General features: G+C 34.4%; 9 protein-coding genes across 13 annotated transcripts; 3 read left to right on the plus strand and 6 right to left on the minus strand.

Annotated features, from left to right (window-relative positions):
• The first annotated feature begins 6,893 nt into the window (after positions 1 to 6,893).
• LOC132299682 (probable methyltransferase At1g29790) lies at positions 6,894 to 9,450 on the plus strand. The gene is made up of 2 exons (XM_059796444.1): positions 6,894 to 7,432; positions 7,857 to 9,450. The coding sequence occupies exon 2, from the start codon at positions 7,943 to 7,945 to the stop codon at positions 9,347 to 9,349; it is 1,407 nt and encodes a 468-aa protein (XP_059652427.1). The 5' UTR covers positions 6,894 to 7,432; positions 7,857 to 7,942; the 3' UTR covers positions 9,350 to 9,450.
• A 5,597-nt stretch (positions 9,451 to 15,047) lies between these two features.
• On the plus strand, positions 15,048 to 15,512 carry LOC132298670 (nuclear transcription factor Y subunit B-4). Its single transcript, XM_059795061.1, has one exon. It carries the CDS (start codon positions 15,048 to 15,050, stop codon positions 15,510 to 15,512), a length of 465 nt encoding a protein of 154 aa, XP_059651044.1.
• An 8,491-nt stretch (positions 15,513 to 24,003) lies between these two features.
• Positions 24,004 to 59,468, minus strand: LOC132299683 (protein ALWAYS EARLY 3). Of its 3 annotated transcripts, none has more exons than XM_059796445.1 (19): positions 59,257 to 59,468; positions 57,775 to 57,941; positions 56,111 to 56,231; positions 55,594 to 55,692; positions 55,218 to 55,280; positions 52,633 to 52,710; positions 50,642 to 50,816; positions 37,791 to 38,032; positions 37,339 to 37,705; positions 36,343 to 36,420; positions 33,413 to 33,696; positions 32,504 to 32,827; positions 32,250 to 32,428; positions 31,892 to 32,174; positions 30,792 to 30,992; positions 27,103 to 27,222; positions 26,316 to 26,510; positions 24,981 to 25,271; positions 24,004 to 24,322 (listed from the first exon to the last, which is right to left on the minus strand). In XM_059796445.1, exons 3-19 carry the CDS (start codon positions 56,213 to 56,215, stop codon positions 24,158 to 24,160), a joined length of 3,249 nt encoding a protein of 1,082 aa, XP_059652428.1. In that variant the 5' UTR covers positions 56,216 to 56,231; positions 57,775 to 57,941; positions 59,257 to 59,468; the 3' UTR covers positions 24,004 to 24,157. The 3 variants fall into 3 exon arrangements, with proteins under 3 accessions (XP_059652428.1, XP_059652429.1, XP_059652430.1); XM_059796446.1 differs by having other exon boundaries at positions 57,775 to 58,033; XM_059796447.1 differs by lacking the exons at positions 52,633 to 52,710; positions 55,218 to 55,280; positions 55,594 to 55,692; ... (1 more) ...; positions 57,775 to 57,941; positions 59,257 to 59,468 and adding an exon at positions 51,626 to 51,712.
• Positions 59,469 to 61,289: 1,821 nt separating this feature from the next.
• Positions 61,290 to 70,688, minus strand: LOC132299684 (uncharacterized). Its single transcript, XM_059796448.1, has 5 exons — positions 69,894 to 70,688; positions 68,384 to 68,501; positions 64,574 to 64,926; positions 63,834 to 63,932; positions 61,290 to 63,310 (listed from the first exon to the last, which is right to left on the minus strand). The coding sequence occupies exons 1-5, from the start codon at positions 70,565 to 70,567 to the stop codon at positions 61,960 to 61,962; spliced, it is 2,595 nt and encodes an 864-aa protein (XP_059652431.1). The 5' UTR covers positions 70,568 to 70,688; the 3' UTR covers positions 61,290 to 61,959.
• Positions 70,689 to 83,899: 13,211 nt separating this feature from the next.
• On the plus strand, positions 83,900 to 86,495 carry LOC132299686 (transcription initiation factor TFIID subunit 10-like). Of its 2 annotated transcripts, none has more exons than XM_059796451.1 (2): positions 83,900 to 84,187; positions 85,910 to 86,495. In XM_059796451.1, the coding sequence occupies exon 2, from the start codon at positions 85,917 to 85,919 to the stop codon at positions 86,325 to 86,327; it is 411 nt and encodes a 136-aa protein (XP_059652434.1). In that variant the 5' UTR covers positions 83,900 to 84,187; positions 85,910 to 85,916; the 3' UTR covers positions 86,328 to 86,495. The 2 variants fall into 2 exon arrangements, with proteins under 2 accessions (XP_059652434.1, XP_059652433.1); XM_059796450.1 differs by having other exon boundaries at positions 83,901 to 84,187; positions 85,906 to 86,495.
• Positions 86,496 to 87,797: 1,302 nt separating this feature from the next.
• LOC132299685 (probable linoleate 9S-lipoxygenase 5) lies at positions 87,798 to 93,562 on the minus strand. The gene is made up of 9 exons (XM_059796449.1): positions 93,071 to 93,562; positions 91,197 to 91,483; positions 90,700 to 90,940; positions 90,221 to 90,562; positions 90,023 to 90,108; positions 89,784 to 89,891; positions 89,348 to 89,655; positions 88,997 to 89,260; positions 87,798 to 88,760 (listed from the first exon to the last, which is right to left on the minus strand). Exons 1-9 carry the CDS (start codon positions 93,288 to 93,290, stop codon positions 88,007 to 88,009), a joined length of 2,610 nt encoding a protein of 869 aa, XP_059652432.1. The 5' UTR covers positions 93,291 to 93,562; the 3' UTR covers positions 87,798 to 88,006.
• A 4,184-nt stretch (positions 93,563 to 97,746) lies between these two features.
• On the minus strand, positions 97,747 to 104,241 carry LOC132301173 (probable linoleate 9S-lipoxygenase 5). The gene is made up of 9 exons (XM_059798448.1): positions 104,034 to 104,241; positions 101,669 to 101,943; positions 100,980 to 101,220; positions 100,438 to 100,791; positions 100,187 to 100,272; positions 99,887 to 99,994; positions 99,427 to 99,731; positions 99,082 to 99,345; positions 97,747 to 98,937 (listed from the first exon to the last, which is right to left on the minus strand). Exons 1-9 carry the CDS (start codon positions 104,239 to 104,241, stop codon positions 98,184 to 98,186), a joined length of 2,595 nt encoding a protein of 864 aa, XP_059654431.1. The 3' UTR covers positions 97,747 to 98,183.
• Positions 104,242 to 105,245: 1,004 nt separating this feature from the next.
• LOC132299688 (probable linoleate 9S-lipoxygenase 5) lies at positions 105,246 to 113,300 on the minus strand. Of its 2 annotated transcripts, none has more exons than XM_059796453.1 (9): positions 113,021 to 113,300; positions 108,891 to 109,180; positions 108,193 to 108,433; positions 107,732 to 108,073; positions 107,471 to 107,556; positions 107,144 to 107,251; positions 106,709 to 107,013; positions 106,363 to 106,626; positions 105,246 to 106,194 (listed from the first exon to the last, which is right to left on the minus strand). In XM_059796453.1, exons 1-9 carry the CDS (start codon positions 113,211 to 113,213, stop codon positions 105,441 to 105,443), a joined length of 2,583 nt encoding a protein of 860 aa, XP_059652436.1. In that variant the 5' UTR covers positions 113,214 to 113,300; the 3' UTR covers positions 105,246 to 105,440. The 2 variants fall into 2 exon arrangements, with proteins under 2 accessions (XP_059652436.1, XP_059652435.1); XM_059796452.1 differs by lacking the exon at positions 113,021 to 113,300 and adding an exon at positions 110,233 to 110,631.
• A 12,128-nt stretch (positions 113,301 to 125,428) lies between these two features.
• On the minus strand, positions 125,429 to 130,048 carry LOC132299689 (F-box protein At1g55000). Its single transcript, XM_059796454.1, has 2 exons — positions 129,539 to 130,048; positions 125,429 to 126,092 (listed from the first exon to the last, which is right to left on the minus strand). Exons 1-2 carry the CDS (start codon positions 130,031 to 130,033, stop codon positions 125,718 to 125,720), a joined length of 870 nt encoding a protein of 289 aa, XP_059652437.1. The 5' UTR covers positions 130,034 to 130,048; the 3' UTR covers positions 125,429 to 125,717.
• Positions 130,049 to 131,850: the final 1,802 nt, after the last annotated feature.

A 131,850-nucleotide genomic window follows, 5' to 3' on the forward strand; every position in this document is an offset into this window, starting at 1 on the left:
TTGGAGTTCTTAAAAAATCTTTAGAAGTGTGAAATTCACCAAATCTCACTTGGCATTTCTGGTTATGTGTGTGAGTGTATATTTATATTTGTGTGTATATACACGCACACTGGCACACATATGTATATATATGGATACATGGATTACAAAGACTCAAAATGTTTACTATTTTTGTTGATTCTCTGTTTTGTTCTCAACTATTTGGAAAGTTGAAGTTTGCTTTGTAGATTTGGTAAAAAATGCCTGAAAATGAGATGTTTTGGAAGTTTGCTTTCTGTTTTGGATTACAGAGACTCAAAATGTTTTGGAATTTTGATTTTCGAAAATGCCTGTGCTCCCAAATGCAGCATTATAAAAATTTAAAATATTGAAGAGGGTGGTAGGATTTGTCTCTCAAATCCCAGTTTGATTAACTTTATATTTTACGAGTTGTGTCTCAAGTCCATTTTTTATGGGTCAATGGGAGTGTGTGTGTGTGTGTGTGTATATATATTGGTACTGTACTATTTTTGAGATCTCTATTTATTATAATGAAATCTCTCTTTTTTTGTGTATGAAAGTTGGTTTTTACCGAACCGTGTTAAATATTGTGTTTGTTCGAGTACTTTATTGGCTTTCATTGAATTTCCATGTTTGTGTGCTTCCCTTGACCTAACAGTGTACTTAATTGTTGTAGCTATCAATTTTATTTCTGTCTAGTTTATCTTATTCTCACTAAAGGACTCAAAAAATGAGATAGACTAATTAAGTGGGAAGTTGGGCCATTACAGGGAGGACATGAAGCATTAAATTCCATCACCTATTGTTATTCAATTAAATATAATGATAATTAACTACTAATTTTGCTCATGTTAAAGATTTCTGATAGAGAGATCATTGTTTAGTGCGATGGTAACAACTCCAACCTAAGCTCTTCCTTATCTATAATGATCTAACCCAAACAGAGCCAAAAATCCAAACACTAACTCTGCTTATTCCAAATCCTTTATTGCAAACACAACCTAAAAAGTTTTAACCATCGCTGACACCCAGACATGAACTGCATTTCTTGAATTTCCTCTACCCATTTTGATATAAAATATAAGGGGAGAAAATTATGGCATATAAGTATTTAAAAACTTTCTAGTGTTGTTATGCTGCACTCATGGTTCTTGTAAACATATAAAACTAATTACTTGAACAGTTATATCTATTTAGAAATCGACAAAAAAAATATGCGAGTATCATATTATTATGACAGCTTAGTAAATGTATTTGTACTTTCTTAATAGGAGATTACAGTTGTTAATGACCCTTTTAACACATTCTTATTAAAACTATGTAATTAGATGGATATCAATGCTGACAATGTGGTGGGAGAAGAAATAGAGGACCTTACAAACAATACCGATGATGGAAAACTAGTATGGGATGATTCTCATCTTGAAGCTTTCATCATCTGTATAGAGGAAGAAGTGAAGGCTAGTAATCGGAATAACACAACTTTTAGTCCAAATGGTTGGAAGAATATACGAAAAGGCATGACGGTCCGTACAGGCAAGAATTATGTACCGAAACAACTTAAGAGCAAATTCAACCACATGAGGGTTGACTACAAAGCCTTCGTGAGTTTGTTAGGAGAAACAGGCGTGAGATACAATGCTGAGACGGGCATGATTATAGTTGAAAATGAAAGATGGACTAGATTGATCAAGGTTAGTTATTCAAATAAATGTATGTTGATTTAACAAAAAAATATACTTAATATTAATAGTAATTTAATAATTTGTAGGTGAAGGCCCAATATGATAAGTATCGAAAGAGGCCATGTAATCATTTTGACAAGCTCACCACCATATTTGGAGGCACACACGCTACAGTGCATATGTCTATACTTCCTACAGTCCACTCATTCTCAACCAAGCCCCCGCACACCATGAAGGCACACATACCTCATTTGACCTTAATGATAATTTCGCTGAGTTAGGCCGTCATGAGTTCACTCATTCTCCTGAACCTCGTGGTCAGAAACCAAAGAGAGAGAGTTTTGCCTCCACAATGAATCGTGTCATGGAGAAAATGAGTGACACTTATAGAAAGAAAACAGATCGAATTGAAAGGGTCATAGTCGTTTCTTCATCATCTAATATGAAAACAGTTCATGAAGCTGGGCAAGTTGAAGTCAATTTTCCAGACAACATAAAAGGTGATTTTAAATTATGTTGTTATATTTTGAATAAGTTGAAGGGCGTTGATATGAAACAATAAGCTAAGGTCACACAGATGTTACGTACTGATGAAGTTTAGAGGGATTTCTTTCTTAATGACCTTCCTGATGATAAGAAGATTGGTTGAATCAAAGGAATTTGATTTGGTATGTTGGTTTTATATGACTTTGGATGACTGTACTAGTACGTATTATGACTTTTGGTGTGTCGCTTTTATTTCTTATTTGGTTTTGCTATGACTTTGGTTGATTGTAATATTAAGTACACTCGTATTTATGTTATTTGGTTTGATTGTAATGAAAATATAACTATTTCGCTTGCTTTGATTTTATTTGTTGTCTTGCTTTTATTTATTATTTGGTATTTCGCTTGAGATGATTGTAATTTATCTCGTTTATTAAATTTTGTATTATACAGATGGATATTAGGACAATAATTGACTTGTATGATGATGGTGATGAGGAGAATGATTGTGTCATCATAATGGCATGTATGTTTGAGTATTATAAGAAACATTACGCGAAACAACCTTGTAGGGATTCTCTTTTAACCGGGGAAACATATATAATGGAAATCTTGCATGGGCATGGAAGTAGATGTTTTGAAAATTTTAGGATGTCTACCCCTGTTTTTTTGAAGTTGTGTGGGGAGCTTAAGTTATTAGGGTTGAAAGACTCTACAGGGGTAAATGTTTATGAATAAGTTGGCATATTTTTGCTTATTTTAGCTCATAATGAAAGGAATCGTGTGGTCACAGAAAGATTTCAACACTTTACCTATACAATTTCAAAATACTTTTATGCGGTTTTACAAAAAGTCTGTGATTTAGGGAAATATATTATTGTCGCTCCAGATTTTAGCCAAGTTCCTAACCATATAAAGAAGTAAAAAAAGTACCACCATTTTTTTAAGAATTGTGTAGAGGCAATTGATGGAACTCATGTCCATGCGAACGTGTCTGTGGACCAGCAAATACCATTTCATGGTAGGAAGGGGGATACCACACAAAATGTAATGGCTGTTTATGATTTTGATATAATGTTCACGTACGTCGCAGCAGGATGGAAGGGGTCTGCTAATGATTCTAGGATATTGAACGAGACCATTAATAATGAGGATTTGCATTTCCCAATGCCTCCAGAAGGTAAATGTCATACTTGCTATAATTTTGCAATACTTATTTAAAATATCATGGTAAAAAAACGTGCCTTATAGTTTATAAAATGGCAGGGAAATATTATTTGGTGGACTCCGGGTATGCCAATCAACCGGGTTTCTTGGCTCCTTACAGGGGCCAACGGTAACACTTCCAAGAGTACCGTAGAGTTTCTCGGCAATCCTAATGTAGAGAAGAAATATATAATCACAGGCACTCATCATTGTGCAATATAATTGAGCGTTGTTTTGGGATGCTTAAGATGAGATTCCCTATCTTAAAGCAAATTCCCCCATATAGGTCTGAAGCTCAAGTTGCTATTGTTTTAGCCTGCTGCACACTTCATAACTTTATAAGAAAGGAGGCGCATGTAGATCCAATATTTAATGATGCAACTGTGGAGGCGATGATAGATGAAATTTTTGGAGATGATGATGTTGATGTTCAGCCTAATGCGTCGCACTCTCGCTCGTGACCAATGGATATCGTACGCGATCATATTGCTGATACTATATGGAATGCAAGTCGGCACCCTTAAAATAGGATTTACATGTTTATCATGTTTGAATAACTGTAATAAGATTTTTATACTTGTTCCATTTGTTAGTATTTGGAGAATTGTAACAACTACTTTATTTTAATTATTTGTTAGGATTTGGATAACTGTAATAACTACTTTATTTTAACATTACTTTACGATTTCGATAAATGATTCTATTTTATTTTTTTTATTAACTTTTTTGGATCAGTTTAATAACTTGTATATGCAGTCATGTATAAGATACAGGGTGACGGGCCACCTTGTGCATGTGGAAGGGGTCGAATGAATCTTTATACGGCTGGAATTTCAAAGAATTATGGACGTTTATTTTATAGATGTCCAGTTTGGGAGGTATACAATTTTCTTTGCATTAATTTTTTTTTTTTAAGTACATCTTACTGTCACAGGTGCATTATAATAATATACAACTCTTTGTTCTGATTTAGTCACATGATCGTGCATTTATATGGTTGGATGACATGCACCAACATCTGCAAGTGGGTGGTCATGTGCAGGAAGAGTTGGAGGATGTAATTGCTGTTATGCAAGCTCAACAAAATCGGCAAAACTACATTATCTATGGTTGTTGTCTTCGTCTTACTATAACTATATTCTTTATGTTATTGCTTATGTTGTTGTTGTTGATTATTGTGGCAGTTGATAAATGCCGTAATATTTTTGAAACTCATGTATGTAATATATTAAATTTCATGAAATGTATAATATGTTAAAACTTTATTTCAGTTCCATATTGAAACAATGTAGTCCATAACTGGGAAAATAATATGTAGCATTAATAGGTTTTACAATTTAGAATTTATTTTATTGGTTTTTATAATAAACTAAGATAAATTTTTAACAATATATATATATATATATATATATATATATATATATATATATATATATATATATATTAAAAGTTATATCAATTGTATATTACAATTATACAATAATAAATTTTTACTTTATATTTAATAAAGTTATAAAAAATGTATTAATGAACACATTATTTAAAAATATTCTTTAGTATTAATATTTAATTAATTTTTTTTTTTTTACTAATTTTGGTTACACTTTCACTTTGCCAAACATGTTTTGTTCTCATATTTCTTAGAACGAAACACATTGCCAAATATGTTCTACCATGTTTTTGTTCCAAAATTCTCAGAGCAATTTTTCGCTGTCAAACATGTTTTGTTCTCATTTCAGAATACCACACTACAAAACACTTGTTTTGTTCTAAACTAGAGCATTTCACTATAACACATAACGCTTTCCAAACGGGCCCTTAACGGTGTAAGTTCCACTAATGATGTCACCACTCTGGTGACCCTAGTAGTCTCATTCACTAACTTACATCAATGATGTCACCACTCACATGGCCCTCGCATTCTTATTCACTGTAATTATTTCGAATATGTCTTAGTGTTTGTATTCATATAAAAATTTCATCTTTCATGGTATTAAGGTTATTTACCGTTAAAAAAATAAATCAACACAAAATAACATAAAAAAAAATTGTATGAGGTGTCAAAGTTGGCAACGTAATTTAGTAAAATAATGTCAAAAGAGTATGCAAAAGTTCAACTATTTTTGTGTAATTTAATGTAAATAAATTTTGATACAAAATATTGAATGTATAATTATCTCTTAAACTATAAGTTTTTGTAATACATAATCACAACTAAAAGATTGACTGTTTATGATGATGGTCATGAAGTAGGCTTCATTATAATAGCATGACTCAAGATTTATTAGTTGTCAAAAAAAAAAAATGTTATTAGGACAGTGTGGGGTAGATTATGAATGGTGAGTATTTATGGTTTCAAATGGTTTATGGTTGGATTGTTTTAGGCGATATTGGCTCCAAATATTCAAGGACATATGGGTCCACTTTGGCGATCTTCACCGGGTTCCCCATTTTAAATGTGTTCGGACTAGATTGCCCTTCTTATGTGCTGTCGTAGATGGACTCGCGTTAAAAATATATAATCATAGGACACGTGGCAGTATACAACATTTTCAAAATCCCTTCAATTTGAACTATGATTTGGATATTAATTTAGGGTCGTCAAGTTGATAAGATGGTTTAAGGTTATTCAATACATTTTTCCTTCCTTTATTTTTTATTTATTTATATATATTTTTTTCTTGGTAAGTATTCAATAAAATTTTCCTACAACATTTTCAAAATCCCTTTAATTTGACCTATGATTTGGATATTAATTTAGGGTCGTCAAGTTGATAAGATGGTTTAAGGTTATTCAATACATTTTTCCATTTTCATTTTTTTTTTTTTCTGGTAAGTATTCAATAAATTTTTTCCTACCAAAATTTACATTAACTTATTGATATTTACCTCAAAAGCCTAGAAATTTATCACTACATACCATTATGGTTTTTAAGAAATGAAACTCGAACTCTCTGTCACAATTTAAAAAGTTTGAATTCAACTTATCTCAATTCTTTTAATATAATGAATCAAATTTAATCATGTGTTCTTATTCAAATTGGGATTAAGCTTGCGTTCACAAAGTTACAAGTAAACATTTTCAACTAATTTACTTACAAAATTTATTTATCTAACTAATCAATATTAATACTCTTCTAATGAGCACGCTTATATAATATAATAACAAGAAAATGAATCTATATAAGTCTGTCTTCACAAATATAAATGAGTTTACATGAATTCATATTCATTAATTTATACGCGTTATTCAAAATTTGTCCGATTATCAAAGGAGCTTATAATTAAATTAAAATTCAATTCATTTGCTTAATGAACGAATTAGATGAAACTTTAAACTAGTTGAGGTTTTAGCTGCATGTGAATCTAAAATTTTAATCAAGTCCTTATTTAATATACACATTACATTTATAAATATATATTTATATGAATTTATTTATTATTATTTTTTTCCGAAGGTGATTATTTATTTTTATTTTATTTATTTTTGTTTCCTCACAGGCAAGTAAGGTAGGGAAAATTTATGACCCGTCGTCACTCGTCAGTCTCATTAAATTCAAGAATGCAACTTTAACGGTCGAAGGTTTTTCAAAAACTGTCCGCAATTCGAGCTGATATTCGGTCATGGAAAAACCTAACCCACCATCACCAACCTCGCAGTCAACGCTTCATATTCACATAGTGATTTTCACATACATACAATACATATAATATTCGAGTGCTAAATCGAGCGTTTTTTAGGGTTTTATCACGAGATTCGCTTCTTTTTAAAGATTTTCAATTGCTTAGTTAAACATGTGATCATCGAAACTCGTGTCACAGAGCTTGAAGGTCACGATTTTCCAGCTCTAAAGCTAAGATTGTGAACAATTTAAGCAAGGTTTTGAAGTAATTCTAGGGTTTCTAAAAATACCATTATGGCTTCTGTAATTCAGAATTGAATCAGCAGGGTAGACTTTGATCTGAAACAGAGGCTTATACTGGATTCACAAAGCTCGTCGCATATGAACTCGTTTTTCGATCATCATCGCTTGCTTTTCACAGATCAAAGATTGGTAATTTTTAGCAACTTCATTCTTTGTTTGTATATGTTGAATTAGCTTAGCTTCCGTATGAATTTATATAGGATTTATACATCCAACAATCATATTGGTTGTGTTTTTGTTAATTTGATAAATTAAATCTTAAATTCATTTTTTGTTTTTTCTTAGGAACCCAAATTAATTTAATTTAGCTTCATTATGAATTTTGATATTCAACATTTCAACAATCGTATTGGTTGTGTTTTCTTGTTAATTAGATATATTGAATCTTAAATTCATTTTGTTTTTCCTTAGGAACCCAAAATAATTTAAATTAGTTTGTATTTGTTGAATTAGCTTAGCTTCATAATGAATTTTGATATTCAACAATCATATTAGTTGTGTTTTTGTTAATTTGATACTATTGAATCTTAAATTCATTTCGTTTTTTTCTTAGGAACCCAAAATAAATTATCGGCGATTGAGGTGAATATTTGAGGGCAAGCAAGAAAAGTGTGTAGATTTAAGTATTACGTAGTAAATATGAGGGGGTTATGTTTTCCAAAGTGTAGATTGGCAAGAATAATGGGTTGGCTTCAGATTGTGTTGGGAGGGCTTGTTATAATCGTAAGCATATCGAGTCTCTTTCGATTCTATTCGGCTGGTTTCTTCTTGAAAAATGAGGATATTTGCAATCATTTTTATGGAGTGAAGGACGTTTATGAGGGTTTCGACATAAATGCATTGTCAGCTCGGGTTGAGGAAGTACTTCTTAAGATGGAGAGCTTGCAGGACAAGCTCGAATCGAAAGTGCAACAGATGGAAAAGAACAAGGGTGTGATGGATAGAACAAACATTTCTAAATCAGAGTATAAAAAGTTTATAGAGGAAGAGGTGATTCAGCCTCTTTATAGTGCTCACATCGCTCTTAGGCAAATCCGGTTGCCTAAAGTTGAAGGGATTAGAAACATGACAGTGAAGGAAGAACCTCTGATTAACAATTTTGTGATTGAGGAGATCCGGAAGTATATAACCCCGAAAGAGAATAGGGTTGGGAAGATCAATATATATGGAACAGATAGGATATACAACACAATAGGGCATGCTTGTGTGCTGATGAAGAAGGAATTGGAAGAGTATATGGACTATGACATCGGGTCTTACTGTAAAGATGATTGGATTCTTGCACAGAAGCTTATGGTTAACGGTTGTGATCCATTGCCCCGGAGGAGGTGCTTGACAAGGGCTTCTAAGCTCTACCAGAAGCCTTACTCGATCAACGAGTCCTTGTGGAAGCTCCCGGATGGTAGAAATGTTAGGTGGAGCAATTATCATTGCAGGAACTTTGAGTGCTTATCGAGCAAGAACCCTAAGAGGGGTTATTCCAAATGTACGGGATGTTTTGAAATGGAAAAAGAAAAGCTTAGATGGGTGACCAACACTACATTGCCAGTAGATTTCCTGATGAAAGATGTTTTGGCTATTAAGCCGGGGGAGATTAGGGTAGGACTTGATTTTGGCATTGGTACCGGGACATTTGCTGCAAGGATGAGAGAACAGAATGTTACAATTATCTCAACAGCTCTAAACCTAGGGGCTCCTTTCAACGAGATGATTGCACTTCGAGGTCTAATTCCTCTGTATGCAACATTGAATCAACGCCTTCCATTCTTCGATAACACGATGGATTTGATCCATACAACTGGCTTTATGGATGGCTGGCTTGACCTGCAATTGATGGATTTTATACTTTTTGATTGGGACCGGATTTTGAGGCCGGGAGGGTTGTTGTGGATCGATCGATTCTTTTGTAACAGAAGGGATCTAGATGACTACATGTACATGTTTCTGCAGTTTAGGTACAAGAAACACAAGTGGGTTATTTCTCCCAAATCAAAGGATGAAGTTTTTCTGTCTGCATTGTTAGAGAAACCTCCTAGATCTCTGTGATTTCACTACATTTCTTGTTTTATTTGTATGTTGTATTGATTTTATGACAATCATGTTTCAGTTCCTAGAAATACAAGAAAGCCCAAGGCTTTTTCTTTGTATATATGTGATGCTTCCTGTATTTATTCACCACATATGATTTTCTTTTGATTATTATTTCAATAGTGAATATGACCACTTTTGTGCTGTTCTTTGCTAGTTGATAATTCTGTAGCAGAGAGGTCACTTCTGCAATATTTCCTCTCAAAAACCAAATAAATAGTAACCAAACAACTTAGGAATGTTAATCCCAAGGGGTTGGCCTACATTGGAAAAGTCTTGGGCCCTGGTGCCTTATGAAGCAAGTATTGGGATCGATTCTTCCTAATGCAAACAATTTCTTAGGAGCCACACCTGCGGACATTGTCCGAACTTTACCCGATTTGTGTTGGTGGGGACGCCTTGCACCGGTATCGTGGATTAGTCGGGGCAAAGCACCGGACACCCTGTTATCCAAAAACACTTAGGGATGTTCATAGCAAGAAGTGTTTTTCTTTGTCTTTTCGTCTTCCTTTTTCTGCTTTCTAAAATAGAATACCTCATTTTCCTGGCTGCCAAACTCTTGGGCAGCCAATGGCCTCCTAGCCCCACCACCATTGACATGTTCAACAAAAGCTCTCTCTACAAATATGCTATATATATATATATATATATATACATATATATATTTCCAATAGGACTTCATATGGCAAAAAGTTGGACATTGGACCATATTTTCCAGCTGTGACAGGCCTGGTTATCTTTCAGGACTGAATTGTTGGCTGTAGGTCAAACAAAGATTCTTGGTTAATCGGACAACAAAATTTAAGAGTCTAAGCCATTATACCCTACTATTCATATTCCATAGCTATGTTTGGTAGGGTGGAAATGAAAATAAAAGGAATAAAATTATTTTAATGAATTTGCCATCATAATCCATAAATTTTGTGTCATAAAAAAATAAGAGCAATTGTGGTATTAAAAAAGTTTCATTAGAAATGCTAAGCCTTGTGCATCCCTTCAAATCCTTCCATTCTCTTTCTTTTACTTTCAAAATTTTACACCACACACAAAAAATCATCTCTCTCCATTTCTTTACTTTTCTTTTCCTTCCATTTCTTTCCAACCAAACATGGCCCAAGTGTGTGATAATCTGATTGGGCTTCTTAGTCTGGGCGTTCCTCTAGCAGGATGATTAAAACCCTCCACAGGTTCAAAATGAGTGAGCCCACTTATTGAATATGATTGATTGTAGTAATAAAATACTCTTTTAAAGAAGCACTTTATCAAGGGCTTGAATGTGAAATCATAAAAAAATTAATCTAAAGTTTTAATTAAAACTTTTTTTTTCTAATTTTAAATTTAAAATATCAATTCGATGCTTCCAAAATATTCTTCCCTTTTTCCTGTTATGCTGTCATTTTAATGTTGCCATATAACTTTTTAAGAAAATGGAATCTTTATTCTTTGTTTGATGATTCATATGGAATAAACACAAAGTTGATGTTGATTTTTCTTTTCTTTTTTTACTTCTTTATTTTCTTCTTCCATAAAGTCTAATTTAATCACACAATAAAATTAAATGATACTAATAGTTTAGTTCAATTTAACACTAGGAAAAGAGTGTGTATGATCTTCGACTTAAATAATTTGAATATGATATGATATTATAAAAAAAATCGTAAGAAAGTGAGAATGGAAGTGCTATCCAAGACAATGAGGATTATTATTTATGAGCCAATTAACTCAGAGTCAAATCTTCAATTTACCAAACATCTATGAATTTTAAGATTTAAGTGTTGTGATAATGGTGGATGAGGTGGTAAGTTTTTGAATTGCTTACCTATTGTTTTACCTATTCTTCCTTCAACAAAGTGGTGAAATGTTATCAGAGTGTTGGTTTAGATGGTATGACCTCTTATACTCAAAAGAAAAGTGAACGGTTTGAGCCCCAATGGGGCAAATTTACCCTAACAAAAAAAGAAAGAAAGAAAAAAAAGTGGTACGAGTATTTTATTTTACAAAACCATAACAAATGCTTTACAATTTTTTTTTTCAAGGCAAGAAGTGTTAATGTTAGATTAGTAGATATAAAGAGTCGAAGCCTGATAGTACAAGATTCACGGGAGACACTAATCCACTGAACTAGCGAGGCAACTGCAAATGTTCTACAATATTATATCAGTAACAATGAGAACAAAAATTGATATGTAGTTTACTTTTAGTTAGATGATATGCCGTACTTTAAGAAGAAAAAAAAATTCTCCCCCTTTCAACTTTCACTCAGATGGGGTATAGGAATTGCTTGGGTAGGCCTTAGAACAAATCTTACATAGAGAAGAAAAATAAAAGCAAGAAAAATGTTCTCCAAAGCAAGTTCAGAGCATCCATATAGGCTAAGTAAAACCTAGAGGAGATAAAAATAAATAAATAAATAAATAAAAAGAGTGGAAAAAAAGTGAAATTAGGCAAAGTCACTATTATTCTTCAAGTGACATTATAAAATAAAAACTAATCACATCAGATGCCTATGAATATTAGGGTAGGTAGATATGGAACCTTAGAGCAAAGTAATTACTCTAAAGTGTAAAGAGGGAAACTCACAGTGTAATAGTTTTCTAAGTAGGTCCTCAAAAGACTATCAAAGGTTCTAGGGTTTCTCAAGGTCCCTTTATGGATTTGCATCCCCTATTCATTTGTTTATTACTTATTTTAATACCTAAATAGTAATGGGGAACCCTAATAAAGTTCCAAACCCTAGATGTGTCAATAAGAGAAGCTTTGTATATCTTTTTATATTATACTTTGAATGTACTTTTTTAAAGAAGGTACATTTATAATGGTGACCTTAATAATTACAATATATTGATTCTCACAAAGGCAAATCTCTACGACACAAGGAATTGGAACAACAGTGTGGATGTTTTTTTATTAACTTCTTTTTAATTTTATTGGTAAAAAACACACACATCACTCAGACTTACACATCCACTTTGTCTTTTAGAAGATTTAAAAATTCACCATCCACTTTGAGAGAGATAAGAGAGATACACAAGGCCACAAAATCCTTAGTAATATGTGTTTTATTTTATTTAGATGGCTGACTAATTTAATTTTATTTTTCGTAATTATGATGATTGATTGATGCATAAAAATGCATGTGAAGTTTTTTTGCTAAAATTTTAAAATTAAGTTTTTATTTAGAAAACAAGGGACAAAGGAGGATAACTTCTTTATTTCAGATTTTTCACATCTCATGATAAGTGAAATATATGTATATGTCTCAAATTGTAGATTATTAGGCTAGTTTACAGCTAACTATTGAACAAACAAAAAGAGACACATTTATGATTGAAAAGTACACAACATATACATATATTGATATAAGTGATTAGGATGACAATATACTAATATATATACACACACATATAAAAAAAAAACAAAAGAAAAGCTTAAGTAATTGCCATAGCCTTCTATGTGATACAATTAAATTATGGCCTTCAAGTTACAACCATATCTAAAGGAAGTTATACATACCATTTGGGGAGCATTACTGTTAATGGAAGTTTTGTATAGCATAGAACCATAGACTTTTAGCATAAAAATCTGTAACTAAGTTACCCAAAAGGGATGGTTATAAAATCTTTGGTATGTATTGCTGAAACCCATACTAAAAAAATAAAAAAAATAAAAAAAATTGCATTATTACCCCTACCTCATTTTGACATTTTGATTGATTCAAAATGCAGGAGGAACCAAAATCAGAGCAAGTAATCCATATTAGTATAAATTATTTGTCAGATTTTTTAATAAATTGAGTTTTCTAATTAAGCATGAACTTTGTTTAGTGGCATATAAGAATCTGATCAAGCATGGTTAGCTATCATGGTTATTTAGATTTATATTACGTGAGTTCTTTAAAAGTTGGTGAAGTAACTATGTCAAACAGACAATACTCAAACAGGGTATGGAATATGTATTTAACTTTTTTGATTCGATACACACTTAAAAAATACATCCAATGATTCAACTTTATTTATTATTGCTTCCACACGAATGAAATGCTTATATTAGACACTATGTTACCTAAAGTTATGATTTTACATTAAAATATTAAATAATATAAATATTTAGCTGTGTTTATGTGTCCTGTTTTGAAATTCGACACATTTGACATGTGGATATTGCATGGATATATGACATGCTACATAACCATTTGAAGCTGGACTGATGGAACTAACTATAGTCAGGGACATGGTAAGGCCATTTGGTACTAGTATTTGTTTTCATTAATTTAAAGATTGAAAAGCATATTTAGACATTGATAACATTTTTTTTATCTGAAATTCCATAGTTGTATGACATGATTGAGACCATAAAATTCTATATTTCGAAAGGAAATTCCTTGCCTCCAAAAAGTGAGAAACCCTACTTAGATCAAACACAAGGTTTCTGTAACTTTTGGTTGGACCCACTCCAAACCAAGCAAACGTGCACAAATGTAGTCCATTCTTTAAACTTGATGACCAATTTTTAAAATAATTAAGTTTATAACTTTCCATTTCTTCTGATAAGATAAAAGATTGTTTTGATTGGAAGCATTTTAAAACTAAATTTAGACAAATTGGGAGCATTAAAAGTTAAAAGTGTTTTTTTTTGAAGAGGGGAGTTAGTGGGGACCATTGTACTACAATGGATTAATCCAATATATGCTTCAAAATTTTCAAAAGCAATTCCATTTGTTACTTTTGAAATAATTTCAACTTGTTCACACGCCAATCCGTGGATTCTGCCAGATTCCAAGAAAAATATGTAGAAATAATTTCTTGGCAACTTTGACTTGGATATTCATTTCACTGAAAAAAAAAAAAAAACTTTGCCATATGATTTATACAACTTTAAAAGAAAAAACTTCATTTTATCCAGAATTACTATTTTGAAATAAAAAGAAAAAAAAAAATTTACATGAGAATTTGTATTCCCCCAAGGAATTAACATCTTTCCCCTGGATTTACTAGTTGCAGATTTTTTTAATGCTTAATAGTCAAGATTTGGAATGAGTACTTATATTTTTTTATTTTCATAATTATGACAAAACCCCTATCCCACTTTGCATCCATGGATGTGGCCTAAATTAATGTAGCATAGGGATTCAGGCAAATGTTTTAGGATCCAACATTTAGACCCACTAATTGATGTGACCCATGTTAGAGTCACGACGCATTGTTCATAGGCATGTATGTGCATGAATATACACATATGTAGATATGTATAGAAGCGAATCAGGCGATATCTTAACGAACAACGATTTAGATCAATGTTTCGGGATCCACCATGTACGGAGACCCACCAATTGGTGTGACCTATGTTAGAGTACGTCATGACACATTGTTCATAGACATATATGTGCATGAACATGCACATATGTAGATCTGTATAGAAGCGAATAAGACGATATCTTAACGAGTAACGATTTAAATTAACGTTTTGCGATCCACCATGTAGACCCACCAATTGGTGTGACCCATGTTAGAGTCATGACACATTGGTCATATGCATATGCTTATGAACATTCACATGTGTATATAGATCTATATAGAAGCGAACCAGGCGATATCTTAAAGGGCAACAGATGTCAGTTTTTGAGAAGATCAAGCCGATCAGCTGATTCTAACTAGAAATGGTTGATGAGCATGATCAATTCCTGCCTATTGCCAATGTGGGCAGGATCATGAAGCAGACCCTGCCACCAAGTGCCAAAATTTCAAAAGAAGCCAAGGAAACAATTCAAGAATGTGCAACAGAGTTCATAAGTTTTGTGACTGGGGAAGCTTCTGACAAGTGTCACAAGGAGAACCGAAAGACGGTGAACGGCGATGACATCTGTTGGGCTCTGAGTTCACTAGGGTTTGATGCTTATGCTGAGGCTACATCCAAGTATTTGTATAAATATAGGGAGTTTGAAAGAGAGAGGGCTAACCAAAACAAAGCAGCTAGTACTAGCACTGAAGACAAAGATGAAGCAACAACACATAAAGATAGCCAACCAATTGGTAAGCAAACTGAAACTCCAACTCCAATTCCAACTCCAATAGATTTTATAGTCATTGAGAAGGGTGAGAGCTCTCTCACAAAGCCATCTTGAACAGCTGCATCTTGTCTTTTTAGTGATGATGCACAAGATGGTGCAAAAGGCACTATTTTCAGTCATTTGTGTGCTAGTTTTCAATGGTAAAGATTCAATCACAAGGATTGGTTTTATGAACAAATTGGGACTAGTCTATAAGGTAACTTTCCATCTATATATATAACTTCTCAGCTTAGTCTTTCTTCCCCCGTTGATTTCTTTCTGTTTTCTTCTGTAGAGGGGAAGGAATATTTCATGTAAAATGTGATGAGAAAGATCAGTGGTGTTATGGCTTGTAATTTGGATTTATGTATGAATTTGGAGGGTTTGAAATGATCTTTTTTATTATTTTTTAAGATAAGGTTGTAATGATCTTATCTTGATTTCAAAAGGTATTACATTGATATATATTTTACATAATTAAGATGCTGTATTGTTAGACTGCTTGATTTGTACAAAAATCTTTGAACTTTAAAGAAAACTTGTCTTAGTTCATTTAGGTTTGATCTGACATTTTCAAATTCCAACTGAAATCACTCTCTCTCTCTCTCTCTCTCTCTCTTAATTAAGATTTTTTTAAAAAAAATTATTCGATGAACACCTCCATTTGTTTCCAAGATTTTTCCAAACAAACACCAAAAATTTCCTACCCTTTTTTGTTATTGCAACTATCATATATATGAATCTCTAGAGCTTTCCTATTTTGCTTTAGTGTCTTGAGCTTTCCTCTAGGAAGATAAACATATCATTTGACTGTTTGTGTATGTATATAGCTTGTCCAAGCCAATGACTGAATTAAGTAGCTAGGTACTTAAGATTTTCTTTCCATGAAAATTGATCACCAATGACTAGTTTAAGCATTCTTGATGTATGGTCTTTCAATTTCAAGTATGATTTGTGAGTCTATACATATATGATTACAACATACAGACATATTAATATTAATTTCAGACTTCCTTGCTGATATATCATTTATCTGACACCTGAAGGATTTTCAATTCACACACACACATCATTAAACTGTGGCCGGGTTCATATTTCCATTATTGTACTTTAATTTTATTGAATTACTACTCGTTTTTTTTTTTTATTGGTCGACAATGGTGGGGTCGGCCTAAGTGATGAATATCTTCTAGAGCATTTCCTATCGAACAAAGAAGCTGAAGTAGTTCATACTACAGATGTAATTATATCTTTAATCTTGAGAATTCTTCTCTTTTATACACAACACTTAAATAGATACTTGCAGAAAAAAGAAAAAAAAAAAACTTGAATTGATAATTAATCAATAAACAACCACTGAAATTCCCATATATATAGCTACAAGCAGTACGTGGTATCTCCTCAACTTTTGAAGTTTTTTAGGGGCAAAAAAAAAAAAAATCAAAAAAAAAGAAAAGAAAAACATATATATATATGTTTGACACAACATATATATACATTCTTTACCATTTAAGGTTGGATTGCCTTGAGTTGGAATGTCCCTTTTTTCTTTTCTTTTCAAAAAAAAAAAAAAAAAAAAGCCTAGGACTTGTATGCTGTGGAATGTCACTTGCTGTATGTGTACGTTGTAGTTTGTTGCTAGTAGTTTGAGCTAGTTGTTTGCTATCTTTGGGCCCAAGCCTTTGTATCAGGCTAGGGTTTGGCTGCTGCCTTGTGCAGTTTGTTGTTCCTATATTTTAGGACAGCCTTGTACATTCTTTACCATTTTAATACAAGCTTACCCTTTAACTAAAAAAATAAATAAAACATATATATATATGTTTCATATTTACTAGGGTTAGGGTTACTTTAAGTACACCAGAACCCCAGTGATGGCTTTACATGAAATCCTATATATTAAATCTTTGCCAGCTTATATTATACTATATACAAATGGATTGTGCAATCTTCTTCCCATAAAAAAAGGACTGACTGAAATCCTGAACTTACTAGAAATTCTTTCAGAGTAAGGGTTTTAAGAATGAAACCTAGGGTTCTGAAATCTCAGTAGGGGACCACTTCTCCAATAACTTCTCATGACCTTTTCTGGTATGGAGCTTCCACTGGCAACTATGTGTGCATATATGTGTGTGTTTGTGTGTGTATATATATTACTCTCTCTCTCAATGGAGCAGATGAGGAAGAGAATATTTGCCCTAATAGCAAGATAATAGAAAGTTTCAGAAAAGAAAAGAGGTGATAAATTCAGATGAATTTTTGCCCTACTAGCAAGATAACAGAAAGTTTCAGAAAAGAAAAGAGGTGATATATCCAGATGCTTACCAGGGTCTTCATTTCAAAATTTAATTGAAAAAAAATAACACGTCTGATTTTTGGGCTAATATATATATACTTGTGCTGATATTTGAATGAGGTGAGCTGGATGATTCATGGTATAATTGACCTACTGATTTACTAAATTTTAAAGATAGATATGAAACATGAGACAGAATGAGAGACAAAAGCTGAAAAATCTCAGATATTCCTGAACCAATTACAGTATTAATATCAGTACAATGCCCATAGTTTCTTGAAGAAATGCTCACTCAAGAGGCCTCTTCCATGGGATTAGACCATGAAATCGCGGCATCGGTTTTCATCCCCTATTTTTACTGCCTGATTTGCCTGCAACTAGCACTTTGGCCATAGTAAATTGCTATTAATTTACAGTGAACCGGGGCTGCACGGCATTTTGGTGCGCCTATTTCCTATGACATACAGCAGTAGGCTCATGAGTACTTCTCCATGTGAGCTGCAGCAACTTCAACTTGGCATAGTGGATCAGGTGCAGCATTTTGCTGCATTACACATGACAATGTGTGGTTGAACTGATCTCCTTATATACAAAAGCAATTAATTTTTTTTCCTAAAAACCCTAGTGGTTCCTAGAGCTATGTTCATATACATGTCAAAGTATACCATGCCATGCAATCATAGACTCATAAGTCATGATCATGTGCATGTCAATAATAGTTGTACCATATAGACAACAATGTCATATATCTGATGACATTGTAGAACTTAATTACAAAACAAGAACAGTTTTATCTTTTGAGGTGAAAGCATTACAACCAAATGAACATTCAGTAACCCCAATCTACAATTTAAACTATAAAATAATCTTTTATTCTCAAAAGAACACTGATAAATTGTCACAAATCAAAGAACTATTTGGGTACTTTATTTCTCCAAACTGGTTTGTTAATTTGGTTGTCAGGACAGACATAAGATGGCACAGGAATTCAAATTCTTTATTATTATTATTTTTTTTCTTTGTGTTTTTTTGACAACCAAAATTGGAGTGCCGGGGGTTGGATGAGTTGGTAAGGTGTTAGCTTGGGCACCCATCAGCCCAGGTTCGAGCCTTGCTACCTCATTTATCACCTTCGACTAACCTAGTGTTGTAGCTATGGGGCCGGCTGCAATATTTCCAGTTTGGTGCCTTTAGGGTGGGCCCGAAGGGCCCTACCTAGGGGAGTTCGGTCATCAAAAAAAAAAAAAAAATTGGAGTGTTATCTCCATCCCCATACGTCCACTGGAGCAGTACTAAAGTCTGGTTCAATAGTATATATAAACATCCCAACCACAACTTTGTGCTATGGATGGCCCTTAAGAACAAGCTTTCTACTCTAGACAGTCCTTAATTCCATGTCATTTCTCCACTTCCCTAGCTTAATGTTGTGTTTTTTTTTATTATTTTTTGACAGTAAAAAAAAAAAAAAAAATACTTACTGTTTTTTCTTTGCAAGTCCTTAGCTAAATCCAGTTCTCACGTTTTATTTTTTTACCCTTTTCCCTATCATCTTTGGAATTCCATTTTTACTGTCTGTGCTCTTGCTTCACCAGCTTTGTACAGCTTAGTTTTGAGTAATCTGCTGTTGTTCTCTTGTTGGCTTCTGCCAATTCTTTTGTACATCTTTTGCACACATAATATACTTTACCTTTACCCTTACCAAAATAAAAAATATAAAAATATATATAAAAAATACCTTTACCAGGAAAAAAATTAACTTTACCTTTACACTTAATATTTTTTATTAAGCAAATTTAACATTACATGATAAGCCTAACATTTTCATCAATGATTTTTATCAGAGCCGGAGAGCTTATCCTCTTGTTTTTTTAACTTTATGTTGTTTCTCCTTTTATATTGTATGCCCTTTCAACCACCGGCCCTTTGCACTTCTAACTTTAAGGTAAACTTTAAATATGTGCAATCACCCCCTACTAACACACATTATTTGAACTCGCAAACCACACACATAAATATCATTTAAAGTTTAAACCCGAATGTTTTTGTTCCTTGTGAGAGTCAAAGTCACGACGTCCGAGTTTACACATGGCCGCTTTAAGACCCCATAATAACTGGGCTTACTGTGGGCAAGGGGGAGAAATATTATAGAACCTGCATTTCTGTTGAAAGTAAGAGCAGATGACAGCAGAGAATGGACATGATCGAGAAGAACAAATGTGAAGAAGATTCCCTGGTGGAAAGATAAAGTGAGGAAATTAATAATTGGTATTCCCAGTAAAGACATTAACTTTTTATCCAAGGTAGAACTAGAAAGTTTGTCTAGGATTGGTGCATAGCATAGGATAAAGCTATATTTGGGAACTCGATATATAGCATAGCAGTTGAGGCCAAGTGGGAGAAGGAAGTGGAATCTAAAAGAGAATTGAGAGTGGAAGGAAGCAAGACAGAAGGAATCAAGTTTTGCCCATTCTAGCTCTGATTTGGAGGGAGACTGCTAGTGTTACCATTCAGCCAGAGTAAATATAGGCCATATAGGACAGGCAAAATACATTATATATATTGTGCTTGCATCTAGTGTACAGATACGGGTGTATATACGATACGATACAATACGAAACGAACACAGAGATATTATAAATCTTTTAATAAAATAGAATACGGATTTACAAAAAAAATCAAAAATCTATACATTTTTTATACTAAAGATACATTTTTTAAATTAATTTCTTGTAATATTATGAATTTAAATACAATTAATTATTAATATATTTCGTTTCACAACAAGTATCCCTAGTCATTATTTAATAAATTTTGAACTTTTCATTACAATTATACTTGTTTACCAATTTAGTCCAATAACTTTTTGAGGGATTTGTTGCATGAGGAGCAACTTCTTGAGAGCAGACTAATTTGTTAGAATCGGTGTTTTCGAAATATTAAAAAGTAATATTTTTAAACAAAGAAATATTAAAAATTATAATATATTTATATAATATAAATTTACTCTGAGTTGTTTGTTACATAATGACCTACGAATCTGCGATTAGATGACTTTAGGTATTTACCATAATTTTATTTCTATTGTTTTCTTTTATCACGTGACAAGATTTTATGTGCACTTTCCAGATTTTATTTTTATTAATCATTTTACTTCAGTGTTTCTTTAAGCTTACAAAAATAATAAAAAAATTTATCATATAAATTTTGCAGAATTTTGACATAATTTTTTCATCAATTCGAAAATTTTGATGGCTATGAACTTCATGACTTTACATCAATTTATTTATTTATTTTTTCCGGTAAGGTATTGTATTTATTTATGATTTTAACATATATTATTATATCATTCATACTTTTTACTACTGTCTTGAGTTAGATTGAAGTATGTCATTTTTTTTCCTAAAAAAAAAAAAGAAAAAAAATTGTCAGTTTAACAATCTAATGAATATATCTCCAATGTTTTTATTTTTTATTTACGGACATATATGTGAGATGGGGACTCAAATTTGGGCCTTTGGCCACGAGCAATAATACTCTACCACCGAGCTATTTCACTACACTCAATGTTAATTGGGCCCGTTTGACATGTGTAATGATATTATTTTTTTGATATTGGTATTCAAATTTGAGTCTATATCATATTTGGGACAACTAATATTGATTTGAAGTAGTTCATAACATATTAGATTTTTTGACCCACTCATATCAGCAAATCGGTGATATTGCGTGTTTTGTTATTATAGTGGAGAAACTAAAACAAATATCTGAATTTAACAAATTTTCATTACCAAATATGATTTTGATTTCTGTCCAAAACACTCCTTCAATAAAACACAAAACTATTGTTTTGGTATTGATAAAAAAACCAAAACGCTTTGCCTGGCAAACGGGCCATAAGCATAATGTTATAAACAATGGTCTCACTGAGTTGAGTGTGTAAGTAACTCATTTTTTGGGTTACTCAACCAATTAGCTTCCAAACTCAAATATTTATAGATATAGCAGAATTTTAATTGAGATGATGTTGAGTAATACAATATGACAATTATATCTGAGCTTATTTACATATTTAAATTGACAAATTTTTGCATGAAATTTGTATAATTTCCTACTAATAAAAAAAGCAAATTGAATTTGTAATTGGGTGAATATTTCAAAATTCCTATATCCAAAAAAGTTAAAAGAACGTAGTTTAAATTTATATTCAAGTGAATGGATTTAGGTTCAATAATTAAAAGAATATAGTTTAAGTGAATGGATATCTAGGTTCAATAATTAAAATAATATAGTTTAAATTTATATTTATTAATTTAGATTTAGGTTGATTGATTATATGCATCATTTTCAAAGAAAAAGGTTAAAGGAGTATTAGAATTTTTAATAGGATGATAATCATGTTAGTTCCAAAAGCATTAATTCCTCAAAATATAAATTCTTCCTCTAATATAATCTGTGGACAAATGACAATTAATCTTCAATTATGAAATATTATAAATTATGAACTTTCAGAACAAGGTCGTCAATTTAACAATAAATTACAAAATTATGTAATATTAGTCCAAGAATTATAAAACTACGAACTTTCATGCCCATAAACCCTAATTATGAAATGACACATCTGTTCGTAATTCTGGGTATATAATTACACACTGATTTAGAAGGGCTTTTTTTTTTTTTTTTTTTTTTTTCGAATTATAAAACATACTGACTTCTCTGATGTAGAAATTTACATAACAATTTTTATATACCAGTATAGAAGTTGATCCTCAAATTTTCATAGTTTACCAATTTTTATTTATTTATTTTTATAAATTTCATGGCTTTTTTAATTAAAATTTGATAGCTATTTTCTTAAATTATTATTAACTGCCATATTTTTGTATTTTTTTGACATTGAACCTTTTTAAAAATTTAATTCAAAATCGTTGATCTACTAACTTTTATTAGATTGAAGCTAAGTCACACAATCCTTCTTAATGGGAGTCGTTCTCACGCTCCGTATGCAATCTAACTCAAATTCTCAATATTTATGACTTAATTATGCCGCTTTCATGCTCCCACTTTCGAATTTGCTCTCTTGCTCCCGCTCCCATTCCCGCTCCCACTTTATGTGTCTTAGAATTTAAGTACAATTTTATTAGTTAAAAGACAAAATAAACCCTTGATTTGAAAAATATTAAAAAGAAAAACACCAATAGAAACTCTTCTCACTTTCTACTGTCTACTGCCTTGATTTTTACTTTGACTTATGGAAATTTGATTTTCTTTTTTTTTTAATTTAAATTTTGATTTGTGAGAAGTGTTTATATTTTACCAATTAAAAATTAAAAATGGGTTTAGTTAGTTGCGTCGTGATTTAAATGCTAATACAAAACTATATGAAACACACAACTCTAATTTTGGTACAATTATATGAAACACTGAGGTGCTGTTTGATAAAATTGAAAATTAAGTACGAAATTTTAAGTTACCCTGAAGTTTTTAAGTAGTCATTAAAAAATAAATATGTTTTGAAATCTTTTTGAATTTTCAATATTCATCATCCAGTTAGTCACTTAAAATTTTATCCCATTTTAAGCAGTACTTACTATTTTTAGCTATATTCAAAGTGCATTATCAAATGCACTTAATTTAAATACATTCAGAATTAAATACTGAATTGAGTAATCAAACACCACCAAACTCTAATTTTTGTGGTTGATGGTGGCGATGGTTTTGAAAGTGGTAGTTAATGGCTGCCAAATCATAGTTGCTCCACCGTAGGTTGGGTGGTGCTTGGCGTTCATTATATGATCAACTGCAACAAACACAACCAGGAAGGGTGGCCTTGGTGGTTGTGTCAATAAGGTGTGCTTCTCATAGTTGGTTGCGATTGGGATCTTTAGAAGGTAAGCTCAGAGTATTTGGAAATGGAGGTAGCTGCAAAACTTCAGCTCTCTTTAGGGCACAGCCTTCAACTTGGATAGTGGAAAACCAACAACTAAGCCGCCCATAAAAATCGCGACCTTTTCAACCACCTATACAGTAAACCCTACAACTACATAACGTATTCTATCCCAACCTCATTTCTCATCCTCACAACTAGGTGTGTGTGTGTGTGTGTGTATATATATGAGGTTTAGAAGAAAAAATTCCTTTCATTTTTCTCTTTTTTTTGTTTTTAATCAATTATGTCGTGTAAATACACCTTTTTCCTTCTAGGATTTGTGATGATCTCATGTTAATATACGTTTATTAAAACAAGGATTAAGAAAAGAGATGCAAAGGATACTCTTGATGAAAGAAGATTCATTTTTGATACCGTAACTCTTGGAAGAGTCCATCACCACAGGATATGGTAGAAATAAAAAGAAAAAGGTACAGAAAACTATCTGGAAACTGAAAATAGATACAGGGATTTTCCGATTTGAACAAGCAGAGAGAGCATTTAAGTTGGCATTAGTGCTAATATCTGCGTTTTAATTCTTCCCATGCACATCTGTAGTTCTCTGTAAATCGGAAGGTTCTGAGGGCAGCATGGATGCAAGCTTGTAACAGCAAAGTCCAGCATCTGCGCCACATCAGCTGGCGGATACTGTCGTTCAGTGCACATCTGCAAATTTCAAGAAAGTGATGTAAATCAAATTTCGCCATGTCTTATGCCGAAAAAGATGAGACAATTAACAGTGGCATAAGGTAGTGCGTAAAACAATGTAAGTGCAAAAGTTTGCACATAGGCAATGGACTTGATGATCACAAGTAGTTGCAAATTTAAGTAACCGCAAAAGAAAAGAAATGGCGGGGCATGTGCCATGTAAAGCAATGAATGAAGATATAAGCATACGTGAAGATAAAATGACGAGACAGAGGACATCATAGGCTATTGTGATCTAACATCAGATACAGCACAGGTTAAAGCTGATCGGCCAATGAGCAGAATAAGATGAACGAGTGGTGTCCGGCCAAAGAAACAGGAAAGGAAAACCCATAATGTGTGTTTGTTAGGTAGTGGTGGTAACTCTATTTGGTGGCAATGAGAGAACAATTTAGATGGTATTCTTTGGGCATCGAAGTCAAACAAATGCTTCAGCAAGAAAGAATGCAGTTTAGATTGAAGTTTCAAGCATAACAGATGTTGGACTTAATGAAGGGGGAAAATATGTATTTATGTATGTATGTGTGTATGAATATAAAACAAAATACTTAATATCAAGCGTGGATGTTCATAAGTTTAACATCGAAGAATAGTTTGCTTTAGGACTCAAATTTACCTGTACCATCAGCAAAGTAGCGACACATGAAGTGATAAGCTCTGATGGAATTTGAGCTTCAACCCTGTCTGAATCACTAGGCCCCTTGGGACCAGATAAATGACCCATCAATGGTAGCTCCGACTTGGAAGAAGTCAATTGAGGTTGATTAACCACGCCACTATTAAATTGTTCAGGGGATTTCACCACCGATGACCAACGATTCAGTGAGAGGTTTCGTTTATTTAAAGAATCCAAAACCTCTCCAATCCTTGTGAAAGCATCTTCCCCTTCTTTCATTGACGACATTGCCTGAAATATTTATTGACATTAAGTGCAAGCTAAACATGTTTCACATTTGAAGTACATATACAAACAAATATATCGTGATGGATAATCAACAACATCAATCTACACTCTACTATAACAATAGCTAGATGACTTCTGGTTCATAATTCACAAAATCAATCAGTGTAACATGAATAATTTATATGGACAACAAATACATGTCTCACGGTTAAACAAGTGATCATATAGTTGCGTCATCGGTATAACTTTTTGGTTTATTGTCTGTCCAGCCATCAATTAGACGACTGACGACCACAATGTTTGAGAAAATGATTATTTGCAATTACAATGGGGAAATTGCCAAAATTCATGGATGATCAACCAGCTTTGTATTCGTAAGCTACACATAGGACTAAATCCATTGAGAGCGATCTGGATGATTGGCTAGCCTACACATCCCAAACCGAGCAATAAAATAGTGACTTCCATGAAAAAAGAAAGAAGCATGTCGCCCTCAGCCAAAGTAGCCCTTCATGCCAAATTCCCCGGCATAGCCTTATAATGAAGCTACGGGACTTTCAAGTCAAACCAACCCTGTTTAATATAAATAACTAAAATATGTGCCCTATAACTGCAATATTACCAACTCCCAAAACCCAGAAAGTTCAAAAAAACAGCATAATGGAGGGATCCTACTATCCCAGTACCATGCTTCCTTTTGGATAACAACAACAAAAACAATCACAACTTAACAATTATTATAATGAGACAAAACTCATCAACTGGTCAGATGATGTGATAATCAACAAATTTTACACTAATAGCCCACCCAAATGCTTTTAAAAGTAAAAACCCTTGGATCCCAAGATAAGGATACATAGCACAAAATGCTAACTTATATTTTTCAAAATACATAATGGTAGGTAGAAAAACTAGATATCCAGAAAGAGGTGCAGCAATAGTGCAGAAGTTACCAGAAGTAGATACTTAAGCTGAGTAAATTTAGAGAGAGAGAGAGAGAGAGAGAGAGAGAGAGAGAGAGAGAGAGCAGAAGTCTGAGTCATGTACCTTAAGAGCAGTATCTACCATTGTATGAGCTTTACATCTTGAATCTTTTACAATTTCAACCACATTAGATCCTGACTCCTGATAATTACTTGAACAGTGGTCAGGGCCACTTGAAACGGCTGGAGGCTTCAGCCAAGGAGTTCGGGAAGCGGAATAAGTGTTATGTTTCCTTAGTTTAAGCGTAGCAGAAGAAACCTGCAAGGTGAACATAAGAATGGTATTTTAATAAACTCTGAAGAACATGGTTCACGGAACCACAAGTCTGGTCACTTGCATATTTAATAAATAATTAATTTTTGTTTAAAAAATCTCGTAAAGATAATTCTTGTCTTCTTGAAAGGTGTAAATGTAGCTAAAATATTCAGCACATCCTATCCAACCAATCATTATGCAATGCCTATGGCATCCTTAATCCTCTTGAACTTGGTACATTATTGAAGCTCAAGCAGAAAAGAGATGATAGACATGAAGTAAAAAATAAATAAACAAAGGAAATCAGAATCAAACGCATACAGGATACACATTTATTCATTAAAGAACAAAAAACCTAAATTTATGGACACAATAAAATAATTGTAAGAAAATATAATAGAAAGAAAGAGCTAAAAAACATTAAGAAAATATAAGGGTTGTGATGGACCATTACCATCACAACCATCCAAGCCTCATTCAAACTATTCCTTAACATCAAGCTGGCGTTTACACACACACACACAGACCAATTGCATAAACACCAAACTGTGGCCTTTTCACCTAAAGCACAAATCAGATCAGAAAGAGAACATACATCAACTTCCCTTGCATGGATATGTGCCACCATAGAAGGCTGACTGTATGCTGCTTGCTGTGCACTAACAATGTCAACCGCTGCTGCTATAGCTCGTGACGTGGCATGGTTTGTGTCGACCTACACAAAAACTTAAATGTTCAGAATAAATTCAAAACAACAAAATATTAAGTTTAATATATTATATTTTAATCTATGTTCTCTGGAGAAAACATTATATGTTTGGATTTAAGTTAGAACAACAAATGTAAGTTTCAAGTGTTTTATTTTAATTTCTGATCAATGTCAGTAAAAAACTTACCACAAGTACTCTCATGATTATTCCTAAATTTAGAGAAAATTGCTTATAGTTTTGTGTTATTTAGTTTCTTGTGTGGCAGCTGTGCAAAAAAGATTTCTTAGTACCGTGTTTTTAGACTTGGACATAAAAGTGTCCAATTCTATACTGATTCAACCATCTACAGATCCAATATGGACAAAAGGAAAAAATAATATCTCCTCAAAGTAGATGTGCTTTCACAGCAAATATGCCACCTCACCCCCAATGGTACGGCAAGTTTAACCTGAGAGAAGCATGTACAAATCAAAGGGCACCTCATACAGTCAAAGTTCTTGCCTGGACAAAACACTGACAGAGGCAAACAGAAATGACTTGTTCCAGAGAAGTGAGAACAAATCCAATTAGTATGATGCATACAGCAACCACCAATTATATAGGTTTACTCTGGTCATTTTCCTTTTTCTTGTGTTTTCACCTTTTTGCACACGCCAGTATTATTGGTAACTGGAGAGTGCCGAAGGAGTTATCTCCCTTTGGCATAAAATCCCCAAACTTTAGGATCTTAGGAGAGTGGTAACCTGAAAGAGAAGGAATTAAGACTTTGGAGAGAGGTATGGAAGCATGGAGGAGATTCAAGAAAAGCACAGAACTTAAAATTTTTTTTTTTTTTTTTTGATAAGTTAAATAATTTAATTAAATAGTTATTTACTGATGGAGTGGGGATTTGAAACTGGACCGTTGGCCACAAGCAACACGTGCACTACCACTGGGCCATCACACCACATCCACATAGAACTTAAATTTTAATTAAAACAATTTAAGAACAACTTCAAACTTATATTCATTTGAAGACTGTTTGACTGCAAGATAGCTTAAGATTACCATCTAAGGAATACTACTCATCTCTCTTCATTTTTCAAAGAAAATGAAAGCTTTTGTTTAAAGTACAAGGTAGTTTTCTGGGTAATCTGGACAAATGATTATAAGAGTGTGCATTGATCATAATGGAACCAGAATAGAAAGAAGAGGAGACTACCAAAACAGAATATCTATTTTTTACAGGTTTTCATAAGCCTAAAGTTATGAGTGGGAGTTAATTGAAGCATGAACACCGGTTAAGACACGACATAAGCGGACAATCAGCAGTAACGCACCACAAATCTTTAAAAACTAGAGCATGGAAACAACAAAGATACGACAACGAAAAAGTATATGTTTATATATAATTATAGTATATATGACAAACATTACTTTAGAATAAGTGAATTTTACTCGGTAAGCGTAATATGAAAATTTGTAACCCATGAATCAAAATAATCAATAATCACCCATAAGTTATGGGTGATTATTGATTATTTTGATTGATTGGGTTACAAATTTTCATATTACCATAACAAAGACATTCTAAGAACACAATATATATATATTGAAGATATGGTGTTACTAGAGGAATTAGTGGAGAAAAATCCTCCTTGTTTCCTATTTTCTAATTCTTTCCATTCTCATAACTTTTTCTCCTATATAAAGGAGCCTCCACCATTGTATTGTGTATGAATTGAGAGAGTATTATAAAAGTGATGTAGCCCTTTGGGCTCTTTGTGCCGTGGATGTAGGCCCTAATGGCTGAACCACGTAATATATGTGTGTTCTACTTGTTTTATTTATCTCTTCGCTTCCGTTTTATGCTTTACAACATGGTGTCAGAGCCTAATTTCTCTTCCTATGTTCGGACCCCTATTTTGGGGTATTCCCTTAGCATCTGAAACGTTGCTAAGGATTTCTCGGTGCTATTTGTGACTTGTTTGGGCTGCTGGTTTGTTCGGCATTAATGTTCTTCGCCTTTGCCGTGTCTCCGGCAGTTTTTATTGACTCGTTTGGGCTACCGATGTGTTCAGTAGCATTCTTTTCGTCTTTGCCGTGCCTCCGGCAGTTTCTATCAACTTGTTTGGGCTGCCGGTGTGTTCGGTAGTATTGTCCTCGCCTTTGCCGTTTCTCCGGCAGTTTTTTGTTGACTTGTTTGGGCTGTCGGTGTGTTCGGTAGCATTATTCTTCGTCTTCTCTCTTCTCTCTTCATCATTCACACTTGTTGTTACTCGTCATCTCAATGACAAGTTGGGAATTCATGCTCCAACTTGAGGGGGAGTATTGAAGATTTGATGGAGGAATCAGTGGAAGAAAATCTTCAATAATATATGACATTGATGGCTCTATGAAATTAAAAAAATTATCCTTATATTATAGACATGTTTAAGATGTGTCCAAGAAGTATCATATTCAGCACGTGTCCTACATGGACATGACTCCTTAAAAGTGCCTGCTTCTTTAAGGAATATCCATCAAGTTGGTGTGGAACTATGTGTCCTAGTTTCCATTTGACAGACTTATAATTTCCCCATCATTATCAAATCACCTAACTCCCCAGCTTGTAATCTATGTTCCTTCTTTACTAATAACATTGTCACCCACCAAAGAGAATCAATATTCATTAAAAATGACTGAAGAGAAACTAAAATTTTGATGAAGAGACATAAAATATTCCACTCTACCTAAACAAATGAGAAGTGTGTGTATATATATATATATATGTTACATTGTGTTATGGCCAGGGATTGTTGGGATTTGATGCTTGGCTTGTTTGGGATCCCTTGGGTCATGCCTTGTTCTTCCAGAGGGCTGATTGAGGCTTGAAGAGGTTTTTCAGTGGGGGCCCTCATTCAGGATGCTTGGAGGGCTACGCCTCTTTGTATTTGGTGGTGCATTTGGCTCGAGCAGAATCAAAGATATTTTGATGGAAAGGAGAAGCCGATTGCTATGCTTAAGTTTTCTATTATTTCCACTCTTTTTTGTTGGGTTTTTTGGGAGAGATTATAGATCTATTGAGGAGATCATTGTTTTTTTGGCCTCTTTGAAGGCTTGAGGCGCTATTTAGCCTTGTGTTGTCCTTTGGGTTCCGCTACCCCTTGGAGCGTCTTTCAATAAATTTTACTTATAAAAAAAAAAAAAAACAATCCATTAAAACTACAGTTGTCCATACACTACTAGTTAACAAACTCAACTAAATGCCTAATTCTTCATTTTCACAGTCCAAACACCTACAGTCAATATCCACAAAACTGTTGCATCCATTATAACGCAAAGCTTGTATGCATGCTTTCTGGTCATCAAATTTAACAGGTTCAACTGGTGAAGGTTCTAATCATTGCCAAGGGGGAAAAAAAAGTTCTAACAATTATAAATACAACCTAAAAAAGTAAAAACAGACACAAGGTAAAAATAAGATATTCTTGTCATAATGAGACAAACACCAACAATAAAAGAAGTCCGTACTGGAAAGTGGATTGCAATAAATTGAATTATGAGTTTTGGAATTAGAAAATTTCAATGGTTATAGCCTTATACGAATACCAACCTTCTCCTTTTTCACAGTATGCATAGGACTGCATGCATTATCCAGATGCCCAATAGGAGCAAAAACCATAGGGCCACCAATATTTGATTGTCCAGCTTTTGATCCTCTTGATTCGATGACAAATTTGTCAAATGCAATGTGCTGTTTCCTTAGAGCTTCTGGCATATTTTCCAATGGATTCAAAGGCATGCAATCAATATCCTGCAATTAAAGATCAATAATCCACTGTCACTCCAATGGGAAGCGGTAGATAGTTCTTATATGGAATAATAATTTGATACCAATGCCTGACCAACATCAAATAAAAGTTAAAATTGCAGACAGTGCATCATTTTGGTGGAAGAAAGAGAAGAGGGAGGGCGAGGGGGCAATTACAGAAGCATAAATTTGGCTGAACATCACGAGGCATTTTGAATAAAAGAACACTGCTTATTTATTTAATTTTTTTATTTTATATTTTCTATATCTTTTAACAAAATGGGAAGAAAAAAGTAGTAGTTTAGAAAAGGAAAGAAATGATTAGGTAAACTACTAATGACACCGTGTTAATAACCATGGCAACTGGAGAGAGAGAGAGTGGTAAGTCCACAGGTTCTCAAACTGAAACCTTTTTTAACAAAATATAATTAATTAATATGGTAAGTAGCAAGCAAAGCAGCAGTACTTTACTGTAATTGTTAATATGGGAGTACCATCATAAAAAATTGTAACTTTATAGCAAGACAACTTGCCAAATCTGATCAAAATTATACATATCAGGTTGAATTACTATAAGGTCAGCAATCAGCAATCAGTGCAGCAGAAGCAATGGGGAAGTTCAACAAATGAGCAACTCATAAGCGTCTCAACAATTATATGGTTTTAGAATAAATAAGTAATGGTGATAAGTTTGAGAAAAGTAAGAAAGTCTGCGAAATATAGGTAATGTTTAACATTACTAAAGGAGACATGAAATGTCCATTAGAAATATTGCATTTAATCTGTTTTACTTGTCCTGGTGCTAGAATGGTGCAAATTGAGAACATCTTCTGGACAGGGCAATATGGGAAAATAAAAAAGACAAAAGAATGACCAGAATAATTTTGTAAAGAATGCATCACCATCACAAATTCAACCCCTAACTCTGGAAGGTCAAACTGAACCCTGCACTTGTTACGATCAACGGTGAGCACACTTCCATTGTGAACTTCTCTTGATTTGGGATGAAGTGCAATTACTCGTTGTCCAACAGATAATGGTCGTGCTAAATCTGTTGGTAGTCCGTCCCCAATACCAGTTCGAAGTTCAGTATAATGTTTTCTAACAGATGTCCGGTACTGCAAAAGCTTCTCCTTTTCCTCACGCAAAAACTGTTCAGAAAATCTCCGAGGTTTGCCAAGGGAGCTAAATGGATAAGGAAATAAATATTAATAAGATCTGTTATGAACAATGATAATTACAGAGTCAACAAACTGGTACCTTCTAATGACACCCCACTCGACACGAGTTAGTCTAGGAATATGTCCAAGTCCAACATGATCCAAGTATTCCACAAACTCCCTTTTAGCAAACCAAGGGTAATCGATTGCATTATAGAACCACTCAAACGTGCACCACCTCCGAACCATGTACGATGAGAGACAACAAGAAAGCATATCCTGCAAATTCAATATGAGGTTTAATATAGATTCACATTCTAGGAAAACTGATTAATATACAGAGGATGATATAACCTTCCGATAGAATACTCCCTCCTTGAGTGAAGTAGAGTATTTATTAGGCAAATCTTTTGAAATAATTTCACGGGACATCATGCCGTCTTGGATTGACATTCTCTTTGGATCCATCTTACGCCTACTTCTTTGTTTGGTTAGAGAGTTGACCTGGCTTCTAGCAGGAGCCTCCGCAGTTGATACTGCCAAATCGATCCCTGATTGCTGATCACTATTTGAAGAACATTCTGCAGTTTTGAATGATTTCAATTGTTTTGAAGGAGCAAAATTTTGACCAGTACGTTTAGCTTTGAAGACAGAATTTTCATCCTCTTTAGAAAAGGCCTGAGAAACATTTGCATAGGAAACAAAGAAATGTGAATCAACATGGAAACTACAGAACCTATTTAACCCTCAAAGAGAGTGATGATTCTAAAATCTAATTGCCAAAAGGGAAAAGGGTAAAAATTAAAGATGTCATTCACCTCCTACCTTAAATACTCCAATAGCAGCACAATGTCTCATATGTAAATATCGAAATCCATGAATCCATAGTACGAAGAAGAAGAAGAAGACTTATGCAAGACACTTGGAGATTAAAATACTTGTTTTCAGGAACAAAAAACTATTTGCTTCTACAGAAACATTTAACAATGCAATCTCCAAAGGTTCATTTAAATAAGAATTGTACGAGCTTCAAATTTTAGATCTACAGATCGTATGAGAAGTTGGTGTGACCATTAGATCAATCCATGAAGAAAAAAAATTATGCCCATAAAAAGAGCAATGGGGAGAAAAGATAAATATATATATATATATATATATATATATATATATATAAATTAAAAAAAAAAAAAAAAAGAACAAACAAATAATAAAACCAAACACCTAAAGAAGATTCCATTTAATAGAGTTCTAATCTCTACAAACCTTCAAAGAGGAGAATTTGTGTTTTCGTTTCCACACTTTACTGCTGGACTGAGGTTGCTGTTCTCCTTCAGAAAGAGAATTAGCAATGACTGCAGAGTCCCTTCCAAGTTTAGATTTTCCAGACATAGAAGCCTCAGCTCCAGAAAATGCATAGAAGGCTTTTTCTCTAACACCCAACAGTTTGGTTTCGTCTTTTCCATGGCTCCCAGGCATAGCTTCGGGCACACTAGACCTATCAGCTACATCAAGAGTTGGATTTTCCTCGTTCAACTGCTCAGAGGATTCTTAACCCAAAAAATAAAATGAATTAAAAACAATAGTATAAATTGCATACCCAAACATCATGCGCGAAAACAACTCCAGAATGCAATTTAAAACCCACATATTAGGTTGACATACAACATGATTTTAAGTTTCATCACTCAAATAAATTCAAAGCCTCCTCCATTAAAGAGAAGAGTGGAACAATCAGCAACAATACACGACTAGACATAAAGATACTGCCAAAGAAGAATAATGAATCTCCATGAGACACTGGACCACCTAAGGTGGGTCTTATTAGAGGACAAACTCACAAATCTCCATGAGAGGACAAACCACCCTAGGTGGCCCTATGAACAAAAAGAATATCACGCATTGCCCATAATTCGTAATATCAAAGTTGAAAGGAGTATTTACAATAGATTTAATCACCAACCGAATCCCACAAGCTGTTAGCTAGAGTAAGAAAGCTGTTGTTGGAGTAAATTACCAACTAAGTAGCACAAGCAAAAACATGGGACATGGACCTGATACATGGATACGCAACACATAAAATCCTAAAGGAGTAGGACATGGACACGGTGTGGATACGGCTATATATTTCTTTTATGTGTTTATTGAATAATACAAATATAGAAATTTAATTAATTTTAAAATTTACTTATATGTTAAGAGTTACATAATTTAGCAGATGAAGCTATTGGAATGCGAAAAGAGTATTATATTATATATATCACTACTTTCCTACTTTATCATCACAATTTATTATCCTATATATATGAAAATTTATTGCATGCTTGAAACCATGTGTACAACTTTAATTTTTCTTTAAGGAGAGTTCATATTGTGATTATTCAAGCTGACTACTCTTGGATGTATTTGTGTTATATAAAACTTGTGCTTGGAGCCTTGGAGTGTTTAGAATGTGTGAACCAAGTGTTCAGGATGTGTCTTGCTAGGGATGTGTTGGCTAAGTGCTTGAAATAATGACATTTATTGCTACATTGTGTGTGTGCGTGTTGAAAGTTTATTTGATATCTGCATAAACTCCATGTTCATATTATGAAATTCCTAGTATAGAAATTAGAAAATTACAAAAAGAATTTTAGTTGTTGTATATGATAGAATATTTCCTTCGTCATAAAGTTTTTTAGTTGTCATGTGTAATAGAACATTTCCTGTCATAAAGTTTTTTAGTTGTCATATATAATAGAACATTTCATGTCATAAAGTTTTTTAGTTGTCATGTATAATAGAACATTTCCTTCATATCTACTTTTTAATAATTTGAAGTGTCAGATATCCATGTCATATCACGTCCATGTCCTGACTTTGTGATACTTAGAGCATGGCTTTTTCCTGCATCAACATAAGATAGGAAGATTTCCTTCGTTTTTATAATTATATGTTTGATATTTCAAATGGACAACAGTGCATTTCTACTGTATGCTTGCTTCAATTGTTTCTTGTCAAAAAAAAAAATTGTCCCAAAGCCATCACAGGAAGGTTGATCATAGTTTCTTTGGAAAACATTGTGTGATGTTGTGACCCGAATTTTGTTTCAGCTCGACCCAGTTGACCAGAAAAGGGTTTCGGGGGCATCAGCCCCGAGGAAAATTCTTTAACTCGTTTTCTGCTTGCGGATCATGGACTCTATTTAGTACTCTCTTGTAGCCCAAAATATAAGAGCATTAAGGGTTTGGAGTGGGATAGAGAGAAACACTAAAGGTCAAAGAAAAGAGAGTGAGAGCGAAAGTTAGGGTTTCGGGTTGAAACTTCTAATGTCCTGATTTTTGCATCGTAAAATCTTTCACTGAATTTTCACCGTGAACGTGGGCACAACTTGTGTCAAACCACGTAAATCTTTGTGTTCTTCGTGTGTGGCGTGTTTACCTTTCAGTCGCGATTCTTGTTTTGTTCTTGGTTCACTTCATTTGTCGTAACCATTCCTTCGTTTATGATTAATCATTATTCCTCAGCTTTTCAAGGGCTAAGATAATTCCCTGCCTTCAAAACATCAACTGTATATCCAGGGGCGGAGCCAGGAATGTTTAATTGGGGGGGCCAAAAAAAAATTTCCACCCTCTTTGTAATGTATACTTTTAAAAACATGTTTATGTACAATATGAGAAGAAAAAATGAAAAGAATTACAATTATTTATTTAATTTTTCTACCTAAAACCACAATTAATACCATAAATATATATATACTATTAAAACAAATTTCAAAAAAATTTAGGGGGGGCCAGCTTTAATTTTCCTACTATAATTACAATTAATAACCTAAATTATGTATTATTAACAGAGGTTTCAAAAAAAATTGGGAAGTCCCCCCCTCCCTCCGCCCCAGTATATCAGAAAAAAGAAAAATTATTGAAATCTGAAACCATGAAACAATGCAATGTAAACAAGCATATAGAGTTCTTTGTCATGCCCTGAATTTTAACATTAGATCACAAGAAACAAACAAATTTCAAGTCACACTGAATAACATTGACAAAACCATAACTCGTAGTTGAAATTACAATATATACAAAAACAGAAAGACATGTATTATACTTATATGCATATTGGTACACGCGCATACATTTTTTTTATGAACACAAGCGCGCGCACACACATAGAGAGAAAGAGATAAGAGAGATAAAACTAGTAGAGCATCAATTTACCAGATTCTATTGTCGATGCTGGCATCATCAGAGATAGATCCGCCAATGTTTGCAAGGCATCCAAGGCAGCGCTTTCATCTACATGAAAAAGAGTCACAGGAAAGAATGAGTCTCGATCATACAAAAATTACAACAAAATTTCTTTCTTAAACAGAAAATCTGCATCATGAGCAAACAGCTTTCGGAAAATAGTGAATATCCATTTAGAAAGTTCTGGTAAACCATTTTAAATTTAAAACTTTTCAATGAACGGATATGCTCAACAAACACAAGTTTATCTATTAAAAATAAAATTCTTCTGAAACATCCAGGAAACTTGTTTCCCAATATTTTCCTATAATTATGTGAAATTATTCCACATTAAGGTTCTCCAACTGCAATTATTTTGTTACTTAATATGTTTCCTACTCATTGCTTCTAGAATCCATGTAAGACCTCATTCCCATATCCCACACGGGTAATCAGCCATTCAAGAGCTTCAGTCACATATGAAAAGAAAATTAGACAATTCCAGTCTTCTACAAAATGCAAAATGTAAACACAAAATTTTCATTCTACCATATAAACAAAGGTTTTTTTTTGTTTTAACTCGCAACTTCACATAATGAACCGTCAATAGAGAAATCTGATATTGGGATGGACAATACTTGCCTCCTTACCAGTAAGAAGGAGCCACCTCCAAACTGTGGGACAATAATAATGAGAAATTTGAGGCTTTTTTTCTTTTTTTGTTTTTACATATTTAAATTCAAGGAGAAGGCTTGTCATCCTATTATTATACCACACCAGTGGCCTAGAGGAGGTTCCTCCTTACTGGTGTGAAGGCAAATATTATCCTCTTGAGACTTTGTGGAAATGAAAGGATGTTAATAGTGAAAAACTTGCAAAAATTAAAACTGAAAATACACAAAGACCCCCACCCTTCCCTGACACAATAAAGAGATCAAAGAATATTTAAACTTAAAAGACAATGAAATAATGCGCCATTAAACATACCTCCAAAAAAAAGTTTCTTGTCCCTCCTCCTTTTAGACTGAGAAAAGGACCGCTCAATTTTCACATTTGTAACCTTGATGTTTCTCTTCGCATCCCTCACATTAAGACCTTCAGTGCCACTACATTCCTCCCGACCATCATCAAATTGGATGGTTCTGATGTCTTTAACATTTTCTCTCTTCCTATAAACTTTTTTCCCCTTCTGATAGACTTCTGTTGTATCAACAACTTCAACATCCATCAAAGCACTTGTATCTCCAGGATAATCTCCATTTTCAGCTCCCCTGCTGTTTAAACTGCTCTCCAAACAGTCTTCATCCATTCCAGTATCATGCAGCTTGGCTTTAGCCATCTGTGATTTCAAATGCTGTCACACGTGAACAAGTAATCACAATTAATAACAACATCATAGAAGCAACAAAAGCAACAATTAAAAATATTGCAACTACTACCATCCTTTCCTGACTCTGAAGAAGCAAGGGTTTCATGCGCTCTGTTTTAAATGGAGAGTGAGAAACTTGGAGGGGACCACCTCTCTGTGAGGCCTCTGTTAGTGCTAATGCTGCCACATGTGCAACTTTGTCCACCTCTGACTTCCATCCTTTTTTACTAGGTGAATCATAGCTTTCCCCATCATATTTTCTAAATGAATAAGAAACAGGATAGCGAGGTGTCCTTTTCCCAACAGCACAGCCTACAATAATATTATAATTGTCAAAATTCAGGCCTCAAAGAAGATTATAGCTCATTCAAACATAACATAAGAAAGAACTTTGAGTGGTCAATCCAGTTTGCACAATTATAGAAGATTTATTACACTCAAATTTACATAATCTGCAATTGGGAAAAAGAGAAATAAACCAATATACTGAAAAAGTAAAACAGTGCAATGATACTTTAAGTTCTCTTGCAACCTGAATTACTGAGGCCCCGTTTGGAATGCGTTGTGTTTTGTAGTGTTTTGTTTTAGTCTAAAACAGAACAAGTGTTTTGTCATGTTTTGTTCTAAGATGAGAACAAAACATGTTTGGCGAGGATCAAAACATCCAAACATCCATGAACCCAATCTCTCTCTCCTCAAAACATCCACGAACCCAATCTCTCTCTCTCTCTCCTCCTCCTTCACTCTTTCCTCGCACCCATCTCACTCTCCTCTCATCACCTCCTCTATCTCTCCGAGCAACACCCAGATCATCTCCGATTACGGCATCCGCCACCACTGCCGCCATAGAAGTAGAGCCGCAAACCACCGCCGCCACTCCTTCCAAGTCCCTGCGTTTCCAGGTCGGCCACGGCTTCGACCTCCACAGATTGGAACCTGGAAACCCCTCATCATCGGCAGCATCGATATCCCTCATGATAGAGGCTGCGAGGCTCACTCCGATGGTAAATCAAACGACATAAATGGGTTTTAATATTTTGAACAATCTGAAATGATATGCCAATATGGGTTTTGATATAGGTAATAGGTTTTGAACTTTTGATTCTTCCAGACAGATAGATAAACTGAAATATATGGGTTTTGAACTTCTGATTCTTGTAGATTTTGTAGTTTGCAAAGGCAGAGAGAAAGAGAGGGCAAGTTCAGAGTTGAGAACGAGAATAGAGATGGAGGCGGGTTTTGAACTTCTGATTCTTGTAGATTTTGTAGTTTGCAATTGCAGAGAGAGAGAGGGGGCAAGTTCCAGAGTTGAGAACGAGAATAGAGATGGAGGCGATTGGGAGGCTGAAATGATTTGCCCTAAAAAAAAATTTTATTACCCCCGCTACAGTAAAAAATGGGCCTGGAACAACATAAAACACCAAATTTTTGTTCCAGCTATTGGGCCCAAAATCCTGGAGTGTTCTGGTACTGTTGAAAACAAAACAAGGCGGGCCAAACATGTTTTGGACTAAAAATGGGCTACTGTAGCAGGCCGGGAACATTACAAAACAAAACACAACACTTCCCAAACAGGGCCTAAGGGTCACACTTGTATTAAGAACTATCCCTGTACACAGGAACTAGTAAAGTTTGTTTTATCGTCTAGTCTGATACAGATTTAAGATTATGGATGGTAAAACCAATGACTTCCATGCAGATTTCGCTCCTGAGATATCATCCTTGAACCTAAGCAGCTAGCCGATTTCAAACAGAATTCCATTTGCACAGAGAGAGAGAGAGAGAGAGGGAGAGATTTTGATTGTTAAAGCTCAATGAACAAGAAAAGGCACTGAAGCATCAGTTGTTAACAAGGGTCACGAAAATAAGAACCATCACTTACCAATGAGTCAAAGCCCATGCGGATATAATATGAGCATGTAGAAAACCATTGACAACTGCAATATAGACACAATGGTGGTTTATGATATATCATCCACAACCAGTTTGCTGAAACTTAAAAGGGTGAGTGCTCATATTTAACTAGGGATGGATTTCCAACTTCCTTTTGAGTTTAGCAAAAATAGTAACAAACCTGGAGAGAACCCCAAGGCTCTCTATTTTCTGCCATCATACTTTCTTTCCCCGGTCTTTCTCTTTCTTCTCTTCTTTCTTCTCTTTCATTTTTTCATGAGTAAATTAATTAATTCCTAGGGTCACATCTCACCACCCAATAATAACTATAATACATTCACATGTTCAGCCCACTGATGGAAGAAAATCTTGCCACATGTAAGACTTGTTACACCCCCTCTCTATCAGCTTGAGCATTGACAGGAGGAAGTCGTTAACACTTAACACCAATCCATTCCCCAAAACTCAAAATGGATCATAAACTGATAGATAATCAACTAATCATTACCCAGTGTGGTCCCCGTTAATCGAAGATGCTGGGAAGAGTGGACTAAATAGAGACCTAACCTTTTGACACATTTGCACAAAGTGACTGCTCTCAAGATTTGAACCCGCATTCTCACACAACACAACTAGAGAAAAAGATAAAAAAAGAAAAAATTAAATAAATAAATCAAAGAAATACTTAAGTGCCTACTAAGAACAAAAAAATCATGAGTTAATTTTGTTGACCCCAAGGTTTCAACCCAAGAGTAAAAGGTAATTTTGATTATAAGAAGTGTTGTACTAATGTCCACTTGAGTGTGTTCAATAGGTTTATCTTAAATTCGAGTGAACTAATGGATCAATGGCAAAGCCAAGAAGGATCCGAGTCTTGAAGATGAAATCTAAAAGATCAAAAGACATTGAAGTCAAAGATGAAGACATTGGGTAGATAGTCCATGGTGAGAGCTAGAACTCAATGTATAGTTATTTCTGAGTAACTAAGTTTGAAGCTCAAAATATAGGAGTTAGTTTCTAGGACCTAACGCATATCACTCATTTGATCCCTAGACACTTAGCAATAGGCCTTGGACATTGAACCAATGCATAAGGTCCTAATTGCAGCAGACTGCTCTTGTAGAGCCAGTCGACTAATGTTGACCAGAGCCTCCACTAGTTGAAGCTTCAATGAATCCGTCGACTTAAAATGACAAATCAGTCAACTCATTCTTTTCAGAATGTGGCCATCACCGAGTCGACTAATCCCAAAGGACTAGTCGACTGGTTTTGTCTAGAGAGTTTTAAGCACTCAGAAGACTAACAAATCAATTGACTCATTCACAAGGATCAGCAGATTGTTCTAGCCAGACCAGTCAACTGCTTTATGCATTAATCGCTGCTTTAATCAAAATTTGAAATCTAACGGTTAGTTCAACTGTCCCTTCACGCATTAAATGCCCCGAACAGTTATATTTTGTATGGGACTATAAATATGGCCTTGTACCAACATTTCTACGCATAAGACACCATTGAAACATTTATTGAGCATCATTTATTGAGATTATACACATTTGACTTAGAATTAAACTTCAACTTGATTATTCAATCTTAACTCTAGGATTGTGAGCTTACACTGTACAAATCTACCTTTCAAGAGAGTTATTGTTGTACACACATTGATTATGTGACGTCCCACATTGCCTAGAGGGAGAGGTTTCATGGACATCCCCTAACTATGTAGAAACGTTTTGAAAACCGGAGCACAGAGAGTGTTGAAATACCTTTATTATTTTTATTTTTATTAGCTGTTTTTAGCCTTTTATTATGTGTTTTATGTAAGATCCCTATAATCATAGGATCACATAGATAAGATCCCTGTAATTATGGGATCCCGTAGATAAGATCCCATAATCATGGGTTCACATAAATTTTGGCATATTTTCTGTCTTTCTTTGATTTGGTTTCCTTTCTTTGTACCATATTCTTGTATATAAATATAGATCTTGGCTCTCGGTTTGAGTAAGCCAAAACCCAAAACTTCTTTTTTTTGGTATCAAAGCTCAACAAAAACCTTCGCCTCCCCAACACCGCCACCTTCTCTTTTCCTCTCTCCATTTTCCCTCACCTCCGGCGCACCTCCATCTCCTCCCAGCCCTTACGCCGGACCCCTCGAGTAACCCTCTGTTTTTGACTCCTTTTTTAGGAGAATTCCCTTAGGTTTTTTTATGATCTAAGGGTCCTTTTGGTGTTTTTTTTTTTTCCTTTGTGGGCTGCCGGTGTTTGTTCGGCAACATATTTGGAGGAAAGCGCCGATTTTTCCGGCATTGTTTTTCTCTTCCTCCCTCTTCGACATGTGGACCAGCCTTAGTTTGGTACTACGAGTGATTCTAGTAGCCAAAATGACACTTTATCTTCGGGCCGTGGCCGCACTGCCGCAGTAGCCGATACTATTGGTGGGTATACTACTCTACAGATTGTTGTCCCTCCTACTTCAACTCCTCCCATACCATCTTTTCAGGACTTCAAATAGTTACAGTCCTAGATTGGTCAACTTCAGGAGCAGTTCGGAGCCTTATCTACCAGGGCCGGCTCTTTTACTCTCACGACTACTATAGCTACAGGTACTCCTTCTGCTTATCACGTTAAAGCGGGAAAACCTACTTGGGTTCTGGATTCCAGAGCCAATGATCACATGACTGGTGAGTTGTCATTATTTTCTACTCCCGTTAACCCTGTTAGTCAGGCTGTTAGTCTAGCCGATGGGTCAACCACCATTATTCGTCGCAAAAGAAATGTTCATCTATATCCTGATATTATTTTGCCATATGTTCTTTATGTTCCTAATTTTGCATTTAATCTTCTATCGGTTAGCAAACTTGCCAAATCACTAAACTGTGCAGTGATTTTCTTTCCTCATTAAAGGACCTGCATTCGAAGAGGATTTTTGGCAAGGGATATGAGCACGATGGCCTCTACAACTTTAGGGATCCTCTACCGACACCTTCTCCAAGAAAGATCGAAGTTAGGGAATCTCACAAGTGCCCTAAGCCATGACACAATACTCAGCCTCTGCTGAAGATCTCGAAATTACAGGTTGTTTCTTACTTTTCCAGGATATAAGATGGTCTACATAGAAAGTACACAAGCTAGATGTGGAACGTCTGTCAGTCTTGGACCCAGCATAGTTTGCATTACTGAAACAAGATAGCCCAACCTGCTTGCTAGAAGAATAGAATAATCCAAGTCCAGGACAGGACTTAAGATATCGAAGAATATGATATACTGCATCCATATGAGTTGTACGAGTAGCATGCATAAACTGGCTCACAACACTCCAAGAAGAGCCTTCTCTTGTTGTTTCCTCACCTCTTTTGCAGGTCTATTCACGCCGCCCTCGTGCTCCGCCTCCACTGCCTTCATCCTCCTCGGACTCAGGTTCAGGTACATCCCTCTCTCCTTTACATTGCCCTGACCTTGTTCCTATTCCTGAGTCTCGGTATCCAACTCGGGACTGCAAACCCCCTGCTAGATTTGGATTCGCTTGTAGTACTGATCATCCTATTTCGCAGTATATCTCTTAGGATGGTTTTTCAGGGTCTTACCGAGCCTTTCTAGGCAAACTTGATTCCATTTCTATTCCCAGAAAGTTGTCTGAGGCTCTTCGGAATCCTAATTGGATGTCCGCTATGAAGGTAAAAATGGATGCTTTGTAGCATAATGAAACATGAGAGCTTGTATCTCTCCCACCTGGTGAAAAGACTGTTGGTTGCAAATGAGTATTCAGTGTTAAATATCTGGCTGATGGCTCTATTGATCGGTATAAAGCTCGTTTGGTAGCCAAAGGGTTTACTCAGATTCATGGTAAAGACTTTAATGATACCTTCGCTCCAGTGGCTAAATTGTCCTTAGTTCGTTTACTTGTCTCCCTTGTTGTCTCTCATAATTGGCCTCTTCATCAGCTTGATGTGAAGAATGTTTTCCTTAACGCTAATCTTCTTGAGACTATTTACATGGATCATCCACCCGGTTTTCGGACTAAGGGGGAGTATGCTACAAAGGTTAATCGATTGCGGAAGTCTTTGTATGGATTAAAACAATCTCTCAGAGCTTGGTTCAACCGCTTCAGTGATGTAATTCTATCCATGGAGTTTGTTAGATGCCAATCTGACCATATATATTTTATCCACCGTTCAGGTCGATGTATCATCCTGCTTGTCTATGTTGATGATATCACCATTACTGGCAATGACATCCCAGGGATAGCTCAAGTAAAGCTTCAATTGGCTAAAGCTTTTGATGTGAAAGACCTTGGGCAACTCAGATATTTCTTAGGAATTGAGGTTGCTAGATCTAAGCAGGGTATCTCCCTATCGCAAATGAAGTATGTTTTGGATCTTCTTCAAGACATGGGTATGCTTGGGTGTAAACCTGCTTCCACTCCTATAGATCCTAATTTGAAGATCTCGACAGAGTCCAAAGATTTCCTTTCTGATCCCTCGCAATATTAGCGCTTGGTAGGAAGATTGATTTATCTTACCAACACCCGTCCTAATTTGGCTTTTGCTCTTGAGTCCTGTCCTGGACTTGGATTATTCTATTCTTCTAGCAAGCAGGTTGGGTTATCCTATTTCAGTGATGCAGACTAGGTTGGGTCCAAAACTGATAGACATTCCACATCTGGCTTGTGTACTTTCTATGGAGACCATTTTATATCCTGGAAAAGTAAAAAACAACATGTAGTTTCGAGATCTTCAGCAGAGGCTGAATATCGTGCCATGGCTCAGGGTACTTGTGAAATTCTTTGGCTTCGATCTTTCTTGGAGGAGCTAGGGCTAGGTGAAAAACAGTCCTCAGACTTGTTTTGTGATAATAAGTCAACCAGCATGCTTGCTCCAGGTTCTATTCTTCATAAGAGGACTAAACATGTAGAGGTAGACATTCATTTTATTAGAGAGAAAGTTCGTTCGGGAATTATCAAGCCGCGCTTTGTTCGTTCCTCTAATTAGTCGGCCGATGTGTTCACCAAATTTGTTGGTCCATCTTTGCTTCATTCCTCGATTACCAAGCCGGGCTTTATTGATATCTTCACTCCAGCTTGAGGAGGAGTGTTGAAATATCTTTATTATTTTATTTTATTTTTTTTATTAGTTGTTTTTAGTCTTTCTTTTTTTTTTCTTTTTTCTTTTTTTTCTTGAATGGTGTTTTTTTTGTTTTATATATAAAAAAGATGACGTACAATTACAAATAGGAGATTAAAACCTCCAATAGAAAAAAACAATAATGGACTAAATCCATTAACCAATCACAGCAAACAAAAATTAAACAGACCAAAAAAAAAAAAAAAACTTCCAGCCCATTAAGAAGACCAATTCCTGAACTTGAAATTTCTTATGACAAAGCATACTAGGAGCATAGATCTTGTCAATCCAATCCAAATAAACCGGCCAACCTGAACACATAACCAATTGCACAGCTCTGCAACATGAGTGCCACTATAATGAAAACACAGTTATCAGATCCTGTAGTGTAACACTGAGATATGCAAGCACATCCCAAACTATGGCTTGAACCACATATTCAGCATCATCCTTGAATCCATTATACAAAGCTGAATTTCTTATAATCCAAATCTTCCATATTGTAGCAGCAAAAAGTGCACACATAAACTTAGATTTGGTATTGTGTGCACTGGTTTGTATCACAAACCAATCTATAATGTCATTTAAAGTATTAACTCTTGGCCAATGTAATTGAAGCAGATTTGGTATTGTGTGCACTGTTTTTAGTCTTTTATTAGGTGTTTTATGTAAGATCCCTATAATCATGGGATCACATAGATAAGATCCCCGTGGATCCCGTAGATAAGATCCCATAATCAAAGGATCATGTAGATTTTGGCATATTTTCTGTCTTTCTTTGATTTGGTTTCCTTTCTTTGTATCCTATTCTTCTATATAAATATAAATCTTGGCTCTCGGTTTGGGTAAGCCAAAACTTCTTCTTTTGAGAGTGTGCAAAACGGACAATATCTACATGGCTCGTGACAAATTATCATTCTTTGATACTAAAAAGGGTTGGTACACCCTTGTAAAGACTAAGTGAAGGAAATTGCACTTGGTAAGGGAGTTTGGGATAGCTTGTAAAGGCTGGCTCTTCACCCGGAAGAAAAGTGTGTAAAGTTTTGCTCTTAACCTGCAAGAAGAGTCCCATAGTGAATTTGGGGAATCCTCAAGAATGCATCTTTATTATTAATTTTCTTTGTTACTTACACTCTTCTTTATTATTGTTTGTGCATATTTGCACTTTTTCATGGTTATTCTCTTAAAATATAAGGGGGACTACAACAAAGGCTCCTTTGATTTAATACATTATTTCTGGCATTTTACCTTGTGTTCATAGTTCATATGTTATTCTATTGTTGCTAGAAACTTACCGAAAAGCTTCTATCTGGCAAGACTCTAAATGTGAGTGTCAGGAACCCATTGATTACCTTATAAGCACCACATAAGCAATTTTGTCATGGCTTACTTTTAGAAGTTAGTGCAAACGAAGCTTAGAAAATTGGAGAAGATGCCAAAGATCTTGATACTTAGCTGGCAGACCTATGGCTATTGGCTTCATAGGGGCCAACTACAGACTTCACCGCCGTGCAATTCATCTCACATAACAGACAGTCTGAGTTGTGAAAACAAATCTTAGGCTTTTCACACGTGTACATCATCTCCAATGAGCTTCGCTAATTATATATTTACTCACATAGACCTCTTCCCCACATATAAGCCTTACTATCGGTATTAATAATATGAAGAACTCTTGCCTCATCTCCAATGAATATCTCCTGAAAGTTTGAAGATTGAAAAGGCATCTTGAAGAGTTGAGAACAAGACTCAAGGGGATATAAAGTCAATACGCTATTGGCACATCATATTCTACCTCGAGGTATGCAGATATGGCACAAATCAAGAAGAATACATGGCTGACTTGTCATAGCGCACTTTGAGGCACATTGTCATAACCCAGTCGCCTAGTTCACTAGAATCTTTGGGGTACTTGGTGGCTAAATAGTGGCAGCTCGTAAAGCTGGCCTTATCTCAAATCCCAAGACACGTCAACTTGACTTAAAGAGAGAGAGACACACACATCATGTGATTCCAGATACAGGAGCAAAGCTACACATTCCCAGGGCTGGGGGGGGGGGGGGGGGGGGGGGGGGGATGGGATTTAATGGCCCCCAAAAACTTTTAATTTCTAAAATTATCTTTTAAATTTTTATTTCTTCTCTTTTACCCTTCAAATTCCTTTGATCTCCTTAAAAAAAATAAAAAATAAAAAAAAGTTTAATTTCCCTTCTTCAATCAAACCTAAGTCACATAGAGCGGAAGCGGGAGTGCAAGAGCGGCAAATCCCAAAAAAATCTTGGAGCGGGAGCGCCGCATTATAAATATATAAAATATTAATTTATAATAATAAATATATGTTTTAAATAAATTTCTTGCAAATAAAAAGACAGAATAGTGAATCAAATATGTACAACCAATATAACCTACTTTATAAAAATGCATAAATTAACAAACATGATTATCAAACAAGCTGCTTTACAAAAATAAAAACATAACAGTGAATAGGGCATAACAGAAAAAGAAATGTTCAAAAGTATTGTCTTTTATACATTTAACCTGCTTTAAGCTCTCAAGATGACAATCATTGTCTTTGAAATAGCAATGTTCAAAAGCAAAAGAATCTACTGCTAAACTTTAAAATAGACATGAAATATCCAAACTTCCAAACCCAAAAGTTAATGAAAGTAAGTTACGTAAATATTATCTAATGAAGGTAAGTTACGTAAGTATTATTAAATATTAAGTATATTGTTATATAACTTATATTATTTGATTTTTATCTATAAAGGATAGAGTTTACTTAATTAAATTAAATTGATTACTTTTTGACATAATTAACCTTATTTGGTCTATTTAAGTTGGGGGTAAAATCGAAATTTCTCAAGATTCACACTAAATTCGTAAATTTATTGTCAAAAGTAGTTGAATTCTTGAACAAAATACGCAATTTTACCTTACACAATTCATCGAATTGAACTTTAAAAACCGGCGAATTCTTAAATTGAATTCGTGAATTCAAAAACATGAGAGCGTGAATTTTTGGCGAATTCGCTCTCAAAACGCCAATTCGCGCGCGGAGCGATGGAGCACCAGTGGTTTGAGCGAATTATGTGACTTAGAATCAAACTCTAATTTCTTTCCTTTCAAAGTTCTCATTTTTCTTTACTTTTTTTTTTTTCCCTACAATCATTTTCTCTTCTTATTTGAATTTATACTGTAATTTATGAAGTCAATTGGTGTAATTTTCATGCATTGATTTCAAAATACAAAGGCGTACTTTTAGTTCTTATATTGGTCATTGATTTAGCATATTATTTTGCAATTATTTTTGTCCTGTTTGCTTCTTGATTTGAACAATCAATATTTGTCATGTTAGTTGATTTTTTTTTTACACTGCTCGGCTGCTCCCCCCTGAATTGAAATCCTGGCTCCACCCTTGGTTGGGCGGGAGTAGTATGTAATTAAAATTTAAATATATCTATATATATATATATAGCATTATTATAATATATTTTTCTTCAAAATATAAGTTTTATCATATATTCACAAGAGCATATATGTTATGAGGACACTCTAACTGGGTTACACCCTTTAACTGTTAATTGAGAGAGGCTAAGACTGTCTTTTACAGCCTTGCAGTCTCATGGTTATTAGGGCACAAGTTTAGTGAGAACACCTTTATCATAATTTTTTTCTATTCTTAGTATAACCTAAATAATGAGGAACATACAATCTAAAAATTGAGGAAAAAACAACTTAAATAAATAAAGCAAAGAAACTAATACGTGATTAACCTCAAGATCCCCTCACCTTGCCTTTGGGAGTTTCCTCTACGAGACTAGGGAACTGGGACCCAGTGATTAATAGATATGAGAAGAGATTAGCAGGATAGAAAAAACATATCTTTCTAAGGGGGGGAAAGTCACTCTCATTAAGAGTACTCTCTCGTCCCTTCCTACCTACTTTATGCTTTGTTTCAAATCCCATGTTCTGTTGTTGAAAGGATTGAAAAAATTTAGAGGGATTTTCTATGGGGTGGAAAGGGAGAGGAGTTTAAGTATCATCTTGTTAATTGGGAACAAGTATGCCAACTGTTGAAATTAGGCAGTTTAGGCATTCGAAAGCTGGTCCTTTTTAATCGAGCTCTTTTGGGAAAGTGGTTATGGAGATTTTCTCCTCACATATTAGATTCAAAGTTTGCGACGGTAGACATGTTCGATTTTGGGAGGACTTATGGTGCGGAGATCAGCTGTTGTCTCACTCCTTTCCTAGACTTTACAGTATTGCTGACAATAAGCACGCTTACGTAATTGATTGTTATCAACTTGATAGTAGTGGAGTTACGTGGGATGTGCGTTTTAGGCGCCCCTTTCAGGATTGGGAAATGGAGAAAGCTTGTGTTTTTTTGGATACGTTGTATAAACAGAAGGATGATGGCAGAGGATTAACTGATATTTTGTGGGTCCCTTTAGCTCATGGTAGATATGGTGTCCGATCCATGTTCTTGTGTTTGTCCAACTTCGTTGGTCATGATTTCCCATGGAAGTCTATTTGGCGTTCTAAAACTCCTCTTAGAATCGCTTTCTTCGTTTGGACTGCCACCTTGGGAAATATTTTGACATTGCATAAATTGAGAAAGAGAGGCAATGTCATTGTTAGCTGGTGTTATCTATGCAAAGCAGAAGGAGAATCCGTGGATCACATTCTTATGCACTATCCCATAGCGTACGATTGTTGGAATTTCATATTTAGCATGTTTGGCGTTTATTAGGTAATGCCTAAACACTCCTCACAATTGATTAACACATGGAAACGATGCCCAGTTAAAGAACATGCTTGTGATTATTAGAGGATTGTTCCACATTGTGTTTGGTGGTGCCTATGGCGAGAGAGGAATAACAGAAATTTTGAAGGAAAAGAATCGTCTTTAGCAAATCTAAAAGTTCATATTCTTCGGTCTCTATTCTGTTATGCAAGAGGAAGCGCCTGCTCCTTGATTGATGACTTCTTTGATTTTTTGGATGCTATTGGTCCTTAGGTCCTTTTTTCGTTTTGTATTAGGGACACGTTCCCCTTTTGAACGCTTTTCTAATATACTTTTTACTTATAAAAAAAAAAAAAAAGAGAAGAGATCCTCTAAACCATACCGCAACCTCTAGATCTCTGTATTAGATTGGTCTTGCTTTTATCACAAGAAAGACTTTGTGCGGAGTCTACAATAACCTCTCTACCTCTCTCTCTCTGAATTGGGATCTCTTTACGTCATCAGACCTCTCTCCTAATTATCTATTAGAACCCACAAATAATATGTAGATTCATTAGGAGATAGATTTGCCAATGTTCAATCAACCAAGGGCCACGAACCTACATGTAGCAATTACCATGTCTAATTTGCCACAAATGATTAAATGCAATGCTCGAGTATGTGGTCATAGCATTAATTCAAGCAAGAGTGCAAAATTGAAATATCAGGGTATTTCAATAATGAATCCCACAAAATGCACCGACCCATTTTAATTGGCACTAGTTACAAGTACACATATCACTGAAAAAGCACATAAATCAGGTAAAGTCAAGGCCATAAATCAGGTAAAGTCAAGACCAGATGAACCTAAGGCATCGGTTCCTAAATTGTCTAGTTTCATCATACATCAGGTGAGCAACATTCCCCAATAAGGTTCGTCTCTTCTTGATTTCTAATTATTTTTTTTTTGATAAGTAAAATGTATTAAAGAGCGTTCAAAAGGGGAACGCGTCCCAAACTATACATTGATTTCTAATTATTTACCCATTAAATACAATAAAATCCCCAGTTTTGATGTTATAAATGAGAAAATAAAGAATATATCACCATACACAAAGAAAACAAAGTAATACAATCAACAACTAGCTTCGAGGGGGAAAAAAGGAAGGGTAGCTGCTATACCGTCAGAGCGCCTCCTCTTCAGTAATGATAAACATCCATCGGTTGAGGCAACCGATTGAGATTGCAAAACATCTTCTTTAGAGGAAATAACCTGAACCTTTCTCCGACCACGTTTCTGAGGCTTCCGAGATAATCTTGAAGTATCATTGCTCTCTCGATCACTATCATTGCCTTCCTGTAAGTTAACAATACATGCAGTTAACATGTATATTAAGCTACTTTAAGTTAAAACTAAAGATACTTAGCAAAACACAACAATCCAATTTAGCATTAAAAACAATGTAACTCATGGACGATTTAAGTATTGTAATGACAAACCAAACACAAGAGACATTCACTAAAACTTTAGATTGATACAATCACTATATCAGTGTTCAAACTGCCAGAAAATAAATTTAACATTCATGTGAAACAGTAAGATATAGCATGTATACTAGATATAAGAATTTCAGACAGAAAATCTTACTTGTGAGAAAAAAAAAAAAAGGAGGAAGAAGAAAAAGAATGCAGACAGAAAAAGAACATTCATTTCAACAATAAAACAAGAAAAGGTTCAAAAACAATATATGAATCACATTTAAAGCTGGTGTTTTTTTGATCCTGTACGCCATGTTGAGCCGATTAACCCAGACCCAAAGGCCTCAAGGAACTAGAATATCTTATCACAGCCCGCATGGGCAGCTTGACAGTCAAGGCCTTTGGGGGTACTCCCTTAGGTTGTTGGTTCAAGTTTCACCAATGGTGAGGCTTGGGTTTAAATGATGCACATAATTTGCGGGCGATTGCGTACATCCATAGTTCACAAACCATCCAAGAGTCCAAAGTGGCTAGCAGGTGGGTTGATTCTTAGTTACCAAATATATATACACATATATCTTATCCACCCGGTATATGGAAAATCAGGAAAATTCAACTGGATTTGCAATCAAACTGGTTGACAAAGTTAACCCGTTGGATGTTGAAACCCTACAGCATATACATTACCGGCTTGAAGTTATGAGAAACTTCTTTTTCTTTTTCAGAGAAACGTCTTTTGATACTTCCAAAATAGCACATCCTTGTACACTTTCCTTTGGTTTCTGCATGCAATTAGCACATCCATGTGGGACAAAGGTATACAAGCAAATGACTAGGAAAATAAGTGTATGCATGAAATGATGGACAGCGGTGCGACAACCACAACTTTACAATAGAGGGAAGAAAACATAACTTTACCATATGCAAGAAAGACACTACTCTCCCTGCCAAAGATCTTCAAGAAGTAAAAATTAATTTAGAGAGCCAGAGTACATATCCCTTTAGGGTGGGGAAAAAAAAAAACTATTTCCCAACAAGTAGAAGACTTCTAAAAATATTAGATTTATTTTTACATCAACACCATATATAGCTTACCTGGCAAAAAAATGTAATTATCATTTATTAATGATTTATAATTTTAATGTATTAAAATTACTTGTGCAGGACATCACAATGGTTGGCCTAATGTCCCAAATGGTGTTTAAACTAGTCAAAATATCCTTGAATCGCACTAAAACGAACACAAGGAACCAACAACCACTCTTTTAAACCAAAATTCATACAACTCAAACCAGAAACAGCAGAACCGTGCCCTAGTGCATCCTTTTATATGTGCAGTAGTCAGCAATACAACCTAATTCTGATTCACTGACGGCAGAGAAATTAGATTTTCTTACTTCTGAAACTATAATTTTCTAAATATTATAAAGCAAATGGAATAATTCTATCTTGCTTCCAGAAAACAATTTTCCTTGCTTCCACATCTCATATATCTCGAATTCATTGTCCTGTTTGACTAATAATAACAATAATTTTTATACGATGTGTCTTTCCAAACATTTGCTCAAATAGAAGATAGAAAAAGTGCATTTCCAGACAAGCACCAAGAGAGAAACAACTTTTAGAAAACCATTCAAATCTACAATCTACCAATATCAATGTAAAAACACTGAAAAACTAAGATCCAATCTAACCAGGATATTATAGTGATCAGTCATCATTGCTATCAGGCCAGCCACAGAAGCTGTCCCCTCTGGCAGGGATAGATACGCCTGAAAATCAGAAGCATTAAAGATTATTAACGTTCAGAAACAGCTTCATTCATTATGTAGAAATCCACAATAAGCTAGCATATAAAGTTTGCAAAAGCACAGTTTTTATCTCCATCTACACTATTTACTACTAATTTATCTACATTCTTCCCTTTCTCTCTCGAAAGACCAATTTTGTTGTCTTTTTTTTCTTGATATCATTCTGGTTTTGCAGGGAGAAGGCAAAAAAGATGATTTATCTGAGAGAGAGAGAGAGAGAGAGAGAGAGGAGGAGGAGGTTGGAGGGTGGAGAGGAGCGAACTAAGCAGTATGAGATGGAGAAAAAAGAAAAGAAAAAAAATTTGTGGAGGAGGAGGAGAGGTAGCAGTAACGGTTATGCATAAGAGGAGAGAGAAAATGAAGTTGATCAGTGTTGGCGGTGGTGGCGGTGGTGGCCGGCAACAGTGTCAGGGTAAAATTGTTCTGATCTTATAATGATTTATGACTGTTTTGCTTTATTCAGCGCAACTGCTCTGTTGTATTTGCTGCAGCGTAGTTGAAATGCCAAGATATTTTCAGAATTTCCACCAGGACAAAACTTACTGCACATATATGGATATATGCACACCAAGGAAGTACGAACACCCCATCGGAAGTGCCATGGTGGTGTCAGACACATCTCTGACACAGACACGCTGAGAACACTGCCGGACACGTGTCCGTCACGGCTAGAAGTGTCCGAATTTTCAAATGATTATTTTTTTGAGATGAAGACAGCCCGGATACACAAAGGACACGACTGCATATGTAACTGCTCTGTTGTATTTGCTGAAGCCTAGTTGAAATGCCAAGATATTTTCAGAATTTCCAAACTTGCTACACATATATGGATATATGCACACCTAGGAAGTACGAACACTCCGTCGGAAGTGCCATGTCGGTTTCAGACACCGCTGGACTCGTGTCCGTCAAGGCTAGAAGTGTCCACATTTTTTAATGAATATTTTTTTGAGACAAAGACAGGCCGGATACGCCAAGGACAAGGCTGGATACGTAAAGGCACGGCCAGGACACTTTTCAGGACATGACAAGGTCAATTTGTGAATATTTTTTTAAAGCATTAGGCTCAACTTGAATTTTATAACCAAAGGACCAGTGGCCTAGCGGTATCAGGCCCTTACTTCACAAAGGGAGGTCAGGGGTTCAAGCATCGGGGGAGGCATGTGTGTGTGAGTACCATTTAGGAAAAAAAAAAAAAAAAATCCTTGAATTTTATAATCTAATGGGATAAAAATCTAAATATAAAAATTAGGCTTAAAAACCCAACAAGAAAATAAGTGTATTCACATCATATGTTCATTCTTTTGTCTGAAACTTTGTTCTCAATTCTCATATCAAAATGTAAGCCAAATCAGTGAGAGAAAGCGAGAAGAAGAAGAAGACTGGAAGAAAAAGTGGATACATTCCTTAGAATGTATATGGTATTATTATTGAGAAACTGAAAAAAGTTAATTTTTTTATATATATATATATATATATATATATATATATATATATATTACGTATTGTGCCGTGTCCTATTTTTTTGAGATTTGTTGCATCACCGTGTCCGTATCTTGTTGTACCTGTGTTTGTGCTTCTTAGATGCGCACACACACAAAAACAAGGCAGGAATGTATCACACACAAAAACAAGGCAGGAATGTATGAACCAGATTAGAATCTTGCCTTGCCAACCAAAGATGGGACTCTAATGATTAGTCGAAGACCAGTAACAACAATTCAATAGCTCGCGCATTGCTTGGCATGACAGAGAATGATAGAGAAAGACAGAGATTGTGAACGATCGAGGACGGAAGAGAAAGAGGAAAGCTAGATTCTGGGATGGGCAGATCGTGTGAAATAAGATAGGTGGTAAAATTGTAATCTTATACATCCATCATCACATCAGTATAATTTACCCTTTTAAATGTAATTATTACATTTTAAAATCAGTTATTGTTAGTTAAAATTGAACAAGACCCCCCTCTAGGACTCACGGCCTTAAGCTACTCTTTATCAATCTAGGGTTACGGTCCATTAGATTTCTCAGTTCTCTTTCAAGTTGTAAAAATGATAACATGAACAGAGATACAACAAAAAATAAAAGAAATGAGTGGAATAGTACCAACTGAGAAGAAAAAGAAGTGGCAATACGAAGAGAAGGAACAACAAATCAGGAAAAGCATATAGTTAAAAACCAACATCCAAGAGACAAATATTAATTGAACCTGAACCATAATCTTTGATGTTACATTTAACTTCAACACATCAATACCACAAGTAGGAACTGAAAAACCAAAGCCCAGAAAGGGAAGGGGGATTTACAAGCTGTCCCCCCAGTGCAAATTCAGTTGAGAACAATGATGCAGGACAAGAATATTTGCTTGCTTGAAAATAGAAAATAAAGAAACAAAAAAATCATTGCAAAACACTGATTCATGTTGGTGAATGTACTTATCAATCTAGCTAGTATTAGGACCATCCTACCCTATTCATATTGTAAAGCGATTCCACCATTCCAACAGATCTATTACGTATGACACCAGCAACCTGGAAATCCACATAAACCATTCATCAGAAGAGGTTGACAAAAGCACAATGAAGCATTTTAGTACAAGAGCAGTTTTATCAGTTAAGCATTATTATTATCAATCAGTTTTCATCAATTAGGAAATAAATTTTTATCAAGCATCATAAATAATAAAAAATTGGACATCAAAAGCATGCATCCTAGCACCATCAGTGAAAAACATAGCTGGGGAACATAATATAAAAGCTGAAATTAAAATAATAAAGTACTCACTCATAATCAGCTGGTTAATTTCTAAAAGAGCAAACTGAAATCAGGTCAAGAACAGCATACCTTCTTCCAGTCTTTCCCATACTTCCTGTAGGCTTCATAGAAACACCCAAGCTCTTCCTTGCTCCATTGAGATCCTAACTTGTCAGACAACTTCCGCTTCTGTGCGTAAGAGTGTGATAGTCAACAATAAGTTCACATGGTCAAATTCTGAAAGCAAGAAGTGTGACACCTTTTTGGACAAAGAGTGTTACTATCATCTCAAATTCTGAAAACTCCTTTTTTTGGACAGAAGAAAAAGTTCAGATACAGAAAGCAAGTGATGTAGAGTGACACCATCAGATAAATGATAGACACAACATTTCAACAATGGAAATGCAAACCTTCCAGATAGCTTAGTAAGAAGTGTGTATTATCTGTATTTTCCAATTGAAACAATACAGCATGTGTATAAGAAACAAGATAGAAGCAAAGGCAAGGATCAATATTTCACTCCAAAAACACTCCCAGCAAGGCCAAGGACTTTTCCATGACAATAAAGTACGAAAAATTCAACCCTAGTAAATGAAGTCACACTCACCTGTTGCCGAGCTTTCTTTAAATTTCCAATTTCTTTATCTGGAGAAGCCTCAGTATAATTTGAAAACTGCTTATTCACACTTCTAGATTTTCTTGTTGGGGCCATGATAACTTTTTGCTATCTGAAAATTATAAATAATATTAATAGCTAATGAAATTCATGAAGCAGATATAAATCAAAGTTATGCAATATATTTTAAAATACAAGCATAGTAATTATGAAAACAACAAATAATGGCACAATGTCAATTGTAGAAAAATTTACACCAACAATAGATCTTTCCTTGATTTAGTGATATTTGAGAAGCACACAACCTTATAAACCAGGTAAGAGCATCATTATGTCATATTCTCAAATCTCAACACCATTGACAATGAGATGCTGAAAAATACAATCTCATAACCCTTTAACTCAATTCATGACTTTATTCCTGAAATGATTATGCAACTTCAAATATTATTATATATAACTAAAGAAAAGACCCCAATGAGGGGCAATGTATGTATATAAATAAATAAAAAGTTCAACATATAATACGAGATCATTATATATGAATAAAAACCACTTTTGCAGGCTTGAGTATACTAAAACTGATAATCAACCAGACACAGCATTTTTTTCCCCCTAATGTAAAAGAAATGTAACTAAACTACTAAAGAAAAGACCCCAATGAGGGGCAATGTAAGTATAAAAAGTAAAAAGAAAAGGTTCGACATATAATACAAGTGACCTCTCCTACTTCCCTTAAAAGAGTTCCACACCGCTCCCCCCCAGGCTCCAACTACACCATAAGGTAGCATGAATATTTTCATCCGCGCACCTTCTTCCTATCCCCAACACCGACTCCCACCACAAAACAAGTCCAAAACCAAGTTAGGCACACCATATACCAAAATGAGAAAACAGAAACACCTTAAGTTCCAAGCCACCAATAAATGCAAGAAAAGAGAGGCGCGGGGGGTATTATCAAGCAAGTATACTGCACCTTTATAAATTACAAGTCTATCGCCATTAAAAATTTAACCATTGCATTAGTCCAAGTGCGGAAAAAGACCTTAGAAGAATAGAAAGGAACTCACGCCCATTATTAGGAAAGCTTTGGATCCCCTATGAGTCTATGACAAACTCCCATAAGAGGATCAAACTGTATAAAGACATCTCCACACTCTTTCCAAACAAATCCTCTTCTTCCTTAATGATCTTCACTGAGCAGAGTTCTTGAAAGAGGACCATGAAATTAAGATGCTAGATAATAAAGTTAAGTCTAAACTCACCTCCATTACCTACCAAATAATTCAATATTCCATGCATCTTAATAGGCAATATATAAAAGATGAAGATATTCCTTCACCAAACAAAGCTCGGTCATACCACACATCCTTCCTCAATCCAAGCTCACCAGTCCCCATTTGAACCTCAATCCACCAATAAACAGTCCTTCCTGTTAAGAATAGCCTACTACATACTCATCCTAAGAAGAAATGATATTTTCCCAAATCAGTTTAACCATCTCAAATCAGTCTTGGCGGCTGTTCGAACTTCTCCGAAGGATTAAGAACATAAAATAAATTATTACCAGTTAGGTGTTTTCAAAGAGAACAAGCACAACAAGCATATAAAAAATATATTTTGCACAGATTTTGAAAGAATAATTGCTTGCAAACCTTTTTTATTTTGTTGTCTTCACACATGCGCACTAGTGATTTGGATGATGTATGTGGACTCTGACCATTTCTGAAATAGAGCTAATTACAGGTTGATCATAGAACAGTCTGCAGTAGCAATTCATCATTCTTCGTATCCGTTCGTATACAAATTTGACTTGCAATAACTGTGGAGGAAAGCGGATCACAAGGAGTGATTACAATTCAGCCATTCTTGACTTGTTTGTAAACTATTTTAGGTTGCACTTTTGCAAACAACCTAGGAGAGAGTAAAGTGGTCGTTCACTAAATGGATCGTAATATATGTAGTAAACAATACATTTCTTTTATAATTTGAATAAAATATAGTAAGGGATTATGTCCTAATCCGAAAGGAAACACTTAAAGCAAAATAAAATCATTACAAGCATTTGTATCACATTAGAAACTTTGTCATATAAGTCATTTCATTAAAGGAAACTCTCACTACAGACATCGATGAGCACAGTATTTGGTAAAAAATGAAAAATGAAGGAAAACACAAAAGCTTCAAAAGGAGTTACAATTAACAAGCTAACAAATCTCTCTCGTATATTTCCTGTTCCTACTTTCCCAATAAAAATCCCAGATGACATAGTAACAATTTGAAACCTCATTAATCATATTTCTAGTCTTTGCATTGTAGAGAAGTTTTTCATTTAAATGCATTTAAGTAATTCCAACCCTTTTCATTAGTTACTTGTATTCCAACTCTTTTCGTTAGTTACTTGTATCAGTAACTATCAAGTATCTACAAGAAGTATGCTAATTTAATGTAGTCGACAAGTAAGATCTGGACTTAACGCCACCATTTAACTATGAAAGACCAATACCAACGATTTACACCATATATTTTAACATAACATGATCAAAATAGATCAACTGAAGCAGGATTGGCAGCATGAAGTGGAGAAAAGCGAAGATGATGATGATGAACCACAAGATAAATATAGTGATGAAAGATTGAAACCATGAATGCTAAAACTTATGTAGCTCATATGGGTTCACCGAAATGAAAATTCAGTGATAATATAAAAAAATCCCATCGCATATTTGAAATATATACTAGCAATAAGACCCAAAATACCCAAATTGCAAAATTTATTATCTGAATTTTAAAGATTATATTTCACTAAAGAATTTAATTATTCTAAGTCCAATGACATTTTGCAGATTCACTTAAAGGTCTACAATGGTTAATATGAACCGATTCATATAACGCCACTTTCTATTCATTTCAAACGTAGTAGAAAACTAGAGGAATCAAATCAGGCAAGCACGTCAATTCAAATTCGTTTGCTTATATCAAAAAAGAGATCTAAAATTCAAAAGATGGGAATGCAAATTTAAACAGTAAATCATAAAAAGAAATATCTAAGAAAATCAAACACATAAATTGAAAACCATTCATCGACCTTAAACCCTAAATTATATGTATCACGGTAACTACCGAAAATAGCGTACCGTAAAGCACCCAGAGAGACTGAAGAGCAAAACAGTTTAGACGAGAGAGTAAGCATAGGAATAGAGGATAGAGATTACAATAAGATGTGTGCGTATTATGTGTGTGTGTATATATATGTACGTAAATATGCGTGTATATATAATTATATATATGTGAAAGAGGTGTTGCCGGGAAACTTGAAAATAAAGGGCCAATGAGGTTTTGTTTCTCAGAGGTGTGAGAAGGGGAAAAACAAAAATCTTCAAATTAAAGACCGCCGGTTCGGTTTCGAGAACCGGACGCAATCACCGTTCACGTGGCAGTATGAAGATCAATATCGTTCTGAATTGGGTACTATAAGGAGATGGGCCCATTTAATAGACCGCGTAATTGGGTCAATGGTTTTGAATTAGGAGGAGGAAATCTTCCTTGGTCTATTAAATGGGCCCATCAAAAATAATCAAAAATAAAATGGGCCCATCAAACTTCTACACTCATAACATTTTAAAAAATTACACTTATCTTCCCCCTATTTTAGATAATTACAATTATCTCCTGTGCAACAAAACAATGAGTTTCACTAACCATTAGAGATGGTCAACAATTAACGTGGCAAGTTTTTTAGCTTCGTATAACAAACAAGCCTTTTAAACTTCATATAACAAACAAGCCTTTTAAATTATTGTAAAAGTATTTTGTCCAATACTTGTTATGTGAAAGGACAATTATATTCATACGTATTTCTGTCAATATAATTTTATTTAGTTATGGGAATAATTATCTTTCGCTCAACAAGCATTGGACAAAAGCTTTCTTAGTAATTTGAAAGGTGAATTACACTGATCTTTCATGAGATTTGAACAAATTACACATAGAGAGTGTTTGGTCTTTATTACTTTGACCTCCCCTAAAAGTGTGAAATATCTTTCATATCTTATCTAATTTAATAATAGTTTAATAAAAAAATCTCTCAAACCAAAAGACTCTATTACCATTTTATTTATTTATTTTTCTCTATCTTATAAACACTATATTACCTTACATAATTTTTTTTTTTGAAAAAAAAAAATGTAAAATTTAATAATATAAAATTGGTGAGAAAATTGATACTTTGCATTTCAATGGCATTTCATAATATTTTTTTCATTTTATGTCAAAATATAAGGTTATTGAGATCTTTTAAAATGAGAAAAGGAAAATTTGGTCATTTTTTAAATTTTTATTAATGGCAGGGGTGTCGTTAAGTACACGAGCCAAATTTTAGGGGAGGTCAAAATAATAAAGGTCAAACACTTGATCCGTATGTAATTTGCTTAAACCTCATAGGAGGGCAGTGTAATTAACCCTAATTTAAAAGGCAAGTTTGTCATATAAAGCTAAAAAAAATTGTCACATCCACCTTAACCATTTTGATCATTAGTTATGACATTTATCAGTCTATTATACACGTGTAACTATAAGAGAATAAGTGTAATTATCGCAATCGATTCAAATTGACACGTTGATTAAACATGTTATGTTTGTATTTTATCCACCAATCCGTTAATAATCCAATTAGACCTCTTTAACTAAACATATTAGATAAATCTATCACACCCATATTAAAATTAACTCATTAAAGTAAATATGTCTCATTTGTGTTACATTGATCTTAATGGCACAAAATTTTATCAAATAAAATTTGACTTATTTATTAAACGGATTACAAGTAATATGATATTATTTATTTAATATTCGTGCCGCGTGTTTGTTTCGAAGTTGACAGGAACAATAATTCGCCATATATAGGCAACATACAAATCCAACCACCGATGTGTATTTTTGTCACCTTTCAAAAAAACAAACTTCAAAAAAACACAGTTCAGTCATGTCGGGACTCCGACACCTCCCCACATCTTCAAGGACAGAGAAAGTTATACCGTAATTGCCCATGGGTTGTGTAGTATGAATGTTGAAATGCTTCATGTGCGTTGAACAAATGTGGATGCAACAGTGCAAAAGAAAAACACAAAAAGGCAATAAAGAAACAGAAGTCAACAATGCTAAGGTAACATATTAGAAAAACAGGTATAATATGATTTTCATCAATTTATTTTTACCAACTGCATGCATACACAGGAAGAAGACACATTTATGATAAAAATAAAATAAATAAAAAACAATAAAGAAAAAATACATCCTGCAATTTAATCCCAATAGGGAACAGCAACTCAAAAAGCCCTTGAATGATAATAGGAATGAAAATGCAAATAAAGCTCAACAGTTCACTATTGGCAACAAAACTTATGAGGCCCAGTGTTGTCTTGCTGTGGCAACAAAACTTAATGGTCCAGTGCTGGTCCTGCTTTTGCAGGTGTTGGGAGAAGAAGAATGGAGAGCGCCGGGATAGACCGGCACGAAGTGATTGCATCGTCTTCACACCTACAAGGCCAAGCAATGGTAACCAAACTGAATGCGAAGCTCAACTCTCACAGAAAAAGAAGGATCAGATCTTATATTTAGCACAATTGAACTTCAGGTCGGTCGTCTGCAACTGCTAGGGAAGTTCTGCTGATTTACTTGATACAAGGCTTGCAGGTGGAAGAGTCATACTTTTTCAATTTTCCTTCTTGCAGCATTTTTAATGAAAAATGAGCTCTTGATATTTGAAGTCTACTCATTTTGGAAACCCGTGGGGCAGAAACGAACCAATTACCAAAAACCAGTTGAATCATGGTTCAGATTCATCGCACATTAATGCGTGGCCTTTTGTACCGTTCATCATCGTATGGGTTGTAAGAATTATTAGACCCTTCACGCTGACGATTACCAAATCCTCCCCGTCTTGTGCCTCCGAAATTCTGAAAACCAGCCTCTCTGTCACTCACTTCACGTTGACGATTACCAAATCCTCCCCGTCTCGTGCCTCTGGAATTCTGAAAACCAGCCTCTCTGTCATTCACTCTATGCCTACCATAGTCATCCCTTTGAGGCCCTCGTGATGATCTATTATTACCATGAGACCCTCGCGATGATCTATTGAAATTGTCATTGAAAGGTTTCCTTCTATCACCCATCATGTCATTGGATCTAGATCGTGAGGGTCCAGAAAAATCAGAACGACCACGACCCCTGGAAGTGTTTCCTGCGCCTGCTTTATTACCTCTCCGGCTCCCTCTAAAGGAACGTCGATCATCATCACCGGATTCTAAACCAGACTCATCATCATCATCATATGTATCAGACCTTCCTCCCCTCCTGAAATCACCTCTACTAGAACCTCGTCTATTCCCCTTATTCTGCCTCGGTCCAAAATCTTTGTTGGCGAAGTCCTCAGAGCCAGAACTGAGCTCAAGTTCTTCATCTGAACCAAAACTCCTTCCCCCTTTACGTCTATTTCCCTGTCTCGAATCAGCAACATGACTAGATTTCCAGTTGGGATGAACTGGAAGGTCTTCGTCTGAATCAAAATCTAGTTCATCATCCTCTGAGCCAGAAATAGGTGTTTTTTTATGAATTGGCTTCAAAGGCTTATTGTGTGACAATGACCTGGTTCTCTGAGGAGCAAGCCTATTCCCACCATAGACTTCAATATCTTCAGAATCAGAATAACCTTCAACCTCAGAGAAATCAATTGAAGAATTCTTCTTAACTTGGTTACTGTTTTGAGTGTCTAGCTCATAACTGTCGACATCATCTTCTTCATCATCAAAATCATCAAATCCCATCCCTGGTTTCTTTTGACCAGGATCTGAGTATTCTCTCTCACACACCCTTGGATTTTTGCTAGCATTGTGGAAATCTTCAGCTCCCCTAATATTTTCTCCATGAACTCGACTATCTAGGGGAAAATCATCATTCATGTTTCGAGAATCCGCGTACTCAAAAGTAGCAACATCTGCTCCATCAGATTCGTTGTCATCAAAATCAAAATTCCATGCATTAGAAACTTCAGCCCTGCTGGGGACCTTCTCCATACTTGTTCTGGGACCACGTTGCCTTTCTTGCATTTGGTTCTCTGTGAATTCATCGGGTGGACGCTTGTGTTCACAATGAAAACATGCCATATTCCTCCTATAATTCAAAAAATTGCACCTGCCAAAAGATAGGGACCGAGGACAAACATGTCAAACTGTTCACAATGCAACTAACAGCATTGATACAAAATCTGTATCTATAACTTCCAAGTGGAAAGTCATAAATGGCTCCAAGAACCACATTTCTTGGGCTGTGGTGAGGCACCACAATTTTTTTTTTATAGCATTAGCAGCAAGTCAAGACTATTGAAATCATTGCAGTTATAATGTCCACTTTGAAAGAAGGGGGGAAAAGGGCAAACATAAGACTGCAACTGCCCCCTTATTTCAAAAGACCCTTGGAATCACCCTGGTGAACTTTTTAACCTATTATTACATGATGAGCAATATTATTAATATTAGAGATATATATGCATTAATTTCAAAATCACAGAGTCATGTATATGCATTAATTTCAAAATCACAGAGTCACGTATATGCATTAATTTCAAATTCATCAAAAGATTCAAAGTTATCTTAAAGACAAAATCATAAAAAATATAAAATAAAATAAAATGTTGCAGCAGCAAGCAGAATCATACTTGGGGCATTCCCATTCTCCCGGGAGGAGCTGTCTCTTAGGACGTTGGCCATCACATTGCAGGCACACTGTGTTCTTTGCAAAATTCATGAAGTCACACCTGAGACAATTATTCATCATTCTCAGCAACAGGAAATATTAATTATGTTATACATTAGTTGCTGAAATGTAACTAACTGGGGTTCAAAATAAGCTTTGAAACAATTCATAATGATGCGCTTAAAACCAAAATATGCGTTGATGGGCCACCTAGTGCAGCCCAAACAGCAAATTACCACCAATACTAAACCATCCTAGACAATTTAATCATCTATTATCAAGCAGTCTTGTGCCAGCCAGAGAAATTGGGTGTGTACAAAGCAGTGTTTTATTGTTTATAATCACCCAACTCAAGGCGACATCTGACGTCACGTAATAATTATCATCGTTGCCTTTATTCCAAATGAATGGGATTAGCTAAGCATAAATATAGCAAATTCTGGTTGGTAATTAAATCACTGCACTTATCATCTCGGGATAAGCACCTTCATTTAGGATTTTTACATTCCAAGAATGCAATAGATAACATGCAAAGATTTCCATTCACAGGATCATCCACCCTAAGAAGGCAGCAACAAATGGGTTCCATTGGCAGATGATATTCTAAAGATATCTTCACGACATATTGCCAGAGCCTCTCTATTAATTTTGAAGGAAAAGAACTTTGCATGTAATTACGAAACTTCAAGAAATGGAACCTACTTGGGACATAGCCAATCTCCTTTTTTCATCTCAATGTCATCACGTCCAACTCGTTTCTTTGGAGGGGGAGGTGGTTGTTTCACCTTTGGTGGGGGCTTATTGATTACAGGAGGAGGAAGATTTGGATCTATTGGAACAGCACTCAACTTGACAATCTCATGAAGCAATTTACGAATTACAGTCTTCACAGACTTTATTTTCAGAAGAGATTCATTGACAACTGACCCATTTACAGGATCAAACCCATATGTCAAGATGACACGCATAACATCAATAGTCCGTGCCTCATCCTCTTTATTTGTTATAAGATATGCTCTTTCACAGGAGTTCCTCAAGCTGCAGGAACTACAGACCTGAAATATGAACAAATAACCATAATTAATATAGCATTTTTACAATTTCCAATTTAATTTGTTTAGCAGAAGGATGAAATATTCCAGGGAAAGATTATGATCTTTGTAACCACAACATTCCACTTCTAGCATTTACAGCCGGATTAGAAACCATTTTAGGCATCAAGAAGTTGCGTCTTAATTTATTTTGAAGCCACCATGTCAGACATTTCATGTCCAAGTCAAATTCTGTAATCTCTATCTTAACTCCTTAATGAATTAAAATGTTTTATAGCACGTGGTAAAGACCATTATAACTCATGTGCCCACCAATCAGATTGTAATAACTAAAGAAAAATAAAATAAAAGATGCTTTTAACTGTGGATTGTTTCTGAGAATCAAATACAGACCTAAGGGTGGGTCTTTAGCTGCAAAAGAAAATCATATTAATCTAATATTCTCCATCAAATTAAACCATATTTATTATGCATGTTGCCGATGACAAACTTGCTAGAATCATCATCTTGCATGTTCTCTATAACTGACATTAATTAAGACTGTATTTACCAAATGTGGAGGCACATACTGGACTGAGAATTGAAGTTTCTCTGCAACCATTAATGTCAACAAATTTGAGAATTCATCTGGGCATGGTCATAATGTGAACACCAATCTTTCTGGTATTCCAAGAAATGCACAGCACTGGTGTTGACAGTGCAAGGAAAGTGGGGAAAACTAATAGATAGAAGAAGAAAGCAACAACTTTGGTTATGTTGTAGTACATGGTTTAGAATAAGTACCTTAGTGAAATTAGGGGATTTTTCGGCTGGAATAGAAACCAGAGGAATCCAATGCGAGCATGAAAGAATGCCAAACTAGAGGAATCCAAAGCGAGCATCATCGATCCTTGTGTGGAGGATTTGAGAAATGTTGGGCCAATCTCCCCCCTTTGGTAATGTGCTTTTAGCAATGGACATTTGTACATATGCAGGTAAGATAGGGAGTTGGGCAGCCACTCTTCTGGCAAGGACTAGAGCTTAGGGCAATTCCAGACGAATAGATTTGTAAGAGAGGTGAGGAGTTGAAGGCCCTTGTGGTTCAGTGATTTCAGATTTGGAACGTCATCTATCCAAAGTTTGGTAAGAGTGGTGGGTAATAACCACTCCTCCGGAAATGACCCCAACACTTCTTCATATTCACCCTTGATGTTAGAATGTCGAAGAGATGGGAGTGCTTGCAAACCCCACCCAATCCGGCCCTTCATCAATTTCTCGCAATTATAGATAGAAAGTGAACGTAGGTTCATTGGATGGCAAACCTCCGTCAAGTAATGATTCAACTTCTGGACAGTTCCATATATATAATGTTTCAAGAGACGGGAGTTCCAAAACACAATTATGACACACAACTATTGAATCGCATAAATTTTACAGTGAAAATTCACCATTTTTTTCACATAGTGGTGTCAATTCCAACTATATCAACCATTTTAAAATTGAATAACGATTTATAGGCCCAACTCTTCAACCGAAGCCCAACTATTTGGTTGAACAGTTGGGCCTAAGTAGCTAGAGTACATTTTTAGCCCTCCAATAAGCCCCCGCATTTCTGCAAATCAGCATGGGTAAAGTCATTTGAAATTTGAAACAACTTCTATTCATAAATATTCGTATTAGGGTTCCTCTAATTTCTCTCCCGAGTGCATGTGTACAAGTGATCTATACTCTTCGCGGCCTCCACTTCTCTCTTCGCTGTAACTAAGGTTCATTCCAATCCTCATCTGGAGCGCTCTTTATTATTCTTCCTGTGTTTATACACACACTGATCTCTGTATAAGTGTGTTTTATTTCATTTATTTATTTCTCTAATTCTAGGGTAATATTTTTCTATTTCTTTTGTTTGGTTCCTGGAAAATCATGAATAAACGTAAGAAAATCCTTCTAATTGTTGAGTATTTCATGATATTTATATTAGGGTGCTATGCACATTTTATTTTAGCAAATTTTTATTGGGTGTGCATTATGGAACTGTATATGGAACTCACATCTCTTGAAAGATTGTATATATGGAACTATCCAAAAGTTGAATCATTTCCACACACAAGTTTGCCATCTAACCTACGTTCACCTTCTATCTATAATTGCGAGAAACTGATGAAGGGTCGGATGGGGTGGGGTTTGCAAGCACTCCCATCTCTTCCACATTCCAACATCGAGGGTGACTATGAAGAAGTGTTAGGGTCATTTCTGGAGGAGTGATTATTGCAAGTCACTTTTACCGAACTTTGAATAAATGACTTCCAAATATGAAATCACTGAACTACAAGGGCTTCAACTCCTCACCTCTCTTACAAATTTATATATTTGGAACTGCACTAAGCTCTGGTCCTTGCCAGAAGAGGGGCTGCCCAACTCCCTCTCTTACCTGCATATATACAAATGTCCATTGCCGAAATCACGTTGCCAAAGGGGGAAGATTGGCCCAACATTTCTCAAATCCGCCACATTAGGATCAACAATGAAGACACTATAAACATGGAGTGACATTCTTTCATGCTTGCATTGGATTCCTCTAGCCTAATTCCACTAAGGTACTTGTTCTTGTATGATATTGTCCACTTTGGGCCTGAGCTCACACGGTTTTGTTTTTCGGTTTTACCCCAAAAAATCTCATACTATTTTAAGATAACACTAGCACATATAAGCACTTCACCTTCACCTTACTCAGATGACGTGGAATTGTGCACTGTAGCCTACCAGCATGGTAGCCTCCCAGTGCCTCGCACCCACCCACGCACAACTGCCCACAAAGTCGCCACAATCACCCAAACCTTACCCAAGCAATGTGGGATTGTGCACTTGTAGCTTGCCAGTGCCTCGCACCTGCCCATGCACACCCACCCACGAGGTCACCACAGCTAAAGACCCACCCTTAGGTCTATATTTGATTCTCAGAAACAATGATGGCAGGAAAAGGAAAATAAAAGAATAAAGCAGAGGCAAAGAAAACAACCCGCAGGTTATAATGGTAAAGACCATTATAACTCATTTGCCCGCCAAAGAGACTTTGTGTGATTTTGTGGGGAGCAAGTGGTTGGATGGGGTACAAGAGATTATAAGCAGGATAGAATTGCATAAGAGGGAAAAGGGAGTGACATGAATATGTATTAAGAAATACAAAAGATATGCACTTCTCAGCACCATCTTTATAAATGAAGATTAAGCAATTTCGCATCATCTACGTCTAAGAGGCAAATTGAACTACAGAAAAACATGTGTTTACCTACAATATCAAACATCCATGGTTGGGGCAAACATTTGCTTGTTTAATGCTGACAATGTTTTACATACAGCCAAATATAATATATTAAATTGACAAATATTATGCATCATATGGAGGGAATTTCATCATCAATTGTTTGTGATGCATAATTGGGTAAACAATGACCTACTAACGATCCAATGCAGTAACACTTACATCTCCTTCATCGAGATGGACGTGTTTCCTCAATAATTTTGCAGAAAAAACCACCTTCTTATCCGCACTAGGGCATCCATGACCAACCAAAATTTGAATATCCTGTCTCGACAATGACCTGAAATCAATTCCCATCCTAAGCACATCTCAACCAAAGTGACTTCAATTGAAATTTTATAATAACTTATACACACTAAAGCTAGGGAAATACTAACAGAAAACACATAAATGATTATCAATCAAGAACCCCACAAACCAAAATAATCAATCGGGATAACTCATTGAAGCAGGAAAGCAAGACTATAGGCATCAGACATTATACAACACAACTTTAAGGATTGGGCTGACTATTTGAAATGTATATTTTAAGATACAAAATACCATACGTATAATATAATCTAGCCCTCAGATTTGCATGCACTCTTGGGGAACTCTATTCCATCCAAGGGACTTGAGTAAAGCTAAACCATTAATCAGTTAATCACTACTTTATGCCAATTTAGTAGGAAAAATTCTCAATGACTCCTGACAAACGACGAGTCTCAATTCTTTAAATAAGGTAGTTCTCTTATATGAGCATATTATCATGGTATGTAAGAATGACATGATGAAGGGGATAACATGGAACGGATTATTAATATTTTGGTCTTTTAGATGGGCAGCGCGACTCTTTTTTTTTTTTTTTTTTTTTTTTTTTTTTTTTTTTTTTTTTTTTTTGGTGAGTTACTTCCATGACTTTTCGGGTTTAAATTTTTTTCTTAAGATACAATCATATTTCCTCCTACTTTTATCCTAGGCAACAGAATTTGCATTCTATAGGATTAGGTGCAATCACAACTAATTATAAGCATGCATTTCTATTCCTCTTACCTTCTATCTGCAAGTCAAGGAAACTGAGGAAGACAGAACATAAAATCTCAATCAAATACCAATGTGTTATATCAGGTTGATTTTGAAAAATTGACAAACTCACCCCAGCGAAACCAAATAGTTCTACAAAGATTAGTTGAATGGAGGTCTTTGTTTTCTGAAATTCTAAATCATGAAAACTTTAAGATTCAAGATTTCAATTCCTTCCCATTTCCCAAATTAGAATCGCAAAGTTTAAACAAAAAAATTAAGAAGAGGATTTCCTTTGTTTGTAATAAATCCACAGTCCATTGACTTGAAACTGTAATTGGCATCCATTGCAGAATGTAATGAAGATAGGATAAACAAACTATACAATAGAGCATTTTGAAGTTAAACAAGGAAAGAGAGACACAAACACACGCAAAGAAACATCAGTTTCAAAAAATTCATTTTTTTCATTTACCTGTATTATCTTAGCAACCAAACATTGATTAGCAATATTTAGCATCCATCAAAGAGTCTTTTCTATTGGTTAAAATTTACATTTTAGGGATTCAAGAAAATGCTAAACACCCATTAACTTAACTGAGATCATTTCATCATCAGAGAATTACAATGAAACAGTAAAGTATACTCAACAAAAAACCGAACCACAAACCTCAATATATCAAACCGATCCTTGCCGAAATTAATGCATGCGGTCTGCACAGTCTTCCAGTCCCTCATAAAATCGATCCCTTCCTCGGCAACCTGGGACATGTCAAACCCCAAATCCTCGATCATCTTGTCCTCATCCTTCCTTCTGTGATCAAAATAGTTCTGGTGCACCAATCTCTCCATCAATTCAATCCATTCCGGCCACGGGTGCACCAACTCAACCGCCTTTTTCATCAAACCCCCTCTCTCCTCGTTCTTCTTCGCCTCCAACTCACCCGAGTCCAACCCAGTAGATTTCAACTCGCTAGAGCCCAATTCAGGAGAATCTGATCCAAGATTTTTGGTGTCTTCGTTGTTTTTGTTCTTCTTCGATTCGCGCCAAGCGCGAATTCTCTGCAAGGTCTCGTCCTTCTCGGAGCGTTCTTTTTCAATGGCATCGATTTGGTCGAAGACGAAGCTCAGGCGAGCTGAGAGGGAGGTGGGTTTGTTGGGGTCCGAGGAGGTTGTGGTTGTGTTGTTGCTTGTGCTTGTGCTGTTGCTCTGGAGAAAGGAGAGAGAAGGGAAGTTTTTGGGTGCGAGGCGATGAGAGAGAAAGAGTGGTTGTGAGGCCCAGTGGAGGTTAGGGTTCTTCGTGTAGAGACGTCGGAGAAGGAGGGAGAAAGGAGTTTGTGCCATTTAAGAGAGAGAAAGAGGAAGCAGGGGACTAAGGTGAGGTCAAACACTCCATTTCAGAGAGAGAAAGGTTTGACAGGGACGCTTAAACCCTGGTTTCAATTATGGTTTTTTTAGCCCAGCAAATTAATAAATCGAACCGAACCGAGTTTAGGTCTCTTCGGCCTCAACTCGCGAATTTATATATATCAGTATGGTATAAATTTAAAGGGTCCATATTTTTGCAATCCGATCCAAAATTTTAAGTTATTAGATTGGTTAGGTCGACAACCATTCGATCCAAAATTTTAAGTTATTAAATTGGTTAGGTCGACAATTTTTCTTAGGTGGGTAAACATTCAGGCCGGCGAGTCCTCTTTGTAATACCAACCCCTTTAATATAAAAATTTTAAATTTAGATAAACTTAAATTAACCAATTTGTTTACTGATCTAATGAGCTGACCTCAATGATTAAACTCGACTAGTTTACCAAATAAATTTTAAAAATAAATTTAAATTTAGACCGTTTAATAAGTAAACATTAGACTGAACCTCTTTAAATAAGAATCTAAAATCTAAATCGTTTTAAGTTAACAAGTTTGCTCACAAATCTAATGAACTAAACTCAACGTTGACCATGTTTGGATCGTTTATCAAATAAATTTGAAAATTTAGTCCAACCTCAACTCGTTAAATAAGTAAACGAACTAATTATAAGTTAAACCCAATTGTTCATTTATGCGAGATTTGATCTAACTTAAAAGGTGTCGGTGTAATTTATGCAATGTTGTTTTATTCCATTACTCTTAATCCTTTTTGTGTGTGTGTGTCACAACGTGTAATAGCAGTCTTTGTAGCTCTTATTTTTGGTAAGTGCAGTCTTGATTCTTTTTCATTAAATTTACATTTTACAATATGGTCATTTTTCCGGTAGACATGTGTTTAATTAGGATATTCATGTAACATATTTATGTTTGAGAGGATTGCATCTAAATCAGTCATTTGGTACTTTCAAATGCAACTTAAGTTTTTTTTTTTTTTTTAATACCTTTAATATATCTCATTAAAGGAAAATTCACATAGCATGGGAAAGAGAAAAGGATTAAATATTAAGATATAGTGTCTATTGTCTAATGACCAGAGAGAGAATATAGGCTAAAGATTAGACTCTTAGAATTTTAAAATTCAAGATATACAAAATGAGAATATGAAAAGTTTGAGAGGGGCCAATTTTAGAATTTTAAAATTTTTATAATATAAACCAAATAAACAAATAAAAAAATTGAGGAGAGTAAGTAATTCCATCACATGGGGCAAATAAATGAGAATTGGGCCTCATCCTTGAAGCCCATTTCCTAACCCAAAATCTTCGTTTTTCTTCTTTTAGTTCAAATCTTATTTCTAAACGAAGCTCTTATATTTTTTAGAATAATGATAGGTCTTTCGATCTCAATTATCGACTCTTTTTCTAAATATAATGTGATTGAAAATAAGTCGAAGAGAAATAAATGTTTACGGGATTTTTTTTAAGAGTTCCAATGTAATTCAATCACATTGTATTCGGAGAAAGAGTCGACAATTAAGGTCGGAAGTAGGGGTGTCAATTTTTACCGGCCCGTCCCGCCCCGTTAATAATGGATATGGAAACACCTTTTATACCGTTGGGGCTGTACCCGTTACGGATCACGGGGCAAGTAAGGGTTCAGTATACATATCCGCGGGACCCCGCCTCACCCCGCTAAGCATATAACTAGATTTAATATATATATATAATATTAATAACTCATTTGGGATGTAAACTTGGCATTAATTTACTTTTGTATTGGTTATGGTTGAAATTAGAGCTTAGAACTTCTTGTGATTTTGTTGTATTAAACCCTTATTTTTGTTGATTATATTATCTGAATTATGTTATGTGCATGTTATTTTTTTGTATTTTTGTTGGGATTCATAATTTCATTTATGTTGTGTCATTCCCAATCTTTCCATATTTAAATAACAGCAACTAAAGTCCCAAAAAGTGGGAAAAAAAAATTTGTTAACCGGGCGGGCACAGGGCACAATATTTTCCAACAGGGCGGGGTTGGACATGAAATTGAGCCCGTCGCGGGTCGTGGGGCGGGCATGGACTTAACAAAAATTAAATGGGCCGGGGCGGGATTTAGGGAAACCTGCCCCATTGCCATCCCTAGTCGAAAGACCTATCATTTCTCTATTTTTTAATTAGATCTTTTGATAATGTCATTTGACATCATTTAAGAAAAATTTATCACTTAACATAACTAAAGTATTTTAGTAAAATTACTTTCACTTTTTTTTCCCTCCTTCAAACCATACATATCATTTAAATTAAGGTCTAAAAGTGTAGCGACCTGAACCCAGAGGTCTGAACCGTATTCGGGTCCATACTCGAACCCGAGGTCATCAACTGTCACTACAGTCATTCCCAATTCTAAACTACAAGGGAACACATCATACAAATCTGAAAACTGTAATACGGATTCTAAGTTTCTAAAGTCCTATAATTTCCGAACTCATTTGTGAGCTATATTAAAGGCTAACCCTGTCTCACAACAGTCACCACATGCATCTATAATGGTAATATCATGATCACACACATAGACAAAAAAAAAAAAAAAAACAAAACAAAAGTCCATTTACATGATACATTATATCCGACCACGGTCCGTGAACATAAGTTTACAAAAAAGATACAAAACAAGTTTAAAGTTTTACATGACTTGTATATACAATAGAAAATTAACACAAGAAAGTCCGTCAAGTCTTATCTAAGCCTGTGGGGAATGTCTTTCGCCACTTCATTTCCGTGTCCTGAAAAAAAATATTAGTAAGAAGTGAGCACAACGGCTCAGTAGAAGATGCCTAAAACACACTCCTTAATGCTTCCGTAAATCCAAACAAAGAATAGCAACAAGGAAAGGGGTTCATAATTGTTCGAGAAGTAAAAACCATCACATAATGCAATCTTGCAAATGAAATCCCCAAAATTTCAGTTATTACTTTCATTTCAAAAATACAATCTCCTCCCAAAAAAAATATGTTTTTTTTTTTTTTTTTTTTTTTTTTTTTTTTTTTTTTTTTGCCCCATGTAATACCCAATATGATGCATGAATGACACCCTTCAAAATCTCATAATGTCATAGCATCTCCACATCAAATTTCAGTTCTATAAATTATACTTAATGGCAAATCAATATAGCAGTTTTGAAACCACAATAACATAATCATTCATGCTGTAAAGTCCAGGCACCAATTCAGATTTTGAACAACAACAAGAACAATAACAAGCTTGTAACAAAACAGTTCCATAAATGAGGCAATTTAAACATATAAATTTCAGCTTGCAAACACAAAAAAACATATCTATGGAAATTACTAAATTTACTGTTTTTATACACATAACACAATCAGCATTTAGAAAGCTTATATTTCAGTTTCTAAGCACCTACTACGCACCATTAAAGAAGTTACAAATCTCAATTTTCGAGCAACACCATCAACTATAATCCTTACAACAAAACAGCCCCACATATGAGGTAAGTTCAACATAAAATTTCAGTTTTTGTAAATCAGCAACAACCCAATCAAGTTAATTACTAAAATTTTAGTTTATGTACACAAACATAATCAACATTCAGGAGAGCTCAAATACAGTTTCTAAGTACATAATACCCACCATCATAGAAGCTAAAATTTTCAGTTTTTGAGCATTAACAACAACAACAATCCTTACCTCAAAACGGTCCCACAATTGAAGTCATTCAAGCATAGGAATTTCAGTTTTTGTAAAACGACAAAACACAATCATGCTAATTATTCAAGTTTCAGTTTTTATGTACACAACAAAATCAACATTTAAGGGAGCTCACTTTCTCAGTTTCTAAATACACATCACACACTATTATTGAAGTTACGAATTTCAGATTTGGAGCTTCACAAATCATGCTTGGAATAAAGGCTAAATTCTATACAAGTTGGTAGCTCAAATTCAAAGAATTAATTCACCAAAAACAAAGGTTGTATACTTTAGGAAACCCCTACCTCAAATATAGAAGAAAACCCCAAATTGCACCCAATTCAACCCCTAAATTCAAAAACCCTAGGATGTCCAAATCAAGATCAGCTCTGATCAAAACGTAGTCCTCAACGAGCTCATCAACTTTGCCATTGATGGCAAAGTTGAAATCCAAGTGAAAAATGATGAAATCAAGTTTTATAATTTGTGATTTAGTGAGAGAAAATGGGTTTCACGTAGAGAGAGAAAAGGGCTGCGTGATAGAGGATAAGAAATGGCCAGAATGTGGTATGTGATGATATAAATCACACTTAGTGCTAGGTGGGACCCACATAAACAATTATCACCTTTTACCAAATATATATATATATATATATATATATAAACACATTAACACATTACAACTACTATCCAAATCATGTATCCACATAGATATGTATCAAATAAATAATGTAAGAAATGCAACGAACCCGAAAAAAATAATCCTTGTGCACAACAACTCCGGTTGCGGATGCCACCCGAGACCTCCCGGCCCGAAACACGGAAAAAAAAAAATCGAAATGGCAGCCAATGCATTCCAAGAGTCCTGAACTCAAGGAAATGTCCTAACCAACTTTTATAACACACCCCATAGTGTCCGGCATGCAAAACGAGATAAGGATTAAAATAATCTAAAAGATCGAAAAATCTCCAAAAATGAAAAATAAAAAAAATCATAAATATTACAATCTACCCTTCTTAAAATATTTCGTTCTCGAAATCTGTCCTCCTAAAAAAGAAAAAGCGTCGTGTCTCTCACATCCACACAGTCTACCATGAAAACTCTAACCAGTGGCACAACACAATCTGCAAAGTCCATAGATTCGTGAAAAACAGTTAAGGAAACTACTCGCCTCAAGGTCGTTAGTGACCCCAAATGCTAACAAGGATAATACAAAATCTTTCGATAAACTTGCTCACAAGCTCGAATCGCAACTCCAGAGATACTCACAACACCATTCCCGACGGACATCGTCATCATTAGCTATGCCATAGCTGCACAACCAACTACCGGTTCTACAACTGATCAATACGACATACCAGTCAAAATATAAGAAAGAACTACTAGTACACTCACATACACGATCCACAATGCCCATTCCATATGAAACTCATCCAGACAAAACATTATCTTCCCATTCACACATAAAAAAAAATAATAAAAAAAAAAAACATTGACCTTTGACCCGACATCATGTCAAGGAAAGAATTGACTCAGAGAAATGGTTGGCCAGACAATTCCCATCGTCGATCCGACCTCAACACCAACGTTATTCTTGTCCTCATGTCCAATCCTCAAGCATGCACACATCAATCTCTATGTCTAACTCTAGACATATGGTTCATGACACACGGTCTAACCATCCTTAACACACGAGTCAAATCACAGCTACTAGGCGCTATTGTTAACTCTAAGACCCTAAGAAAACGTACACACCGGTAAACAAGTCGCGTCTCACATCACATCGGTCATAACCCCTCGGAACAATTCCCACAAAACCAAGGACTTCACCTCCTACCGTTGAGGTAAGTCGAATGATCCAGAACAAATCCTTACTCGGAATCCTAACAAAATAGAGAACTCTAAAAAGTGCTTTCGCCCACGAACATGCACAACTCCTATGTGGAGATACAAAACTCACAGATGGCAAAGTCCTTGCTAGGACTGACATAAGAAGAAGGAAGATCAAGTCCTTCTACCGTAATAGAACAAAACACGCACCTATCGATACCTTGTATACGCTATACCAAGAAAGAGGAACTAAACAGAGACGAAACAAGTGAAATTCTAAACCTTTCATTCGTAAAAACAACTAAGTAACACTAACCACTACATCAATAACCTTTAAGGTAACTTGGTTAAAACCTTTCTGTCATTAATCCATCATCAAAACCATTACATAAGAGCTTAACTGCCTATAAAATACACATCATTATTTAATAAAACTGTTTGGAATGCTCATATAGTTTTACAAATACATCATTACAACTTGAAACTCAAACAAAACTCCTTGATCTATATCCTGCCCCAAGGGCTCACACTAAGTATTATCATCATCACCCGGTCCGAAACCACATTACTGGATATGTCCACCATCCTGACACAGATGAACCCGACACTACACAAAGTAAACAGGCACCTGTCCAAACTCACGGGTAGCCCCCTTTACTAGAAAAACTGTGTGCAGGTACCTCCTGTCATACCCAAACTCGCAGGTATCCCCCGCTATAAAACTCGCAGGTATCCCCCGCTACACAGTCACAGGTAACCCCCGTTATTGTACCAAAATCACAAGTATCCCCCGTTACGACACTACACGATACACTGACAACCACATAACAAAACACACAAGTGACAATGTGGCATGCCTCCCAAATAACTATGCAACACGACTGACAAACTACCATGTAACCCGACATGACTCACAGATAATAATGCAACACGACTCACAGATAACTATGTAACACAACATGACTCACGGGTAGCCCCCATTATAACACGACACGACTCACAAGTATCCCCCGTTACAACACATGCCGGCTCACAGGTGTCCCCCGTTACAACCGATACGACTCACGGGTATCCCCTGTTACAGCACAGTCACAGGTAACCCCCGTTACTAAACTCACAGGTAGCCCCCGTTACCTCTAGCACAACTGTGCACAGGCAACTGCCTAATTTCACAGGTATCCCCCGTTACACAAAGAATTAATCATAGTAATATCTCATCTCCTCTGTGGACAATCCTTCTTCATATGGTCCGACTGACCACACCGAAAACAAACTTCGAAACTAGGTTTATCAAGACACTCCGCCTCGCGGTGTCCTGGTTACTTACAGTGATAGCACACTAAGCTTGTCCTAGAAGGCTTTGAAGAAACACCAGCAATAGGAGTAGCACTTGCCATCCGTTGCTCCTGAGTAAACAATAAAGCACATCTGTGCCTCTTCCTGTCCTGACTCCTGGAAGAAGTACCCACACTCGTACCTCGTTCCTGAGAACCCACAGTACCACTCCTCTCTTGCCAATCCTTGGCTTCTGCTTCTGCCATCAGTGCTCTCTTAACCGCTTCCGAATAATTCTTTAATCCGAAAAGTGTCACCCTCAGCCTAATAGAACAATTTAGGCCGTACACAAAACGCCATGTCTTCTCCTCCTCGTTCCCTAACACATCCGTAGCAAAACGTGAGAGATAAGTGAACTTATTCTCATACTCCGTTACTGACATGTCACCTTGCTTGAGATTATCGAACTGCGTCCTCAATTCCCATATCTTAGTCTGCGGGAAATACTTTCCATAGAAAAGACTCTTGAATGCATCCCAACTCATACTGTCGATATCATACATGTTAGTTATGGTCTTCCACTATGCTGCCGTGTTACTAACAAACTTGTACGTAGCTAAGGTGATCTTCAACCGATCATCGGGTACGACTATTGCCCTGAAATAATTTTCAACTTCATCTAACCAATCGTCCGCCACCAACTGGTCTGGACCTCCCTTAAATGCTACTTTCATGAGTTTATTAAACTAGAGCAGGTACCCATGATTCCACTCAATCTCTGCCCCCTGTGGCTGAATATCCGGTTGTGGTACCACTTGAGGAGTTATGGTACCCGTTAAATTCTGAAAGGCTGAAGCTACAGCCTTTGCTACTAGAACTTCGTCCTCCGGTACTTGTGGATCATCATCCACCTCTCGTTCTCGGCCCTATCCCATTAAAACCCTGTTTGGTTGGGATGGCCCTTCACCTGCTTGTTCCCCAACTTCATCCAGATCCATTGTTTTAACCAGTTTATTTTGGTAAGTATAAAATACCATTGGGGTTGTATATAATGTGTTGTGAGACTTCTTAGTTGACATATTATGTCAAACACAGGTTTTAACATGGAGGATTAAAAAGGACGTTATGTAATGAAACGATAATTTTCATGCCGTCAGGGATTAAGGAGGATTTTCATTACTAGTCTTTGTTTTAATAATTTAAATGAACTAGTATGAGAGTTTGGTTATGGATGTCTAGTATAATGTGCTCAGCTCATATTTATGATAGTCATTATACCATGGTGTGGGTGTTAATTGATGAACGATTGAAATTTCTGTTTTGTCAATTGGATGGATATGGATGGTTTAAATTGTCTATCAATGCGTTAACAATTTAAATGAAAGTTTTATGATTATAATCATATACTGGATGCATAATTTGGTCATACATATAATAGACTGTATTTATGTTTATTTTGGAGTATAGTTGATGAATATTTATTATTAATTTGTCAACTATATTGGATGGAGGATGGTATGCACCGGTATGGGACGGTGGCATACTAGGTATGGATTAGTTCAAACACTATAACCTACCTATTCTGGATTGAGGTGTGAATTTACCATAAAGGTTCAGTCCCACTCATATTTGTGTCATATCAATTATGAATTGAATGACCTACTTTGGTTTCTGGATGGATTGTTATACTTATATCAGACCACTACAAAAGATGGATGATATTTTGTATTAGGAGTATACGGACTTTATATACATATCATTATGGTGCCATGGTATAAGCTTGAGTCTCAGGACCATGGTTAGGGTGCGTATATCGCCTAGGATGGATAACTGGACATAGGTGTTGTTTCCTGGTAGGTCTAGATACACATGACCACAGTATGTGCGACTTGCATAGTATCTCTACTCAGGCTGAGACAGACCTATTGGACTAATGAGCGTCCTATAGTGTGTATCTATATCTAATGGACTATTTTAACTATTGCCGAGCTATCTAGGATGTATCTGCGTATCGGGTTTATGTATAGATTGTAGTAGTATGGAACTTGCATGTGGGCCTGAGCCACCCTTGTTTTTCAGGTGTTCGTGAGTACCAGGCTTATGGCTTGATCGTGGTGATGCAGATACAGACACTCGCTCTTCCGACTATATAGGAGTCTCTTTCTTATTTTAGTCTTGGGTTTTAATTCTGTATTTCATTTGCAGTTGAGGATTATTAGGGGTCCACTTGGTGGATTCCCGAGTTGTAAGGATTGGAAGGTTTAAATTATATTAAAATTTTATTTGAAGGATTTTTCGTATTTAGAATTCTTATCAGCTTATTATTATTTTGTCTTATTTCATTTTTTTTTTTTATATTCTGTGTTCAATTACATATTGATTGTTTGGTATCCCTCGGATTTGTGCCCGGACTTGATCACCTGTGATTCTAGAATCGAGGGGTATCACACAAATATGCATGCTTTCACATCTATTAAACAACAACTTAATAAAAATAAACACATTATCATTTAGCATGTTTAAATTTAATCAGCATTTTATAAGTCTCATAATCGATTCACATGTAAACACATAATAACAAGCTGTGCTTTTAACTATATAAACAATAACCACATAAGCATGCAATACTGTCAATCCCAACTCTAACTTAACTTGGGTCAAACCTACCCGTCGTCCTTAGGTTTTCGAACCTAAAGCTCTGATACCAAATTTGTAACAACTCGAACCCAGGGGTCCGAACAGTATTTGGGTCCATACTCAAACCCGATGTCATCTACTGTCACTACAGTTATTCTCAATTCTAAACTACAAGGGAACATATCATACAAATCTAAAAACTGAAATACGGATTCTAAGTTTCTAAAGTCCTGTAATTTCCGAACTCATTTGTGAGCTATATTAAAGGCTAACCCTGTTCCACAACAGTCACCACATGCATCTATAATGGTAATATCATGATCATACATGTAGACAGAAAAAAAAAAAAAAACCAAAAAGTCCATTTACATGATACATTACATCCGACCACAGTCCGTGAACATAAGTTTACAAAAGAGATATAAAACAAGTTTAAAGTTTTACAAGACTTGTATATATAATAGAAAATTAACACAAGAAAGTTCGTCAAGTCCTATCTAAGCCTGTGGGGAATGTCTTTCGCCACTTCATTTCCGTGTCCCGAAAAAAAATATTAGTAAGGAGTGAGCATAACGACTCAGTAGAAGATACCTAATACGCACTCCTTAATGCTTCCGTGAATCCAAACAAAGAATAACAATAAGGAAATGGTTCATACTTGTTCGGGAAGTAATAACCATCACATAATGCAATCTTGCAAATGAAATCCCCAAAATTTCAGTTATTGCTTTCATTTCAAAAATACAATCTCCTCCTAAAAAAAAGTCTTTTTTTTTTTTTTTGCCCCATGTAATACCCAATGTGATGCATGAATGACATCCTTCAAAATCTCATAATGTTATAGCATCTCCACATCAAATTTCAGTTCTATAAATTATACTTAATGGCAAATCAATATAGCAATTTTGAAACCACAATAACATAATCATTCATGCTGTAAAGTCCAGGCACCAATTCAGATTTTGAACAACAACAAGAACAATAACAAGCTTGTAACAAAACAGTTCCATATATGAGGTAATTTAAACATATAAATTTCAGCTTGCAAACACAAAAAAACATATCTATGGAATTACTAAATTTACTATTTTTTTTTCACATAACACAATCAGCATTTAGAAAGCTTATATTTCAGTTTATAAGCACGTACTATGCACCATTAAAGAAGTTACAAATCTCAATTTTTTAGCAACACCATCAACTATAATCCTTACAACAAAACAGCCCCGCATATGAGGTAAGTTCAACATAAAATTTTAGTTTTTGTAAATCAGCAACAACCCAATCAATTTAATTACTAAAATTTCAGTTTATGTACACAAACATAATCAACATTTAGGGGAGCTCAAATAGAATTTCTAAGTACATAATACCCACCACCATATGAGCTAAAATTTTCAGTTTTTGAGCATTAACAATAACAACAATCCTTATCTCAAAACGGTCCCACAATTGAAGTCATTCAAGCATAGGAATTTTAGTTTTTGTAAAACGACAAAACACAATCATGCTAATTATTTAAGTTTCAGTTTTTATGTACACAACAAAATCAACATTTAGGGGAGTTCACTATCTCAGTTTCTAAATACATATCACACACTATTATTGAAACTACGAATTTCAGATTTGGAACTTCACAAAATATGCTTGGAATAAAGGCTAAATTCTATACAAGTTGGTAACTCAAATTTAAAGAATTAATTCACCAAAAACAAAGGTTGTATGCTTTAGGAAACCCTTACCTCAAGTATAGAAAAAAATCCCAAATTGCACCCAATTAAGCCCCTAAATTCAAAAACCCTAGGATGTCCAAATCAAGATCAACTCCGATCAAAACTTAGTCCTCAACGAGCTCATCAACTTTGCCATTGAAGGCAAAGTTGAAATCCAAGTGAAAAATGATGAAATCAAGTTTTATAATTTGTGATTTAGTGAGAGAAAATGGATTTCACGCAGAGAGAGAAAGGGGCTGCGTGACAGAAGAAAATAAATGGCCAGAATGTGGTATGTGATGATATAAATCACACTTAGTGCTAGGTGGGGCCCACATCAACAATTATCATCTTTACCAAATATATATATATATATATATATATATATATATATATATATATATATATATATATATATAAACACATTAACACATTACAACTACTATCCAAATCATGTATCCACATATATATGCATCAAATAAATAATGTAAGAAATGCAACGAACTCGAAAAAAATAATTCTTGTGCACAACAACTCCGATTGCGGATGCCACCCGAGACCTCCCGACCTGAAACACGGGAAAAAAAAAAATCGAAATGGCAGCCAATGCATTTTCAAGGGTCCTGAACTTAAGGAAATGCCCCAACCAAATCTCAGAACACACCCTGTAATGTCCGGCATGTAAAATAAGACAATGATTAAAATAATCCAAAAGATCAAAAAATCTCCAAAAATTAAAAATTAAAAAAATCAGAAAGATTACAAAAAGTATTTTATGCTTTATTTAGTATAGATGACAAAAATAAAGAACAAAATTATTTCGTTCAATAGAGACGAGACTAGGAGATAAAATAAAAGAGATGAGACTAGGAGATAAAATAAAAGAGATGAGGTATTTTGTGTAGCCAACTCAAAACGCCTGAGTTTAGGACTTCACCAATCATTTAAATTCGGGTATTTTTTTATTTCAATAAGGCTATGTTTGGTAGGGTGGGTTTGAAAGGGAATGATAAGATTAGTTATGAGGGAAATGGAAGGAAAGGGAAGAGAAGGATAATTTTAATTTAGTATTGTGTTTGGTTGATTAAGGAAGGAAAAGGAAGGGAAGGATAATAATTATGTTTGGGGAAAGAAAGGAAAGGAAAGTATTTCGGTAAATTTACTATTATACCCTTTTATAATTTAAAATAAAAATTAATAACTTAAGTATGTAATATTTGTAAAAAAAAAAAAAAAAAAAAAAAAATAAAAGAAAAAGAAAAAGAAAAGAAAAATATTAATATAAATATAATATTTTTAGGGTCATCATTTTAGGGTCCCCGCCTCCATCTCTATTCTCGTTCTCTCTCTGCAACACTCTCTCTCTTTTGCAACTGCAAACCACAAAACTACAACAATCCAAGTTCCAAACCCATATGTTTATCTATCATTTGCAAGAATCAAAGGTTCAAAACCCATATCCGCATATTGTTTCAGATTGTTCCAAAAATCAAAACCCATATCTTTCAGTTTCTCTTGCCCGCTGTTCTAGTTTGGGTTCGCCGTTTCCATCGCCGGTTGTTCCAGTTCGGGTTCGCTGTACGCAAGTTTCAGCCGCTGTAAGCTTCCCCCCTCTCTTTCTCTGTGCAATGGCTAACTTATATGTACGGGTTTTGTTTTGCTAAATCAACCAATTAAGGTCTGTAATTCTTGTTTTGCTTAACTAAATCCTTGATTTTGTGTGGGTAAAATTGGCATCACGATTATCACATGTGCCATTGCCTTCCTTTTCCTTCCGTTTCCGCCCATTTTTGAGAGGTTAACAAATCTACTGTTCAAGCCTTGCCTTAACCCTCCAAACCCTTCCCTCTCCTTTCCTTCCCTTCCACCAATTTTACCCAAACACAATTTTTTTATAACCTTCCATCACCTTCCCTTCCCTTTCCCTTCAAACCCACTCTACCAAACTGAGCCTAAGTGTTAAACTCAAGAAGTCCGAATTTACAAGGCACCCCTTAAATACTTAGGGCACCGGTGTAGGTTAAACAATATTGACTTGTCATTAAATGAAAAATACAAAATACATCATGTTCTGTTCGAAAAAAGTTGAATTTTAAGTGTTAATTATAAATATATATTAGATATATATATATATATATATCTAGAGAGAGAGAGAGAGTTAATATGACTCGTTTGGGTTAAAGCTCTCTTATTGACGGCTTCTCTCTCTCTCTCTAAAAAGACGCCTTTCCTCTTCTCTTCTTCTTGTACACTGGTGATCCTCTCACAGTAACAGCATCCGTTTGGGTTAAAGCTCTCTTATTGACGGCTTCTCTCTCTCTCTCTAAAAAGACGCCTTTCCTCTTCTCTTCTTCTTGTACACTGGTGATCCTCTCACAGTAACAGCATCAAGTCGCTTTATAGATGCTCCTTTGATTTCTATTAGATCAAGGTGAGTGATGCACAGTTATTTCATTAAATCTTTGTTGTTATGTACAAAAAAAAATCCTGTCTTCTAGCATGAATATTTGTATGAATAATTTTCTGAGATTTCTCATTATACAATATATGATATATTTGCTATCCAGTTAAGTTAGGGTTCTATATTTGGATATCAGGGTTAATAGAAACAATCTCTCTTCTAGCATGAGTATTTGACTCAGTAAATTTTCTGAGATTTTTCGTTTTACTATGATGTAGTTGTTAATTTACTTGAGTTAAATTAGGGTTTTTGTTTGAACCTTCTTGTTTTCTAGAATTGGGTACCTGGGTTTTCCTTTTTTATTTTTTATTTTTTTTAATGGCAAGTGGACTTGGGTTTGATTAGCAAAGAGTTTCATCCATAATCATCCAAGCCACAAAAGAAGCTTAGGTTTCAATCTCAGCAATATATTTGATTGTTGCAGCTGTAATGTAATAAATGATGGATAAGGAAATTAATTGACTAGAAATTTATTTTGGAAGGTAATTACAGAGTGCCAATTCAAAATGGGAACTCAGTTTTTGGTTTTAATCCAACATCCCCACCCACACACACAAAAGCAAAAGTAATTTTACTTCCATTCCAAATCTTTAATAATTAGAATTGAACTTCTATTTGAGATCCCATTCCTTTTATATTGAAGTCGAAGCTTTGAGAACGAGGTTCTTTACTTATTTCTAGTTATTATCATGATTTACGATTTGAATAATATAAGTAACACGTTCTTCATCAGTATAGCATAATTAAAAAAGAAAAACTCATAGTCTTGTGACGATTGGTAGAATTTTACTAAGCCCATTCACCTAAAAAAAATTCATGTTTGGAGTTCTAAAGTGGGTCTTTCTATTGTCTACTAAACAAACTAAAAAAGTATGTGTGTTTCTATGCTTAGAGCCTTAGATACTCCTCAATGCCTCTAATTTCAGAATTTTTCTCTTCCCAAATACACAAGAGAGAAAGAGAGAGAAGAAGAAGAATTAAAAAGTTCCAGAAAAGAAGTCCAATACCTTTTGTGTAATGAATTGTACCTGAACTTGTTAGAATTATACCCGAACTTCAGAATATTAGTGATTGATTATATATATTTTTTAATGGTTTGCGATAGACAATATAAGTTGGTCTGTTAAACAGTATCATGTTCATAACTTCTTCACATCATCTTGTTATTTGTATTACGCTGACTTTGTTTGATTGTTCTTCACGTTACTTGATCTAATTGTAGATATTGATAACTAGTTACTGGCTGTTCTTAAGATATTAGAAAAGTCTGATGGACCTAGTATTGAAAAGCAGTTAGTGTTTTTGATGACATGAAAATGCTTTAAGTGATTGATCCATTATATATTATTGCTTGTAGTATCTTTTGTGAGGATAAGCTCATTTGGATATGGACAATGCTATTTCAGAAGTTAGAAGGAGAAAAGAAAACCAAAAAACTAGGAATTTTTAAATTTACTGCAGGGTATTGAGGGTAAAAATTGTAAACTGGTCAATTTTCAGAGTTCAGTGTTTTGTACTTCTCAAACGGTCTTATAAATTCAGCACTTAGATTTCAGCAATATCAAACAAGTTTTCAAATTTATAAATTTAGCACTTAAAAAATTCAGTTCTTAAAATTATCAGGACTATATTTTCAGTTTTTTTTTTTTTTTCCCAGCAATTTACTGATCTCCCATTTTTATCTATAGATAGAGAGAAGATGAACCACGGCCAGCAATCGAATGATGGCAGACATGATGACGATACTGCACTGTCGGATTTTCTCACATCTTTGATGGACTACACCCCTACTCTTCCTGACGAAATGGTAGAGCATTACTTAGCGAAAACCGGATTTCAATGTCCTGATGTTCGATTAATTAGGTTGGTATCTGTTGCTACTCAGAAATTCATTGCAGAGGTTGCGTCTGATGCTCTTCAGCAATGCAAGGCAAGACAGTCAGCTGTAGTCAAGGACAAAAGAGATAAGCAGCAAAAGGATAAGCGCCTGATTTTGACAATGGAGGACCTCTCTAGTGCTCTGCGAGAGTATGGCATCAATGTGAAACATCAAGATTATTATGCTGATAGCCCTTCAACTGGGTTAGGTCCTTCTTCAACTGAGGAATGAACTGGGTTTGTGCCTGTAAAACAAATTCTTCATGGCTTTTATAATGTTCTAGTCAATTTATGTTTTGCTTTTCTATTAAAACACTACTTCTAGTGCTGTTTATACTTGATTGATTACTCTTATCTTTGTTTGTTTTGGAGTTTCTTAATTCTGGGTTTTTATTGTGTACATTTACACCTGTACTTGTGTGAATTTTTGCATTCTTAATTCAAAGATCTTATTTTAAGGTTAAAAAAAAAAAAACCAATATTTTCAGTTTTCCCTCTTGAGACAGAAAACAGTGCTTAAGAAATTGATTTTGCCCATTGCAAAATGGATTCTCAAGGCCTGCTTGGTGATGATTTTGCCCCTTGGAAAATTGTAATCTGAGGCTTTTCCTCAAAATTTCCATAGACAAAACAAGGTCCTGTATATGTAAACTGTGTATTGTTTCTTGAGCTTCCCCATCTTTGCTTTCAAGCCTTTTGTCCCTCTTCATTTTTTATTTTCTTAAAACTTCTCACATTTCTCAATAGCTCTCTGTTAAACTAAATTTTTATCCAACATAAATTGATTAGCTATGCTGATTTCATGCTTCCTTCATTTGGTTTCATTATTCAATTTTGACGTGTACAATCAAGTCCAAAATAAACTGGTCGGCATTTTCATGATTGTGTTGCTATACTATTTCTAGGTTTATGGTAGTTTTCTAAGGAAAACTGCTTTTCATCATTAATTAACATTTTCATACAGAGTTCAGTGGACAAACATTTTTATATACATGAACTTGGTTTATGTTTGGCTCATCGGTTGTCATCTACCAAGCCTCCTAAATTTTTATTGCAAACTTCAATGTAGATTGATATCAACAATTGATTTTTTTTCCCCCTTTCCCGAATGTTCAAGCAACACACGCACACAGTCACAATATTGCCCCTAACAAGGCTCGAACGAGGGAGGAGATCTCATACCATTTGGGCTAATGCCCATTTGTGATATCAACAATACAGTTTGTTAAAGGATTCAAGATAACATTTGTGATATCAACAATACAGTTTGTTAAAGGATTCAAGATAAGATTGTTGAAACTAAGTCAAAACCTCTGATCAATTGACAAACAAGACATTCCTTGAACTATAACCAAAAGAACATAGTATATGACAATAATGACAGCTCTTATTAAGCGGTAGAATATAAAAAAGGAGGAACTTAAAAGAAGATATGAGGCACAAAAGTCAATCTGTAGTTCTTACATACGCTCTCTTTCTCAACTGTAATTTTCCTTTGTTGCAATTAGGCTTTTGGTAGTCACTCTTTATGTTTCAATGACAGCTCTTTTTGCAATGCACTCATACGTGGAGCTTCTAACTCTTTAGTGACAGCTCTGTTTGTGCGCTTAGTTTAAACTTTAATGTTTAAAGCAGACACACATTATGTGAAATGACAAAGATTGCAAGAAATGGAGCTTTGTGTTGCTCAAGTAATAGCATATACTAGAAAACTGAGCTCTGCTCTATGTAGCTAGAAAGATTTTACTTCTTAAGAGACGTGAAGTTCAGTATATGAACTTATTTCAGCCTGATACACACTAATGCTAGCTAATGTGCTGAAGAAAGTTTCTTGTAATGCTTTATGCTTGTTTCTCCACATTATTTGCATATTAAAACTGTATAATAACTATTAGTAGAGCATAAGGACATCTAGATTGAGACACTGTTGGGAATTCCCTTGCCGGTAAGTCCAACTTCACTGGCAGGAATGAGCAAAGTGTATGGCATGTTCGCTGGCCCAGTCCTGTTCTTCCATTTATCATCTTTGTTCATCTTTATAATTTTTTCCTCAATTTCTTTCAGTCTCTTTCCAAAATTCTCAAAGGCCTTCAATGGTTCTGTGTCTGTTGTCCATTCGAGAGTGTCTCTTTGCCCAAGAAAAACCTCATCCGAAGAATGTTTGGACAAAATCTCAATGAGGGAAATGCCAAGAACGCTCAGCAGCTGGCCAGTAATTGTTTTCAAGAAAGCCTTTGTAGGAGCGGAGTCAAGCTCATCATAATCAGGAGTACCAGGTTCTGGTATGAACCGGCGGCTCATGGCTGGACGGTTTGGGGGGTAGCCCCCATAAGGGTACTGCCCAAAATTGACCGCTGCATGGAGTGCAGAAGCCACCCATATGATAATGGTGCATGTGTTGATCAAGTCCTCACGAGTCTTCATGTTAGGCCACCAGGGCTCATCTTTCTTGTCACCATGACCCTTCTCCCGTAGTTCCTTCCACCAGGATTGAAGCTCAGTGTCTTTTTGAACCATTTCATTGCTCTCGTAGTAGAAGTTACAGTAATCCTGAACCCATGATTTGATTGCAGACCAGACCTCAAGCCCATCGACAGCATAGGGGTAGTCCTCTACTAGTAGGCGGACTCCATGCGGAGAATTTGAGTCCTCAACTGCCATTCCTCTGAATAAATAAAAAAGGTAGCATGTTGAATCAGTAAAATCACAACTTCAAAGAAGGTTTGTGGTCTGCTTTGTTAAGACCATTGTAATTTACCAAAATTTCAATGCCTATGCCTAAAATCATGCCAAACTTGTTTATTAGTACATAATTTAGTAGATTGGTTTTTTCTATTTGCTTTCTGAATTTAAAGACTCCCTGTTAAATTACAAAGATATGGTTTAGATTTTATGATTTACCTCTTGATGAGATCAGCAGGGAGAGCTTGCTCAGGAAAAACCCAGTCCTTATAAAGGACAGATGATATTTCCATGCAAAATTTTCCTGGAAAAAGGGTTTTCTCAAGCAGTCCACCACCATTAATGAGTGTCTGTCGAGCAAGTGCATTTATGGTCATCGTGTCCCGGAAATGAGGATGCAAAAGCTTGTTGATAGGGTGAAGCACACTCAGCTGCCTGTTTGTTGCAATAATAAATGGCTCGATTGCTGCGTGTGTGTGCAACCTGTGACCACAATCAAAGATATTCAGCAACCCATTACAAGAAAGAGCCTAAATTTTAATCACCAAAGTTTTTCTTGCAGATTCATACCAGTGGCAAATGAGCTGATGAAAGCCAGAGTCATTCACTGCAACATATGCTTTAGCCAACTGCCAAATAGTACCCTCGACACCATGTTCTGCTGGTGTACATACTCTGCTAATGGCTCCAAATTCATCTCCCTCTGGATGTGGTAGGCTTAATTCAATTGCCAATGGCTTCAAAGTTCCATCATTTTTCAAGAAGAGGACTGTCCTTGTGGCGTACGTCTTTGTGGAAGTCATGTTGTTGATCCTCGTCAAGTATGGCATCAATGTATCATGGTAATCTAATATGAACATCTTGTTATTCTTGATTGCCTATTCAACAAAACATTTCAAACTGTTATCATTGTTTATGGTACGAGTCTACAGTCGACTAATTGAGATAAAGTGATTCGATTATTTGATATTATATTTTTGTGTGAAAGGAGTTAATCTAATAATACCTTCTGTATAGTTAACCCATCTAGGCTGTCCTTTATATGTTCTTCAGTCATTGAACTGTCTTGCTTGCCATAAACTTTAGGATCCAGGTTGCTTTTTGGAGGGAACTCCTGCAAGTAATTAGCAAAGATCAAACACCACAATGCTGCCATTTACTGCTGATATATGCATGGAAACGAAAAGAAAATTCATTTTTCTCCGCGAAGAAATTGAGCATGAGAATGTACACAATGAAAAATACCTGGAGACGACAGATGACAACAGGGTTTAGTCCTGCTAGCATTTCTCTTGCAAATTCGTCATCCGTCCTCCACGCAGACTTATCCTCTGCTCCAGATAGACATGATAGGTAAATAGCATATCATAGATAAGTCACAAAACTTTGAAGCAATGTCCCAAAAGTTGAGTGCAATTAGAAATGGCTATCTTGTATGTGTACCTTTGATTACTTGAGGCACTGGGAATTTGAATGGCCTGTCACCATCAGGTCGAAGCAGCTCCTTTAGAGTCTCAAAGGGAATTTCTTTTCTAATACTGTCGATTAAATGACAATCAGGTAGCTTGATTCCTCCTTCATAAAGTTTTAGTATGTCTTCAATTTGGTCGAACTCATTGGGAGTTTTGTCGAATGGAGCCTTAATCTCAGGAAGAAGGAATTGGACTATGGATTTCAGTCCATAAATGACGACGTCAGACATCTTTATGTGACTGAATCGTTCATCTCTAGGAACATAAATGTATAAGCTCTTGAGCAGTGGCAGCCTACTTTCATATTCAGGATCTGTCATGAAAAGAAAAGAAAGGTGAATATCTTCCTGATTAATTCCTCATTACCCAGTTAGTACATGTAGCTGTTAACAAGGGCACAGTTGATAAGTTGAGGAGCTAGCTCAAAACACACACACACACACATCCAACCTTCTTTTGCTTTTGGGCGGCCTGTTCTTCCCCTGCGCGGATAAGGGTACTTGGTAGATCCTCCAAGAATTGGGCGGACATACTCTGAACCCTTATCAGGATCACCTAAATCGTTGTACACAGCGTAGTCATAGACCCTGTCCCATTCTTCAAGCTTTCCAGTTCCATCTCCTCTCAAGTTCAGTAATTCTTCTTCTCTGTATGGACGTAGTGCTTCTGGCGTCTCACTTGGAAGATATGTCTGCAACACATATCATATAACTTGTTTCTTTAGCAGACAATTTCACTTATGCTAGTTCATCTAAGTGCTTTCTTAACAATGTATATAAACTCGAGCTAAATTATAATCCAATTGTGCAGATTTATGGATTGTCTTGTGTATGAACATTAACCAACTGTGCAGCTGATGTGATTCTCGGTAAGCTTAACATCGATAAAGGCCATTAGATTTTGTTATCAGAAGTCATTCACACACACTTCAAAAGCTAGATTAATACCTGATTAGTGAAGAAAACGCGGTCTCTTTTGTATTTGTCAACTGGGTAAACCCAAGAATTGCAGACAAAATGGATCCGACCGTGACCAGGAACATCTTCAAGTGTGAGCGTCTTGAGGTATAATTCAGTGTGATGAGTGTTTCTGATTATGAACGCCCCTGGAACTCCTATCCCCTCATCCCAATCAAATGTGACACTGAATTCTGAATCATTTGCAGTCGGAGATGTGATTTTAGACCAATCTTTCAATTTTGCTGATTTTCCAACTTTCCCTCGCAGCCCTTTTGCTGCAGACATACATCAAATTCAAAATTAGTACTTTTAGGGTTCATCAACTGTGAATTTAGAAAATGAACAAGAAAGAGTTTAGTTTACTATACATGTACTTTTGATATGTATATATATAGATCCAATGATACTTTTGATTGTCAACCTAAATGTTTCCTAGCTAGAGGTGGACCAAGCTTGGCATTTTATCATACACTGAGAGTCCAAACTCTCTAACTGAGAATTTATATTGCATAAACCCATAAAGCTTAAGATTAAACTAGTTAGGAAGCCTTAGTTCACTTTATTTCAAGAGATTAAAGGTTAGCTTTTCCATGTCATAAGGACTTGGATTCCCTCCTGTGGTGATCCGGTACAGAGAATTCATGGGGCATGCATTGGGGTTGGTGCTCTCTGTACCGAAACGGCATCATTTTGGTGCACAAGAAGCGCGGTAGGAATCCTCTCTAACAAACACTAGGTTTACCTTTGAATTAATAATAAAAAAAAACAAAGAAAAAGTATTTTTATAAAAAAGAGGCATAGATGTATGTGTGATATATATGTGCATATATTATGTTGCATCATTTACAAGCTAACAGGAATATTATAATATTCCTACCCCACAGAAAAAGTATAAATAATAAATAAATAAAAATTAAAAACATTGTTTTTGCCATCAGTAAATCACTCATTGTATATGGCCCAGAAAACCATCCATCCAACTGTGGAAGTGATGAACCAAATTAACAAAAAAAAAAAAAAAAAAACAAAACTAATAGGCTGCTAATTTGAAATACCTAGATTCAATGAACCCAAAGAACAAATTTACTATCAAAATCTTTGATTATGACTGATCAAGATCTAATTCAGTGATCAATTGAATGATTAATTTAGATTTATGATTAGATGCACTTCTGGGGAGGCAAAATGATAACAAAATGGACCACTTGACTGGTTGTTTTGGCCATTGACTCATTGTTGAGGCACACCAACTTTCACCTGCAAGATCTGTCTCATTCCCTATTGAGTATTGTGACACTCATAGCTTTGGTGGCAAACTGCAACAGTTTGTGTGTGTGTGTGTGTGTGTGAGAGAGAGAGAGAGAGAGGGGGGGGGGGGGGGGGGGGGGGGGGGGGGGGGGTGGGGCGGGGCATGTTAGCTCCCACTGTGGACAATGGAGTAGTAGCTTTAGTTTTGATTTGTTTCTTCATGAACCACACAAACCACAATCAGAAGATTAACTGAAAAAGTAAGAACACATGTTCACACACACACACACATACACACACAAAAGTTTCTGAACTAAATAGAATGCCAAAAACGTACCTGTAAATAGTACTGATGACTGTGTGTGTGTGTGTGTGAGTGAGAGAGAGAGAGAGAGAGAGAGAGAGAGAGAGAGGCATGTTAACTCCCACTGTGGACAATGGAGTAGTAGCTTTAGTTTAATTTGTTTCTTCATGAACCACACAAACCACAATCAGAAGATTAATTGAAAAAGTAAGAACACACACACACACAAACACACACACACACACACCCACACACACCACACACACCACACACAAGAGTTTCTGAACTAAATAGAACGCCAAGAACATACCTGTGTCACAGCTAACAGCACTGATGAGCTGCAGGGAGACCTCATTTCCACCAAATTTCTCATCAACCAAATCACGAGCCCACGCTACGACGTTTTCGATGTCCAGATTCAGCAATTTCTTCTTCATCAACACAACCTTCCCTCTGATCTTCTTGCTCTCACCACCCACCTCCTCATCATATTTGGTCCTCTTGTTCATATCCTCAACCTCATTAGACATCTCTCTCTCTCTCTCCTCTCAACAAGATATCAAGTGATCAGAAGCAAACAAACAAGAGACACAACTTAGAAGGATTGAATGAGTTGAACAAAGAAAGGGTTGGTACCAATTTATAGATGAAGATCAACTATGGTGCTGTTACTGAGAAGCTTCACTGGTTCACACTAGTCTGAACTCTACAAAGGGTCTGCTAATTTTTTTTTTGTTTTTGAAAGACTTTGAAGATTGCACGACGACTTGACCTGGCTTTTACGTGGTACTAAATAAAGTTGATCTCCCCCCCGTGACAGGCCCTTTGGTTTTATTTATTAAATTTTTTCATTGGGGGATGTAAAACATATCTTCAAGTTTGTAATTGATGAAGGACTAATTTAAATTTATTTTCCTTTCCATAAGATGGAGGATTTAGTAAAGCACCAAGTCATTTAACTCATTAATAAATAAATAAATAAATAATATATATATATATGAAGGACTAATCTCTTTCATATATATATAATTGATGAAGGACTAATCTCTTTCATAAATAAATAATATAATTGATGAAGGACTAATCTCTTTCATATATATGACTTATCTTGGAGTCATTTTACTCATTAATAAATAGCACAATCTCTTTCATATATATATATATATATATATATGACTTCATTCTTATTATTGAATTAGTATATTTAATTAATTTAATCTCTCTCTCCCTCTCTCTCTCTCTCTCACACACACACACACACTCCATTATTATTATTATTTTCCCTGTTGGACATTCCAAGAACTTGAGATGCTTCATTGTGCTGATACCATTCTGAATGACTTTTTGCTTTTTATAACATTTGATGGTAATCTACATTCATTTCTTTTTCGGGAAATGATTCGTGAATTGAATATTGCAGGGAATTGTTAGACCTATTTTTTTAATTGGTCAATTATACAATAAATAAAAATTATTCCATTACGTAATTCATTGTAAGTGTTTAGTGTAAGTATCATTACTTTTTTCTTATACATAATTAATTTTAGGCTAATTCAATTCTTCATCAATCCTATATTAATGGAGATGCATCCAATTTTGTGAGAATTAATTTTTATTTCCGTTGAAAATTAAATTTACTAATATATACCTTAACTCTTCTTTTTTCATTTCCTTACTTTGCCAAAAAGCAAGAACAAAATTAAATTTATTCATCGAGTGTAAATCAAATAATTGCCAGTTTCATTTTCCAAATTATCCAACTTAATTAATACTCAATTTCTCTCCTATTTTTCTTCCAAATTAAGAAATCATAGAAGATAATCAAATTTACTTGTAGTTAGAAGGAAAAAAAAATAAACTTATCTCAATTTCATGAGTTTGATACATATGTATATTAAAGCTAAAATATATTTGTAAGCTTCCTAATTCATTCCTTTTCCAACACAAATGTCAAGAAACACACATTTTCTTAGTTTGAGGTCAACCTCTACCACCTACCATACACACACACACACACACACACACACATATATAAGAGACAACTCTGACAAAAGTAGTGAGACTTCAAACTTTTCCAATGCACTTTCCAATCTAGTTCCATGGTACGTAGGTGACGATGGTTTCATATTTATAGTGATTAAAATTTAATTCCTTTTGCTCCATGTTTAGGATTGTTTGTTTGGCCATTTTCTTTTAATTTGTTACGCCTTTCGAAAGTGACAGCACAATAAAATTATTCTCTATCACTGGCTGTCATAATGTAAGCGTAAGTAAGAATGTTAGATTTTGCTTCGTCCATTATTATGCAATTTTTTTACCAAATTTGATACGCGATTCGTATCCAAATTGTTATTGAAAAGCTTCACTGGTTCACACAGGAAGCTCTACTAGTCTGAACTTTAACTAGGGTATGCTAAATTTAACTTTTTTGAAAGACTTTGTAGATTTGCACACTGACTTGACTTGGCTTTCACATAGTATTAAATAAGGTCGATCCCCACTTGGATAATGAGTGACAGGACCTTTTGTTTTATTTATTTGTTTTTTTAATTTTTTTTTTCATTGGGGTTGTAAAACATATCTTGAAGTTTTTAATTGATGGAGGACTGATTTAAATTTATTTTCCTTTCCATAAAATGGAGGATTTTGTAAAGCATCAAGTCATTTTACTCATTAATAAATACTACTTTGGCCCCAAAAATAGTATTATGTTGCGAAAATCGTATCAGTTTAATTTGTGATAATCACGGTTTCCTAAAAGTAACACTTTTTATGAAATGGAGGAGTAGCACAATCTCTCACACAAACATTAATTTAATGTATCTCTCTCTCTCTCACACACACACAAACACTCTCCATTATTATTATTATTATTATTATTATTATTATTTTTCCCCGTTGGACATTCCAAGAACTTGAGATGCTTCCATTGTGCTGATACCATTCTGAATGACTTTATTTTGCTTTTTATAGCATTTGATGTAATCTATACTCATTTCTTATTGGGGAAATGATTCTTATTAGACTGGGAAATGATTCTTATTAGACGTACATTTTTAATTAGTTAATTATATAATAAATAAGGAAGGAGACCTTTTTCACTTAATTGTATTTGATATAAATAGTTAATTAAAAATTATTCGATTAGGTAATTCACTATAAATGGTTAGTGTAAGTATTACTACTTTTTTTTATACATAATTAATTTTTGGCCAATTCAGTTCTTCATCAATCCTATATTAATGGAGATGCATCCAATTTTTTGAGAATTAATTTTTATTTCCGTTGAAAATTAAATTTACTAATATATACCTTAACTCTTCTTTTTTTCATTTCCTTTCTTTGCCAAAAAGCAAGAACAAAATTAGCTTTATTCATTGAGTGTAAATCGAGAAATCGCCAATTTCATTTTCCAAATTATCCAACTTAATTAATACCCAATTTTTCTCCTATTTTTCTTCCAAATTAAGAAATCATAGAAGATAATTAAATTTCCTTTTAGTTGGAAGGGAAAAGAGATGAGCTTATCTCAATTTCATTAGTTTGACACAGATGTATATTAAATCTGAAATATATTTGTAAGCTTCCTCATTCATTCCTTTTCCAACACAAATGTCAAGAAATACACCATTTCTTTTCTAGTACTGGGATAAGGTTAATTAGAGGTTGACTGGGATAAGGTTAGTTTGAGGTCAACCTCTACCTGCCATATATATGTATATATCTATATACATACATATATATATAAAAGACTATATATATATAAGTAAGAGACAACTAGACAAGACAAAAGCAGTGAGACTTCAAGCTCTTTCCAATGCACTTTCCAATCTAAGTTCCGTGGTATAGTTCGTACGTAGGTGATGGTTTCATATTTATTGTGATTAAAATTTAATTCCTTTTGCTCCATATTTAGCATTGTTTGTTTGGCCATTTTCATTTAATTTGTTATTTTGTTACACCTCTTGAAAGTGACAGCAAAATAAAATTATTCTCTCTAGTTAGTAGTCATAATGTAACCGGTAACTAAGAATGTTAAAATGTTATAATTCTTGTTTTTAAATTCGATATATAATTTGTATAGATCAATTTATATCAATTATGTCCAAATTCGTTACATTGCGACAATAATTTTTTTAAAATTCGATACGTAACTTATATCGATCAGTTTATATTAACTCTGTATGAATTTATTACATCATGACAATTATTGATATTGCGAATGGTGTGTTAGACAGTCTTGGAAATGTTAGAAAATTATTGTCAATTTTTTTTTTTTGTTAAAAGAAAATTATTGTTAATTTGCCACGTTGAAAGAATGCACACAAGTATTGCGTCATGTGACTCATGTCCTGTGGTGGACTGCAAAGTCATTGGCCATGTGGAGAAAGAAAGGATGGCTTTCCTTCTTCACCAACTTGCAGATTCATTGAATGTGCCAAGTCAATCAAGTCAAGCAATTATTCTAATGCAAGAATTTTAATCCTTGATCCCAATTAAATTCTTAGCTAACCTCTAACTTTGATTGACTAATCCAATTGATACAAGGATAAATTAGGATAAATTATAGTTATACTAGCCTCTCCTGTGTTTCGAAGCGCATTTTTTCTTTTGTATTTTTTCTCCGCACTTTCTTTCTTCATTCATACCAAACACAACATAAGAAGAGAGTATTTGTTACAATCGTACAATTAGAGGGGTTAACTATAATATGCCAAAATCCAGAAAAAGCGAGCGTAAGAAGTATACGTTCTTGACACTTACAAGAAAAGATACGTCCTACTTGTGTAGACGTGATACACATTTTGGCCCCGATCTTTCATGGAGGAAGAAGTTTGACAGATCTATAGATGACAAGTAGTTCTATCTTTTTGGCCTGAAAAAACACACTCATTCTCATGAAGTATTTCAGTATGTACCACACACAGTTGCCTTTTTACTTGCACAAGCAACTTATCACCATATCTGAATTTTTTTAACTGAAACTAATGAGAAATGCAACTTTAGAGAACATAAAACAAACAATATTCATCCTATCAAAACGAACTCTTATCTAATTGAGTGGAGAGTTCTGACTCCTGTCTCTCTATTTAATCTGCTTATCCAAATCAAAGAATGCTTTTGTATTTTAGCATTCCCAGAATTCTAAATAAACATACTTTTATTTAAAGTGAAGAAATATACATTTTTTTGCCCCGGGGGCTTGGATGAGATGGTAGGGTGTTGGCCTGGGCACCCAATCCGCCTAGGTTCGAGCCTTGTCACCTCTTTTATTACCTTTGACTAACTTGGTGCTGTAGTTGTGGGGCCGACAGTATCCCAGTTTGGTGCCTTAGGGGTGTGCCCGAAGGACCCAAAAAAAAAATACACATTTTATTGCTTTAAAACTTTGATAAAAAATAGCAATCTGACTAGGAAAAGCTTTAGATTGAGACACTGTTAGGAATGCCCATGCCGGTAAGTCCTTCTTCACTGGTAGGATAGAGCAAAGTGTATGGCACCTTCACTGGACCAACCCTGTTTCTCCATTTCTCATCCTTGTTCATCACTACTATTTTTTTCTTAATATCTTCTATCTTGTTTCCGAATTTCCCAAAGGCTTTCAATATTTCTGCATCCATTGTCCATTCAAGAGTGTCTCGCTGCCCAAGATAAACCTCATCCGAGGGATGCCTGGATAAAATTTCTATGAGGGAAATGCCGATGAGAGTCTGCAGCTGGGCAGTAATTGTTCTCAAGAAAGCCTTCTCAGGGTTCGACTTGAGCTCCTCGTACTCGGGAGTATCTGGCTCTGGCATGAACCTGCGGCTTATGGTTGGGCGATTTGGGAGGTACCCTGCATAAGGGTATTGTCCAAAATTGACAGCTGCATGGAGTGCAGAAGCCACCCATATGATAGTAGTGCATGTATCTATTAGCTCTTTACATGTCTGCATTTTAGGCCACCACGGCTCGTTTTTCTTGTCACCATGACCCTCTTCTATGACTTCCTTCCACCAGGATTGGAGTTCAGTGTCGTTCTGAACCGTTTCGTCACTCTTGTAGTAGAAGTTGCAATAGTCCTCAACCCATGTTTTGATCGCTGACCAGATTTCCAATCCATCAACTGCATACGGGTAGTCTTCTATTAGTAGGCGGAGGCCATGTGGAGAATTTGAGTCCTCAACTGCCATCCCTCTAAATAAAGAAAAGGTAGTATGCAAATCAGTAAGACCACTCTCTGACGATTGCTCAAGTTTTCTTATTTTTACTACTTTTATGAATAAGTCTTTATTTTAGGTTATTTCTGAAATGTCATTGTGGTTTAGACTTGATGATTACCTCTTGATAAGATCAGCAGGAAGTCCTTGTTCAGGAAAAACCCAATTCTTGTAGGTCACAGCTGACATTTCCATGGCATATTTCCCCGGGAAAACTGTCAACTCAAGAAGTCCACCTGCATTAATGAGAATCTGCCTGGCCAATGCATTTATGTTCATCGTGTCTTTGAAATGAGGATACAAAAGCTTGTGAATTGGATGAAGCACGCTTAGTTGCCTGTTTGTTGCAATCACAAATGGCTCAATCACTGCATGGGTATTCAACCTGCAGTCGAAATCAAAGATATTTAAGTACCAATTACAAATTCGAGCCTGAATTACAGTTACCAAGGTTGAAGCTTTATACCAGTGGCTGATCAGCTGATGAATGCCAGAGTCATTTACGGCAACATAAGCCTTTGCCAACTCCCAAATGGAACCTTCGACACCATGTTCAGCTGGTGTGTATACTTTGCTAATGGCACCACCTCTATCTCCTTCCGGATGTGGCAGGCTTAATTCAATCACCAATGGCTTCAAAGATCCATCTTTTTGCAAGAACAGAAGTGTCCTTGTGGCATAAGTCTTTGTGGAAGTTGTGTTTATTCGCCTCAGGTATGGCATCAGGCCATCATGATGATTCAATATGAATAGCCTATTGTTCTTGATTGCCTATTCCCGAAAAAAAAAATAATAATAAAAAATAAGAAGGCAAAGTTCTGAATCAATATGGTTTTGTGTACATGATCAGTATCTGCTCCGATTGGGACTTTGTTTTATTCGATTGCTAGTAATTTATGCTAGAAAAAGGAATTCGTGAGTGCTACCTCTTCTACTGATAGCCCATCTAGGTTGTTCTTTATGTGTTCTTTGGTTATTGAACTGGTTTGGTCGCCATATACTCCAGGATCTAGTTTGCTTGTTGGAGGAAACTCCTGCAAGTAAAGGAAATTAGAATGTAATAATTAAAGAACAAAAACTATCTGTCTCTGGTTGCTGAGATAGAGGGAGAAAGAAAAGAAGATTTGACAACCAAAGGACTTCAAAATTTCTTTAATTTTTTATATTGTAAGAAGAAAAAAAAAAGAATAAAAAGGAGAATAAAAATATAAATAAGTTTTGTTTACCTCAAGACGACAAATACTGACAGGGTTCACACCAGCCAGCATTTCTCTTGCAAATTCTTCATCTGTCCTCCATGCAGATTTATCCTCTGCCCAACACCATGAAAACATTACAATTAAATGAAGGAGAAAATGAAGAATCAGTAGTTCCTAATTAAAAATTGTATTTTGTGCATTACAAAAAATGATGCAAAATTTTAGAATAAAAGTCACTCAAAGTGTCTGTACTAAACAATTGTGGTTGCATTTAATACCTTTGATCACTTGTGGCATTGGAAATTTCAAGTATCCCTCACCATCAGTCCGAATAAGTTCCTTGAGCACATCTGAGGGGATATCAGCCTTTATCTTGTCAAGTAAAGGGCCATCAGGTAGCTTGATTCCTCCTTCGTAGAGTTTTAGCATATCTTGAAAGGTGTCCAACTCGAACTTATTATGCATGCTGTCACATATAGCCTCAAAGGCAGGTATAAGAGATTGAGCTAAGGCTTTCAGTGCATAAACTAAGAAATCCGACATCTTCAAGTGACCAAATCTCTCATCTCTTGGAACATAAAAGAAAATGTTTGTGCTCAAAGTAAATGGCAGCCTGCTCTCTGAGTTAGGATCTGTCAAGATAATAGCAAAAAAATAAACGTGACTAACAGACTAATAGTAGCAACATTTCAGGGTAATAATTTTAAATTTTGATCGAGTGCTAAATAAAAAATTACTTCTTGTGTTGATTGCTTCACAAAGTGTGAATATGCCACTGCCAAGAACAACATATATATGGAAATAAATACAGATGTCTAACCTGTCTTTGTTGGTGGTCTGCCTGTTCTTCCCCTTCGAGGATAAGGGTACTCGGTAGATCCTCCAAGAACTGGTCTGACATACTCTGAACCCCCATCAGGATTTCCCAAATCATTGTAGTAAGCATAGTCATAAACCCTGTCCCATATTTCAAGCTTCCCAGTTCCGTTTCCTCTCAAGCTCACTAATTCTTCTTCCCTGTACTGACGAAGTGGTGCTGGTGTTTCACTTGGAATATATGTCTGCACCAATTATTACGTAGTTCGTTTGTTTAGCAAACAATTCAACAACCTCGGGATAACTCATTCAGTCACACTGCTTTCTTAATCAGGAACAAAAGACTCTCATGAGTAGCATTAATGTATTAGGTTGCCCTGTATTTTCATCATCATGATCATCATCTTTGTCTTTATCCCATACGATGGAGTGAGTTACATGAATTCTCTTTTTCCATTCTTTTCTACTACAAACTATGTCTCTCCTTCCTATTACGATGCCAAAATCTATCCTCATTACATATTATTAGTAAACCATGTATGTTACTAAATTCTACATTTTTATATATCATGTTTTGTTCTATAAACATAAAGCAAAAATATATATGATGTGGTTTCTAAAAGAAGCATATATATATAAGGTAAAATAGGTCATTTCAAAGGTTTAAACATAAATCTTGTATTATTTTCATACCTGATTAATGAAGAAAATGCGATCAGTTTTGAACTTGCCAGTAGGGTAAACCCAAGAATTGCAGACAAAATGGAGCCGGCCATGACCGGGAACATCATGAAGCGTGAGGGACTTAAGGTAGAACTGACTCTGATGAAAGTTTTTGACTATGAATGCTCCTGGAACTCCTATTTCCTCCTCCCAATCAAATGTGACATTGAATGCTGAATCCCCTGCAGTTAAAGAGGTGATTGTAGTAACCAAGTTTTCCAAGAATGCTGGCTTTCCAACTTTCCCTACAGAGGCACACCACATTCAAACTTTAGCTCAATAGTTTATTAACTGATCGCAAACTTATTGGATAATAGATAAGAAAAGAGAATGAATGAAACAGTCATAAAGTAGCTAATAGAGACTCACAGGAATATTGGTAGTTTTTCATTTCACAGTTTTATAAAGGTTGGGTTAGTTTTTTCCTTTCGGTAAATAATACAAACACTTGGTGCACAAAAACACCAATACTGATTGTAAGTGTTTTTTCCATATATATGTATGTATATTTGAAAAATGACTATTATTTAATATTTTTGCTATCAGCATGAATAAATTTACAATTAATGTATGAACTAGCTTTTCTATACACTTACGATCAGTATTTATATATCATGGTAGACAATGAAGAATGATACTTTTGAGATATGCTGATTTATGGCTCCAATTCACCGTTTTTGACACACGAATCAGCTGGCAATTTTTTTATTTTATTTTTTATTCTATATATATAAGGGTGTTAGGGATTGTATTGTGCAGGTTGAATAGTGAAATTTCGAAATGAAGATATCAGAGTTTAATAGAAAAGAGTGTATTAGGGTTAGGGTTAGGGTTAGGGTTAGGGTTAGGATTTGAGAGAGTTGTACATTTCTATTTGTACATCTTTAAAAGGGTAGAGTGCAAAAAAAAAATCCCTCAACTATGTCTAAATTTGTAAATAATCTGCCTGAACTATGTCTTGTGCTATTTTACTTATTTTTCGTTACATGATCATAATACCCTTTCTTATTGAATTACACTTGATATATTTTTCTTGTTAAAATAAATTATGAAAAAAATTCATACTAATTTGATAAAATATTAACAAGTTAAGTAATTTTTTAATTTCCATGAATATATTAAATTTTTTTAAAGTTAGTATAATAAGTTTTATTATAATAAGTTAATCATTTTAGAAAATGATAATTACAAATTTAATTTTTTTTTTTATTTTTATAATTAATTGATACTAATTATAAAATTAAGATAAATGGTATAATTAATATTTAAATAAGAGAAAATTTAATAAAAAATAATTTAGGGTTTTATTTATTTATTTGTTTTTTTTACGCTCATTAAAATAATACCAATTGAACATAAAATGTGAAAAAATTAATTACACCATTGTGTGACAGTTTTGTGAGTTCCATCACAAGTTTTTGTGATGGGACCCACATCATTGTTTCATTATCAACCAAATTTTAAATTAATTAAGATAGTTTAAATATGCAAAAATATATCATTAAATGTATAGGTCGAACAAAATTATGATAACAGGTGGTGTCACAAAAGTTAAAGCATTATAGCGTTAGAAAAAATAAAATAGAAAATTAGAATTCACGCATGGATCCCAAATGTTGGGGGCATAGCGGAAGCAAAAGGAAGAAAGAAAAACAATAATGGAAATTTGAGACATAATTCCTAACAATCTTCACCTTGATTCTGATACTAGTTGTAGGGGCACAACGGAAGCAAAAAAAGAACGAAAATAATAATTCAAACCACAATACAAGATATATACGTGATTCACCCAAAATCAGGGTTACATCCATAGATAAGAAGAGATTCACTATATATATATAGATATTACAATAGTAGAGAATTTTAATACCGGACCATGCACACAAACTCTTGACCGAGTTCTCCGTGTACTCCACGAGACTTTCTTTCGCCATCAGTGTTCACTCTACCAAACTCGTAACTCACCCCTACCAAATCCGTAATTCACTATATATGTAGAGATATTATAATAGTAGAAAATTTCTTCTCATCTGTGAATGTAACCTGATTTTTAGTCAACCACGTATATATCTTGTGTTGTGGTTTGAATTGTTGTTTTCGTTCTTTCTTTTGTTTCCGCTGTGCCCCAACACCAAATTCCCAATAAATTCACGAAGCACTGAATGTTCCAAGCTCTATTAGTCTTAAAAACATCAAAATTATCAAGGTGATTTTCCCTAATGTCCGACACAAATAAACTTTTGAAAATCTAAAAGTACAACAAACACATATACAATATATATTCACACTCAGGCTCGCGCACACACAAACATATAGATTATGAAAAACAAGAAGCAAGTTAAGAGCTCACCTGGGTCACCATTAACAGCACTAACGAGCTGCAAAGAGACCTTTTTGCCAACCAATTCGTGAACCCGATCAAGAACCGAAGCATTGAACTCATTGAAGTCTAAAACAGTTTTTTTCATTAACACAACTGTTCCTTTGATTTTCTTGTTCTCATTTTCACCACTTATAGCTCCCAAAACCTTATTAATTAACATTTTTTTTTCTTCCTCCTTTTTAACTTAACAAAAGACTAACTAGAGACACGAGAAGCAAAGAATTAATATGATGGACAACTTATATATATATAAAAGTGTAATAACAAATGGAATGAAAGAAATTAAGAAGGTTAGTTGTATTTATAGGCAAAAAAGATGTCCTAAGTCGTGCACTGGAGATAATGTTAGTTTATGGATCCGTTTACTGCGGATCCATTTGTTACACAAGTCCGACAATTAGATTGATGAAAGAGGAAAAAGTCATTTATACAAGGATGTTGATCTTGCCTCACGTGTGTGTATTATACACACATACATGTAAAGTTTTATAAATAAATAGTATATTTCTTTGGTTAGTGTCGACTTAAAAATTTTCATAAATAAATATAGTTCTTTTGTGTATACACACATACATGCAAGGAAAACATCTACAAATCACTGTGCACTTGCTAAAAAATTGTTATTTAACTTAAAAAATTTCATAAACTCCAAATACTTTAAGAATGCCAATATACAGGTGGAGGATAAATTGGATTAAGAAATGGCTCAAAAAAAAAAAAAAAGTATTATTATTTCTTAATAGCTATAGCCCAGCCCAAGCTGTCCAGTCCATAATAAAACATAAATGATAAATGGCCCAACTCAAAAAACAAGCTTACAAACAAATTAGAACCGAAAGATTGAAAAAGACCTAGGGGCGGTTTGATATGATGTGGTATTGTTTTTAGTGTTTTCATATTCTCATTTTTTTTTTCCCCACTAAATTATCTACTTGAATTTTTTCTTTAGCCACCCTTATTTTTAAATCCTGGCTCCGCCCTGAGCACCCACCCAATTTTAACATTTCACAACCGCAATAATTGATTCCGAGTCTGATCTGTTACACAGTCTTCGTGTAGTGGCAACGCGGACAGTGAACAATGAGTAACACACATAATCAAAATGAACTTAAGAGGTGAAATCCTTTCTCCATTTTTTTATCTCTGCATATCCACATCTAAGAATGCTCTCGCAAGTTCTTGATCCTCCATATTTTGGCATATATAGCAGAACAAAGTTTATAAGATAGGTACTTATAACATTCTCAGAATTCTACATACACATACCATCATTACAAGTGAAGAATTGATAAATGATACACGCTTTACTGCTATAGAATTTTGGTGTCAAATTAGCAGTCAATCTGACTAGGAAAAGCTTTAGATTGAGACACTGTTAGGAATACCCTTGCCAGTAAGTCCACCTTCACTGGTAGGAAAGAGCAAAGTGTATGGCACCTTCACTGGACCAACCCTGTTTCTCCATTTCGTATCGTTGTTCATCTCTATAATTTTTCCCTCAATTTCTTCCAGCTTCTGTCCAAATTTCCCGAAGGCTTTCAATGGTTCTTCATCTGCTGTCCATTCAAGAGTGTCTCTCTGGCCAAGATAAACCTCATCCGAGGAATGCCGGGACAAGATTTCTATCAGGGAAATGCCAAGAAGAGTCTGCAGCTGGGCGGTAATGGTCTTCAAGAAGGCCTTCTCAGGGTTGGACTTGAGTTCCTCGTATTCGGGAGTGTCTGGCTCAGGCATGAACCTCCGGCTTATGGTTGGGCGATTTGGGAGGTACCCTGCATAAGGGTATTGTCCAAAATTGACAGCTGCATGGAGTGCAGAAGCCACCCATATGACAATAGTGCATGTATCTATTAGCTCTTTACATGTCTGCATTTTAGGCCACCACGTCTCGTTTTTCTTGTCACCGTGACCCTCTTCTACGACTTCCTTCCACCAGGATTGGAGTTCAGTGTCTTTCTGAACCATTTCGTCGGTCTTGTAGTAGAAATTGCAGTAGTCCTCAACCCATGTTTTGATTGCTGACCAGATTTCCAATCCATCAACTGCATACGGGTAGTCTTCTACTAGTAGGCGGACGCCATGTGGGGAATCTGAGTCCTCAATTGCCATCCCTCTGAATATATAAAATGTAGCATGTGAATCAGTAAGATCACTTTTCGAATATTGCTCTCATTTTCGTTGTTTTGTATTATTGTGTATTTTTTACAATTATTATTGTGTGAATAAAATCTTTACTGAGTTAAGTTCTGGAGTGTCATTGTGGATTAGACTTGAGATTTACCTCTTGACAAGATCAGCCGGAAGTGCTTGTTCAGGAAAAACCCAATTCTTGTAAGTCACAGCTGACATTTCCATGGCATATTTTCCCGGAAAAACTGTTATCTCAAGAATTCCACCTGCATTGATGAGAATCTGCCTGGCAAATGCATTTATGTTCATTGTATCCCGGAAATGAGGATGCAGAAGCTTGTGAATTGGATGAAGCACACTCAGTTGTCTGTTTGTTGCAATCACAAATGGCTCAATGGCTGCATGGGTATTCAACCTGCAGTTGAAATCAAAGATATTTTAAGCACCGATTATAAATTAGAGCCCGGATTTTAGTTGTCAGAGTTAAAGCTTTATACCAGTGGCTGATCAGCTGATGAATGCCAGAGTCACTTACGGCAACATAAGCTTTTGCCAACTCCCAAATGGAACCTTCTACGCCATGCTCAGCTGGTGTGTATACTTTGCTAATGGCACCAAATTGATCTCCTTCCGGATGTGGCAGGCTCAATTCAATCGCTAATGGCTTCAAAGATCCATCTTTTTGCAAGAAGAGAAGAGTCCTTGTCGCATAAATCTTTGTGGAAGTTGTGTTTATCCGCCTCACGTATGGCATCAGATCATCATGATGATTCAATATGAATAGTCTATTGTTCTTGAGTGCCTATACCAAAAACAAAAATCCGAATCATTATGGTTTTGTTTACATGATCAGAATCAGCTCTGATTGGGATTTTGTACTACTATTTCATTGCCAATATTTAGTGTTAGAAAAAGGAATTCATGAGTAATACCTCTTCTATTGATAAACCATCTAGGTTGTTCTCTATGTGTTCTTTGGTTATTGAACTATTTTGGTTGCCATATACTCCACGATCCAGCTTGCTTGTTGGAGGAAACTCCTGCAAAATAGCAATTGTTTTAAACTTGTAACTAAAGAACAAAAAAGTACCTTTCTTTGTCTGGTTGCTGAGGAGAAGGGAGAAAGAAGAGAAGGTTTGACAACCAAATTTCACTTGCAAATTTCTTTTTCTTTTTTTGTTTTATTGTTGTTGTTGTTTTTTTAAATTTTTTATATGTGTTGTCAGCAAGAAAATGGAGAAAAATGAGTTTTGTTTTACCTCCAGACGAGATATGCTGACAGGGTTCACACCAGCCAGCATTTCTCTAGCAAATTCTACATCTGTCCTCCATGCTGATTTATCCTCTGCTCAACACCACAAAAACATTACAATTAAAAATGAAAATGAAAATGAAGAATTGATAATTCCACTTTGAAAAGTGTAAATAATGCATTATAAAAAATAAATTTTGTTTTTTTTGAAGAAATCACTCAAAGTCTGTACTAAACAAATCTGGTTGTATTGAGACATATGCAATACCTTGGATTACTTGTGGCATTGGAAATCTGGAGTATCCCTCGCCATCAGTCCGAATGAGTTCCTTGAGCATTTCCAGTGGGATATTTTCCTTTATACTATCAAGTAAAGGGCCATCAGGTAGCTTGAATCCTCCTTCATAGAGTTTCAGTGTATCTTCAATGGTGTCGAACTCATTAGGTGTGCTGTCACATAGAGCCTCAAACTCGGGTTTAAGAAATTGAACTATGGATTTCAGTGCATAAGCTAAGAAATCCGACATCTTCAAGTGGCCAAATCTCTCATCTCTCGGAACATAAATGTTTAAGCTCTTAATAAGAGGCAGCCTGCTCTCTGATTTAGGATCTGTCATGAATCATGATAATAGCAGAAAATCAATATGACTAACAATACTGGAAACAAGATTTCATAGTATGGCATTGCCAATAGTGACATATATGTGGAAATAAATACAAATGACTAACCTTTCTCTGTTGGTGGCCGGCCTGTTCTTCCCCTTCTAGGATAAGGGTAGTCGGTAGATCCTCCAAGAACCTGTCTGACATACTTCTCACCCTTATCAGGATTTCCCAAATCATTGTAATAAGCATAGTCATACACCCTGTCCCATTCTTCAAGCTTCCCGGTTCCATCTCCTCTCAAGTTCACTAATTCTTTGTCTCTGTACTGACGTAGTGGCGCTGGTGTCTCACTTGGAAGATATGTCTGCAGCAAAAATTACGTAGTTTGTTTGTTTAGCAAACAATTTAAAAGATTGTTCATTCACATTGCTTTCTTAGTTAGGAACAAAAACTTAAATATATTAGGATAACTTTGTTCTAGGAAAAATCTATCCTAATTACATAGCAATAGTAAACTCTGTATGCTGCTAAATTCTACAAGTTCATATATCATGTTTTGCTCTAATAATATAAAGTAATTACACGTGATGTCATTTCTTAAAGAAGCACATATCTACTAAATTGAGTTAAAATAAATCATATATAAAAATCCTTCGTTGAAGACTAGAATCTAAAAAATGCCATAAAATTTTGTTGTAACAAAGGTGTTTGTCACTTGAAGTTCCTTGAAAAAACACACTTAAAAAGAGTGATGTGTGCCACTTCAAAATTTAAGAGATTGTGCACCACATATTAGTACTTAAACAAATAAAAACCCATACCTGATTAGTGAAGAAAATGCGGTCATATTTGTATTTTTCAGCAGGGTAAACCCAAGAATTGCAGACAAAATGGATCCTACCATGACTGGGAACATCTTCAAGCGTGAGGCTCTTCAGGTAGAACTCACTGTGATGGAAGTTTTTGATTATGAATGCTCCCGGAAATGCTATTTCTTCATCCCAATCAAATGTGACATTGAATGCTGAATCCCCCGCAGTTAAAGAAGTGATTGTAGTAATCCAGTCTTCCAAGTATGCTGGCTTTCCCAGTTTCCCTCTCAATTCTTTCTCTACACCATATTCAAACTTAGTTTAATACTAGTTTATAACTGATCAACTTATCCAACAAAATATAACAAAAACATCAACAATTCAGTGTCTACTTGGTAAAAAAATTGCTAGTCAATTTAATATTAAATTTTTTAGTATGATCTCCTTAGTTGGATCAAGATTTGCATTGCCTGACTATAGCTAGATCAGTTTGAGGTTGTAAATGTTAAAAAACTTTGCTAGCACATTTTTGGTTTTTTTTTTCACCCTTTTTGAGCTTAAAATTTGACTTATAGCAAGCTGGATACCACCAAATAAATTATATGCATCTATGGACTCAAATGTGGCTTCATTGTATAATCTACCTATAAAAGTGTTTTTCTTTTTTCTTTTTTTAATAGAATTTCAGCAATCATTGGTGTTGTGAAACTCTTTGCCCCTGACCCAATACGTGTGTGTGTGTGTGTGAATGATCAAAAGGCTACAGGTGGAAAATGTGTTCAAAATTGGCTGCTAGGATCTGTTGGTGGTCCAATTCATATATCCTTAAAGGATGCCAATGTGAGGTTGAGGATAAATTGCATTAAAAAGTAAGTACAAAATTTTGGAAAAATTAAAATTTAAAATGTCTTTGAAAATTGACTGGATTTCTGAAAATATTAAAACATGTTCAGGGACCAAAAAAAAATTATGTAAAATAGATCCCTACAAGAAACCTTGGCTCCAAACTGAATGAAGTAGTCATTAAGTAGCTCATTCCCAGGTTAGGTTGCACATGAAAAAAATAAAGTATCTATTGCGACGAATACCGCAAACCATGAACAACTAAAAAAATCAACAAAAGACGCCAAACACAAACCACACAAAGAACACACACAAAAAATAATAATAATAATAATAATAATAATAATAATAAAATAAAATTACAAGTTTTAACACATCCCAAACCCTAAACACTATAAGAGAGTTATAGAATAGGATCGTGACCCATAAGAGAAAAAAGGGTCAATTTATATATATATATATATATATATATATATAATGAAAAACAACAAGCAAGTTAAGAACTCACCCGGGTCACCATTAACAGCACTAACGAGCTGCAGAGAGACCTTTTTGCCAATCAATTCTTGAACCCCATCAAGAACCAAATCATTAAAGTCATTGAAGTCTAAAACGATTTTTTTCATTAACACTACTGTTCCTTTGATCTTCTTGATCTCATTTTCACCACAAATAGCTCCCAAAATCTTACGAATTAACATCATTTTTAATCGAGTGTTTTTTTTTCTCGTCTAGCTAGAGAGAAAGCAAGAAAGGGTGTGATGGACCGAAAGGAAAAGTTGTGTTACAATGAATGACATCAAAGAGTGTTTTTTTTTGGTTGGAGATTAGTAATCGAGAAGGTTGGTTCGTTGTCATTAATCGTATAGACAAAAGGTGTACGGAGGAGTACCATAGGTCGTCGCTCATTAAGTCTATATTGGCCAGAAAGGTCATTTAAGATATTATATCAAGTGGATGTTTCTTTATTTATTTATTTTTGAGTTATGTAACACATTCACACCTACAAATTTCCATTAGTGCTCAAATTATACAATATGTGGAATAATGGGTGGATGTTGATGCTGCCCCCACTTATATATAAATATATAGTTTATTACATACATGTAAAGTTTTATGAATAAACATAAAAATATATATATGTATTGTATGTATGCCTATTTTTTTTTTAATTTTTTTTATAAATGATCTTATTTTAATTGTTTCCATATTAACAAAATATAGATTAATACTGCAATTTAAAGAATAATATTATAATTTAATTATATATTTTTAAAAAATTATTTTCGTATACGCTTGCTTCCAATAAATGATATGCAAATATAAATAATAAACTCAAAATGTGACTTTATTATTTTTTTTCAAAGTAAGAATGTTAAAGAATTAGTTGTTAGAAGAGAGAGGGTGGGTGCAAAGTCGTGGGTGCAAGGTTCGATCACGGGAAATAACTTAACCACTTAGGTAATAATCTACCAATAAAATTGTTCCTAACAAAATTAAGATTATTCTTTTTATGAATAAACATAAAAATATATATATGTATTGTATGTATGCCTATTTTTTTTTTAAATTTTTTTTATAAATGATCTTATTTTAATTGTTTCCATATTAACAAAATATAGATTAATACTGCAATTTAAAGAATAATATTATAATTTAATTATATATTTTTAAAAAATTATTTTCGTATACGCCTACTTCCAATAAATGATATGCAAATATAAATAATAAACTCAAAATGTGACTTTATTATTTTTTTTCAAGGCAAGAATATTAAGAAATTAGTTGTTAGAAGAGAGAGGGTGGGTGCAAAGTCGTGGGTGCAAGGTTCGATAATGAGAAATAACTTAACCACTTAGGTAATAATCTACCAATAAAATTGTTCCTAACAAAATTAAGATTATTTTTTTTTCTTAAAAAAAAAAAGAAGAAGAATTTTGAAAAATCATTGGTGTTGTGCAACTCTGACTATAGACCCTACAAATTTACTCTCAAGTCTGAACAGGCTATTGTAAGTCTTGAAGAGGGATTGAAAATTGGGTGGCTAGTACATTCATTAGTAGGTCCACGTCAGATCCTTATAGGATGCCAATATAGGTTGAAGATAAATTGAATAAAGAAATAAGGCTCTGTTTTTTGAATTTTGTTCAGAACAAAAACCATTAAAAATAATTTTAAATTTTAAATTCTTATAAATTGGCTTGTGTCTTGATTTTGGAATTGAAGAGTATCTATTTGAAACTGAAATTCCTCCATTTAGAGCATCAGTACTCCAAAATATAGAATGTGATTAATTAGAAAAATAAAATTTTCAAAAATTAAAAAAAGGGTCCAAAACATGTGAAAGAAGAAATATTTGCTTAAAAGAAACTAGACTATAAACTAAGTGAGCCCCACCCCTAAAAGGAAGAGAGAGAGAGAGAGAGAGAGAGAATGAATGAAGCAGTCATAAAGTAGTCAAAGGGACTCACAGGAATGAATGGTAGTTCATTTTCTTTCGGTTGGTTGGCACTTCATAATCTTAATATAATACAAAACACTTTTGTTTTTCATAGATATACAAACCATTTTTGCACAAACAAACACTAACCCAAATAACTCATACATTAAATTTAAATTTATAAAAGCTAATAACCCAGAAAGATATTAATTTCATTTCATTTTTCTAATATCATACGGAGTGTGTATATATATATATATATATATTTACCTGCTACACAAAAACACACACACAAAAGACACCAGGAACCGTTCTCCTCCTTCCTTAACCGTTCCTTCGTGAATCACATTATTGAATGTTTCAAGCTCCGTTACTCTTAAAATTATTTCAAAAATAATAAAATAACAACAAAATTACGGGATGTGCCAGTTGCACGATACAACGTGCTTAAGGAAGTTTTTCTATGTATCTCAGCCTCTCAAAATGGAAAGTGAATTTTCGAGTCTCCTTAAAAATAAATGGATGTGATTATATTCCGTTATCTTGATTCATCTTTATGTTCTAGCTTGCTAAATGCTAAATGCTAACTTCTAAGACTAAGCGAATCGAATCCATACAAAGAAGACAAAAGAAAGAAGATTCTCTAACACATGGACTGTAATGCTAAAGTGACACCATATTCTTCGCGGTAAAATAAATAAATAAATCATTTGCTTTGTTTAGTTCTATACGGTACATTCCAAATTAACTAAACTATTGAATCAATATATATATATATATATATATATATATATATATATATATATATATCAATCTAATCTAAAACAAGCAGCAAGATTTATATATAAGAACTGACCTGGGTCACCATTAACAGCACTAATGAGCTGCAGAGAGACCTTTTGGCCAAGAAATTCATGAAGCCGATCAAGAACCGAAGCATTGAAGTCATTGAAGTCCAAAACGTTCTTTTTCATTAACACAACTGTTCCTTTCACCTTCTTCTTCTCATTTTCATGACCAGCGAAAGCCTCCAAAACCTTATGAAACATTTTCTTTTCTTAACAAAATACTAGCTACAGAGAGAAAGGAAAGGAAATAGTGGGCGACTTAATAGAAAGGAAAAGTAGTGTTAGAAGGAATCAATGAAATAAAATGTGAAGATGGGGTTGTATTTATAGGTCAAAAAGGTTGTACCATATATCAATAAAATATTATATTATATCCATGAACTACTGACAGATACAACAGCCAATCACAGATTGATGGAAAGGCCAAAAGCCAAAAGGTCATTTAGGAGCGAAAGACTTAGCAGTTGTGGCGTGGATAATGGGAAGTTGATCTTCCCCCATCTATATATATATATATATATGTATATATATATAGATGTACACACACATCGCTGTACTTATATGGAAATTTTCATTTTAAAGTAAATACATTATCACTATACTGTGGAAAATTCATTTTTTTATGTAAAACACTTCTTTGACTAAACAAAATAATTAACGATAATGATAATATAACATTATGTGTCATTTACATAAATATGTTTATTAGTTTTTTTTTTTTTTTTGTTATTTAGATAGTCAGCATGAGAAGCATTAAAGCTATATTGCATGTATTCAAAATTTATAAAGGATGTGAGTGTTTAAAATGACTAGCGGGTGTATTGAGTTTTTAATTAAAAAAATAAATAAATAAAAAAACATTAACAACAACAAGTAGTACTCAATTATTATTATATATGTGTGTGTGTTTGTGTATATTTTGTTTTTGGGTATGGGAGGGAAACTTCTCGTCACTATGGACTTTCAATTATTCTTTTTGACTTTTTCAATGAATCAAACACGTGCACCACGGTTCACGTCTTTTTTTTCCTCCACCCACTTCAATTGTGAGATGATTTTAGAGGATAAATTGTTGCGATGTTATATATGCATTGTATGTGTGTCTATATATATATATATACGGATTATATATATATGTGTGTGTGTATGATGATATCCACTTCCAATTATATAATGTTATTTGAACAGTTACCTATCAGTTTCTGCATAAATAACTCACATCTCATTTTTCATTGAAAAAATAAATATTAACAATGATAAAAAAAAATATTTTGAAGAGCATACTGAACATGATATATATATTTATATATATATATATATTTCTAATTAACGATACAAGAAGACAAGGAGTCGAAAAATAGAAAGTGTAACTCATGGACTCACACAATTAATTAGAAAATAAAAAATTGTTGTAAAAATTTCAGAAATATAAAATACGGACCTTAAGGCAATAATTTCCATTTTGCATTTTCAGTTTCATATGCTACAAAGGCAATTTTTTTTATTTTTTTTTCTTCTGATTTATTCTGAAACAAAAACATATTTGATAACTAATTTGTTGCACAATATTTTACAGAAAAATATTTGAATTTACATTATATTTGCTTTTAAAAGAAATTCTCAGTACAATTTTTCACCTACAGCAGCAAAAATAAGCGACAATGACATTTTTTTCCCCTTTCATAATGCAGTAGTGTTCAAAACGTAACTAACATTAGAAAAATGTGATTTCATGACTTGCTTATCTTTTTCATGAAGAAGAAGAAAAAGGAAATTAAAACACAGAAGAGTAAAACAAAACGAAAAAGATATGAGAGAACTTTGAAGGGGAAAAAATTAGAGGTTGATTGAAGAAAGAGAATGCAATATATATATATATATATATTAAGAGAATCAAAAATAATTTGAAGAAGAGTAAGAACTAAGAAGGGTAAAAAAAGAAAGAAATATAGACATTTTTAAGAAAAATTTAAGAAGAGCATTTTGTAAAATTTTATATGTTATAAATTTATATTCATAAAATGTAAATAAATAAATAATGACATTGCCAATCATGATTTTATTAACATATTTTAGAAACTAGACTTGCAATTTTTCTATTTTATTTAGGATATAAAAGCTAGATCTAAATAATGCTTAATTTAAGTTAACAAATTTTTACAATACTAAACTATTTATAAAGTAAGCTCAATTTATGAAATTATTAAAATAAGCTCACGAGTTTTATCGGATTTCATTGTTTTGAAATTATTAAAATTGATTAAAAACGTGTGTATATATATATACTGTATATATTTTTTTGGTACATCAAATCCAATCAAATCAAATCAAAAGATATGAACCCTAAGAACAATCATATAACAAAAACTTGAAATGAATATTGTAGTCGTCGAACGTGTGATAATAGCGCGTGGAATATATCAATTCTCATATTCTTGTGAAATCATGATTGGCAACACCGTATTTTAATTAGCTTTAACTAAAGAAAAAAACAAATGGGTGGATTTTGCATCGGTCAAGGTGCCTTTTTTGATTCATTCTTGCATACCAGAAATCTTTAAATCCTATATATATATATATATACATATTATTGTACGTAGTATTATTAATTGTCCTCACTTTTCACATTCTTTCTCCATATTCAACGCGTTTCTACATTAGTATTTGTTTAATTAGCAGCCATCCATCCTTGGAATAGAATTATATTTCAATCAAGACCTCTCACTCTCTCACATATACACACACAATGATATTATAGTATTGTACTGGTTCAATAAAATTTTCAGGTATCATTTTTGGGTCTGCCAAGTAAATCGAATTAGTCCATCTTATCTAATTGGTTCTAGGAAACCAGAGTCAATTCAATCCTATCTAATTGGTTCTAGGAAACCAAAGTCAATTCAATTCATAAGCTAGTAATAATATTCCTCTTTCAATTCAACGTTAATCCATAAATCATAAATGAGTTGCCTTAACAACTTATAGATTACCCCCAAACAACTTCACCTCAAATAGATTACATGCAAATAAGTTCACCTCTAGGGATGGTAACGGGGCGGGTTTGGAGCGGGTTTTCCTAAATCCCGCCCCGCTCCTTTTAATTTATGTCAAGTCCATGCCCGCCCTGAGATCGGCGACGGGTTGGATTTTCATGTCCAGTCCTGCCCCGTTGGGAAATACTGTGCCCCCGTGCCCGCCCCGCTAAGAAATTTTTTTCTCCCACTTTTTGGATCTTAAGTTCCTGCTATTTAAATGTGGAAAACCTAGGAATGGCACAACATAAATTAAATGATGTATCCCAACAAAAATAAAAAAATAACATGCACATAACATAATTCAGATAACATAATAAACAAAAATAAAAGTTTAATACAATCAAATCACAATGAAGTTCTAAGCTCCAACTTCCACCATAACTAAAACAAAAGTAAATTTAATACAAAGTTTACATCCCAAATTAGGATTGTAAGAAATGGGTAACTGGGTAAGTCACTAAAATAAATGACTAGTATTAATATTATATATATATATATATATATATATATATGCTTAGCGGGGAGGGGCGGGGCCCCTAGGATATGTATATTGAACCCTTACCTGCCCCGTGACCTACGACGGGTACAAAATTTGTATCCATGCCCGCCCCAACAATATAAAAAGTGCTCCCATATCCGTTATTAACGGGACGGGACGGGGCCCCGGCGGAGCGGTAAAAATTGACATCCCTATTCACCTCGTAATAACTTCCAAAATAAATTAATTTAACTTTCAAAAAAAAAAAAATTCACCTCACAATATTTACATTCTATAACAATAGCAATCCAAGACCAAATATATATAACAATTATTAGGTCACCTACTTGAAAGATAATTTATCATTAAATTTTAATATGATTTTTTACGATCAGTCATTTAACAAAAAAAAAATTTAAGAAAATATCTTATGGTGTTTGTTATTTGCTAGTAACATAGTTTATTTGATACTTTTAAGAAAGTAAACTAAAAAAATGAAGAACGACATTAGAGGCAAGACATTTAAAAGTTACAGTAGTAAAACTGAGATGGGACACACGGAATGTCAATATATTTGAGATGGGACATACGGAATGTAATAACGATCCATTCATATAGATGTTTCAGTGGTTGAGAGGTTTCCTTATGTTTCAGTGGTTGAGAGGTTTCCTTATGTTTATGTAACTTTAACGTTAATATTAGTAGGAATTTACCAAAAACCGTGCGGAACAAAAAATAAATATCGTACCTAAAACTTAATTTCTATTCGATAACAAAAATCGCTTGTTACTTGACAGCTAGAAGCTAATGTAGATCCGTTAAAGGTACAATCTCGCTTCTATGTTCTGATTTACTACGGGTTCGATAGGATTTGAAATTGCACAAAATTTATTCAATTTTTTCCACATATATATATAGGTGATATATGTACGCACATATATGTTCGTTTTTGTCAAAAGAACATTTAAATGCATCAATCATAGAGAACTCGAGAAAACAAAAATAAAAGACATTTTAGACACTTAAAAGCCCATTTACCCAGTCTAGGGGTCTGCTTGGTTTTTCGAGGAGTAGCAATTGGGCAGATTTTGGGTGGGTTTTGGGCTGATCATGAATGAGCGAGTCAATAGTAGATCAATAATCAATGATCAACTCATTTATGATTAGTGATAAAAGGGTTGGATATAAATGGGATAATTAACACACCTAAACTTAATTACCTAAATATTTTTAGATACAAATTGTCAAATTATTTTGATTGTTGAATACCAAAAAAATATATAAAAATATTTTAATATTAAATTTATTAATTTTTTGGTGTCACTCTTTTCAATTTTTTTTTCTTTTATTTTATTATTATTTATTTTTTAAAAAGTTACTGTACAACTTATTTTGAGAGTTATCACAGCTCAGCACAAAAAAGAACGAGAGAGAGAGGAAAGGAGGAGAGAGAAAGGGAGAGAATGGGAGATAAACAAGAAGAAGAGAATAGTAGGAGAGAGTAAGAGAGAAAGGGATGAGAGATAAAAACAATAAGAGAGAGATAGAAACACAAAATATTAATATTAATAGTATTAGATTGTCGAAAAAAAAAAAAAAAAAAAAATTACATTAATTTTATGATTTCACGAGTTACAAATTTTTTTCCCTTTTTTATGACAGAAAAAAGAGCAAAAACAAAGGGGAGAGAAATAGAGAAGAGAGAGAAAAAAAATAGTATTTTGTTTGAGCGGATTAAAATGGATACCCACTTTTAACTTTGACCCTTGAATTGAATGGGTATTCATTTTTTACTTATTATTAACTCACTCACTTAAATTTGGGTACCGAAATAATTTAATTTTAGTAGGCGGGCTTGGACGATTTAATGAGTTTGGGGTTAAATTACCACCTTGATTTTTTGGTCCTCAAAAATTCAGAAAAAGGAGAATTAATATAGTTCTTTTAAACTAAGTCTTTTTCAAAATACTTAACCAATCAAAATTTTTGTAGTTTTCATTTATTTGTAAACACAAAACTAGAGGGCAGATAAATATTAATGCACATGTTACATATACGAGAACAAAAGCCAGAAGTTTGAGAGACATTAAGATTTGTGGAGCAGTGTCTAGAGATATGGAGGAGAGTCTAAAATACTATAGAGTTTTTAAGAATTTGTAAATTAGAGAATATTTTAGAAGAGTAGAGTGTTTTGTAGTGATAGTAAATATTTAAATAAAAAATTTTAAAGACTAGACCTTACTTTTTGATTGTACAGTATTCTATCCATTCGTTAAGTACTTAGACTTGGGAGAAAGACTTGAAAATCAAAATTATCTAAAAATATCTTATTTTCTTCTTAAAATGAGTTATTCTGGTGCATGTATAACTTAAAATCAAAATTATCTACAAATGTCTTATGAATGTTGACCAAGTAGTGATTCAAATCAATTACTGTGGCAAGACATTTTAATCCTATCTAATTATTTTAATGTGGCAAGAAACTTACTGTTCTTGGAAACCAAAGTCATTCCATATACTAGCAATAATATTCATCTTTAAATTCAACCTTAATCCATAAATGAGTTGCCTTAAGGCCCTTAACAACTTATATATCACACGCAAACAAGTTCACCTCAAATAGATTACATACAAATAAGTTCACCTCATAATAAGTTCCAAAATAAATTAATTTACCTTTGAAAAAAAAAATTATTTCACCTCACAATATTTACATTCTATGACAAATATATATATATATATATATAGAACAATTATTAGGTCACCTATTTGAAAGATAATTTATCATAAAAATTTAATATAATTTTTTACGATCAGTCATTTAACAAAAAAAAAAATTGAAAAAATATCTTATGATGTATGTTATTTGCAGGTAAACTAGAAAAATGGAGAAGTGACAAGACATTTAAAAATTACACTAGTAAAACTAAGACGGGACATATGGAATGTAGATATATTTGAGATGGGACATACGAAATGTAATAACGATCCATTCATATAACGAAAATGAGAATGTTTCACAGGTTAATTAGAGTATTTATAAGAGATCTGGATAATAATAAACATGTGAGGGGGTACATAAGGTATAACGCTTATAAATTATAGAATCATCATCATCATCAAAAAATAATAATAATAATAAATAAATAGACTTATATGGTGATGTCATATGACTCATATTCAATATAGACCCGATAATGCACCAATTAGACTAGAAGTAGTTATTTGTTTAGAAAGAGTTATAGATTGGTATATTTTGATATGTTCAGTTAAAGTGTAAGATATTATTTATTGAGAATATTAAAAAACAATTAAATTAAAATATAATACAAAACCGAACAGATGCAGCAAGTGGAATTCAAATCAATACACCAGTTCATTCTAGTAATGGAGTCGAACCAGCCATTCCATTCTCAGTAGTAAAATTTTCTAATTAAAACCAAAACACACTAACAGTCGAACCAAACATTCCATTCTAAGAAGTAGGGATTGAATATTTCACCAACTAAACCAATTAATGGATCCTATAAATCTCTTGGAAACAAATTGTGTCACGTCTCGTGATACACGCATTCAATTAATGACAACCTTTAAATGTGATTCTATCAACATTATGAATAATAACCCGCATGTTAATTATGTGTTAGGAGTTGAGATAATCAAACGAATTGATTAGTAATTTAATATAATTACCCCCTCCCACACGCAAATATATTGTGCGCGCGCGCGTATATATATATATATATATATTTCTTATAAATAAATTTCACAAAATTCAACTTGAAACTTGAGAGCTGAATTTAGAAAGAGATGTGAGTCGCTGCTCTCAAAGCGAACACTTATCTTGGGACGGAGGCTCCGGCTCCCCAGGGCGGAGGGAGGGATGGGAGAAGATGGACTTCAACCCACCGAAAAAAAAAAAAAAAAAAAATTACTATACTACTTTTAGCCCATTCCAAAAAAAAAAATTATACTATTTTTAGCCCATTCCAAAAAAAAAATTTGTAATATTAGCCCACTCCAAAATTAACTTAATCCAAAATTAGCTCACCCCATTCAGAAATCCTGAATCTACCCTTGCCGGCTCCACCCTTAGGCGACTAAGCAGTCCCCTAGGACCCTAGCCAATAGAAAGGCGTCAATTTTATTTATTTATTTATTTATCTTTTTAAAAATTTTATTCCCTTCCTATTAGGAAACTCTAGCCAATAGAGAGGACCACATTTATATTGCATGCACTCAATTAATGACAGCCTAGCAATGTGGTCCTTTCAACATTATGAATAATAACCCACATGTTAATTAAGTGTTAGGAGGTGAGATTATCAATAATTGAATATAATAAACAATATATTGTGTGTGTGGATATATATATTTTCTTATAAATAAATTTCACAAATCAACTTGAAGTCTTGAACGCTGAATTTAGAAAGAGATGTGAGTTGCAGTTCTCAAAGCAAACTCTTGGGATAGAAGTACTAATTTTTAAGGCATTAAAAAAAGTGATGTGTTAAAATGTTGGGTTTGAAAATTACTTGTTTATAAATAATTTGCTCTCTTAATTTATTTATTTAAACATTTATTTTATTATTTATTATTTTATTAATTTTGGGTCAAGGAGAGGATTGGGCTAGACTATATATTTTCCCATGATGGGGGGGGGGGGTTTCAAAAGCAATAACATCTCCTTGATTGATTGAGAATGGATAAGAAAGGCGGGGGGGGGGGGGGGGGGGGGATTGATTGAGAATGGATAAGAGGGTCGTGGATTGACGTGAAGGGTAGGGGTGGCTATATTTTTGGAAGCGAATATGAAGTATATGGATACAAGTTATGTCTTGAAATGAAAAATAATTTCGAATCCACTTTATCTATGAACAAGGAAGTTAACTTCACTAATGTAGAGATTATATATATAGATCAACTATTTCTTTATTAGTGTGGCAAATGGTAACTGTTGGTGTAACACTTGTGCTTCTCAAATTGTTTATGTAATTTTTAAGTTTATCCATTTCACAAAATTAATTCCTCATCACTCCAATCTAATTTCCTTCCAGAAATGTGTGTTCTCCTTTTTCAGTTTATCGTAACAAAATTGTCTTTAGACCCAATTCTGTTTGCTTGTCTGGACTAATAACAATAGCCCAATAAATGACACAGTAAAAATGACAGCAACTTAGGTTGATTTGTGACGACTAATTTTGTGCTACCAAAAATATATAGGTCCCATATAAACTACTTTAGCTCCAATTTCAGCTTTGACACATCGATTCTATTCTTCCAAACGCAAACCTATATAAATGTGTTAGTATATATACAGGCTGCAATACTCAATTCTGTATATATTGACATGTGTCCATTTGAAGGGCATTAAAGTAATTTTTGTGGATACATATGGGATTGACATGTACATTATGGTTTTAGAATAGATTGAATCTTTAAATGAAAATGAAAGTTTTAAATTAAACTTATTCAAATAATTTGTTTTTTTTTTTTTTCCTAGTTTCTGCTACGGCATGGGGCGACTAAAGATTGGTTAGAGAACATTTTTTCTTTGCATCCCTAGGCACGTGATCAAACAAATTTTTTCTTTACGGACACAGGTTGGCGACGATTAAACAAATTTTTTCTTAAAGTTTGTAGAGCATTCATGAATACCAAAAATTGTTTAGGGTCAAAACAAATACGACAATAAAAACTAACTCTATAAAGGAATGAGGTGAGTTGACTCATTTTAGTCGTAACCACTGTATAAGATGATTCCCACTTTGAGACCAAGACAAACCAGCGATTGAAACTAACATTCGTTAAAGGAGAATTAGAGCCAATCTAATTCTTAATACTTCTACTACACTCTCCATACCATATGTTTTGAGCATATATACTAAATTCGTACATAAAATGCTATTCTCTGTGTCTCCAAATAGGGGTTCATGGTGAAGTGTAAAGTAAACCCGGAAAAGGACCATACATGGTGATTAAATCAGAATCATTAATGATTGCATTGAATCAAGATATCCATAAAACTTTATTGAGTGGATCAGGTGCGCAAGTGTAATCAGCGGCAAGATTGTAGACCGTCAAATTCAGTATGAATCAGGTACAAATTGTGAATATTAAAATGCTATACACACGAGTGTTGTACTACACAAGATTCGGATTCCAAACTTCTGCCTAAATGTGTATCAACCCATCTCATGAGCAGAGAAGTTTGATCATAGGATAATTTTTTATTCTGGTCGGGTAGTTTTTTATGGTATTTAGTAATAGGATTGGTAGATGTTGCATTCTTAATTTAATTGCATAAAAAAATACCATACACAAACTGTACTGAGTTCATCTTTAATAGTTATTCCAGTAAACCAACGCTTTGCATCTAAAGTTTTTGTGATTAGATAGGTCATGTATTTAGTGAAGATCATCAAACCCTTTATTCTTTCATTCTTTCAGTGTCAAAATACGCAAGATGCTCTCATTCTTTCATTCTTTCGGTGTCAAAATGCGCAAGATGCTCTCATTCTTTCGGTGTCAAAATGCGCAAGATGATCTCATTCTCCACCCTAGGTAAGTTGGAAGGTTTGAGAATCCATACTTTATAAGTTGGATATATATTCACAGGAGAAGAGAGTCAAACAACTTCGACTTCTTTATGAGATAACTAGGGAAGGACTGACGTCATCTTGATATTATTAATATTTTTAAGATGATGATAACATCAGGTTCTTTTCACATAAATTGAATCGGATTAGTTCAACTTTTGAACTCCATATCATTATTTATCTAAAAACACTCATTTTGTGTATACTTTCACTATGAATTCTTTTCAAGACCATCAATTTTTTTATTTTACTCTTTTTTAAACCAGAGGCAAACACAAATTGCTTGATGGAAACAAGTTCAAGTGTCCAAAAAAAAACTATAAATGTGACTTGTCAATATTCAAAAATAACATACATAATGTAGTAATTAATTTCTCGTTATTTTTCACCTATGCTATTTTCTTCTTCAATTTCTTTATATATAAGTTCTGCACGCACAAGATATATAAATCAAAATCGCCTTATACGGAATCCACATGAAATAAATATATTATAACTTTTTTTTTTTTTTTTTGGGGTAAAGAAACTAAATTGATCGTAGTATCTCGGGTACCGAGAATGTAATAACCCAATAATTAGTTGTTGCTTTCGCAAATTTGAGAGCAAAACATGTTCTCATTTTTAAATTATCATAAGAAATTGCCCAAGAATCCATAATATACCCAATAGTGTTTGTTGTCTTAACTTGGAAGATTATAGTGACAGAATTATTGTGAACTTTTTACAAAGTTTGGTGTTGATAGCAAAATGTGCTGACCCTGACCCTGACCCTTATCAACAACTACTTTAACCGGCTTGTATAAAATGGAGAATTAGATCCTCTCATCAGTTCTTTTAGCTTTCACCACTTTAATTTTTTGAGGGCATTCATTTTTATCCCTCAAAAGATATTCCATGTGTCTCCATATTGAAATAAATAAAAATATAAAATAAAATCAGGGCAAACCTAGTACACGAGACTCTTGTTGTTGTAAGATCTACAAAAAGTCGGATGTACGCAGTCTTACTTTCACATATGGAGAGATAGTTTCCGTGTTTTGAATCTGCTACCTCTAAGTGACAGCAACCACATTGAGATTCGAGTTGCAAGATTAAAAAAAAAAATGGATGTGAAGAATATAAAGATGATTAGTGAAAATGGTCCCATCAATTTAATTATTAATTTTATTAGAACAAATTATTTGATAGCAAAGTTTTTATGGTCACACCAACAGTGGCCAATAATAAAAAGAAAAAGAGTGCAATCGATTGAGCTGATTTGGGTTCATGTCAAATAGCCCAAGTCAAATTCAATCATGAAGAAATTGGGCTTGAAATCGACATAAACCTAACTAGGCTCTGACTATTACCGACATTTCGTTAGTTTTTTTGGGTTCTGTCAAGTTAGCCCAAGTAAAATTAAATGATTTTGGGCTTCAAACCGACATAAACCTAACTAGGCTCTGACCTAACCCTAGCTCAACCAATTATAACTAATCACTTATAAATAATTTGTTTTGATCCGCACAAATAGCAATAGCCCATTGATCTCATACATATCTAGTGCAAGTTCATCTAAATTTATTATAACAATTAATTTTGAATTTTGGGAATTGAAAGAATAGTGTATAAATTAAAAAACATCAAAGTTCATTTGATTAAGTTTTATTTTTTGTCGTTATCCTTTCAGGGACTTCAATAATACAGTTTAATTTTACCTTTAAAATTTAATCGCATATGTAAAAGTGATCAAGCACTTGATCAGATCCTACTGTCATAACACGCTCAGCGACAGAATTTTATGTGAATTTATTCATGTCATTTGGCTATCAATAATTGTTGCGATTGAGAGTATCGAATTAGCAATTGAATTTGGAATTGATTGAAAGAAATTTAATAAAAATGTTGAACTAAATTTTTGTTAGGATGGCATCCATCAATCCGTGAAACCGATCTATTCTACCGATATGTTCTAATAGGTGGATTAGTTTTTTAACCTCATGTTAGGTTACAGATTGATAAATAAAGTCCCATACATAAGTGAATTGGGGTCTTAAAGGCCATAATTAAAAATAATAATATTGGACTATTTGGAAAAAAAATCTCATAATTAAAAAATAATAATAATATTAGGCTATTTAGAAAAAGTTCAACCAATCCGATTCGTGGAAAGGCCTAATCCGATCCATAAAAAGGCTTAATCCGATTCAATCTGAAGCAACAGATTGAATTGGATTCAATTTTCGATGTGGTCACCCCAATTTTCCGCCAAGATACAAGATTTAAGTTAATGTTGCACTTTACTCCGTTAACAAGACATCATGGTACAAAAAACACATCAAACAATATTTCAAATTGCAGTTTGGACAAACTCAGGTGTCTCTATTCATACACAATTACAAATTGTGGTTCAGATAGATTTACAACAGTAACAGAACAACAGGACAGAACTACCCATCTGTTTGAAATTCCTCTATCTTCATAAGTACAGGAGCACATAAATAATGTCTGAATAGCAAGTAAAAGCATCCTGGCAAGTTTTACCTTGTCTCCATCACCATTTTTTACATATTACCAACAATATTAATTTCTACAATTTATTATATGTTCCGGACTAGGCCAATTCAGCCTGTCTCTCCCACCTAAGATCCTCGCAGAATTCTGTAAGTGCAGCTCGAGGGTTGCCATTTGATATGGACAAGTAATATTGAGCAGTTCCATCATCGACTTGCATGCTTCTCTTCAAGGACTCGATTACCCTTTTCTTGCCATGGTCAGAAGTCGCCTTATTCAACAACAAATGGACCTTCCGGTCAGAGGCACCCTCCAGATAGAGTACCGCCACTTCCCTTTTTGCACAGTTATCCAGCTCTATGTAGCATGTGCCATTGATTAGAAGGTCTGGCTTGCTCATAGGGATCAATAACCTCTCCCTTGAATATATGCCATGGTCACTCATCATATTGTTCAGGCGTTTTATGTCCGTAACCTACAAATACAGGGAAATGAATGTACTCAATATCAATGCATTTGCTGTCATATTAAATTTACTTTTAGGAAGGAAAAATTGAAGTGGACGAAGAAAAGCAGTAAAGGAAATTTGTATTGATAACGAGGGGAAACAAACATTGCCAAATAAAATCAGCTAGATGTTGACAGCAGAATCTTGTAATCACTCTGTGAACCAACCGATTGGCTAAGTCTGGGTCCTGGAGTGATCATCATTAATATTTTTCAAAACTTGTCTCACACAAGGACCTTTCGACATTCAGTCCATGCGAGGATAAAAGATAGCCAGCTAGCATGAGCAGTATTCTACTATGACAATCACCACATGAACAGTATTCTACTACCGAGCGTTCTCTATTTTTCGCCCCTGCATATTACCTACAATATCAAGCATCAATCCACTATAATGTGGCTATGAATTGTTTATTTGTCTTTTTCAGCATGTTGAAAACTTCATCACAAACTTTCCCCGTGGAACTACTGTCTTAACATCATCCACACTTTATTTCTATAGAATAATCATTTTTGCACCAAAGTCTACGGTTGAAGAATTCAGCCCAACTAGCATTGTTCATTTCTATATTTTCACCATAGTGCTTTTTCTTTTCTTTTCTTTTTTTTCCTTGCTCCCTGTACATCACACACAATATCATGCAACCACCAACTGTAATGTGACTAGATATTGTGTATTAATTTCTTTTTGGATATTTCTAAAGCTTCATCATAAACTTTTCCAATTGAACTACTACATTAACACTACCCACCCTTTATTCCACAATCTGAACATCAATGTCTTCAATTAAGCACTCAAGACTTGACCTCAACATGACCAAGAAACCAACCCTTCTATACCCTGCATGAACAATGATTGAATATCTCTTCTACATTAGAAATCCCTTCTATATGCATGAACAATGATTGAATATCTCTTCTACATTAGAAATCCCTTCTATATGCATGAACAATGATTGAATATCTCTCCTACATAAGAAATTACTAATTCTTAGTTTCTCCAAACTTCATGAGCATCAAAGACAGCTTTGCACTTAAAGTTATTGACTATTTGACTTTATACATGTTAACAGTAACATAGTCCAAATGATAAAAAACAACTCTTCAAGGATTTAATTATCCATTCTCCTTCCTTTCCCACATACTGTAGTTTTTTTTTTATCATCCCACGGCAATTTTTCATATTAAATATTTTCTACATGATAGTTCAAGGTATTTGAAGTCACAAGTATGCACCACATCCTTCTGGTCACTTTAGTCCTAGTTATAAAAATACTTTTTGAATCAGGCTTTGATCTAACAATTCATTTCGTGCTTCTAGGTTAGCATACAATTTTGATGACATAATCTTGGCAATGTTAATTTACTTCCACAAAAGTCACAAACTCGCATTTGGAAATATCCGGTAGATATAAGAATCTTCTTACAGCAATCTTTACAGAAAAATAAGTATTCATACACCAGCTAGACTCGCTCTCATTCCCATCTTCACCCTAATAGGGTCAAATGTAAGAGATCGTTTAACCTAGATGCCAATCTGCAAGCTCAATTATATTAACTTGTCCCTTTCTTGACCACTCATGCCTCTCAATCAATAATTTTAAAAATCCTACAGCACCAATGGAAACTATTGACTTGTTGCAGAAGGGAAAATAACCAGCAAGCATTATTTTTGAAGCTACCAAATTTTTTTAATTTGTAATCGATTGCATGAAAGATGCAAGTTCCACATAATGAGGTAATCTGCGGGTGTGGGTATTCACTTCATGCAATCCAAGTACACAACTTTTCATACATACATCTAAGTCCAGTGAAGTCCCTGTATATTTATCACATAATTCATCTATGCATGGTGAGAGAAAAATTGATTGGCAACCACCATCAAGAATTACATACTCAAGGTCACTGTACTGTGCTACTGAAAAAAAGAATCAAGAAGATACATATTCTCACCATTTTTTAAGGTTACTCAATGGTATTCTCCAATTTCCATCCATGCCAATTTTCACCTAGGAAGCACGGACACTCCATCAAAGGTGTCATGGCAGTGTTGGACACAGTTCGACACATGTCTGACAGGGCTAGAAAGTGTCCACATTTTTAAATGATTATTATTTTTTTAGACAGACAAGGCATGGGATATGGCCCGGATACGCCAAGGACACGGCTGGACATGTTTCAGGATACGACAGGTTCAATTTGTAAATATTTTTTTTTAAACCACGGGGCTCAACTGGAATTTGAAAATGTAATAAGAATGTAAACTATTAAAGTAGGATTAAAAGACCAAAAACAACATAAGATATTCATATCTTCTGTTTGTTCTTTTACATGAAACTTTCTTCTCACTTCTAATATCAAAATGTAAGCCAAATCAGTGTGTGTGTGTGTGTGTGTGTGTGTGAGAGAGAGAGAGAGAGAGAGAGAGAGAGAGAGAGAGAAGAAAAATAAGAAGAAAAAAAGGATAAACAAAAGAATAGAATAAAAGTGGAGACATCCCCTATAATGTCTATGGTATTAAAGAAAATTTGAAAAAAGTTAATTTTTTATGTATAATAACATTTTTTTATTTTATAAGTATGATTGTATTAGGTGTTCAAATGGGGAAAGCATCCCAAGTAAGCTAATAAATTTATTTATTTATTGGAGGTATTCTACTATTCTTGCCACGCCCATGTCCTATTTTTTTTAGATTGTCGTATCACTGTGTCCCGTATCCCATATCCGTGCTTCCTAGATTTTCACTCAGTCCACTTCATCTTAATCCAAAATCGTGTCTAAATGGATTAAAGAGAACAAGTAAACTAACATTTCAACGTTACATACTAAAAGGACCAACAATTAGACACCTCAATCACCACCAACAATGTGTTCCATTTGGTTGTTGAAAAATCACAGTGAAAAAGAAAATTAGATATTAGAATTTTCATTATGAAGGACAGCAGAATTCTAAGATGAAACCAAGATGCAAGCTTTGGGTCTGTTTGATTCAGCAATCGGAACATAGTATAGAAGAATTCTAAGAACAAAACGGTTTTTAGATAACTACAAAAACTGTCTCTGAAATTAGTCCTTTTTTCTCTTAAACTTGTCAAACAGACGAATTTTCAAGCTGCATAGAACAAAATAATGTTCTTAGAAAATGAATCAAGCAAGCCCTTTCGATTTTCTAGTCATCCATTGTTCATAACACTTTCTATCTTTGAATCATAACTAAAAATTTGCGTACAAATGTGCATAACACACACTCACACAAACAAACATAGAGACAGTAATGCAAACATCAACTTTCCATTCATCCATTGTCCATAAAATTTTGAAAGCTTTAAACCAAACTCATACAAATAACTAAAATTTGCCTATCAATACACACATTAAATAAAAATACGTATTCATATAGAGAGAGTATATCACCTGAACGGAGTATTTCACGGCGAGACTAGCAACAGAATCTCCACGCACCAATCGATGCGAAATCGCGAACCGTCCAAGACTATTATCTCTCCAGAAGCTCCCCGAGCTCGGACTCCCGATCACCTCCTTCAACTTCCAAGGCGCCTTGAAGGCTCTCGTCTGCATCTCTCGATCAGACGCCAATGAGTTCCACAATCTGCACACGCACGCCGCTCGAGAGAGATCGACGATCGGAAGCTTCTCGAAGATGGTCCGGAGGATGTCTCGGCAAATCAGGGCAGGGAAGTTGGAGTTCATCGGCGATATGGAAGTGTCGCCATCGACGGTGGAGGACGGGTCTAGGGTTACGGCGGAGAAGCCAAGGACTAGGGTTTGGGGGTGAAGAGGTTGGAGGATATCCTCGTCTTCGTCCCCACAACATCCCATTTTTTTCTGTGCGGTCTGAGATAGTTTAGAGATAGAAATGTAGGGAGGTGGTGGACCGGTGTGTCGCATGCGTGCGTATTTTAGTGCATCGCTCTGGGGATGAGGGAAAAGTACGCTATGACTGGTTGGTGGTGGACTAACTTGCACCTAATTCCAAAAAAAAAAAAAAAAAAAAAAAAGTTATGTAACTGTTAATCCATCCTATTTTGATTCAAATGGGTTGAAAATTTAATTTAATAAATTGTTTAGTTAACAAATTAAATATAAATTATGATCAATTTGATTCAATAATAATTTAATCTTATCAAATATTATATATAATAATAATGAATATATATTTTTAGTGTGCTTTTCATAAAATAATTAATAAAAAATATTGTTGACATAATAATTTGTCATGTATAGAATTGAAAATTTTACTTATTTTAAATTTTTTATTTTTAAAATTATTTCTTTCCTTATTAATTTTTCTAACTTTATTGTTTTTTCTTTTACATAAGAGTCAAATATTTGATCTTTATTCTCTTTTCTTGCTCATATATTTTTTTTTATCATCTCTCTAATTCTTTCACTTCTTTTAATTCATATTTTGAAATTGTTAACAAAAATAACAAATCTTACGATAACTTGCAAATCAAATGTGAATTGAACATATAAATAGGTAATTCATTATCAAATCTGATTACGTATTTATAAGAAGTTAAAAGCAAATATACAACGGGATTCAAAATCTCAATTTATTATTGTTATTATTATTAAAGAAGGGAAATCGTGCCATTGGTTAGAAGAACAACTATTTATCGTTTTCATGTATTATCATATGCTACAAAATAATCTCAAAATGAAAATACCTAAAAGGAAAATTATATCTAAGACTTACTTTTTACTCTTTTTCTTTATTTATTTTTAATAAAACTATAAATCCGGCTTTGTAATAAAAAGTCTCATATTACTTCTAAATTTCCCAAACTTCTAATTTTACCATTTCAAATTATAATTTTATATTTTCAATTTATTTGAATATTTTTGCTCAAATCTAATTTTATCTTTAAAATATTTGGTTTATTCTCTAAAATGGAGTAGTGATTTTTTTTTTCCTTTGAGAATAATTTTAAAAAATTCCTAAAATTTTTAGAAAGACTAATTAATTTATAGTTAAAATTTATATATTGGAAAAGAAAATTTGATAATAAATATAAATATATTTGAGTAGTTAAAAAAAATCAGCATCATCATCATCTTTGCCTTATTTTCATATGAATGCAATCTAGGCACAAGAATTTTATCTCGATTCCTTTCTATATGATTTGTTTTTAAAAAACTATTTTCTTAAAGTAGAAAAATAATATATTAAAAAAAAACGCAAATCATATTTTATACAAAAGTTATTATTGTGAATGATTAATTCTATTTCAAGTAAAATAAATTGAAGTCATATAGTATTATAAAACATATTTGAAATTTTGTTTCAAAGGTAGGATTTAATAATCGTTAAAAGTGAAATATATACATACTAAGGAGCAAGGACTATGGACTATACCCATCCAAAAATAAAACAAGAGGATTAAAGGGCAAAACTTATTGCAGGAGGCTCTCATCATTGCATAATTTGAAAGGAAAAGATTGGGTGAACGCTATTTTTGACAGGTTAGTTTGTACTATCTCCATCCCATATTAAATGTTTAAATCGAAAATTTTAAGTCATAATTTTTGTGAGTAAAAAAAAACTAAAATGATGACTTATGTACCATATAACAAAAAAGTACAGATTTTTTATTTTTTTAAATTAACAAGAACTAAAGATTAATGGTTATGGAGTATAATTTAATAATATAAATGGATGATCAAGGTTTACGTCTCTACAAAATTTGATGAGTTGTGCAAGT

Source organism: Cornus florida, unplaced genomic scaffold (genome assembly GCF_030987335.1).
Source record: "Cornus florida cultivar Cherokee Brave unplaced genomic scaffold, ASM3098733v1 CherokeeBrave_3.0.0_Hap2_Chr03, whole genome shotgun sequence".
NCBI lineage: Eukaryota > Viridiplantae > Streptophyta > Magnoliopsida > Cornales > Cornaceae > Cornus > Cornus florida.

Bases quoted from the DNA above. Each gene is read 5' to 3' on its own strand.
- LOC132301173 (XM_059798448.1), bottom strand. From the start codon at position 104,241: ATGTTAATTAATAAGGTTTTGGGAGCTATAAGTGGTGAAAATGAGAAC. The intron at 101,221-101,668 runs GTATGAAAATAA...TAATTGGTGCAG, and splicing joins GCATTTTCTTCATTAATCAG to ACATATATTCCAAGTGAAAC. The intron at 99,732-99,886 runs GTAGCACTCACG...TTTCGGGAATAG, and splicing joins ATGGGCTATCAGTAGAAGAG to GCAATCAAGAACAATAGGCT.
- LOC132299686 (XM_059796451.1), top strand. From the start codon at position 85,917: ATGAACCACGGCCAGCAATCGAATGATGGCAGACATGATGACGATACT.
- LOC132299685 (XM_059796449.1), bottom strand. From the start codon at position 93,290: ATGTCTAATGAGGTTGAGGATATGAACAAGAGGACCAAATATGATGAG. The intron at 90,109-90,220 runs GTACACATACAA...TATCTGGAGCAG, and splicing joins AGTGCCTCAAGTAATCAAAG to AGGATAAGTCTGCGTGGAGG. The intron at 89,261-89,347 runs GTATGAATCTGC...TTGTGGTCACAG, and splicing joins CATCAGCTCATTTGCCACTG to GTTGCACACACACGCAGCAA.
- LOC132299688 (XM_059796452.1), bottom strand. From the start codon at position 110,428: ATGATGTTAATTCGTAAGATTTTGGGAGCTATTTGTGGTGAAAATGAG. The intron at 108,434-108,890 runs GTATGGGTTTTT...TTTTTGCTGCAG, and splicing joins GCATTTTCTTCACTAATCAG to ACATATCTTCCAAGTGAGAC. The intron at 106,627-106,708 runs GTATAAAGCTTT...TTTCAACTGCAG, and splicing joins CATCAGCTGATCAGCCACTG to GTTGAATACCCATGCAGCCA.
- LOC132299684 (XM_059796448.1), bottom strand. From the start codon at position 70,567: ATGGCACAAACTCCTTTCTCCCTCCTTCTCCGACGTCTCTACACGAAG. The intron at 68,502-69,893 runs GTTTGTGGTTCG...AATTGATTTCAG, and splicing joins GATCGGTTTGATATATTGAG to GTCATTGTCGAGACAGGATA. The intron at 64,927-68,383 runs GTAAGTGTTACT...TTCATATTTCAG, and splicing joins TCCATCTCGATGAAGGAGAT to GTCTGTAGTTCCTGCAGCTT.
- LOC132299689 (XM_059796454.1), bottom strand. From the start codon at position 130,033: ATGCGACACACCGGTCCACCACCTCCCTACATTTCTATCTCTAAACTA. The intron at 126,093-129,538 runs GTGATATACTCT...CTGTATTTGTAG, and splicing joins CCGTGAAATACTCCGTTCAG to GTTACGGACATAAAACGCCT.
- LOC132298670 (XM_059795061.1), top strand. From the start codon at position 15,048: ATGGTTGATGAGCATGATCAATTCCTGCCTATTGCCAATGTGGGCAGG.
- LOC132299682 (XM_059796444.1), top strand. From the start codon at position 7,943: ATGAGGGGGTTATGTTTTCCAAAGTGTAGATTGGCAAGAATAATGGGT.
- LOC132299683 (XM_059796445.1), bottom strand. From the start codon at position 56,215: ATGGCCCCAACAAGAAAATCTAGAAGTGTGAATAAGCAGTTTTCAAAT. The intron at 37,706-37,790 runs GTAGTAGTTGCA...CACGTGTGACAG, and splicing joins TTCAGAGTCAGGAAAGGATG to CATTTGAAATCACAGATGGC. The intron at 25,272-26,315 runs GTACATGACTCA...TAAATATTTCAG, and splicing joins TGGTAGATACTGCTCTTAAG to GCAATGTCGTCAATGAAAGA.